This window comes from Trichosurus vulpecula, chromosome 7 (genome assembly GCF_011100635.1).
Source record: "Trichosurus vulpecula isolate mTriVul1 chromosome 7, mTriVul1.pri, whole genome shotgun sequence".
In the NCBI taxonomy this organism is placed as follows: domain Eukaryota; kingdom Metazoa; phylum Chordata; class Mammalia; order Diprotodontia; family Phalangeridae; genus Trichosurus; species Trichosurus vulpecula.
This window is the reverse complement of record NC_050579.1, coordinates 43173823-43318001: the sequence shown is the minus strand read 5'-3', so window position 1 is coordinate 43318001 and position 144179 is coordinate 43173823. Positions and strand designations below refer to the sequence as shown.

The 144179-nt window shown below is 42.8% G+C and overlaps 1 protein-coding gene across 3 annotated transcripts; it reads right to left on the bottom strand.

Annotated features, from left to right (window-relative positions):
• Positions 1-51002: 51002 nt before the first annotated feature.
• On the bottom strand, positions 51003-135499 carry HNF1B (HNF1 homeobox B). 3 transcript variants are annotated; one of them, XM_036765714.1, is made up of 9 exons: positions 135156-135499; positions 129526-129725; positions 123594-123858; positions 119479-119717; positions 84453-84613; positions 79722-79854; positions 71330-71524; positions 67690-67817; positions 51003-51756 (listed from the first exon to the last, which is right to left on the bottom strand). In XM_036765714.1, exons 1-9 carry the CDS (start codon positions 135497-135499, stop codon positions 51736-51738), a joined length of 1686 nt encoding a protein of 561 aa, XP_036621609.1. In that variant the 3' UTR covers positions 51003-51735. The 3 variants fall into 3 exon arrangements, with proteins under 3 accessions (XP_036621609.1, XP_036621610.1, XP_036621611.1); XM_036765715.1 differs by having other exon boundaries at positions 67699-67817; XM_036765716.1 differs by having other exon boundaries at positions 123594-123780.
• Positions 135500-144179: the final 8680 nt, after the last annotated feature.

Below are 144179 nucleotides of genomic sequence, written 5' to 3'. Positions count from 1 at the left end.
CAGGGGAGAGATGCTAACAATGTTGTAGAAATAGAAACGACAAAATACTCAGGAAGCAAATGGATGTGTGAGGTGAGGGAGAGTGAGAAGTCAGGGGTAACTCAGAGATACAAACCTGAAAGACTAGAAGGATGGTGGTATCTTTGTATCCCTATTTCATAGCACAGGACCTGGTATACAGCTGTCATTTAATAAATGCTTGCTGATTGACTAATTGGTGCCTTCAGTAGATATACAGAAGTTCTGAAGATGGGTGTTACTTTGAGGAAAGAGTTCTATTTTGGACATATGTTGAGTTTGAGGTTTCTATTCCATTTTTAAGTGTCTAATAAGCAGTTAATGATATGAAACTGGAGGTCAGGAGAGATATTCATTGTTCAATTGTTTCAGTTGTGTCCTACTTTTCATGACCCCCATTTGGGGTTTACTTGGCAAAGATACTGGAGTGGTTTGCCATTTTCTTCTCAAAGAGATATACTAGGGCTGGATATAGAGATCTGAGAATCATATGCACAGAGATACCAGTGGAAACGATGGGAACAGATGATGTTACCAAGTGAGAAGATCTGGGCAACACTAACTGCTTTCATACTTCTAATGTGGGACAATGGAGGCAGGGTGGGGCAGTAGAATGATTGCAAAAATAAAGTCTCAGGATCAGAGTTCAAATCCTGACTCTGTCACCAGGCAGGTCATTTAACTCTTCTATGTTACTGTTTCCTCATCTACAAAATGAAAACAATGGACTAAGGAATCTTTAAGGTCTCTTGAGCTCAATTTCTATCTTTGATCTATCCTTCAATCAATAATTTCTGAATTATGAATGAACGAATAAAGCATTTATTAAACATTTACTATGTACAAGCGCTGTGATAAATTCTGGGAATACGAAGAGAAAAGTAAGACTGTCCCTATTCTCAAGGATTCTAATGCCGGAGATAATACATGTGGAAAGTTTCAGCTCTAACTCACTTAGAAAGACCCCATGGTCCTTAGGGTGGAGTGGCACAGCAAAGCTCAGTGCCTAGACATCTCTCTTAGGACATACATGACAGCCAAGTAGCCAATCCACTTCTACGAAATACACTTCAACATTAGAGTTCTGAATACTGATGAAATCACAAGACTTTTTCCTCTCACCTCCAACAAACTCCCAACACAAAACAAAGCTAATTCTATGTATATACATATATGCATGCCTCTAAATATATATGTGTGTGTACACATTTATAGATATCAATTTTAATTAAATATTTTATTTTTTATTTTTACTTTTATTTTATATCACCTAGATTTACCCCCTCTTTCTCCCAGAAAGCCATCCCTAATAATAAAGAATTTTTAAAAGAAAAAAAAAGGAAGAGAGAAATGTTCATAATGGTGGATCGATGTATTTAAAGACCTGATATTATATGTAATATTCCCTATCCAAGGACCCCAAGGAATAAGGAGTGAGAAATTCTTCTCATCATTCTTTTTAATTTTGCAACATTCAGTCTTGATGACTTTGTGGTTGTTCTTTTTTATTTATGCTGTTGTAGTACAGAGGTGTTCAGGTGGATAGAGCACTGGGCCTGGAATTCAAAAGTCCTGAGTTCAAATCTAGCCTCAGACATTTACTAGCTGTGTGACCCTGCGCAAGACACAACCACTCTTTGCCTCATTTCCTCAGTTACAAAATGGGAATAATAACAGCACCTGCCTCCCCAGGTTGTTGTGGCAATCAAACGAGATAATATTTGTGAAGTATTTAGCAGAGTACCTGGCACATAGTAGGCACTTAATAAATACTTATTTTCATACTTCCTTGTAGTTGTTATGTATATTGTTTTCCTCGATCTGCAACTAGGTGATGCAATGGATAAAGCACTGGCCCTGGAGTCAAGAGGACCAAGGTTCACATCTGGCCTCAGATACTTAATAGCTATGCGATCCTAGGTAAGTCACTTAACCCTGTTTGCCTCAGTTTCCTCATTGGTAAAATGAAATGTAGAGGGAAATGGTAAATGCTCTAGTATCTGCCAAGAAAACCCCAAATGGGATCATGGAGAGTCAGATTTAACCAAAATACCTAAGCACCAACAAAGAGTCAGCTAGGTGGTACAGTGGATAGAGCACTAGAATCAGGAAGACCAGAGTTCAAATTTCACCTCAGACACTTACTAGCTATATGGGGTAAGTCAGTTACCTCTGCCTGTCTGTTTCCTCACCAGTAAGTTAGAAATAATAGTATCTTCTACATCTCAGAGTTGTTGTGAGGATAAAAGGAGACAATATTTGTAAAGCATTTTGCAAATCTAAAAGTGCTATATAAATGCTATCTATTATTATTGAGTCTTTTCAGGCTTCTCTGAATCCATCTTTGTTGTTTCTTACAACACAGCAATATTTCATGACATTCTTGTAATACAATTTTAGTCAGTTCACAATTAATGAACATTTGCTTTGTTTCTAGTCCTTTGCTCCCATAAAAATATTGCTGTAAATGTTTGGGGTCTTTCTTTTCATCGATATTGTCCTTGGAGTACATGCCTAGTACTGGTATTTCTGGGTCAAAGGACATGGACATTTTAGTCATTTAATTTGCATTAACTCCAAATTGCTATCCACAATGGTTGTACCAATTCAGAGGTACCAGCAATGTATTAGTATACCTGTCTTTCCATACTCCTCCCACTTTGAGTAATCCCATCTTTTCTCACTCTTTTCAATTTGTTGGGTGTGAGATGAAGCATAAGCTATGTGTTGATTTATATTTCCCATATCATTAGTGATTCGGATCATTCTTTCATATAGTTGTTAATAGTTTGTGATTTTTCTTTTGAGAACTATTCATCCATATTGTTTGACCAATCAACTATCAAAAGAAGACTTCAAATAAAGAAAGATATTTCTTTCTAATTGATAACATCTCATGCAAACTTGTATAAAGCACCTTTCATACTCAATACTATTCGTAGGACTCTTTTCTCTACCTTAGCAGTTTGTAAGAGAAAGTTTAAGTCAAAGAGGATTTTGTTCAGTACTTTATATATTAAGCTGTTTCATATTTGTAAGAAGATCCCAAGAAGATATATAAGGTGTCAGAAAGATTACCTAGCACATAGGGCAATTCTCTAGCTTGATCCCAATGTGAGAAAGAAGAATAATGAGCAGAAAAATAAAGAATCCATACCATAAACACTTAGCTGAAATCCTACCTATTCCATATGACACTCCAGAACTTATTGATCTCTCCCACCTGTGAATTCCCATCTCTCATCATTTGCAACTCTCACTTGACTACTATTTACTTACTAATCTGTGATATTTCTTACATTTTGTGACCTTGTGTGATTATTTATCTTCTCTTGGGTCTATAGCATCTCTGTCTCACTAGAATGTAAGCTCCATGCGAACAGGGAACAAATATTAGTTATCTGTGTACATTGTCCCCCACCCTGACCCTAGTGCCTCACCTGAGACCTTGCACAGAATAAGTATTCAGTAAGTATTTGTTAACTGATTGGCTAACAGAATTGAATTTTCCAAGGACATTGTGCCTATAAATGCCAATGTGTTTCTAGGGGACCATTATTTTTGCCTTCCAATTGAGGAAGTGATAAATGAGTAATGTTTCCATGACTCCCTATCCCAAAAACAAACTCCTGCAGTCTTGGGTAGTAGCCATAGATGTGTCTAAAAAAACAGATATATGAGTCACGCATTATTCACAGTGGAAGATCGAAAGTTCTCCCGGATATTTTGTGGCCATCATCTTCACCCTCATCCTCACCATCCACATACTCCACATTCTCAGCATCTATATCAATATCAGTAAGTTACATCACTGTTGCTATCACTGGCATCATCATTATTTGGCTATTCCAATCAAGGATTTGTAAGAATGCTTGGAATAGCAACAATGAATAAATACTAAATCTTCCAAGTTAACCACTTGGAAAAAGACCAGCCTCTTTTGCATATGGATTAAAAAGTAGTCCTTTATGTCAATGACTCAAATGTTTGTGTATGCATGGGTAATGTGATTTGGGTGAGGGCTTTGAATGGGAAGAGGGATGGATTAACATATGACTACTGAAAGGTTTAGAAATATAACCCCCCCCCACACACACACACGCTATCCCTTTCTCCCTCTTTCAGCCCCAAGATGTCCTATTAAGTCCTGATGGGCACTACATGTTAATAAAATGTAAGATTTCAAGAAAACTCAGACAATAAAAAATGACCAACTCCATGGTCCCACATCTATGAGTTGTGACATCATGTAGATATGAGGACTTGTTTGGTCAAGCCAAAATGAGGACTGAACACGATCATTTAAATTTCTTTGTTTGAACTCTATTAGGGAAAAGAATATGATGAAAGAGGGGATAGGACCACTGCTTAATGTAGGTCAGATGTTGATAACCGATGATAATGTGAAATCAGAATTGCTTATTATTTGGCTTCTATTTTATCTGTCAATAATAATAATCTTTGGTTTGAAAGAAAAGAACAATTGAGAATGGGGAGTTTATACCTAAGATAAGTCAGGAAACAGTGTAAGAGCACGTAGTTCAAACTATATGGCCCAGGGTAACAGGAAAAACTGGCAGATTTGAGTGCTGAGACCATCAGTGATCTTTGAAATGTCATGGAGAATAGTACAGGTGTCACAGAATGGGAGAAGGAGAAATGTCTCCCACATTTCAAAACAGATAAGAAAATGAAGTCTGTTACCTATGGTCTCATACAAATTAGTTGATTCCATTCCTGGGAAATTTCTGTAATGCATTACTAAAAGGATAAGAGGCGAAATCTAGAAAAATAAGTTATTACAAGGAGGTCATAAGGTTCCATTATGAATAGATCATAATAGATTATATCCTTTTTTAAAACAAAGTTACTAAAGATGTGGACTTGAGGAATGTTCTAGATAAGTTTCAATTTTAGGTAACTATTTGATAAAGTTCCTTGTAGTATTCTTCGGGGGGAAAATGGAGAAAATTGGACTAGCAGTACTATAATTTGATAGAGTCAGAAGGGCCCAGGTAGCCTGACCCAAGATCTAGTCATTAAAACACTGCAATTACCTAGAAAGAGGTTTTCAGCTAAGTGCCCAATAATCTGCTGGATTTGTACTTGTAGTTGACCACAGGCTCAAAAATGAGTTTATTGTGATGTATAATAGATAGCAAAGAGACTTAATGTAATTGACTCCACTTAAAGTTTTCAAAATAGGAAGGTAATAGTCCCAATATGCTCTTGCCTTGGTCAGAGCTTTGTTCTGAGGACCAAGTTTTAGAAAGGACATTAACAATATAGAGAGTATTCATGGAGGGCAAGAAGATTGGCAAAAGGCCATCAATTCATGCTACATGAGATTCAGTTGAAGGAATTAGAGATGTGTAGCCTGAAAAATGTAGACTCAGGGAGAGTGAAATTGACAGTTGTCTTCAATTATTTTAAGAACTGTTACATGGAAGGTAGATTAGACATATTCAGTTTGGTCCCAGAGAGGCCAATGAGTAAGGAGTCGAAGTAGCAAAGATAATAATTTAGTGTTTTCCTCCATTTGTAGTTAATTTGGGCTGTCTGCATCCAAAGAAAGAATTGATAAATAGAAGAATTTATAGAATGATTTTACATATGTATATATACATATTTGTGTCTAATGTAGCCATTTCTGGGTGGAGGGGGAGAACAAAAAGGGAAAAAAAGAAATTTACGTGATAACTTTATTATATATTTTAAAAGAATATCAAGTCATACATGAAAGATTGACAGTTTCATGTGCAATCATCTTTTTCATTATGTTAAGAAAATCTTGTTTTATTCCATAAATTAAAAATAAAATAAATTTTAAAAGATAACAATTCAGTTTTGGTAGAAAAAAACAATTTCCTAAAAATACAATTAATGGAAAAGGAGAAAAGGCTTCCTTAGAGATATAGTAGGTTTCCCTATCCTTGTAAATGTTGAAGCAAAGACTAGATAATTACTTCTCTAATACGTGTTAGAGATAATTCTTTTTAAGTATGGTTTGAACGAAATGATCACTGAGGCCCCTTCTAATTTTTTACTCTGTGACTTTATGTAAATGATTCAACATTGGTTTTCAGTCATGTCTGACTCTTCATGAACCCATGGACTTATCCATGGGGTTTTCTTCACAAAGATGCTGGAGTGTTTGCTATTTCTTTTTCCAGAATGTCCCCTATTTCATAGATGATGAACTGAAGTAAATAGGGGTTAAGTGACTTGCCTAAGGTCACACAACTAGTAAGTGTCAGAGGCTAGACCTCAGATCTTCCTGACTCCAGGTCCAGTGCTCTGTTCCCCTGAGTGATTCATAGGCCCCACTGAAACACAGCTTAGAATGTTCAAGATGGGGATGGGGCAGGGGAGTGGAGTGCAGGACTCTGAAAGATGACTATAGTGGAATTGACTTGGTACTGGCAGCTCTTGGTACCAATACAGCTCTGCTGTGTAAACTCTACCTAAAAATAGACCTACTAACTTACACATGTGAAAACACAGGCATGAAGGGCTGGGTTCCCTCAGGGAGGAAGCAGCTAATTTCCAAGAGATGGGTGCCAGGTGATGGCAATCACATAAAACAGAACCTTCAGATTCTCAAGAAACGCTGGATCTCTCACCATCATGTCAACATGGAGTCTTCCCCGTCACTTTCGATGGATAAGGAAACAGGACAATGGGAAGAAGGAAGGAGTAAGCTCCGAATTGGGCAAATTCTTCAACTACCAGTAGGCACCATATAGATATGCCACTTGTAAGAAAAGCAGCTTCAGAATGATGGTGGCCTTACTGGAAGTCATGAAGGAATGGGTCTGGGGAATGTGAAGAATTGTCTGACACGTGGGACTTGCTCAGCACATGCCTTGGGTTGTAAATCGTCTTCTCCTCCCACTAGAGCTGTGTCTCCTAGCAGCAGCAGAGCCTGGGGATCCCTTATAAAAGGTGTCCTTGGCACTGGCTCGAAACTCACACCCTCTGCCTCCTTAGAGAGAAGTCTTTCAGCTTCCGTGAGTGGGTAAGTGATTCGAACCCCAGTGGAGAGAGCTTTGAATGAGAAGAGGACTGAAAGTACAGAGAGAGGGGTCATCAAAGATGAGAGAAAGATAAAGAAACAAGGAATAAAAGGGGGAAGGTCGATCAAGCAGGATGGGAAGGGAGGCTAGCAAGGAATAGAGAGGTTTGAATTGAGTGCTTTGAATTGGTTTTCGGCTAATCAAAAACCAGTCTGGGTCTCCCACAAAAGCAACAAGGTAGGGACCTAATATTCAGAAGGGAAGGAAGAACTTGCTGTCTAAGTCCTAGAAAACTCAGCAAATGACCAAGACATCTAAGGATGTTCCCAGGAAGTGGTGGGAAGGTCTAGGACTCATATTCTTAATAATAACTAAAGATCTTGCATAATAAATTCTCTTCATGATACATGTATGGCAAATATATAGTATAATATAATCATACAATATAAAACAATAAAATGTTAAGCATAAATTTAGATTGGTAGTGGCATAAGATGCTGTAAAGATTTTTTTCTTATAAACTTTAAGTGTTAGGTATTGTCAGTGATAATGAATATGAACGAAAAATTAATATTTTTAATTATGAAGTATTTGCTATGTGCCAGGCACTGTGATAAATACTTAATAAATACATATATAAACATATATAAATATGCAAATATCTTACATTTATGTATTTGTATATTTTTATATGTGCATCCATATATACATATATGTATGTGTACATATGACAGTGTATAGGCTCATGTAGCTTACATTCTAATAATAGTAGTCTGATATCATAGAGTAGTAGATAAACAACTGTCTTCTAAGGTAGGAAGACCCAATTCAAGTCCACCCCTACTGGCTATGTGACCTCAGACAAACCACTAAAACTCAGCATCTTGCTCAACTTATACTATTCAACAAATGTATCTGTTCTCAAAGCCCAACCAGTAGATTGGATGGGACCAACCAAAAGACAGCTGGACACAGGGGCTTTCTGAGATTGTCCTTAGAGGAGGAAGATTGATGGGATTGAGAAAAAGGGTGCGATGTGAGCCACAATATGCATGATAGCTCCCCCAATTCCACATGGCTCGGGCAAGAAGAGTCAGTATGAGCCACTCTCCTAGATGGAAAACAAATCATGTTTCACTGAGAAAGCAACATTTGTGCTGATTGGCTCTATAGATAGAACTTGTGGGGTGTGTGTGTGTGTGTGTGTGTGTGTGTGTGTGTGTGTGTGTTGGAGTAGAGTGAAGCGAGATGGTGAGTCTAGAGAGGACCTTTTTCTGTCTTGTTTTGAACATTTAGCCCCCTCAAGCTTTCTATATATTTTCGCACATATTATAGATTTTTTAAATCACTGATGATTTCCAAAGCCATAGTCGCCTTGAGTCAAAAAAAAAAAAGCAAGAGAAGAAAATGTCCAGAGAGAGGATAGGGAAACAATAACCATTTGTCAGTATCATAAGATAGTATGGGAATCCTGAGGGTGCCATGAGGCTAGGGCCCATAAATAGGATCTTTGTCCCTCAGGCACATTGGGGCCTTGTTCACCTGGGTGTCATGGTGACATGGTGATCCAGTCAGGCCTGGATCTTCTTCATAGATGCCCATTCTGGGCCTCACACTCCAACCTAAACAATTTTGTTGAAGGATTTTCCTTTCTAGATACAAATGAGTGCCAGATACTAGTTGTCCTCATAGAGGGCATTGTTCCCAAATGGAAGCAAATTCTTAGCCTTGGTTTGATGTGTCTTCTCTTATTATCTTTCAGCTTGATCTTGCACAAGATGTCCTGCCAGCAAAGCCAGCAGCAGTGCCAGGCCCCCAAGTGCCCCCCTAAGTATCCTCCTAAGTGCCAGACCCCCAAATGTCCTCCCAAGTGCCCACCCAAATGCCCACCCAAGTGTCCACCCAAGTGCCCTCCCCAGGCTCCCTGCCCTCCTCCAGTCTCTTCCTGCTGTGGCTCTAGCTCTGGAGGATGTTGCAGCTCTGGGGGATGTTGCAGCTCTGGGGGATGCTGCAGCTCTGGAGGATGTTGCAGCTCTGGGGGATGCTGCGGCTCTGGCTCTGGGGGCAGCTGTTGCCTCTTTTCCCATCACAGAAGATCCCACAGACGCAGGCACCAGAGGTCTGACTGCTGTGACAGTGGCAGCGGGCGCAGCCAGCAGTCTGGGGGCTGCTGTCTGAGCTCTGGGGGATGTTGTGGGAGCTCAGGGGGCTGCTGCTGATCATGTAGTTCTCTCTACACCAAGAATCAACAATGTAGAACCCCAAGACAATGAACGACCCTGCCTAATCTGCAGCTGCCAAGACATTTGCCTGCACAGAAGCGGTTCTTCAAAAGCCCTTATTGATCTTGGATCAATAAACCTTGGATCATCTGCCTGGCCACCATTCCACTGCTCCCTTTTGGCCAGAGACCATATGCAACAATAAATCTACATTCACAGTCTTCTTTGTCTGGTAGTAATTATCTTTTCTTCTCTACTGTTCTCTTCTCCTCCTCCCTAGACAGAGGTTGAAATTTTTAAATTTGCCTGTTTCACTATTTTTTGCTCTCCATTTAAATGGTTCAACTAGGTAGTACTTTCCTTTGAACACACCTGGCTTTGATCTTGTATTTCCTATCTTTTTTGCACCCTATGCAATTCAGAAAGCCAAATACTCAGGTATTGTGTCTAGGTGTCCAGAACTATCATGAAGGGCTTAAAATCTCTCAACACATCAATAAACTTTGGGTAACCCTACCTGCCTTCACACACTTTGAATGGGTTGTCTCATTACCAGATACAGTGAGCCTTTGCTTAAAGATTTCTGATTTATGCCTTTATTAAAATGATGGTTTGATTTCCAGTGACTTAAGCTCAATTCGTAGATGATTTAATTCCTGCTCTTTGTTCAGCATCACAATTCTGGTGTCATCCTCCTGCAAATGATTCTTCTTTCCAGTCACCTGGATTCATCTGGTCTCACTGCTATATCAAGTGTTTCTATCCCCTTTGTCTTGTGTGTCACATTGACTACTTCTGTAGAACTGACCCTGGTATCTGGTGCGATGGGCCTGTGGAATAGAGCATTTGTAGCCACATTACGTTTTTCCTAGCCTGTCATGGACACAAAAATTTTTGTACCTGGGTGGCTACCCATCTCCAGCAGGTGGCATCCATCTTGACATTTCTTATCATATTTGGTGGTTGTCTATTTCTGAAACCAATCTCCATAGATGTAGTCTTTTTTCCTCTTAATCAACACAAAGCTTTTTAATAAAAAATACAAAATACTCAAAGACTCACTTTTATCAATGGCAGACACCTTCAGAGCTCAAATCTTCAATTTATTAATAGGAAGTAGGGAGCAAATTGCAGCCTGAAAAATACCCTGTCATGGCTTAAACATCTGTGGCAACTTCTTGGTCATCAGAACTTGAGTGAATCAGAAACCAAATTGATAGAGTTTCCTTCTTTCATATTATTCTCTTTGCTTGACTTTTCCTTTGCCAATTAACACTGGCAGTTCTGTATACTGCTGGCCTGATTTCTCAGGCAACCATAGTTGCCATATATTAAAATCATCTTTGTAATCTACTTGAATAGAAGAAGCCTATCACATTTTACATGCTTTGTATGCATGGCACCTTTAATCACCAGCTCCTGAAGCATCTTCTTCAGCCTCTCTATGAGTCTGAAAAGTTTTGCAATCTTCTCATCAATTATAGTAAAGAAACTGACGTGAATGTATACCCTCTGTGCTTCCTTATCTCAAATGAATGAATTAGTGAATGAATGAATTAAAAACATTTATTAGGAGCTTACTATGTGCCAAGCACAGTGCTAAGTATTGGGAAAATAAATAAAAAAATGAGATAGGCCATACACTCAAGGAGCTTCCATGCTAATAGAGGGAGATAGCCATAGGGACAGTGGTGGTCAGGGAAGAGAGTTTTGGTCTCAGGAGTCCTGGGGATGGCAAGTTGACTCATAGGACAAAAATTGACATGCTCTTATCCAAAAGCAATGGTAGTATTGATTGGATTGCTATTTCCAGAGCAGGAAATGGAAAAAAAAAGAATAAGAAATGGGACTGGGGTGGTTATGGAGAAGTCAAGGTGAACTCTTTAGATGGCACATCTGGATGTGAAATAATGTCTGATTTGGAGCAGTTAGATATACCCAGCAAGTATTTATTAATGGAGCAGTGCTTGAGTTTGCATTCACTTACCAATTACCACCACTCAGGGTGGAAGTTCCAAAAAAGAGAAAGGTTTAATTGCCCCAAGGATGGCACGGCTTTGCTACCGGAGGTCCTTCTAAAGGGATTTCAGATGTGGAGAAGCAGGTCAGCAGCAGGGCAGATGGCAAGATGACCCCAGGGGGATAGTCAGATGGGAAGCCACTCTAAAGTGACTTCCAAAGTCCATAAGCCTTCAAACATGGCAACAAAGCAGCAGCCCATCTTTAGGACACATTAGAGTTTCCCCAAAGGCTCAACATATGTTTCTCTGCATGGGGTATCTGAAACTCTTGAAACATTTCAGGAGCCTGTTTTAGCTATATTGCTTCTTCCTCAAGTGAGCTGACCCTGTCTTCTAAAAGCAAGTCAGCACACACTGTACTACGTCCTTTATTCTATAGCCTATTGTCTAGGTTTATGCTTCTGATGACATGTTGTTGCTGACAGAAGGGGAGGAGGTTGTAAAGCCAAGTAGTCTCTTCACATCTTCTGACCTATCTTACCCAGGATGGAATTACCTGGTGAGGAATCTCATGTCTGAAGTAGGATGTGCCAAGTCTTCCTAAGGTACCTCCCTTTCAACCTTAAAAGGCACCATAGGGGCAGCTAGGTGGTGCAGTGAGTAGAGCACTGGTCCTGGAGTCAGGAGGACCTGAGTTCAAATCCAGCCTCAGACACTTGACACAGTTACTAGCTGTGTGACCTTGGGCAAGCCACTTACCCCAATTGCCCTCCCTTCCCCCCTCAAAAAAAATAGTGCAGAAGGCACCATAGCCTGATCTAGTCCACAGAAAACAGCAACTTAGTGGTACTTTCTTAGGAGCACCTTTCCCTGGAGTATGCTGGTAATGTTTAATAACTGGCTCACTGGTGGGGGGGGGGATGGATACCAACACAACTTTAAATTTATTCTCCATTAATATTTCTCCATCACTTTCTTAACTGTAGAAATCAACAAACCCTGACTGAGAGTGTTTGCTGAAATTACTTCAGCATACCGCTGAATCCTTGCCCAATAATCTATACCTAGAGGCAGCTGGGTGGCCGAACAGATAGAATTATGGACATGGACTCAAAAAGACTGAATTTTAATTGTCTCAGACACTTATTACCTGTATGCCCCTGGGAAAGTTCTGTAACTTCTATCTGTTTCAGTTTCATATCTGTAAAATGGTGTGAATAACAGCGCCTGCCTGCCAGCATTGTTGTGTGGATAGAACAAAATAACATATGTAAAACGCTTTGCAAACAAGCCATATAAATTTTGGCAATTGTATCTAAGAGAAGCCACAGCCGTCTACAGAATCTCTTCAATTGAAATCTTATCATGCAGTCCAATCTTGTCCGATTCCAGTCTTGTCTAATATTAAAGCAAACATCTGCTAATCTCCCTTCTCCACCCCCATACACAATGAAGCACAATAGCACAGCACCAAATAGACCCATTGGTTTTTCAGTGCTTTTAAGAGACCTGGCAGCATACAAGGTCAATGCTTCAATAACATCCCAGACGAACCCCTCATATTTAATATTTATGTCAGTCTCTCAAAGATCCAGGGCAACTAGGTGGTGCAACAGATAGACTGCTGGACCTGGAGTCAGAAAGACTCATCTTTCTGAGTTCAAATCTGGCCTCAGACACTTACTAGTTATGTGACCCTGGGCAAGTCACTTAACCTTATTTGCCTCAATTCTCTCTTCCATTAAATGAGCTGGAGAAGGAGATGGCAAACCACTCCAGTATCTTTCCCAAGAAAACCTCAAATGGGGTCATGAAGAGTCAGACATGACTGAACAATAACAAACTTTCAAAGTCCAGCATAAAATACAGAATTTTTAAAATTATGGTTCTTTGTTATTTTGCCTTCATCCAGCAAATTTTGGAACCTCATCCTGTGACACTAAGCTGTGTATTGTCACCAACATCACCTGTAAGGTGCTTAATAAATGCTTATTGATTGATTTAGAGACTATAAAGACACAGATCACAAAAGATAAATTTTATACACAAGAAATCCTCTAATGAATGACCCTTTCTCAGAGATTTGCATATGCCCAGTGATTTATAGTATATGACCACATATGGTTATGAGTGGGCATTAGCTTAAATAATTTCTACAAGTGTTCTTCTCTATTTTCTATTAAATGGATGGGCTGAATTTGTTATGTCTCCTCCTGCAACTCTCTGTAGTTACCAGCAGATGGCATTAGAATTCCTACTCCTGGGCCATGAAAAAAAGTGGGGGAAAGATAGAAATTGAGCCCTAGCCCAGTTTAGGAGAAAAAAAAAAGAAAAAAGAATTGAGCCCTAGCCCAGTGTAGGAAAGTGAAAAAAAACCACAACTCCAGAGTGTCACATCTTGGCACAAACCAAGTCAATAAACATTTACTACTATGTGCCAGGCACTGAGCTAAGTGCTAGGGATATAAAGAAAGTAAAAAACATCAAACAACTAAGTACAAACAAGGTATTTACATGATAATTCAGAGGCAATCACAGAGGGAAGGCACGAGCCTTGAGCGAGATTGGCAAAGATCTTGGAGAAAGTGAAATTTTACTGAGATTTGAAGGAAGCCAGAGAAGCTCAGAGGAAGAGATAAGGAGAGAGAGTTCTAGACATGGAAGACAACCAGTAATGGAATCTTGTGTACAAGGAACAGCAAGGTGGCCAGTGTCACTGGAGTGAAGAGTGTATAGTAGTGGTAAGAATGGGGAGGATGAAGAGAAAGAGATATTTCAAGGTGGAAGAAGAATGGAAAAGTAAGAAGGGAGGTTTGATGCACACAATTCAGCCAAAGCATCTCTATTGCTTTCTATTTTTAAATTTGAGTCTATCCATCAAGACACATTTATTAAGTACCTGCTATGTGTCAGGCACTGTGTCAAGCACTGGGGATACAAATCCAAAAAAGAAAAATAGTCCCTGCCCTCAAGGAGTTTACAGTCTAATGGGGGAAGACAACACACACAAAAACCTGAAAGTTGAGGGGGTAAGTGGCAGAGGATGATGGAAAAGTCTAAAGGAGTTTCTCTCAATGGAACATGAAGAGATGGCTGACCTGGGTGCTGTCCTTAAATGGAGGCTTTGGGAGGACCTCTTCACTCTGCCTCCAATCAGAGGAGTCCCAGAGCAGAGGGTACTGATAAAATATAAGTACAAAGGCTGAGTTTCTCCTTAAATGTCATTCAAATCCCAGTTAGTGTCTCTGGGTGGAACAAAATCAAATCAGCTTAAAGTACTTTCTAATAATATTTAGTATAGGAGAAATTAGAGTGTTCTGGACTTAAGGGAATAATTTTTTGTAGACAGAAGAGGTGATAAGACTCTTCTGATAAGTCAAGATGCATGAAAAAAAAATGTTTAAAAGCAACCAAAAGCACACTGGTAATTTCGTGCAAGACTGTGGGAGTCCAACTTCCAGGAATGAGATGTTAATCTTACTGCACTCTGGCCAGGCCAAACTAAATCTGGAGTATTCAAGGCTGGATGCCACAGTTTTGGAAAGACACTGATAAGCTAAAGAGTATTGAGAGGAGAACAATTAGAATGGTGAAGGCACTGAAGGGCAATGGGGCTATGCACATGAGGATGGGTTAAAGGAAATGGGATATTTGTTCTAGAGAAGAATTCAAGGTGGACATAATAGCTTTCTTCAAATGATCCTCTCAGGGAAGTATCAGACTTATTTTGTTTCAGAATCAAGAGCAATGAGTGGAATTCTACCCACTTCTATCAACATCAACAAATCATGACACGCCCATCTTCCTGGCTAAATGAATCTTACACATAGGACTCTAATTACTCAGAATGGAAGAGAGTAAGTATGGACTGATTTAAGAAGGCAAAGTTAAGCAAAGACCAAAGTGCTACCAAGCATTTTAAAAAGCAAGATTTTCAAGTTTGGCCCCTGAGAAGAAGCCAACAATATGCACCTCCTTCCTTAATTTTCAGAGGTGTAGGACCATGGATGGAGAAAATTGATATGCTTTGAGACTCAGCTGACATGTTAATTTTGTTGTTGTTTAGTTGTGTCTGACACTTTGTGGCCCTATTTAGGGCTTTTTTTTTTTGGTAAAGGTACTGGAGAGTATTTCTACTTCCTTCGGCAGCTCATTTTACAGATGAGGAAACTGAGGCAAACAGGATTAAGTGACTTGCCCAGGGTCACACAGCTAGTATGTATCCGAGGCCAGATTTGAACTCATGAAGATGAATTTTCCTAACTCCCAAGTCTGGTGCTCTATTCACTGCACTACCTAGCTGCCCTGATGCATTGATTAGTTTTGTTGAACTGAGGATAAAATTAGATTATATTTTAAAGGATTTTTACAAACCTTAAAGCATTATATAAATGCTAACTATTATATCTATAGCTATCTATATCTATAGTTCTCTATATCTATCTATATTTATAGCTTTCTAATTCTATCTGCCTCTCTATATCTCTGTATATAGATATAGCTGTTTCATATACATCTATATATTATTCAAACAAATTTATTTCTATTTGAAAATATCTCATGGAATTTACTGAAACAATAACCTTTATCGGTCTTAGTAGTTTCTGTAAGAACTGTTTCAGGCATGTAGAAGAGGTAGGGAATTTTGCGCAGCGCTTCACATGCTAGAGTTTGTTGGGTAGGGGAATAACGTGGGCAGATCTATTAAAATGTGAGGGGGGAGAGAAAAAAAGAACAAACTTAAAAAGTGCACAGCAGAAAACAAAAGAAAACTGAGAAGGAAGCAAAGAAAAGATGGACAGCTCTCAATACAATGTACATTATTTATCCTACAGGCTTTCTTGAAATAAAAATGTATTGTTACATATTTTAAATCCTCTCATGTTCTGCTATGCACATGACATGATTTTTTTCTTTCTTACTTTGTATTTAAGTTCCAGTATTTAAGTTTATGATACATTTTTGTTTCTTTTCTCTATTCTGTATTTGTGTTCTGGCCTTTGAGTCTGTTTTTTTTTTTTTTAAAAAAAGAACCAAAAAATAAAAATAAAATGTGTGGAGGATAAGTTACAATGAGAACAGACATGACTGAGGTAAGGAGATCCATCAGGAAGTTGCTACAATAGTCCAGGCAACAAATAAAGAGGGCCTGATCTAGGCTGGCAGCTGTGTGAATAGAGAAAAGGAGACATATAGGAGCAATATTATGGAGGTAGAAATGACAAGATTTAACAACTGATGGGATATAGGGAGTGACAGAGAGATTGCAAACTTAGGTGACTGGAAGGATGGTGATGCCCTTGACAGCAGTAGAGAAATACAGAAGAGAGGAAGAGAGTTGGGTTGTTTTACGGTTTGGGGGGAGTGGATATAATGAGTTCTGTTTTGAACCTCTTGAATTTGACATGCCTATGGAAAATCTATCTTAAAATGTCCAGTTGGTGATGTAGGCCTGGAGATCGTGAGAGACTCAGGCTAGATTAACAGATGTGGTAATCTTCTGCATAGATACAATAATTCAATCTATGGGAGTTGATGAGATCAGCAAGTAACAGATTAGAGAAAAGATAAGAGGTCCTAGGACAAGGCCTTAGGGGGACACCCACAACTAGTGGGCAGAGCATGGATGAAGATCCAGCAAAGGAAACTGAGAAAGAATTGTCAGACTTGCTGGAGAAGAACCAAGAGAAAACACTATCAATAAAACCTAGAGGGGCAGATAAATCCAAATGGAGAACATGGTCAACAGTGTCTAGAATTATTGAAAAGTCAAGAAGGTTGGGGGCTAACAATTGAAGATTGTTGAAGACCGCTTTGGAGAGAACAGTTTCGATTGAATGATGAAGTTGGGAGCCAGATTGAAGGAGGTTCAGAAGAGGATGAGGCAGCAAATATAGATGGATTTTTTAAGGTGATTAACTAAGAAAGGAAAGAAAGCTCTAGGATGATAACTACCAAAATAGTAGGATTTCACAAGAGACTCTTTTTTAAAAGGATGAAACAGCTGGGCTTGTTTATAGGTGTAGGCAAGACACCAGTAAATAAGTGAAGATTGAAAACTAGAGGGGACAGGTAGAGGGGTGGGGAGAGATGAGAAAACAGAGCTCTCATTAAATAGCCTCCATTTTGTGATGTATGCAGAGGTCCTTTATCTGAGAGGAAGTGGGGAAGAGGTGTCATGGGACATTTGAGGAGGGAAAAGAAGGTTAGAAAGAAATGGGTACACAATAAATGAATTTTGAATAATTGACTAACAGAATTGAACTCTAAAAGGACACTCTAACTGTAATTGCAAACATGTTTCTGTGCTGAATTAAACTGTTACTCGTGTTTTATAATTGAGGAAGTGATAAAAGGTCAAGGTTATTTTTCCAAAACCATGTTTCTCGGGAAGGACTGCCTGAGTTCTTGAGCAGTGGCTAAGAAAACATGTTCAAGAGGATGGTCACAAGCTCTCCTGGATACTTTGTTGCCATCATCCCCATCCTCAGCATCTGATTACTCAGCATTCTCAATATCTGTATCATTATCAGTGTCAGTTGCATCATTATATCAGCTGCCATCATCAACATTGTCACTACCTTGGCAATTCCAAACAAGGATTCCCAGGAATGCTTAAAGCAGTGACTGAATATATGAGAAGACTCCCAAGTTAATCACTTAGAAAGGGAGTAATCTCCTTTGCATTTAAAGGAACATCTGCAGGTTAAAAATAAATCCTTGGACTTTACAATGATGCCTCACATGTCTATATATAGATGGTTAATGTGGTTTGAGTAAAGACATTGGACAGGAAGATGGCTAAATTGATAATTAATTAATAAGTAAACACTTATTAAGCACTATGATTGATAATCAATTAATTAATGAGTAAGCACTTATTAAGTGCTTACTACGATCCAGGTACAATGCAAGATGCTGAAGATACAAATGCAAAGAATGAAACAATCTTTACTCTCAAGGAACTATATTCGACTGTGGGAGATGCACACACATATACATATACATACATATACTCATAACGAAAATATACAAAACAAATACAAATACAAAGTAGTTAGAGGGAAGGGCATTGACATTTGACGGTGGTGGTGGTGGGACAGGAAAGACTCCCTAGAATGTGCTGCTTAAGGGCATCTCGCAAGAAGAGAGGGATTCTATGAAGCAGAAGTAAAGAAGTACTATATTCCAGACATGAAGGATGTCCAGTGTAATGTCATAGAGCAGGGAGATGGAGTTCCCTGTACAAGGAACAAAGAGAAGGCCAGTAGAGTGCAATTAAAGAAATATATGCCAAACACAGGTTTAGGATCATAAACTCCTCCCTTTTTCAGTCCTAACATCTTCTATTAAGTACTGGTTGGGCCATATGTGTTAATAAAGCATAAGATTTCAGGAAATCCCAGAAAATGGAAAATGGCTAACTCCATATTCCCACATCTGTTGATTTTCACATCTGCTGAGTGTGAAAACTTATCTGGCCAAGACAGAATGAAGAATGGCTTTAAAAAAAAAAGTTGTTGCTTGTTCACTTCTCTATATAGTGGAAAGAATAAGACTTAAGAAGGGACAGTATCACTGCTTAAAATGGCTAGGATACCAATGAATGACTGAAGACAATAAAAAATCAGATCCATTCACTCTTATTTTATTTTCTCTGTCAAAATTTAGCTTTCATTAAGAAGACCAGAACAAATATGGCAAATATTTAGTCGATAACGAAAGAAAACAGACAATGAGCACCTAGCTCATCATGATGAGTTTAAGCTTCTTGGCGCAGATGAATTGCATCCTAGGTACTGAAAGAACTGAGAGCTTAGAATGATAAGACACTGTCAGTGATCTTTGAATGGTCATGGATAAGTAGAGAGGTACCACAGGCCTGGACAAGAAGAAACTTCTTCCACATTTCAAAATGGGTAAGAAGATGGAAACTTTAAACTACAGACCAGTGAGATTGATTTTGATTCCTGGGGAAATTCCATAATGGATTGAGAAAAGGTTGGATAGTGAGCATCTGGAAGAGGAAGTAGGAATCACAAAGCACCAGCATAGCTTCATCAAGAACAACTGGATAGGGTCATAATTACCTTATTTACTATTTTTTAAGGATGGCTAAATGGACATATCAGAGGAATGTTATGGACATAGATTTTAAGTATTTGGATAAAGTCCCTCTTCTGGGTGGAAGGGCGAGATAAATGTGGAGTAGGCGACAGGAAAATTAGAAGCACTACAGTCCTTGGACCCCAATTCTAGTCTTTAATGGGTGAAGGACAAGGGAATAAGCATTTGTATGGCAACTATTACTTGCCAGCACTGTGCTATGCACCTTACAGATATTATCACATTTGACCCTCTCCCTGTGAGGTAGGTGCTACTTTGCCATCCTCATTCTGCCATTGAGGAAACTGAGGCAAACAGAGGTTGAGTGATTTCCCTGGAGTCACACAGCTAGGAAGCATCTGAGGCTGGATTTGGACAGTGCTCTTTCTACTCTGCCACCAAGCTAGAGTCCCACTCTTTCCCTAGTCAGAAGTACTGTGTTTGGGTCTAAGTGAAAAATTTTAGAAGTACATTGGTATGAAGGGCTTAAACATGTTTAGCTTGAAGAAAGATGTCAGGCTATGTAATACCGTCACCTGAAAGGAGACTGGGAGTGCTCAATTTGGCCCAGAGAGCAGTCCTCAGTCATGGGTGGACATCACAAAGAGGCCAAGTTAATTTTGATTTAAGGAAAACATCTTTCTAATAATTAGAGTTATACAAAAGTTAAATGAGCTTCCTTGGGGAGTGGAAGATAACAGGTTTCCCTCTCATTGGGCATCTTCCACCAAACACTAGACAATGATTTGTCTGATATTGGGAGAAAGAAACATTTTTCAAGAATGCTTTGAACCAGATGGCCACTAAGGCACCTTCTAATTTAAAATTCTGTGACACTATAAATGAATTTGAAGCATCTCTAAAACCTACCTTGGCATGTCTTACGTGTTCACCTGAGAAGTGTGATCATAGTTGGGTTGCCTGAGTACCTGAAAGACTCTGTTTTACAGATCCCATCTAAACATGTGCCTAATGACTTAGACTTATGAAATAAAGAATAGCCAGGCCTTTGGTGCAGTAAGGAAGGTGGTAATTGACATGTTCCCTAGAAATATGTGGTGAAACAAACCAGTATCTTCAGATGCCTGGGAGTGAATGGATTTCTCAGTATCCTGGTTTTATGAGACAAGATAGTGAATTCTAAGAGTCATAGGCCACTTAGGGTTGAGTATGGGAAGGGGTGTGGAAAAGTATATATCCCAAACTGAAAAAGACCTTTAACCATCAAAATAAACCATGTAGGTAGACCCCTTGTTGAGTATCTATATGATTAACTTAGAATCATGAGGGAACGGGATTGGGGAATGTCAAGAATTGCCTTGCACATGGGCAGTTCCTGGCACATTCCTTAGATTGTGAAAGAGCCTTCTCCTCCCACTAGTGCTGTCTCATGGTAGCGGTAGAACCTGGGGATCCCCTATAAAAGGTGCCCTTGGCACTAGGTCTTCACACAATCTCCCTTCAGCATCTGTGATCAAGGTAAGTGATTTAAAACCCTGGGGGAGAGCTTTGAACAAGGGGTTTCAGGAAGAGAATTGAGAGAGAGCCCCAAAGCAGGAGAGAGAGAGAAGAAGGAATTGGGGACATGACTAAGGACAGATAAAGGCAGAGGGTGCTAGAGGGATTCGGAAATCATGGGGAATAGTCAAGCAGTGTGAGAAAGGAGGCTAGTGAGGAACAGAAGTTTATTATTCTTTGGATTTATTCTAGACTGACCAAGATCAGGTCTAGTTCTCCCGATAGCACCAAAGTGTTAGCTAGGAGCAAGACCAACTAAAAGAGAGATAGAACCAAGGGCCTTCCCATAATGCCCTTGGAGAAAGAAATTTTGAGAAATTGGGGACCAGGATGTGGCAGATCCCTGAAATCAAGATCATTGGTGCTGGTAGGGCCACTTCATTGAAATGGTGCTCCCCCGGGGTTCTTAACCTGGAGTCTGTGAACTTGTTCTTAAAACATATTTTGATAACTGTATTTCAGTATAATTTGTTTCCTTTGTATTCCTATTATTTATGCATTTAAAAACATTTTGAGAAGAAGCTTCACTAGACTGCCACCCTGACACGTACAAAAAGATAAAAGTCTGTAAACTACACAGGAAATTTTGCACATATCAGCTTTACTTGCTAGTTCGATTGAGTGTGAGGGAAGGCATATGGAGCATCATTGGCCTTAAATGATGTTGCCTTGGATCACAGAATGATTTCTCTAATTTTCCGTTACATTTTTGCATGTATTTGTAGATGTTTGTCCTTCCACTGATGAATACTAAAAATAAACCCAAAAAAATGTTCATTTAGGATTTAACAAAGGGAGAAGGAGATTCAAGGCCCAGAAAGAAAGGAGGGTCCAGTGGCCGTAATTCACCATGAAACTGAGAGAAGATGGTGGATTCGGAGGGTGCTGTGGGGCTAGACCCTGTAAGAGAAGGAATCTGGAGCATCTGGTCCCCTCAGTCAAATTAGTCTCTGCTTTCTTGGAATTCTCTGCCTCTATGAGGCCTGGGTTGATAGATCCCTACTCCTTGCCCCTACATTCCCAACCAAACTAAATTTATTGGCAAAAAAGCTCTTCAGGTCTTCACTTTCTGGATATAAGTGGGATCTAGTCACATCACAAATGCAAACAAATTCTTAACTGAGGTTTGATGTTTCTTCTGTATTGTCTGTCAGGTTGAACTTCTGCAGAGATGTCCTGCCAGCAAAGCCAGCAGCAGTGCCAGGCCCCTAAGTGCCCCCCTAAGTGTCCTCCCAAATGCCAGACCCCCAAATGCCCTCCCAAATGTCCTCCCAAGTGTCCCCCCAAGTGCCCTCCGCAGGCTCCATGCCCTCCTCCAGTCTCTTCCTGCTGTGGCTCTAGCTCTGGAGGATGCTGCAGCTCTGGGGGATGCTGTGGCTCTGGCTCTGGGGGTGGCTGCTGCCTCTTTTCCCATCACAGAAGATCCCACAGACGCAGACACCACAGGTCTGACTGCTGTGACAGTGGCAGTGGGCGCAGCCAGCAGTCTGGAGACTGCTGTGGCAGTTCTGGCGGCTGCTGTGGCAGCTCTGGGGGCTGCTGCTGATCATTTGGTTCCCTTCACCAAGAGAAGTAGCCTTATAATGGAATCGGTGGCTGATTTCCTGCCTCCCCCTCCCTTTTCTTCACCTCAAGATGTCCCATGTAGTATCTGATCTCCAGAAACCCTTAAGCCCTCTGTGCCTTGGATCTACCTGCCTTCAATTCCACTTTTCTCCTTTGGTCATTGACTATTTACAACATTAAATGATTTATTTATGGCTCTATTTGTCTTGTGAAAATCATCTTTTTCTTTGCATCTTATCGCTGGGCTGCCTTCCTTTCTAGAACTTCAGCTTTGCCTAGTTAAAAGACAAATTCATATTTTGAAAACAATGCTGATCATTTCTAATCTGTGTATACCTCACTGTAAGAAAAATTCTGTATTATCAATTAGAAAAGGTAACTGCAAAGGGCCTTCCCCAGCCCTCATTTTATAGATTAATAAACAACCCCAGGGAGACCAAATGATTTTCCTAAGATCACTTAGCAAATTAGTGGCCAAGTTAGTACTGTAACTAAAGCTTCCAAATTCCTAATCCAGGCCTATTTTCTCAATACAAAACTGATATTTGGAGAAATTTATAAAACCAATAAATTATTCACAAAAATTGACATTAAAATGCAGAATTTGGAGTCAGAAGGCCTTTATTAGAGTCTGCTTTGCCTCATTCTGGCTGTGGCAAATGCACTGTGCCACAGTAACCATGTGGAAGGCTCTTTACAAGCTGCTTTGTATGATATTATGTCTGGGGGATTGTCCAGCTGATCCGCATGCCCCCTACATCAGGCTTCTCTTCAACATCAATACTGATTTGGACATACTATAAATAGATGTACTTCATTTTGTGAATCACAGCTACATTGTCAGGGAAGCTAATTTCTATAAAATTAGTCATACTTCCCCACCCACAACAAGCATTGTGCTTTCTTACGGAATCATTTATTGAATGTCTACTATATGCAAGATAGAAACAACCTAAAGAAGAGATAGGCTTAGTGTCTCTGGTTCAATTTCTGCCTTTGACACTTAACTGGCTGGGTAATTTTGTTATCTAAGTCACTAACTTTTCTGTACCTCAAGCAACCCCCTAGGACTTAACTATTAAGTTATAATTTCAATCTGCAATAGTGTAGGAAGTTCCCATACCAGGAATTCCCCACACAGATGAAATCACAGCTCTTGAGCATGTACAAAGTGCTAGGTGCTAAGGATACAAAAACAGAAAACTAGCCCCTAGGTTTACATTCCACTGTGCTATAAAACATATACATACATGGGAATTTGAGGGGGTGGAAAAGAGGGCTGATAATCTGGAAAATCAGAAAGTCTTCATGCTGGAAGTAGCCTTCAATGAATGAATGAATTACCAAAAAGCATTTATTAAGCATTTACTGTATGCTAGGTGCTAGGGATACATAGATGAGCAATCAAGCAAGTCCACACCTACAAAGAGCTTACAGTTTAATAGAAGAAGACAACATATATAGGGGAGTGGTAGCCAGAGAGGAGTATTTTGGACATGGAAGTCAAGAGGATGGAGACTGGAGGAACAGGGTAATTGAAAGGCATGTCTTTTCCAGGAATGGTAGGGTTAATTTGAACAATGTTCTGAGATCTAGAGTTGGAAAGTTGTGTGGGGGGGGTGTTTAATGTGTGGAGGGAGAGGGTATACGTGCCAAGTCATGGAATAAAGATAGCCAGGGAGCAGTAAGGTAAGTCTTAGTCTGGGCTTGATAAGGTAAACAAATGCTCATCTATGAGAAGCCCATAGTCCTGGGATAGAGGAGGGGTGGAATTTGAATTCCAGGTTGAGGTGGAGGCTGGAATGCCCATAGACATAGGGAAGGAATGCAGTACCAGGCATGGGGATGTTGTATGCTAATTCCCAGGGGCAGGAAATAGAATGTTGGGTTTGAGTCCTCCATTCAGGCTGGATTGTAGAGCATGTGAAGGGAAAAAGCTGTAATGACAGTGAAGGACCTTAAATGCCAATCTAAAGAGTTGGTTACCAAAGCCATCAAACACCCAAGTTACATATAATCCCTATGTCAGACAAATCTTCTAGCCAGGATTCTTAGCCTGGGGTCTGTGAACTTTGTTTTTTTTTAAGTATTATAATAACTAAATTTCAATATAATTGGGATCCTTTTGTAAATATATATATATATATATATATATATTTTATGTATTTTAAAATGATTTGGAGAAGAGATTGCCAGTGCCCAAGAAGTCTATACACACAAAAAAAGTGAAGAACCCCTTCTCTAAAATCAACTCACTATCCTCCCCTTTACAATGTCAGGGTTCAATTTATTGAGTACTATGTACAAAATACTGTGTGTGGTAAGGTGTATAAAAACAAATGAAACAGCCCCTGTCTAGGCTCTTACCTTTAATGGACTTTTTCTTTTTTTCAGAGGTTGATTCATGCTTATTCACAGGCATACACATATGCATACAGTCAGGTAATGGATATTTTGACATATGTGGATAGAGCTAGCCTTGGGGTCAGGAAGAGCTGGGTTCAAGTCCTCCCACTGATATATACTTGCTTTATGACCCTGGGCAAGTCAAGTCATTTCATCTCTCAGTGAATTCTTTGAATTAAAAACCATAAATTATAGTGCAAGTTGAGAGCTGCACTGGGAGATGGATTTTTCTCTCTAGGAGTTCCTTACACCAATGAAATTACAGGTCTGTTCCCTCTCCCCTCTCCCCTTGTACACATAGATAAGGCAGTACCGTAAAGAGCATACTGACCTTGTGGTCCTGGATTAAGAGGACCAGAGCAAGAGTTCAGGCTATCATACTTACTACCTAGCTATATGCCCAGGGACAAAACATATCACCTCTGTGCCTCAGTGACCTAATCTGTAAAACCTGGATGATACTTGTTGCTACTCTATAAGGTTGTTGTGAGAAAAGCATTTTATAAGCCTGAAAGTACTGTTTCAGCAGGCATTTCTTTTTATTTTCAGTAAGTTTATATTGATGTCTCATATTACTTACACCATCATAGTTATCCCAAGTATCTTTGTCCCTTCCCCTCCCAGAGAGCCATCCTATTCAGCAGGTGGTACACAGAAGAAGGGTGGGCTAGGAGGATATTTGTTGACCCTGGAATTAGGAGACCCTGGGTTCGAACTCTGTCTCTGCCACTTATTATCTATGTTCACCTCAATCTTTCCACCCTCAGTTTCCTGTGTTTTGAAATGGGTTTGATGGACACAAATAAAAAGCATAATGGCAACACCCAGGGGTCTCTACAAGGGCATTGGTCCAGATATACAAACTTTAAAAAATTTTATAACTATTTCAATAGGGTTGGTTTCTTTGTAATCCTACATATTTTACTTTGTGCATGTTGAAATTTACTCAGAGGGGTCCATAGTCTTCATTCACCCGACCGCCAGATTGGTCCATGTGACACAAGAAAGGTTAAGAACTCCAGATCTGCAGGGTCTCTGTGGTCCGTCCATCTTTTGGCCCTCTGATCTTTTTCCCATTCAAACAACAAAAGGGACAGCTTGTTTCTCTGGGCTTCACAGAGAATCAGTCAGTCTCTTTCCTTTTAGAAGCTGCAAGGGAACAGGTCCTTGTATTCATTTGGTGTTTCCACTTTCTAAGACCTTTGCTTCAGAAAGAGCATGACGTCCCTGAAAGAGCATCACACAGACTCCTTGAGACCGAGGGCGGGATCAAAGCTCTCACTCAGCTGGAAACTATTTTGCTAAGTAAAACACAGGTGAAAGAGAGAAGCCAAACCATCCCCCCCACCTCCAGCTCCTCCTCACAAGGCCGACCTCGGGATGCTATCCATCCCCTGGCCACCACCCCCAAGCCCACCAGGAGAGGCAGGAGTCAAAGGGTCAAGAAGTGGTGACCAGGTTAGCAACATGGGGAACAGAAGGAAGAGACAAAAGAACAGAAAGTGGAAACAACCAGATGAATAAGGAAGCATGTTTCTTTGCTGAAAGAGAATGGTCAGGACATCGATTCATACTGAGAAAGAGGAGGATGGAGGTGGGGAGAGGAAAGTTAATGGATGGGGTGACCCAGCAGGGGTCAGAGGTCATCAGGGCACTCAGGTGGACTAATTGGCCACTGATATATATTCATTTTCTTACTTCAGCGGGGCTGCTAGCCCAAAAGGGAGGGGGAATGGAAGGGGGAGGGAGAGAGTCAGCCACAGCTTTTGACTTGTTCTCTGTCCAGCTTCTGACATGGGCTGTTTCACCGTGTTCTTCACTATCTCAAAGGAGAAAAAAAAATTTTTAAAAAGCAAAAATGACCATGAAAAATACAATCTTATTCTGAGTATTCCATAACTTTTTGTGTGTGTCTGTATTTAGTTGCACCATAAATAATTGGCTTGCGTGGATAGTTAAAAATGCCAAAGATAAATTTCCTTTTCTTCTCCCTTTCTTTTCTTTTTCTATGGAGTTAATGTTTGGGAGTTTGTTTTTGTTTTGTTTTGTTCTAGTTAAACAAAAATTTTTGGGCCCATTTGATCTGTGTATGTGTGTGTGAAACATGTTGTCCAGCAACAAACCAGAATTTTATTTTGCTGAGTTGTTCTAAAAACAAAAAAGAGAGTAAAGAAATCTCAGCTTCTCCTCATGGACCTATAGTAAGGGCTCCTCAAGGAAAGTAAAGGCAAAATATTTAGGGAAATCCATCATCATTACCTGCCTCTTCATCCCCATCCCCAACCACAATGTTCATTGAGTGTTGCCAAGGAGTGTGGTGCTATTCTGGGCCTTATTGGGAGTAGCCTCAAGATGTTTACAATCATGGTTGGTTCCATGCCAAAATTTGAAGTACAGGAAGCAGCATGGTCAATGGAAGGACTTCAGAGGCAGACCACCTGGGTTAAGGGCCTAGATTTGTTTGCTATTTATTGCCCATATGACTTTGGGCAAGTCAACTTTCCATCTTTAGGACTTAGTTTCATCATCTATAAAGTGGGTTTGGACAGGTGTCCTTTGGGGTCCATGAACTACTTGCTTTTTAAAAATACTTTGATAACCAGGTAGGGTAGTGAATTCCTGTAATCCCTGCTGCAGGGAAGCTGAGATTCATGGATTACTTTAGCTCATAAATTTTGAGTTGCAGGGAGCTGACTGGTACCCACACTAAGTCTAGTACCAAAATGGTAAGCTCCTGAGAGTGAGAGGCCACTAGACTACGTCAGGAGGGACAATCTGACCCACATTGGAAATGGAGCAAGTCAAGACCCCAATGCAGATCCGCAGTGGGATCGCCCTTCTGCCCTTCTACGTGGGCAAGACTGGAAGACCCAGTCAATTATATCTCTTTTTAAAGTTATGTTTAACTCTTTAACGTGATTTTTAAGTTGTAACATAAAAATCGTATGTAGCAAAAGAATAATCATAATAGCTATCATTTTATACCACTTTAGAGTTTGCAAAACAATTTACATATATGATTTTATTTTATCCTCACAACAATACTGGGAGGTAGATGCCCTTATTACACCCATTTTACAGATGAGGAACCTGAGTCAGGCCAAAGTTAAGTGACTTTCCCAGAGTTACATAGCTAAGAGTTGCCTGAAGCCAGATTAGTAATGCCCAACTAATAATTTAACATGTAGTATATACAGTAATAATTAAGCAACTGAAATCTGTAATTGCAAGTTTCAAATAAAACAGCAAAACGGTCAAATTAATCTAAGTAATCATCACCAGCCCTTTCAGGAACTCTGAATTTATGATTCTATGAAGATAGCTGCATTTCAGCAAAATTGGTTTTCTTTGTAATTCCAACTATTGTATTTTATGCATTTTAAAACACAATTCTGAGAAAGAGTTCTTAGACTTCCCCAGACTGTGCCAAAGGGGTCCAGGACACCAAAGAAGGTTAAGGGCACCTGGACCAGAGGATTTCTAAGATTTCTTCCAGTTCAAAATTCAATGATGCATATCTTTGGTGGCTCCCACTTCCACTTGATCTGCCCTAGCTGTGATATTCCTAACCTTTTCCTCAACCCCAGATACCCAGTGACCTCCCGCAATCCTCTCTTTCCTACTACTCTACCTGTATCTATCTCACCCTTCCCAACTCCTAGAAGGACCTCAAGCTCCTAATCTTTACTTCCTCTTCCTCCTGACTTACCTGGAATATGTGATGACCAATACAAAGTCCTCTTTACAGAAATAAAGACAGAGTTAAATAAGTGGAGAGTGTCTAACTGCACGTGATTGAACTGTGCCAATGTAATAAAAATGAAAATTCTACCTAAATTAATTGACTTTAAGCACCTTCCCTATCAAACTCTCAGAGATACAGATATAGATCTATAGACATTTATAGATCAAGAAAAAAATAATAACACAATTCATCTGGAAAAACAAAAGGTCAAAGAATCTCGAAGGAAATAAGGAAAAAATTGAGAAGGAAAGGGCCCTAGCAGTCAGTACCAGATCTCAAGCTATGCAAACCAATAATAATCACAACTATTTGGTGCTGACTAAAAAATTAAAAAGTTGATTGGTGCAGCAGAATAGGGATATGAGATATAATTGCAAATGAGCACAGCAGCATTATGTTTGAGGACTGGTGGTGAGGCGCATTTCCCATTTTGACAAAGAAATGATGGACTAGGGGCAGCCAGGTGATGCAGATAGAGCACCAGCCCTGGAGTCAGCCTCAGACACTTAACACTTACTAGCTGTGTGACCCTGGGCAAGTCACTTAACCCCAATTGCTTCCAAAAAAAGAGGGAGAGATGATAGACTAGAGTTACAGAATGGGATATACATTTCCAGACATGCCCAATGGTTGATGGACTTTGCTTGACTATATTTATTTGTTACAAGGTTTGGCAGGGAGAGACATTGGGAGCAGGAATCTAGTCATAGATTCTCCCTTCCCTCATAAAAATAAACAAAATAGATTGAAGAGTGTCATTGAAAGATTTTTTTCTTAATGTACAAAAGAGAATGGAAGGAAGACCATTCACAGACTGACAAGCAACTAACATGTTGAATTTGTTATATTTTTAACTTTACATGTTTATATGTTATATATTACATAGTTCATATATAACATGTAATACATTTCTATACATTTGTACATTATATATTTGTATATGCACATATATTTTAGATATATTCACATTTGTGCATGTGTGTATATAGCATGTATACATGTGTGTATGCGTATATACACACAAAGAATTCATATATAAATATACATACTTATATACACACATACACACACATATTCCCAAGCACTTTGGAATAGAGATTTATGGCTTCATACACAATTTTATTTTTCTGTTCGTTGTATATGGAAATGCTAATGCTTGTTGAGCAGGAGCTTCCCAGGGCTGTTGTGAAGATCCTGGCACATAGTAGACACTATGTAAATGCTAACTATTATTACTATTGTCAAATTCAGAACAACAAAAAAAATTTTAATCATTTTTTTTTAAATCCTACCTGTCTTTTTCCATCCAGCTCAGAGGCTAGATGGGATAAATGTGATTTTTTTTTTTTTGCTACTCTCTCAGAAGCTGTCTTTGTTCCAGCAAGGGAATCATAAAAAATACTCTGAATTTAGAGTCAAAAAACTGACCTGGTTTGAATCCCACTTATAACCTTGCATGACTCTGGGCAAGTCACATAACAAGAGTGCCAGTCTCCACATCTGTAAAATGGAATTAATAATACTAAAACTGCCCACCAAGGATTTTTAAGATGTTTGTTATTTTTAAATTTTTGTCATCCTGAACTTAACAAACACAAACTAAAATGAACATTTCCATATACAAAGTAAACAACAACAATGAAGAAGAAATACACAAAACTGAAAATCTGTTATGTACGACTCACTTTTCCTTTAGATATATAAGGAATTCAAAATGTAACCTCCAAAGTGGCCCTGCTTGGCTGGGTTTCCTTCTGCCCTGTTTACTGTTATTTTCTGTACAAATGTAAAAACATGCTTCACTGACCTTTCATTTGGGAGAGATGCAATATATTTAGTCCCATCTCTTTTCGCTCTCCTCCCGCCCTTTATAAAAAAGGAAAGAAACACAAAGCTTTTGTCACAAATATGCTTAGTCAAACAAAACAAATCCCCATGTTGGCCACATCTGAAAAAGTGTGTCTTAATCTACACCTTGAGTCCTTCACCTCTCTATCATGAGGTTGGTATATGCTTTATCTCTGCTCCTCTGGAATCATGGTTAGTGATTGCACTGATCAGAATTCTTTAGTCTTTCAGAGTTGTTTTCATTTACAATGTTGTAGTCTTTGTATAAATGGTTCTACTCTTTCTCAGTTCATATAAATCTTTCTAGGATTCTCTTAATCCATCCCTTTCATCATTTCTTATGGTACAATAGTATTTCATTAATCCATGTGCTATACTTTGTTAAGCCATTCCCCAATTGATGAGGATGCTCTGAGTTTTCAGTTCTTTACTATTGCTGTTTGCTAACCAGTGAGACCTCTTCTGGTTTTGATGGATCTCCCAAATTCACACAGTTACTCTGAAAAAAAGAGAAAGAAATTCTCTTTCTCCTTATCCCACATAATTTCCCCTCAGTGGTTTGGCTGGAGATGTTCCATCACTGGATTGCCCTGCTGCTAGAATTCACAATTTCAAACTCCCTTGCTGTTTTACACAGACCAAAACATGTCTCTGATTCCCTTAGCCAATCACGAGATATTTCTTGTATGACATCATCTGACTTTATTCAGTGAGCAACTCATTCTACTTTTGGAGGGTTCTTTCACATCACGCCAAAATCTTTCTCTCTTCCTCTTCTGCCCTTTGCTTCTAGCTCTGCCCTCGGAGCCAAGCAGAACAATTCTAATCTCTTGAATTACCCTCCAGGTACCCCTTGAGTGCTAAATCTAGCAGAGGCACATGGAGGGGGGGGGGGCGGAGATAGAATAATTAAGCATTGTTTTAAAGATAAGCCTGGAAGCTGCTTGACTTGGGAGCAAAGGCTAACAAAGGACCACTTGATAAGGTGGGTGATGGAGTCAGGGACATTGAGATGGACGAAGCTTTATTGCTAAACTTCAGGACAATTAGACATGGAGGGTGTTTCCCCCAAAGTTAAAAATAGACTTCATCAGTATAGGAACTCCCCAGTTGCCTGAAGCTCAGAGAAGTTAAGTGACTTGACCATGCTCCCACATCTAGTTAAGTGTCAGAGTCATGATTTGAACCGACACCAACAAGATACCAAGTCTACTACTCCGTTCTCTATACCAGTGGTCTCCCAAGGGGTGTGTCCAAAAGTATGTGAACAACTAACTGGACAGTGGGAAGATGAGTCACATACATGAGTGTGCTGGTAAATGTTTTTAACAATAGTTTCACTGAAGAAATCTGTTATTATTAACATTTTCTTAAATCTGGAATTCGACTTAACTTTTCTCATGTCTAGAATTCAAATAAATCAAGACTTGATTTGCCGATTTCCAAGGTATAAATGTTCACATTGAAGATTAAACCATTGGTTTTCTTGAGCTGGTTTGAGCTGGCTCCAGCACCACACACACACACACACACACACACACACACACACACACACACACAAAACCATCCTCAGGATGGTCAATCATGGGGTTTGTTTCTAACCCAGCCACATTTTCCCTTATTCCCCATTCCACCATCCTCTGCCCTTCTGAACCCTAAGAACAGCTTTAAACTGTGTGGATAAATACCTACAGCAGAAAGTCTTCAGGTGCCATTGGGAAAATTCCCCCTTCCCATTCCTGCCCCTCAGATCACCTCACAGTTTCGATGGCACCCCTCATAGGGCAGGCTCTGTGCTCAGGGGCAATGAGCAGTGAGTAAGATCTCTTCCCAGCTGCCTCGATTTTTATTCTGGATGGGACAGGATGAGTGAGCAGGCACAGACGGATTGTAATCTCCATCTCAGATCCCAGTACATGGTCTTTCCCCCCAAAGCCACTCTTCTTCCAAACTCTCCCCTTCCTGTTGAGAACACTGCCATGCTCCCAGTACTCCAGGTTCACAGCTTCAATGCCATCTTCAACTCTTTACTTTCTCACCCCACATATCCCTGTCATTGCCAAATCTGATCCTTTCTCCTGGCATGTTGATAAAAATCTAGGATCCTAACTCATTCAGTCTTCTGTGATATTGGAAGAAGTTTGCAGGAGCTTTTGGCCTCAAGCCAAGAAGAACTGGGGTCAAGTCTTGCCTCTGACATGAACTGTGTCCTGTGTGACCGTAGCTAATCCAGGCTGCTCTGTCTCCTAACATCTGCTTCCTTGACTTCCTTCATGACTCAATTCAAATTCCACCATATTTTTGTCTTTTTATCTCTAGTGCTTAGCAAAGTGATTGACATATAGTAGGCACTTAATACATGCTTATTGGTTGACTCATTGCCCCTAGTAACTCTCTAAAACCATGTTTCAGAATAGATGCTGCCCTGCATTGGTAGAGGGAAGCCTCCCTGCTGGGAGTTCCCTCATACTAATGAAATCACAGGTTTGGTCTAAAAGCAGAAACAAAAACCTTCTTTAAGTCCCTCCCCCCCACCAAGGGAAAATGGAGCACTGTGGCCCAGGAGTATTGCAAAAAGGACACTAAATGGGAGTCAGAGGACTTGCACACAAATCACATTTCTGCTATTTGCTACTTATGTAACTTGGGCACACCCTGTGCCTCCATTTCCTCATCTGTAAAATGAAGGCATTAGACTAGATTTAGAGACCATTAAGGTACCTTGACTATCTCTAAGGTGCTCTAGAATCTCTGAATTTTTCCTGTCTACTGTTTCCTCAAAGGGGCAAGAAGCAGCCATTAGATCCTACATTCCTCAGATGCTGCCTTCCCAGTAGCCTGACAGCCTAAGGACCCTGTACCCACTTAGCTTTGGGAAGACCCTTGAGACCTTTCCCCTATTCCTTCAAATCCTCCCTAATTGTGTTCCTGAGCCCAGAGGGCTGGCTGGGTGAAACAAAAAGCTCCCTGTCATCAAGAATCTGTTCTCAGAGGATCCACTAGGCAAACAGACCTCCTGCCACAGAATCAGGGACACTTTCTTAGGAGATGGGTCAAAAGCGAAAGCGTTGTGATGGACTGCGAGCAAGCAAACAGACCCCAGCCTTTGAAGTCTTGGTGGTGTTTTGTTCAGGCTGCAGTTGGAGTTTAACTAAGAAAACTTGCCAGCCTCCCACAAGCCCGCTTCTGTTTGTTAATGCCGCCTGCTGCCTTGGGTGTGTTTGATGTCTGAAGGAGGAGAGGAGGGTCACCTGGGGAGTGCTCTTATGGGGCGTCTTTCACTTCTCTCTCTCTCGCTGAGCTCTAGGCACCACTGGGGAGCAGAGCAGAGAGATCCAGTCCTAGAGACTGAAGAGAGGTTCTCTTTTCCCCAGGGCCAGTATAAATTTATCTTTCTGAGCTTCAGCGAAATAGGGGTATTACGAACACCAGCTTCAAAGGGTAGTCACAAGGATCAGATGTGAAGCTTTTGAATGTAAAGCCCTCTGCCAACCTTAAAGCACTCAGAAATATGCTCTATCAAAAAAATTATTACCCTACACTCAAAAGTAGGCTAAAACGAGCATGCAGGGCAACCGCAAAAATGGAAAAGAAGCGGCAAATGACCTTTGAGGACACCTAGTCTGACCCTCCCATTTTACATTTGAGGAAACTGAGGCCCAGGGAAGTTTAAGTGACTTGTGCCCAGTCTCACACAGGAAATAAATGAGTATGATAGTGGGGAGCAGCAGAGGAATTTGAACCAAGGTCTTCTGACTCCAGAGCCACAACTCTTTCTATTGGACCACACTGTCTCCCACATACTTTGTTCCCATAAAGATTGGTGTCATAGCATAGGGAGTTGAAAGTTTTTCGAAGGCCATATAGTTCAGCTCTTACCTAAATGTGAATCCCCTTTATGGCATAACGATGATGACTACAATGAGGATGGCTAGCATTTATATAGCACCTACTACATGCTAGGCATAAGCACTTTACAAATATTCTCTGATTTGGGCATCCCTGACAAATGCTCACTCAGCCTTTTTTAAATGATATCCAATGAAGGGAAACCCACTGCCACCAGAGACAGCCCCTTCTGTTCTTAGGCTGCTGTAATTGTTACATGTTTTTCTTGACATCTAGCCTAAATCCACCTTTCTCCAACTTTCCCCCATTGTTCTTAGTTCTTCCCCTCTGGGGCTAAGGAAAACAAGTGTAATCCTTCTTTTACATGACAATCCTTTCAATACTTCAACACATCTGTCCCCTCTCCACTCCCTTCTCCAAGCTCAGTATCTCTAGTTCCTTCTATTGGTCCTCAGATGAAGGCAAATCAAACCAACAAGTATTTATTAAATACTTACTATGTACCAGACACTTTGGTAAGCCCTGGGGATACAAGGAAAGACCAAAGACAGTCCCCACCCCAGAGAAGCTCACAGCCTAACAAGACAACATGCGAACATGTATGAAAAGCTATGGACAGGATAAATTGAAGATAATCTCAGAGGGAAAGCACCAGCACTAAAAGGGACTAGGGAAGCATCTTTCAGAAGGTAGGATTTTAGGAAGCAGTCCCCATCCCAGGTTCCCTTCTATGGATGTACCCAGTTTATCAATATTCATCCTAAAATAAGGCACCCAGAACTGACCATAGTTCTGTAGATGGGGACTGTTCTGCATAGAGTACAAAGGACCACTGCCTTCCTTGTCCTGGGTACAGACCTCCCAATATGACTGATGTTTCCAATATCATCTCCGTTTTCATGGGGAAAAGGGCCTGGGAAGGTTGGGACTTGCCCAAAGTCTCACAAAAGCCCAAGTTTGCAGAGCAGGGATGACAGCTCAGGCTTCCTGATCCCCAGTTTTTTGCTCTTTCTGTTCCCCCAGCCTGCTCCCCATCCCTGGCTCATCACTGCCCATGCTGAGTTCCTAGAATCCAGTGGACTGAGATACCAGAAGACCCTTAGTGGCATTTCAGGTGAGAGATGCTGTTCATACTATAAACTTCTTAGCAGCAACCACACCTTGAAAATTCAACCAGGAACCTGGATCTCTCTTTCTTTCCCTGTTTTGTGTGTGTGTGTCTGTCTGTCTGTCTGTCTGTCTGTCTGTCTGTCTGTTGGTCTGTCTCCCCCTCTCTCTCTGTGTGTGTGTCTCTGTCTCTGTTTCTCTCTGTCTCTCTGTCTCTTTCTCTCTTTATCTCAGTCTCTCTGTGTCTGTGTGTGTCTCTCTCCCTCTCTCTCTGTCTCTCTCTCTGTCTCTCTCTGCCTCTCTGTGTCTCTGTGTGTCTCTGTCTCTGTTTCTCTGTCTCTCTCTGTCTGTCTTTGTCTGTCTGTGTCTCTCTGTCCGTCTCTGTCTCTATCTCTTTCCATTTCCTTCTCTTTCCCCTCCCACTCATCCCTTGTCCTAAACCCATTTTCACCTTACAAAAAGGGTAGTTTGGGGGCTATATACTGATGTTGAGAAGGGCAGTTCCATTCAGTTTTGCCTTGGTGATATCTAGTGGAGTCAACTCCCCTGCCCCCGTATCATTATCTCGTCACCAATGGAGTAGGATCTCCCCAACACATGGGGCCTTGGACAATTGCCACAGCTTAAAGATTCCTATTCCTTCCTTCATAAGATGACAGTTCCAGAGCTAGAAGGGACCCTAGGAGTCACTGAGACCAAAGCCCTCATTTTACAGATGAAGAAACTGAGGCCATGGCTGTGACTTGCCTAAGGGAGTGTTTTCCACATGACAAAGAGCCTTTCTTCTAAACTCATGAAACCTGCCACCATATTCCCCCATGTCACCTTATTGGGCCTTGGTTTCTTCATCCGTAACATGAGGGAGCTGGGCTCAGTGGTGTCTAACGTTCCTTTCAGCTGCAAATCAGCTCCAAGTTCTCTCTAGCCCAAAATCCAACCCTTCTTTCTATGTATCACACTGCCCTCCAGAGAGATTATCCCAACCCCTGGAGCACAGCAATCTTTTGCATCAAGTCATCCAGGTGCCAATGGAAGGGCCAGGATTGGAAGTCAGGTCCTTGACTGCAAAGTCAGCCCTCTCTTTTTACTGCCTTTCTTCTTCTTCCTCTTAACCTGCAGTCTACAGACCCCCAATGGATAGATTTCAGGGCGTTCACTAACTTGAATGGGGAAAAGAAATTACATCCTCATTTTGACTAGCTTTTGTAATCCTTTCAATTTGATTTTGTCTTTGATTTCATGTTGATTTAATTTTGGATTTAAAACCATGATTCAGGCTTTATCAGCCTGATGCCAAAGTGGCCTGAAAAACCCCTGGTCTAAAAGTAGCTGTCATCGGTGGTCAAGAATCATTGTTCCCTGCATGATCCAGCCCTGTGTCCCATACAGTTCACAGGGGCCAGGCTGTCAGAGCCATCTCTTGAGCAGGCTAGGGCTAGCACCAACATAGAGGAGGAAGGAACCTCAGTGCCATTATAGGAAATCATCTCTACGAAATACTAAACAAGTGGCTACCCAGCGTCCATTTGGAAGACCTGTAGGAAGTGAGAACCCACTACCTCCCAGGGCAGCCCATTCACTCCACTTTTGGACAGATCAAGAGGCTAGTAATTCCATAAGCCTCTGAGTGGACCTCATCAATGAGATTAGTAAGGTTGTACTATTAACTGATGATGCTCACAGTGTCACACACACTCTGTCTCCACCTGGTTCAAATATACATGACATTCCTCCTCCCCCATCCCAAGCCTTCCCCTTCCCTCCCCCCAGCCTCTGCTCCCCAGTGCCTTAGCATGTTGCAATTCAGAAAGGAGCTTGTTCAAGATAAGTCCTTGAAAACCAGAGTTATAAATTCTCCCCAGGACTGGCTGCCCCTGTCTCTGTGCTAATGCCCTGGTGCCGAGAGAAGGCTCACCTAGTTGTGACCCAGCCCCATACACTCTCTGGAGTTCCCAGATCTTCTTCTGCAAACACTAGACAATGACTAAATGGGAGGTACCTGTCTCAGCAGGTGTCAGCTGGGCTGCACTTTCCTGAAGGGTGAGGGGGAGGTCAGTGTTCTGGCCCACCCACTTTGGGCATTCCTGTGGTTGCATAATCCCATTTCCAAAAGGTCTTCTCCCACCCCCCACCCCCACCAACACACACACACACACACACACACACACACACACACACACACACTCTCTCTCTCTCTCTCTCTCTCTCTCTCTCTCTCTCTCTCTCTCCCTCTCTCTCTCTCCTCTCGTCTCCCCTTTGTTGGCTCCAACCTCAGGAGGCCTCCCTCTATCCACCTCAGTGGCTACAGGTAGTGCTAGTCTATCTTGATTTAACTTTGACATCTGTACCGTACACCTGGAAATAACATGGATTTTTTTTCTTCTTTTCCTTCTTTTGCTTCTCCCTCTTGTCCTCCTCCTCCTCCTTCTCCTCCTCATCCTCTTTTTGCTACCAGGTTCTCACACACACCCACAAACTCACACCCCCTAGAATGTAAAGCTTCTTGAGGTCAGGGACTGTTTTTGCCTTTCTTTGTATCCTCGGGGCTTACACAATACCTGGGACATAGTAATACCCTAATAAATGCTTTTTAAATTGTCTTCTCCTCCTCCTCATTCTCCTCTTATTCCTGCTTCCCTTTCTCTTCCATATCCCTTTACTTTTAAAACATGGGCCTCAGTCTTTCCACTTATTAAATGGGAATACCAATATTTCCTAATCCCTCCCTGGGGAAGAAGAATCTTCTTAAACCACTAATCCTGGACATGATGAAAGCAAAATGCCCATCTACCTACCTACTTACATACATACACATTTGCTTTCTCATCTAACTTAACTTTCAAAATAATCTTATGTTACTATAAAAATCAGTAGTCCACATGTATACGACACTTGAAAGTTTACAAAGCTCTTTCCTCACAACAATACTGGAAAGTATAGATAATGCAACTATTATCATGTCCATTTTGTGGATGAGAAAACTAGCTCAGAGAGATTAAGTAATTTAGTTGGAGTCGTGAAGTTAATAAGTTCCAGGAGCTGGATTTGAACCCAGATTCAAAAGCCTTCCTTGGCAGCCTTTAGCATAATCATGGCAGACAAATCTGTACAATGTCCCAGTCTGAAAACATATGTCTTATTCTGCACCCCTAGTCCACCCCTTCTCTGTTAGGAGGTGGAAAGCATGCTTTGTCCTCAGTCCTCTAGAGTCCGTCAGACTGGTCACTGCCTTGATTAAAATTCTTAAGTCTTTCAAAGTTGTTTTTCTTTCCAATTCTGTAGTTATGGTATTAACACTGCTTCTCCTGCCCCTGTATCTTTGCATCAGATGTGCCTCTCCTGTGCTTGCCACTTCCCTTCCTCACTCATACTTCTTTAAAATCCTTAACTGCTTTCAAATCTCAGCTCCAGGGACACTTCCTAGTAGACACTTCCTGCCTTTCCTGATTCCTGATTTTGCATATGCTTTACATTTGCTTAAAGTGTGGATAACATTCCCTCAAGAGGATGTAAACTCCTTGAGGGCAGGAACTAAGTCACTTTCATCTTTACCACCTAGCACAGAGCTTCACACATCCTGGGTCCTTAACAAGTTGAACTGAATTATCTACTTTTACTTTCTCCTAGGTAAACCTGATAATAATATCAATATCCAGCCTTTCTTTGCTATAAGAGCTCCAGTGAGAGGCAATGTGTCCCCCATCTACCCAGAGAGCCTATTTCCTTAACTCACTTCAGTAATGACTTTAACATGGTAAGTTGAGAAGGAAGTTGTTTTCTGCTGCCTTGTACAGCTATGAGGTTGTGAGCCCAAGTGGGAAGGGTTAGAGCTCTTCTACAGGCTCTGTTCCTGATAGAACCTTGTTGTGGTGGTGGTGGTTGTTCTTGTTCCGTCCTTCATTTTGGAAGAAGACCAATCATTGGGAAGGTGATGTCTTGACTTGCTCCAAAATTGGATTTAAGGGAGGCAGAGCTGGGTTAGCCACACTCTCTCATCCAGTCACAATAGGACCCTTAATCCATTCCCCTTACATCCACACTTACTTCCTTTGCAATGTTAATTGTAGCCTATGGTTTGCATTTCAAACTCCAACCTCTTCCATAGATCTTTGATCTCAGCCATGTGGTATTTCCCCCACTGGTTCAGACTATGGGGGGGGGGGGGTCATACTGCAGCCCAACAGTTATCTGATTGTTAAAATTTCATTACAAAAATTTCAGAAATTGGCAAATGCTACAAATCAGCATTGAATGATATTATTTAGATGGTTGCCTAGACTTAAGTAATGAAGAAAATGTTAAGAATGCAGATTGAACTTAAAATGTGCTATGATGATTGAACATGTATAACCTATATCAAATTGCTTAATGTTTCAAGGAGGGAGGAGATGAGGGAAAGAGAGAAAATTTGGAACTCAAAAAAAAATTTTTTTAATGAATGTTGAGGGGCAGTTAGGTACACACTGGTGGCCCCGGTGTCAAAAGAACCTGAGTTCAAATCAAGCCTCAAGATACTAGCTGTGTGGCACTGGGCAAATCACTTAACCCCAATTGCCTGACTGCCCCCATCCTTTGTAAAGACAAAAATTGTCTTTTCACGTAACTGGGGGAAAAGTGAAATATTTTTAATAATAAATAAGGTGTGCTATGGATACATTTTTCCTGGAAAACCTGTTGTTAAACATTTCCCAGAACACCACTGAGATACTTCATATGTTCCAATATTTTTGCAACCTTTTGATTTTGTTCTTTTTTTTTTTAATTGTCTCAGGGAACCACTACTCTTAGTCTGGACCAATTTAATTTTTGAAGAATTTGTTATCTGAAGGCTTTGTATCTCATATACTAAATACTGTTTATTCTGTTATACTGTTTATACTGTTTATTCTCCTAATTCTTTCCTCTGGAACTCTAATTTCATTGATGTTCTCATTTTTAAACTCTTTTCTTCCAAGAATTCCAATACAGATTGGCAAATTGGGGAGTTTCTTTGAGGCTTTGCTTTACAGATTTTGTGATGTTATTCTCATCTTCTAGATTTGTGTCTCAAGCTGTCTGGCTCCATAATATTTCTTTATTCTCCACATTTTCTTGTCTTAACTTATTTTTCCAACCCTGCTTCCTGAATGAGGACTTTGTGCACTTCTTTGGTACTGATCTCCATCCCTAGTTGTCCTGACCTATGTCTTGTCACTGGACTGGGGTAACTGAAGGAGAGAGTGAGGCTGATGACTTTGCACAGCCCTGCCTCTCTTAAATCCACTTTCATTTGCAAATCAAGACATTACCTCTTTGAGAAGGAAGGATGAACAACAATCTATGAGTAGTAGTAGCTGCCCCACTGGGGACCCAACTGGCCAGTTCCAGTTGAGCAATGCTTTTATTTCCTTCCTTCCTTCTCTCCTTCCTTCATTCCTTCTTTCCTCCTTCCTTCCTTCTTCCTCCTTCCCTCCCTCCTTCCTCTCCTGTCCACATGGAGAATCAAACCCTTACATGTGGGTGCTCTGTCCAAAGGACTTCACCCCCCTTTTATCTGGAGTATTGATGATAATGCCTCCATTCATCAAGGACCTCATGAATGGTTCCAACCATTGTGCAGCACCTACCTAGAGTGATCTGTGCCAGGGGAAGTCTGACCCAGAACCTTGCCTAATTGTTGCCCTCCTAGTTCCAGGCTCCCAAACCCCAGTTCAGGGTCCCAGCAGGCTCACTGCAGGCTCTAGGCATCTTTGGCTAACTCTGGTCCAAGTCCTCATACCCTTCCCTTGGCACAAAACTTTGCTTTAAGCTCTGGACTTGCCCTTGGTCACCAAACTGTAAGGCTTCTGAAAACTATGGTAGCTGGGTGATGTAGATAGAGTACCAGCCCTGGAGTCAGGCTCAGACACTTACTAACTGCATGACCCTGGGCAAGTCACTTAACCACAGATTGCCTCTGTAGAATAGAGATAATAATAACACCAATCTCCCAGGGTGGTTGTGAGGATCAAAAGTGATAATTAATTATTAAGCGCTTAGGGCCCTGTATATTTTAAATGCTATATAAATCTTAGTTGTTACAATGATGACAGTGGTGACACTCTGGGGCTGGCTTTTCTGTCTGGACCCCTTTCCTAGTGTCTAAAAGTTCCCAACTCTCTTCTTGTGAAGCTGGGTTGGAGAAATGTACTTACTGTATGTTCTCCTTATATTTCTTAGCCATTCCTCAGTCTGGTGCTTTAAGAAAACACACACACACACACACACACACACACACACACACACACACACACGTCCCTTTCCAGTATAGTAGTGAGACATCTGAGTCATTCTAGCTCTCGTTGCTCCACCATCTAGAAATAAATCCTCTCAAGAGGTAGGCTTCCTCGTGACTAACCTCAAATCCCCATGCCTCATGGGTCCAAAGCTGACTGGAGCCTGTATTGGGAGAGAGAAAGGGCAAACACCTCAGCAACCCTGGGCCCTGCAAGAGTTGTATGTGTACTGTTATATTCATTTAAGTACACATTGTCTTTCCTTGGGAACAGTTGTTTTTGGCTTCATCACACTGTTTAGCTTGGTGTCTGGCACATAGTAGGTGCTTAACAAATGTATGTTGATCACTTCATTTCTGTACTCTCATCTGGCCTGGTTATGGGTAGCGGTGTGCTGGTAAATGTTTAACAATCAGCTCTCTGAAAAAGAAAAAATATTCACAATACACTTTTAAGTTTAATTTGCGTTGCTAACATTTTGTCCATCACTTTCTTAAATCTAAGCAATCAACAAGTAAATGTGGCATATGCCAATTTCTGAAGTGTAAGGGATCATGCTGAAAATTTAATATGCAGCTCTTGAGAGCTAGTTTGATCTGACTTCAATTTACCCCTGGTTACGGGGCATAGGTGGGCAGCTTATCTCATTTATTGTCCTATCTGTGCAACATTAAGACCATGGAGCCACCTCCAAATGTGAGATGTCTGCTAATCCTTCTGTAAGTGAGGGAAGAATGTGTTTATTCTTTCAGAGGCAAAGATGTCCCATAGAAAATGACATTGCCATGTTGTATAACCAGGAACTTGGGCTGCTGCTGATATAAACAAGCACCAGGAGACTGGACCTTCCTTCTAAGGAATCTTATTTTCCCTTTTTTTTTTTCATTCCCAGAGGTGTTTCTGGTGAATGGTCCATGCCCCGTAAAGCAATTTCCTGCCCTGCAAACTACTGCCCAGCAAACCACATCTCCTATCTGTGGCAGTTCAGCTCTGGTTCATAAAACAATTCCCACAAGCCAATCAGAGGCAGATTAAGAGTCCTTGAGTAACAGGAAAATTACCTTCCACTCACAAACATAATGACACTGGGGAAGAGAGGGAGCTCGGCAGTTTCAGAATACAAATATCACATGCTCTGCCTTGCCCCTTGCTCATCTGGGACATGGGGCCCTGCATATCTGAATCTTATGCTCAGTTCCAGTGACCTCTTGGTTGGGAAGTAACCCATCCATCACCTAGACCCAAGGGTCCTGAGACCTAGAGACCAAATGTCATTATGTCTGGGTATGATTTATGGAATGGTTTTGGAAGGACAGTCAGTGGGCCAGAGCATGGGGTGGGGAAACAGACTGGAAAGTGCTTAGTCTTAAATACAACTGGAAACATCCATTCATTCATTTACTCATTAGAGAATACTGAACCTGGAGTCAGGAAGGCCTGAGTTCAAATCCAGCCTCAGACAATGACTAGCTGTGTGACCTTGGGAAAGTCACTTACTATCTGTTTGCCCCAGTTTTTTTTTTCATCTTTAAAATGGTGGTAATAACAGCACCTACCTCCCAGGGTCATTGTGAGGATCGAATGAGATAATATTTGTAAAATGCTTAGCACAATGCCTGGCATACAGTAGGTGTTATATAAATGCTCGCTATTATTATTATTAATTCAATACACATGAACTGAATACCCAGTACGTGCAAGAAACAATGCGGGCACTATTGGAAATATAAATATGTCTGTGACACGGTCCCCGTCCACCGGGAGGTTGTAATCTGGTCATCTTTACGGTGTGGTCTCCAGGAATGTTTGCAATTGGGGTGTGGGGGCCAAATATATGCACGATGAAGGTGGAGAGAGTTGGACTTTCCTTAATGAAGAAGCATTGCCAGGCTCACCCATTTCACAGACCCTGGGGACTTGCTAGAGTTTCAGTCGGTGACCAATCATTTCTGAAGCTCAGTCTACTCTGGATTCTTTCAGGATGATGCCGTCAGCCACCAAGCACTGCTGCAGGATCCCAATTCCTATCCCTCCATTTCTCCTTTCTCCTGCAGCTAAATCTTTCACCTAGCAAGCTTATGGACCTTTCTCACCTGCAAAGAATAGTGTAGCTGGGGATTGGGCCCTTCTACCTTTCACCTTTCCTCTAACCACAAGTATAACTGGGTGGTACATTAGATAGAGAGCCAGACCTGGAGTCAGGAAGACCTGAGTTCAAATTTGGCCTCAGATATTTACTAGCTGTATGACCCTGGGCAAGTCACTTGACCTCTCTTTGCCCGTTTCCTCATCTGTAAAACAGGGATAATAATAAGATGTGAAGATCAAATAAGAAATAATTGTAAAGTACTTAACCCAGTGCCTGGCACGTAGTAAGTACTATATAAATGTTAGCTATTATTTTTATTGCCTAATCACCTCTTGAATGACTTCTTAGAATTGAAAAAATGTCCTCCTCACTTGGCCATTTTCTACCACTAGAAAACATTTGGGACTCTTGCCTTGGTTAAAGTTAACCCTGGGCACAGTAGCATCCATAGAGTGCTGGCCAGAAAACTGAACAATTAGTGATGCTGTTGCTTGCAGATACACATAGATCCTTTTGGGGTACAGCAGAGGGGTGACAATCAGCCATACCTAGTCAGATAGCTAACAAAAGCCAGCAGAATGCACTGGGTTAAGATTAAGTCTGTTCTTCTGACCCAAAAGAAAGCCTTAACCCAAGCCAGCATCTGACCTGAAGTTAGAAAATGCCTTTTAACTCCTGGTAAATTCTTGATTGATTGTTAGGCTGTGGTCCCTAAAACCTATTTTATGGATTTCACTGAAGTCATGAGGAGCCCTCACCTATCCACCCACCCCTAAGCTCCCATAATGCTCCTTGATTTGTAGGCAAATAACAAAATAGGAAAATAACAAGGAAAAAATAACAAAAAGGCTAAATGAAGCCAGTCCTTTTTTATGCCTATGAGCAACAAAGTCACTAGTTATTCAGCATTCTAGTAATGGTTTCCATAAACCAGGAGTGTCTTGAACACAAATACATTTATTTATTCCTTGTATTGTACCTTCTCTGAAATGTTGATCCTAATAAGTAAGAAACCTACCAGTGGCATAACAAATAAAACAATGAGAGTGTTTTTGAGAAAGGAGATTTGGGCATTGTACAAAAATAAAAAGAAAGGGAATGGAAAATCAGCTTATTCACTGTCTGGGTTTGGGTGAGAGGCAATGAAGATCCAAATCCCAGGTCAGGGCATGTCAGAGAACCACTCACAGCCTCTTTTTCTCCAGCCAGCATAGTCCAATAGAAGACTCTCATTTGGAGGTAAGTGTGAAAAAGCTACCATATTGGGAGCAGTGGAGTAGAGTGGAAATAGATCTGGCTCTGGAGTCAGAAGACCTGCGTTCAAAACCTACTTTGACACTTACTTAGCTGTGTGACCTTAGAAGCAAGTTACCCTCCATGGGCCTTAGTTCCTCATCTATAAAATGATGGGGTGAGGTTAAATAGCCTCTGAGGTCTCTGCAAACTCTAACTTAATTAAACTCTATCAACCCGCAAGCCCTGAGTTCCCATTAATAGATATAATAATGACATTTGGAAAGGGACATTTAATTCTGGTGGGGAAGGACAGAAGGGGTTTGGAAGGGGTTAACCATGGCTCCTAGTACAATGGTTTCCTTCCTCTTCTCTGTCCACCTTCAGCCATCTTTCTACTGCCCTCCTTTTTCTTCCTCCCCTCTCCATTCCTCCTTTAGCATCTTCCTCTCCCCCCTACAAAAAAAAATAACAGTGCTTGGTGTCAGGCATTATAAAATTATATACCCTCAAAATACTTCTTAAAGTATTACTTTTAATAATTACAGGGGAAAAAAGCTCTAAATTTGAAAATCCAAAAGTTTGGATGACACTGTTTTACCATCGAAAGGGATATTTACATGAAGTCTTTTTTCATCACATAGCATTCTAAAAACCAAGAGGTACCCAGTCCTCTTACGACAAACCAATGACAACATTTCTGTAAACAAATGTATGTCACACAAATCTCTCTCATGGTAACTTGGGATCCTTTTATCTATTTGAAAATATAAAAATCAAATTGAGTTTGGTTTTCTCTTATTCCTTCTTTCCCTAGCTATCTGTATATAGTTTTGAAAAAAAAAATCCAGTTCTAGAGAAAGGTCCCTCTTTTCTAATGCCAGGGTTCTTCCAGGGTTGTTGTTGTGACTGTGAGATGTGGGAACATTATGGTCTCCAAGAAAGTAAAAATGAGCCTCCCTCCAGCCAGCAATCAAAAGGAATATGGTAGGTATGAGAAGCCACAGCATATAATAAATAATTATAAAGAAAGCAGAGTAAATGATGTCATCCAAGGAATGCACAAGCAGACAAGGGAACTGGCAAAAGGCAGGGTTGGCTGATGGACATCTTGTATTTGACATTGGTATTTTGGATGTCATGTAAGGTCCTCAGCATCCTGGGTGAACCCCTCTGCAGGAGACCTAGGGGAGCGCATGGACAAGAACTACACAGGCTAAGCAGGCTTGTGATCTATTGTTGAAGGTGATACCCCCATAGATGTGATTATAGACTTGTTGTAATAGTCTGAATTTGTGCCTTAAATAATAATTTCTGATCCACAAAGGACATATCTTCCTAAGAGGTTTTCTTCAGTGAACTTTAGATTCCAACCTCTTGCTGGTTAACTCTCTTCCCCAATGTCTTCTTAGCAGACCACGTGGCAAAGCTGCCTTTTGGAATCTGGAATAGCACTCACTGAAAGGTGGCATCATGTATGTATAAAGGAGGCAATGACTTGTATTGTGTCTGGATAGTACAGGCTGGTGGCATACAGAGAGAGAGAGAGAGAGAGCTTTGATTTCTCTCACATATAATACTGTCCTCCCTACTTTTAATTACTCTCCCTTTTAGAAAACTTTATGCAGTAGATAGACCTATATTTTACACACACCCAGAGAACACAAAGGCTCATTTGCATGTGTCAAACAGGTTTCCATCTACAACACAAGAACCTGTGATTAATGGGGCCACTGTCAATTTGGTACCTGCCCAGCAGAGACAGCTCCTTTCCTTTGCTTAGGTTGTATGACGTCCCCCCATAGGTCAAAAATATTATGGATTTGCATGAAAGTCCCTTCTTAGTGTGACATGGTTGAGAATTAAGCAACAATTAGGGAAGTGACATCGATTCTACAACGCAAAACAGGTTTTGATGCGCAAGGAATATGAGAACGAGGGTCAAGAATTTTTTTATTCCCTGGAGCAAATCAGGATGGGTAACATTTTGGAATAATTTCTGATCTGCAGAGGCAACGATGGCCTCAGATGTTTCCTTTAACAGACACTGGACATGGGCTTCCACTGAGTTCTTTTGCTTCTTGTCATCTTTCAAGAAGGAAAACAGTACCACTCCAAGTCCTTCTTGAGTGCTTCAGCTCTTCCATCTTAGAGTTTATATAATCACATGGTCATCATTTCATCTTGTTTTTTTTTTAATTTTTTTCAGTGCAAGTTTAAGGTGCTTGGCCACTTGTCAGTTCTTTACCTTTTTTTCCTTAATCTCTGACCCCCACCCTCAGTCTCTCTTTTACTCATCTTACTAGGATGAAATGAAACCACATTATCTGCTGGACACCACAGCAATAAATAGGATCATGTTTGTTAGTTGGTTGGAACCCTCTTTAGAAAGCATTGAAATTAGAGGCAGGTTGGTACAGGGGAAAGAGCCCTTGATTCAGAGTCCAAGGATATGAGTTTGATTTCAGCCTAGTGATCCCAGGCAAATCACTTTCCCACTCTGGACCTCTGTTTCCTTATCTGTAAAATAAAAAGTCTGGACTACATGACTTTCCACCCACTCCCCATTCTCCAAGGTCCCTACCAGCTCTAAATCTCTGTGTTAAATGTTACAAAAATACCAGTCAAGAAACACAAAGGAAAAACTATTTGGATGAGACAACATACACCTTGGGTACACAGTTGACACAGGCTTGCACACAGAGGGACTCAAGAACCACAGAATGGCTCAAACTGCTTCTCTACATCCTTGTCTCTGAAACAAAGAGAGTTGACTCCCCATTATCTATGCTAATGGAAGGGAAAATCCTGAAAGCTTCTCTATTTGGCTTTGGAATGCATTATATGATTTTTTTTTAAAGTCGATTTACTTTCCTGATTCTAGTTGGCACCCCCTGATATTCAAATGAGTCAGCGGCATTCTCTTGGATTCCAGACAATGGAAGGGGGGGGTGGCCAGTAAAGGCTGTGTCTGGGAGGGGTTAGAAGGCCAGGGAAAAATCAGCCTAGGCTTTAAAATTGTCCCAGGCTATCCACCTAGTAGATCGTCCACACAGAGATAAGTGAGGGCTGACTGCAGTTTGCATGAGCAAAAAGGGAAGAACTCTGATCTCATGAGACTTGGTTCCAACCCTTCTCCTACTCCCTATGACTTAAAGTGAAAAAATCTCTTTTGTAGGGCCTTGTCATTTTTCTGCTCTCCATTTTCTCATCAATTTCCTTCTCTCCATTTCCCTGTCAGTTTCCTTCTCTCCATTTCCCTGTCAGTTTCCTCCTCTCCATTTCCCTGTCAGTTTCCTTCTTTCCATTTCCTCATCAGTTTCCTTCTCTCCATTTCCTTGTCAGTTTCCTTCTCTCCATTTCCTTGTCAGTTTCCTCCTCTCCATTTCCCTGTCAGTTTCCTCCAGTTTTTCACCAGTTTTCTCCTCTCCATTTCCTGGTTTAAGTTGGGGCTAAGCCAATGAGTCACAGGACCTAGGTTCAAATATCAGATGCTCTACTACCTGTGATCTCAGGCAAACTCAGCTTCTCTGGGCCTTGGTTACCTTATCTGTAAAATGAGGGTGGTTGGGCTAGATGACCTTGTAGGCCCCTTCCACCTTCATGATTGTCTGATCAAATAATCTTATAAAATGATAGAATTCCTTCCCTACTTCTTCCCACAAGATGCATGGCTGACCTTGTTCAGAAGCCAGGAGTCCCAGGAAAGGGAAATGAAAGAAGGCAGAGAATGATAGAAAAGAGCACTGCAGCCCCAGTAAAAGGAGAGTATTCTCCTGAAGCTTAGGTGACCTGGGACAGGCTATATCCACATGACATTCCCATCAAGAGCTGACAAGTCCTTCAGGCTTCCTTCCCATGGAGGACATACAATTCTAAACAGCTAAAAAATCAACAAAAAGTTAATAGTTGCTATTCTAAAAATGAAGTAAGTCTGACCTCAAGGTTACTGCCCCTCCCCAAGGGCTGGGAAGCTGGATATGTCTTTGGATTTTAGATTTAGAGGCAGAAAGGGCAGTAAGGGTCATCATCCATTTTAAGGAGGAAGAAACTGAGGCTCAGAGGTTGAGGGCCTTGACCAAGGTTATACAACTAGTAAGTGTCAGAGGTCAGATCAGAAGGTCAAAAATTTAGAGCCAAAAGGACCCTTAGAAACCACCAACTAATCTAACTCTCCCATCTGGCAGATAAGAAAATTGAGGTTAGAAGTTTAAATGACTCGCCCAAGATTACACAGCTTGTAAGTATCAGAAGTCTATTTGAACCCAAGTCCTCTGACTCCAGTGCCAGTGGTCTTTCTACTGTACAATGGCTCTTTTCAGAGCCCCCCACTTTTATTAAGTACTTATGTGCCAGGCCACTGTGAGCCACAATGCATCACCATGAATCACATATGAAAGACTGTGGGTCACAATGGACAGCCAGGAAAACCTGGATTCAAGTCCTGGTTTTAAAATACTCTGGCTATGTGATACCAGATGAGTGCCTTAACCTCTGTCTCTCCCTACAGCATTCCCAGTAGACTTTTTGTTCCCTAGGGGTCGGGGCTGTGTGTAGGCTTGGAGGCATCGATAAATATTTCACTTTGCCTATATTGCCCATAAGAAAAGCTCTGTGCTCTCACCATGCAAAAGTGATCAATGCAAGCTATCATGTGAACTGTACATTACAGATTAAAAAAAAAAAGATAGCTCAGGAAACAAGGTCTGTTTCACCATGTTCTTCCTCAGTCCTTAGTCCTGGATTATCTGTGGAGCTGAGTCTCCTGATGGTGGAATATCAAGACCTTACTCTTCTCTTTTCTCTGGTTGTCTCTTGGTCTGTTTGCTATGTGTTAGCATTCCCACCAGGGAGAGCTCAGAGGAAGGACAAGAAACACAAATAAACTCATTTTCCTCCTTATTAGTAACCCTGGGAAAAGCTTGATGGGCCAGTCAGACGAGATGTTGGAACAAACGGTTTGGATAAAGTTTTTCAGTCATCTATGGAATCATAGATCTAGACCCAGGAAGGACCTCAGAGGCCAACCAGTCAAAACTCCTCATCTTAGAAATGAGAAAATCTAGTCCCGGGGAAATTTAGCAACTTGTGAAAAGTTGTCCAATTAGCGTAGGAGGCAAGATTTGAACTCAGGTCTCTAGAACCACTGTTCTTTCCACAATCCCAAAGTGGCTTACTGGGTTTGCTTTGGTTTTCCTGTGTTCCTGTGAACCAAAGTCAAAAAAGTTGGTTCTATTTGCTTTGGAAGTGACCTAGCTTATTTCCTGCCCTCCACTCATGCGACTGCCTTGGGACACGGCAGAGAAAGAAGAGGAGTCAGCTTAGGCACCCCTGCTAGGGACTCTTGGTAATGCCTCATTGCCCTGGCCAGACCCCCCTCAGAGCTCCTGCCTGAGCTCTACTGTGGGAACAAAATCTTCATTAGCAGAAAGGCCAGTGGCTAAGACAATGTAAACATGGCTTGGAGGGCCCTGTGCCTAGAGACAGAACAACACAGAGAACCTGACCTCCCCCCACACCCACCCCCTACAGCTCCCTGGCACACCAATTAGCTCAAATCCATGATTTTAAGATTCCCAGTGGAGATCAGGGCAGGGGAACAGGAAGAGGAAACTAGGTACCAAGTGGCACCAAGACCAGGGAGTGTCAAGGCCAGAACTGGAGGCTCTTTGGGCAAGGAATCATTAAGATAAAATGTTTTAATGGGAGGCTTTGAAAGGTCAGCTTTTGCTTTTGAGATCCAACATCCATTTCTTCCACCCTTCTGTTTCTTGGGGTTCATGACCCAAATCCCCAGTATCTTCAAGGAGGTGCGTTTTGTACTTTGACCCTAGGCCCAGCCCTTCCTGGGAACTCGGTATGTGACTTCCAGTCAGGTGACTTGTCACCTGCAGTCACACAGAAAATCACTCAGTCACCAGTAAGTGTCTTAGCTCTGGGGGATCAAAGGGAAGAAAAAGGGAGGGTCCTCTGGAATGTCATGACAACCCTAAGCCTGGGTTTGGACTATTTTCTGATGGGAGTGATTTAAAAAAAAAAAAAAACAAATCCCTTGGTTCTGACCTTAAGGAAATTAAAATATCATCCAGTATTAAGTATAGAGGAAGGAGTGTGGGGAGGGGGAATCCTAAGGGAATTGCACTTGATTACAGTAGTTTATAGTTTACAACCATTGGACGAATTTACTTCTTTAAAAGAAATCTCGGAATCATTTGGGGGCAGGCTGGGGAGAGAGTCTGCCGATATTTACACTGTGTTTGGCTCAGTTCAACAGCACATGTTTCCTCCTCTTGAAACCTCAGTAACAGATTCAAGTTTTTGTTTTTGTTTTTCCATCAGTTTGTTCGATGAAGGACCATAACTTAAAAGAAGCAGGGAATTCCTCTTCCTCTTCTGCAGCTCTGAGCAAGCAGCTTGTCCAGCCTTGTTCCCTTTCTCATTGCTCAGAACAAATGGGAATACTCAGCATCTTTGTGATGCGTGGACACAATACTGCAGGAAACGAAAGCAAAATCCCAGCTGCTGGCAGGGGACAGTCTCTGGTCAGAGCCCCCACCCCCCCATGCTCTCCCCAAACCCCCCACACCAAGGGAGGGGTGGACTAGGCCACAGGACAAGCCCAGGAAAGAGAGAGAGAGAATCGGTCCAAGAGGCACGGAAGAGATGTCAGGTCCTCTCAATGTCACCCATCAGCTCACTGTGCTTCGTAACAACTGCTCCGATGCCGTGGTTAGCCGAGGGATGGTGTGGAAATAGGGTCCTTGGTTGATGTGCACAGAGAATGTGACGTGTGGGCATCACCAGGCTTGCAGAGGACACTGGAGAGAGAAGAAGAAATTAGGTCAACAAGGGGTATGATCTCATTAGAGTAAGACTTTCCAATGCACTCTTGGAAAACTAACCTAGAATCTAGAATCTAGATTCTAAATCTAGAAATCTAAATCTAGACTCATAGATTCAGAACTGGAAGGGACCCCAGGGGCCAGCTGGTCCAATGCTGTCATTATACAAATGAGGAAACAGAGGCTCAGGGGAGATGTTAAGTAACATTCAGGCTCACGCAGGGAATAAGCATCAGAGAAGGAATTTGAACCCAGATCCTCCAACCACAAATATTTATTAAGTGCCTACCGTAGGCCAGGTTTCTTTAGAACAGCTATATAATCAGTGAGCAGATGTCATGAAAAACTGCGAGAAAATAAATTGTAGAATATGAATGTAAGAGGTAGCCAGTCACAGTGGAGGGAGAGAGAGAGCCATCCTCAAAAACAGGAAGCTCTGGGATCAAATCCTGCCACTGACAGATATGATCTGGGTGACCCTGGGCAAGTCATTTGACCTCTTAGTGTTTTAGGCAATTCTCTAAGGCCCTGAGTTACAGAGAAGGTGCTGACTTACACTGATAGGGTTTCCTCATCTGGGAACCCACCACCATACCAAGGAAATCACCAACCCAGTTCCTCTGCCTATGTGTTAGGCACTAGAGAGAAAAAGACAAAACGGGTCGGGGCGGTGCAGAGGGAAGGGGAGGGGGAGGGGGAGAGGGAGAAGGAGAGACAGATGGAGGGAGAGGGGGAGGGGGAGCCAGAGAGAGAGGAAGAGAGAAGGAGAGAGGGAGGGAGAGAGAAGGTGGGGAAAGAGAGGGGTGGGGAGGGAGAGATTGGGAGTTCCTGTCCTCAGGGAGCTTACTTTCTACTAGAATCAATCAGCCATCAAGTATTTATTGATGGTCTACCATGCATGCAAACCAGGCTTCTGGGAAGCCAGGGGACAAGATGGAAAGTCAGGAGCTGGCTAGCTCTTCTGGACCTTTTCAGGTAGGGACTTTGATTGATAGAAACTTTAAAATACTCATTCCCTAACTGTACTTTTTACCCTGGGCTTTGGGGGACTTCTTTTCCATGTACAGTATGTGCTCAGTGCTCAAGGGACTCAAGGTTGGGGCTGAGTGTGGGGCAGGCCTCATCTCCTAGAGGCTGGCCCATACTAGGGCACATAGGGCTAGCAGTCTTGGCACAGCTCTTCTTGCCCCCTTTCTATTTGGGTTTTGGCCCAGCTCTTTCTGGAAACCTCAGCACAGGCGCAGGGAAGCCCCTTAAACCAGATTCTCTCTTGAAGAGAAATTTTTGGAGTCAATGGGAAAAGGCCAAGAAAGGATGGAGGATGTAGTTTCTGCAACTCTTGTCACCCTATTAGAAATAAGAGGGTGAAGAAGCTGATGGGGGAGGTCAGAATCATGGATGATAACCACCATCTCTGACATCACCCTCTGAAGCAGCAGCCTCTACTGCCCAGGGCAGGCCCATGTTAGAAGATTTTGACTCAGGGAACCCCTCTCCTCCCCTTCCATTCTTCCTGTTATTTCATCACTCACTTAGCTGACCTCAGAGTCAGGGCGACCCAGGTTCAAGTCCTACCATTGACACATCCTGGCTGTGTGACACTAGGTGGATCGCTTGAACAGAATTCTCAGTGTAAGTTACAGAGCAAGCGCTAGCTGCATTGGTGGATTTCCCTACACTTATAAATTCCTAGGTATGAATTAAAAAAAAAAAAATCTGATTGCTAGTCTGTGTCCATCTTTGCTTCCTGACTTGTGGTCCTCCTAAAGGTTCTGTTCGGCCGGAGGCCTGACAGCCTCTTCTCCCAAGAATTCATGGAGGCCCCTGACAGGGATTAATAATCTTCACAGGGCAAATTCCATCTCCTCTCAGTTCCAAACACTCTGTTGAGGAGGAAGAGAGTCTCTGGCCTCATTTTTCTCTTAAAAAAAAAATCTTATTTTTATGGATTTTTTTTTCATTTTTTGGGGGGAGGGAATGAGCATTTATTAAGCACCTACTATGTTCCAGACACCATGCTAAACATTTTACAAATATGACCACATTTGATCCTCACAACAACTCTGCACAGTAAGTAGTGTCATTATCCTCATATTACAGTTGGGGAAATGGAGGCAGAAAGAGGTCAAGTAATCTACCAGGATCACACAGTGAGTAAGCGTCTGAGGCTGGATTTTGACTCAGGGATTTTTGACTCCAGGCCCAATGCTACCTAACTGCTAATCATTTTAATTCTCAAATATATCTTTCCTACTCTTGAGAGTCACACCTTATATCTAGAATAAGAAAAAAGAAAAATATAAGCCTTTTAGCAAACTCAACCAACACACCAGTCCTGTCTGAGAGTAACATGTACAATAGCCCATACCCACAGTCACCCACCTCTGCTAAGGGAGGGATTACCTCCCTCCTCATGGAAAGTGAGTTAGGATGCATAACTGTGGGAAAAGTTTGACTTCTAGGCCTTTCAGATTCCTTAGGCCTGAGTCCTGGCCCTCTGGAACACCCCTGGTGTCTTCTTTCTCCCTTTCTGTCCTGCCTCCTACATGCTCCACACTCCATTCCCCCCTGAGAGTTTATCGGGATTTTTTTCTCTCTCCAATTTTCAGATTTTAGGTGTAGGGGAGGAAAATGGCTTGCGACCTTGCAGATTTCAATAGGAGAGCAAACACCAGGGATAGATAAGGAGACGCCAGCAAGATTCTATGACCTGTCATTAGGGATGGGCCTCCCAGCTATCAAATGTTTGCTGACATAATAAAATGGCAGCAGGGCCCTAAATGTTGTCAAAGGAACCGAAGTTATTTGCCTCCCCTCCAAGTCTAAACAAAAACATCTGATAAGAGACACACTGTATTCCCAGGAAAATTGGAGGTCCAGCCCCAAGAATGCCTTGGTGGGTTTCAGAAGGAAAATTTCAGGACTGGATAGATGGGAAATCCATTCCTGCCTTCATGAGGACCAACATAGGGAAGGAGTAGTCAAGGAAATTCTAATCCTAGGGATCTGCCATACGTCCTGTGAAGGAGAAGGGGGAGGAATTTAAGAACCATTGGCTAAATGGGCCTCCTTCCTCCTTTTCAGAGAGACATAGGGAAATCAGCTAGAAGCTAGACAGGTTGAGAGTACAACAGAAATGGCCCTGGCTCTTGAGTCAGAGAAGATGGATTCAAATTCCTTCTCTTATATTTACTTGTGTGACCTTGGACAAATCACTTAACCTCTCTGGGACTCGGTTTCTTCATCTGTTAAGTGAAAAGATTCAACTTGACGACCGCTGAGAAGGTCCCTCCTCAATCGAGGATCCTATAATTTTTGGTTGTGTGTGTGTGTGTGTGTGTGTGTGTGTGTGTGTGTGTGTGTGTGTGTGTGTTACAGAAAGAGTCTGTAAAATGCCAGGGATTTATGATGTAGACTTTCAAGGTCTATTTTCACCATCCCTGATGAGTGACTTGTTCCTGTAGACACTCTCTTGACATCCCCATAAACTGGGGGCAGCAGCAACAGCTGGGTAAGAATCTAAAGCCAGACCAAGGAGCCAGCTTGTGGCCTGCCTATACTTGTTGACTCAGGTCACCACTGGCTAAATGAGTCTGCTTCCAGTCTGCCAGGAGGCTGTTTCCCAGGAACCTGAGTAGGAAATTGTTCTGATGGTCACTCATGGACAATTGTGTGTGTGTGTGTGTGTGTGTGTGTGTGTGTGTTTGAAACCCAAGCTGCCTTCTGAAGGCTAAGAATAATGAAGAATATTCTAAGAAGAAGCTTCCCCTCTACCATGTATGTGACCTCGGCTAAGTCACTTTATCCCCTGGCCCCCAGTTTCCTCAACCATAAAATGAGTGGTTTGGGATAAATGACCTCTAAGTTCCCTTCCAGATCTACATCTAGGATTCTATTATCTGAACAACACAATTCACATTCAAGGCTCCTAAAAACTGGCCCGATAGGGTCCTGGGAGTCTGTCTGTTTTCTCCATGCAAGGTCTGAGTTTAGAAAGAGCTCCCGGATCATATATTTAGAGTTGGAAGTGACCTCAGAGGACTATCTAGATAATGGACCATCTAGTCCAACACCCTCATTTTACACATGAGGAAACTGAGACCCAGAGAGATTAAGATTTGTCCAAGGTTACGTAGTTTCAGAGGTTAAATCATAGAGTCATAGATGTAGGAACCTCAGACACTATGCAGTCCAAACCCTTCCCCCACCATTTTCAAATGAGGAAATTGAGGCCAAAAAAACTTAAGTAATGTGCCCAGAATCACATAGAGAGTAAATATTCAAGGCAGGATTTGAACCCCGTTGTTCCAGACTCTAAACCACTCCATCATGATGCCTTCTAGTCTAGTAGAGAAATCTCTCTCTAAAAGAGAGAGGGTGTCATAGTGGCTAGACCACTGGACTTGCATGCAGGAGACCTGGGTTTCATTCCCACACTGAGTGGCTGTGTGATCCCAGGCAAGTCACTTGAGCCTCAATTTTCTCATCTGTAAAATCACAATCAGTTGATGATGATTGAGGATGGATTGAGATGACTGAGAATGGGGGATAATTGAGAAGGAAAATGATTTTCAAAATCTTTATGTACTATTTAAATATTAATTATTACTCAAAAGTATAATCACTAGAATTGTCAGTGAAAAAGCAGAATTGATACCCTGGCTTTTTTTAGGAAATTTAAAAGCATTGTGTTTGGAGTCAGAGAACATAAGTTTGACTTTTAAGACGCTTGACAACCTGGCCTTTATCCAGCCATATATCTATCTATCTATCCATCTATCTACCTACCTATATGCCTTCTTTCTATCTCTTCTCCCTCTCTTCACTTTCCTTCTTTCCTCCCTTCCTCCTTCCTATCCTTCTTCCCTTCTCTTCCTATCTTCCTTCCTTCCCTCCTCTTCCTCTCTTCCTTCCTTCTCTCCTCTCCCTCTTCTTCTTTCTCCCTTCTTCTTTCCTTTCTTTTCTTCCTTCTCTTCCTCCCTTCTTTCCTTCCTTCCCCCTTCCTCTCTTCCTTCCTTCTCTCCTTCTCTCCCTCCTCTTCTTTCTCTCTTCTTCCTTCCTTTCTTTTCTTCCTTCTCTTTCTTTCTTCTTTCCTTCCCTCCCTCCCTCTCTTCCTTCTATCTTCTGGGTCTTCCTCTCTTGCTCATGCTAGCTACACTGCAGCCACTCACATGGCTGACTCCAGGGCAGACCAGCATAGGAGTTTTGACCTGCTCCATTTCTTGAGCCAGTTTGTCCCTCCTTAGGCAGCCCCTGCTCCCAGGGCCTCCCCAGATTGTTGCCAGACAGTGTAGTTACCCAGTTGGCTTCAGCCATACATGCAATCTACCAGCCTCGGCCTCCCCAATACCAGGGATTATAGGTGTGGCCTACCACGCCCAGGTCCCAAGGGGGGCCGAGAGATTTAGCTATTCCATGACAGTTTCTTTATTCTATCTCTTCCCAGTGGCTTGGGAAGACTTCTTTAGAGCAGGGACTACTGAGGAGAGACTACATCATAACTTCTCCCAACATCTTGAAAAAAAAAAAAGGATGGTGAGCTGAGTGGTGGCCATCAATAACTATTATGATTTGGCCTATTTAGAAATTCAGATGAAAACATTCATTCCAGAAAAAAAAAAACCAATCAACTCCCGAGGGCAGTGAAAGCCCAGTGGTGCCAGGGGCTTCTTGGTTTACACAGATTGGACAAAACCAGTGTCCTGGGGTTTCTTTAAGAACATCTTATCTGTATAATTCTAATAGCTAGCATTTCCATAATACTTTAAGATTTACCAAGTGCTTTATAAATATTAGTTCACTGTTTGATTCTTTTAGTATTAGCTATTAAACATTATGCCCATGCCCAGTAGAATGTAAACTTCTTGCTCATTTTTGGTTTCATCTCCCCAGCGTGTCTTGCATGACTGGACCTGTGATTTCATTCAATGCCATAGGGAATGCCAGTTGAAGGTATTACTTTTACCTGTGCCAGTTACCACTTGTTCTGCAACTTATAGTCTAAGAGAGTTGCTTGGGACACTAAGAAGTGAGTTACCCAGGGTCACACAGCCATATGTGTCAGAGATAGGACTTCAACCCAGATCTTAACTCCCAAGTGGGCACTCTATCCTCTCTATCATTCTCTGTGCACATATCAGGAACCTAATAATTGTTTGGAGGAGAAGGGAGGAGGAGAGGAGAGGAGAAGAGAGGAGAGGAGAGGAGGGAAGAGGAAAAAGGAAAGGAAAGGGAAGGGAAGGGAAGGGAAGGGAAGGGAAGGGAAGGGAAGGGAAGGGAAGGGAAGGGAAGGGAAGGGAAGGGAAGGGAAGGGAAGGGAAGGGAAGGGAAGGGAAGGGAAGGGAAGGGAAGGGAAGGGAAGGGAAAGGGAATGGGAAAGGAAAAGGGAAAGGGAAAGGGAAGGGAAGGGAAGGGAAGGGAAGGGAAGGGAAGGGAAGGGAAGGGAAGGGAAGGGAAGGGAAGGGAAGGGAAGGGAAGGGCAGGGAAGGGAAGGGAAGGGAAGGGAAGGGAAGGGAAGGAAGGGAAGGGAAGGGAAGGGAAGGGAAGGGAAAGGGAAGGGAAGGGAAGGGAAGGGAAGGGAAGGGAAGGGAAGGGAAGGGAAGGGAAGGGAAGGGAAGGGAAGGGAAGGGAAGGGAAGGGAAGGGAAGGGAAGGGAAGGGAAGGGAAGGGAAGGGAAGGGAAGGGAAGGGAAGGGAAGGGAAAGGAAAGGAAAGGAAAAAGGAAAGGAAAGGAAAAAGGAAAGGAAAGGAAAGGAAAGGAAAGAAAAAAGGAAAGGAAAGAAAAGCAGAGAAAAGAAAAGATTATTTCTCTTGAGGATCTTTCTCAGAACTCAAGATTCTGCTCTCCACTCCTCCATCACCCATTGGTCTGTCCACATCTTTGCCCCACCCATAAAAGAAGATGGCAGCAGGATTGGTATCTAGAACAGAACAGAGGGCGATGCTAAGGAGAAGACTGTCCCTTTTCTGTTTTCCAAAAAGATAACGTATATAAAGTGCTTTGTATTCCTTTCAATATCATGCAAGTTTCAACTATGATCATTATTATTGCTACTACTATAATTGTTATCTCCTCATCTTTTTGGTCGGAGGACGAGTTACTATCCAGCTGGTCTTCTTTTTAAAGTTAATGTTCTGTAGACTGTTATGCAGGTGGAGAAAAAAAGACTGCTTTTGTAATTGAATAAGAATACTGGGATGTTAACTCATCTTCTGTAGGCTCACTGAAAGCAGCTCTGGAACAGTAGGAGTGACACCTCATCCAGCTCCCACGTGGTTTTAATTTCTTCCAACCTTGTTTAATAAACCCTTGATAATAAACATTAGGCCAGGTGTAAAACAGGGAGGTGTATTCTGCCAAAAGTCTTCTCAGTTGTGATGGAGGAAATCCAGTAACCACTTGCTTGGTCCAGGCCAAGAAAGGATGGTGAGGTCCATGTTCCAGGTTGTGGTTGCTGTTGTGTTGGTTGTATCAAGCTCTCCCAAGATACTGCAGAGTTTCTTGGAAGAGACCTGCAATGGCTCAAAGGAGTTTGACCTGACCATCCACATAAGGAAAACCAAATAGATGAAGAATGTCCAGATTTCAACGCACACTTCTGAATGGACACCCAGTAGAGCTTGTCCAACAGTATTTATATCTGGGACAGTCAGTATAGATGAACAATGAGTTCAGCCCAGAGTTGTGAAGGAGGAGGAGAGTGGGCTAAATAGCTTTCAGGAAATTACAAACCACTTTTACCAACCCCAAGCTTCCCATATGCACCAAGATTCATCTTTTTAATACAAACATTTTATTGTCATTGCTATTTGATAGCAAGATTTGGAATACCAATACCTCTTAAGAACTAAAACTGAGCAGTACAGAGGGCAATGGAAAGACACAAGGTGGGTGTGAGCAGACTGCAACACACAACCCTTGGGAAATTCCAAAGAAGGACAAGAGTAAAGCACATCATCAATGACTTGTAGGATAAGAAGAGAAGATGGCTTAGTCATGTGGTGAGAAAGAAAGATAATGGATGGATGGCCAGAAATCTCCATTGCTACCCTCATGAAATCGACAGAAATAAAGAACCCTCATGATGTGGACAGAAAATGAGGGATTCCTTCCGCATGTTGGATGTGCCCTATGTAGTCAATTTTTCAGAGGACATGGACAAGAGGAGGCAGCTTGAATGGGCTTCAATATGCATCATTGGAGGGAAGTCCTAAATCTGTGAGATCACCAGTGCATTGGAGCATTTCAGTAGAGGTAGATAAAAGGGTGGCTTTTGTAAAGGAATAAGTGAATTGGGATGTTGGCTCCTCTTCTCTAGACTCTGAAAGGATCTTTTGGGTGACTCCAATAGACAGGATGATATGGACACAGTGGACTTCATTCTGTTCCTAAATGGTTTTACTTTCTTCTGTATTTTGACAGCTCCTTATCTCATGTCTTGGAGACTAAAAGTATCTAGTATGACAATATTTAAAATGTTCTTAAATTTCTATAGTCCAGAGTGGTTGTAGACAACAGTTCTGTCGATGATGGCACTTTGACTCCAGTAAGGTTTATTTGCTGGATTCTCAAGAATATTCAGGGGGTTGGATATGTAGTTTAGGAATATGTCACTGTTACTTTATAAAGGAAAGAGTTTCCAAAAGTTATCACTTTTTTTGAAATTTCAAGTGTCAGTGACCTGGTCCTAATTCACTTTACGGTGATACAGTCCCTCCTTCATGGTTGTTGTTGTCAGCGGTGTTGTGGTTATTATTGTTTTTATGCAACAAGATGCTGTAGAGGATAAATGAGTTTGCTTCGGAGCCAGAAAAAATTGAGATCGAGCCTCACCTCTGACAAAACTGGCTGTGTGACCTTGGGTAAGTCACTTCCTCTCCCTAGGCCTGTTTCCTCATCTGAAAGTGAGAAAGTTGGACCAGATGGTTCCTAAGTTCCCCTCCGGCTCTAGCCCTAGGATCTTCTGATCACAGTACGATGGAGACAATACTGACTGGGGCAAGGGGGAATCAAGAAAGGCCTCATCTAGAAGGTGACACCTGGGCTATAAGCTAGAGATTCTCTAAGGAGAAGAGGAAGGAGTTTTATTCTAGATGAGGAAGTCACACACAGCAAACAGCCAGTGGGTGAGTTAGACTGCAGTGGAAAGTGGCTGAAAGGGTGTGTATAATACGCAGTAGGCCTGGAAAGGAAGGTGGGTGGAAACCAGATTGTGGAGGAGTTCAAATGCTAACCTGAGGATATTGTGTTTTACCTCAGAGGCAAAAGGGAGCCCCTGAAGATCCTTGAGGGGAGTTTCCCAAAGGCAGCAGACTCTATGGATTTCATGTCCATTACTGATCTTGACCCTAAAACCTACAATGGTAATGATGATGACATTAATAATTACATTGGTAGCTTTTAAAATGGGCAATGAGGGCAGTTAGGTGGCACAGTGGATAGAGGGCTGGCCCTTTAAGGAGGACCTGAATTCAAATCTTGCCTCCGACACTTGGATACGTGAGCCTGGGCAAGTCACTTAACCCTGATTGACTCCAAATAAAGATAGACAGATAGACAGACAGACAGATACATGGATAGATGGATAGATGATAGATAGATAGATGATAGATGGATGGATGGATGGATGGATGGATGGATGAATAAACAAAAATAAATGGGCAATGGAAGGCAATCCTGAAGGGAAAGCATCTGGGGGTCTTTAGGGGCAAGAGGTAGTCTACAAAATCCAAATAGGGGAAATTCGAGCATTTCTGTTGGACCAGCTCAGCCTTTCAAGGTCGGCTGGTCACCTTGTCCAGCCAAGTGGAGAAGCCATTGTGAGGATTGATGACCATCTCTCCCGGGGAGCATCTCAGAGTATTTTGATTAAGAGAACATTTCCTGGATTTGAAGGACATGTTTCAACAAGCAAGCATCAAAGTCAACTTGGGGAAGACAGAATAATTAATCGCAGGCCAGGCCAGGGCTGACCAACTGGCAGATAGACCGATAAGGCCTTTCAAAGGAAGTGGTATACCCGAGGAGTGTGGCCATGCCTGGCTGCCCCTTTGATTGAGATTTGTGAGCAGAGACAAATGTTTTCCCTACACACTGCAAAGGGTGGGAGATCTCCCAGGAGTCAGAGGGCAGGGAATTGAAACGGATGCTTTCACCTTCTATTAGGTGAGAGAAGACTGGCAACTCAGGTCACACACACACACACACACACACACACACACACACACCCTCTCTCTTCACCCTCCATCCACTCCTGAGTAATCCAAGCCCTGCCCCATACACACACACACTCCTCCCCTCTTCCTCAGGCACATGGGATTTACAATGTACTATCTATGCCCATTCAAGAGGTGCGGCTTCTCCTTCATCTGCTCTGAGCCATCCCAGCATTCAGCTAGGTAGGGGATGGGGAGGAGGAGGGGAGGCATGGGATATGTGCATAGGTAGCAGTTGTGGGGCAGAATGATAGCTCTGTCCACAATAGCAAGACCTTACTTTAAAAACTGGACATCTGTCAGAGAATCTTAGAGACTTAGAATTGGGGGGAGGGGAGACTTTGGAGATCACCTGCCCAAGCCTGCCATTGGACAGATGGGAAAGATGTGACCCAGAGAGGTTGGATAAGGCAGCTCACTGGTGTAGCGAAAAGAGCCCTGCGGGGAGACATGGGTTCAAATGCTGCCACTGCCACTTCCTAGCTGTGTGACCATAGACAAGAAATTTCAACTCTCGATCTGTTTCCATATCTGCAAAATGGAAATATCTTAGAAGGTAAGCTCTTTGAAGACAGGTACTGTTTTGCTTTTATCTTTGTATCATTCCTGATGCTTCTTTGGCACATAACACAAACTTAAGAAGTGTTTGGTTAATGGTTGCTTGACTGAGCATTTATTAAATGCCTACTGTATACTAAGCACTATACTAAGCATAGGAGATACCAAGATAGAAAAGGAACAGTCACAGTCTTTATTCTATTGTAAGGACCTGTCTCATGAATTTGTTGTGGGGACAAAATAAAATATGTACAAACCTTAAGGCACTGTATAAATGGCAGGTTTTTAAAAAGTGATTTATCTAGGCTGGAAAGCAGGGAATTGCTTAAGCTCCCCCCAGGTCCCTCCAAACACCTGTAAAAATGGCTCTGAACACATTCTAGAGCTGTAGAACCCACAAAATAGCAGAGGGAAGCAGGGCTCTAGCCCAGGACAGCCTGGATGGTCACTGGGAAGGGTCTATCCCACGGAGGTGGGAGGGGAGTGGAGCAGAGCCCAGCATGGGCCACACCAGGACCAACCCGACTGGGAGCCAGGTGAAACAGGCCACAGGGCCCTGAATCATTGAGCTGTGGCAGTTACCAGACTTCTCGATTCACAAACACCAAAGACAACAGAGAAGGTTAGTGGGAAAAGCTGCGGGGACAGAGTGAAAGGAGTTCCAGGTTGGCCATTGCCCCAGGGGCAGCAGAGGTGATGCAGCTCTGAGGCTGCTTCCAGAGCTACAGCTACAGTGGCCTCTGGCCCCAGGCCCACCTGGTGGGAGGAATTAAGTGGCGGATTTGCCCTGCCTGGATCTAGGCCACAATTCTGGTTGGTGGGTCTTGGGGGAGAAGGAACACTGGTGTGTCAGAGCTTGCTGTGTAGAAGAAGCTCTGAAAACAGCAGCACAGCTCCTCAAGCTTGGGACAAAGTATCTCTACTCTACAAGCAATCATACCCCAACAAAAAACTCAAGGGTCAAGTAGTTGGCTGGGAACATGAACAGGCAGCAAAAATGGACTCAGATTCAGACTCAGACTTTGGAATCTTTTTTTAGTTACAAAGAAGACCAAAACATACAGCCAGAAGAAGTCAACAAAGTCAAAGAGCCTACATCAAAAGCCTCCAAGAAAAACATGAACTGGTCCCAGGCCATGGAAGAGCTCAAAAAGGATTTGGAAAAGCAAGTAAGAGAAGGAGAGGAAAAATTGGGAAGAGAAATGAGAGTGATGTGAGAAAACCATGAAAAACAAGTCAATGACTTGCTAAAGGAGACCCAAAAAATACTGAAGAAAATAACACCTTAAAAAATAGACTAACTCAAATGGCAAAAGAGCTCCAAAAAGCCAATGAGAAGAACAATGCCTTGAAAGGCAGAATTAACCAAAAGCAAAAGGAGGTCCAAAAGACCACTGAAGAAAATACTACCTTAAAAATTAGATTGGAGCAAGTGGAAGCTAGTGACTTTATGAGAAATCAAGATACTATAAAACAGAACCAAAGGAATGAAAAAATGGAAGATAATGTGAAATATCTCATTGGAAAAACCACTGACCTGGAAAATAGATCCAGGAGAGATAATTTAAAAATTATTGGACTACCTGAAATCCATGATCAAAAAAAGCACCTATATATCATCTTTCAAGAAATTATCAAGGAGAACTGCCCTAATATTCTAGAGCCAGAGGGTAAAATAGAAATTGAAAGAATCCACAGATCACCTTCTCAAAAAAATCCCAAAAAGAAAACTCCTAGGAATATTGTTGTGAAATTTCTGAGCTCCCAGATCAAGGAGAAAATACTGCAAGCAGCCAGAAAGAAATAATTTGAGTATTGTGGAAACACAATCAGGATAATACAAGATCTAGCAGCTTCTACATTAAGCCATCAAAAGGCTTGGAATATGATATTCTGGAGGTCAATAGAGCTAGGATTAAAACCAAGAATCACCTACCCAGCAAAACTGAGTATAATGCTCCAAGGCAAAATATGGATTTTCAATAAAATAGAGGACTTTCAAGCTTTCTCAGTGAAAAGACCAGAGCTGAATAGAAAATTTGACTTTCAAACACAAGAGTCAAGAGAAGCATGAAAAGGTAAACATGAAAGAGAAATCATAAGGGACTTACTAAAGTTGAATTGTTTTGTTTACATTCCTACATGGAAAGATGATGTGTGTAATTCATGAGACCTCAGTATTAGGGTAGCTGAAGGGAATATACATATATATGTATATATACATATACATATGTATATATATATATATATATACACACACATATATACACACATATATATAATATGTATATATATATGATATGCATATATATATGTATATATGTGTGTGTATATATATATATTATACATATATATATATATATATATAGACAGAGGGTATAGGGTGAGTTGAATATGAAGGGATAATATCTAAAAAAATAAAATCAAATTAAGGGATGAGAGAAGAATATGTTGAGAAAGGGAGAAAGAGAGAGATAGAATGGGGTAAATTATCTACATAAAAGTGGCAAGAAAAAGCAGTTCTGTTGGAAGGGAAGAGGGGGCAGGTGAGGGGGAATGAGTGAATCTTGCTCTCATCTGATTTGAATTGAGGAGGGAATAACATACACACTCAATTAGGTATATTACCCCATAGGAAAGAAGGAGGAAGGGGATAAAAAAGGGGGGATGATAGAAGGGAGGGCAGATAGGGGGAGAAGGTAATCAAAGCAAACACTTTCAAAAAGGGACAGGGTCAAGGGAGAAAACTGAATAAAGGAGTACAGGATAAGAGGGAGCAAAATATAGTCTTTCACAATATGAATATTGTGGAAGGGTTTTGCATAATGAAACACATGTGACCTATGTTGAATTGCTTGCCTTCTTGGGGAGGGGGAGAGAAGAGGGGAGAGAATTTGGAACTCAAAGTTTTACAAGCAGATGTTCAAAAAAAAAAGTTGTTTTTGCACGCAACTGGGAAATAATATATACAAGCAATGGAGAATAAAAATCTATCTTTCCCTACAAGAAAGTAAGGGAAAAGGGGATGGGGGGATTGGGGTGACAGAAGGGAGGGCTGACTGGGGAGTGGGGCAATCAGAATATATGCCATCCTGGAGTGGGGGGGGGAGGGTAGAAATGGGGAGAAAAGTTGTAATTCAAAATCTTGTGGAAATCAATGCTGAAAACTAAAAATATTTTTAAAAAGTGATTTATCCAAGGTCACACAGCTAGCAAAGAAAAGTTTCTGGGGCTCTTAATTAGTATCTCTGCTTCCGTAGGATAATGGATCTAAAAAGCCATCTAATCCAAGCTACACATTTTACAGATGAGGAAACTGAGTCTCAGTAAGGTTCAGTTACTTGCTTAAGATCCCAAAGAGGCAGGATTTGAACCTAGGTCCTCAGACTCCATAGCCAGTGTTCTCTCCACTGTGCCAGGCCACCTCATATATTCTATTACATCATATGGTATGCTTTCCAGAGTTCAAATGGTGAGAAAAAAAATAAACAAGTTAGCTAAGTATCACCATAAGCTGACAAAAAGTTCAAGGCTGCCTTCTTTTTAACTCATAATCAATAAAGGTCAAACAGTTCCCACACTGCACAGACCCAGCTTCTCAAAAGGTTCTATTGATTGTTTTGGAATCACAGTCTCCGTCCAGATAGGTCTATGAACTTTTGTCTCATGTTGAGTTTCCCAAATAAATCTGACAGATGGCCCTGTCTTTGCCTTCTGTTACTCTGCTCTCTTCTCCACCATGGAGCCAGGGATCAGTCACAACCCAGAATGGCAGCATTCCCTCTCTCCCTCCACATACCAAAGATCTGTTCCTTGACTTCTTTCTCATTAAAGCACACTCATAACTGTTTTTATGCAGCCCCCTGGAAAGGTCAGGCAGGAAAGCAAACCACACCATAAGTTGTTTCCTGGACACCCCACTCAAACTGGGGCATCCCCCTCAAGCACTCAGGGTAGCTCAGATTCCGGGGTCTATGTCACCCTGGACCCAGGTGAGCCTACTTGGATTACTTGACCATGGAGAACCATCTGCATTGAGCCCTCTCTACATTGATCCTTTGACTGGCTGAGGTCTACTCGAGAGAAATCCTCAGGAATTCTTCCATAAAGGAGGGAGGTGAACAATCTTCAGTCACTGATCATGGATATAGAGCTGGAAGAGACCTTCAAGAACAGTAAGCCTAACCCTCTCATTTGACAGAAGAGGAGACCAAGGACAAGAGGTATATTAATTGCCCAAGGTCACGCAGGTAGTAACAAAACTGGGCTGTGAGCCCACAGAATTACAGAGATAGTGGACTGATTAGCTGTACATGAAAACCCTACATACGCAACTGTCTAGTCCTCTAAGAAGACTTCATTATCCCATTATGCTCACTGACAGAGACCACCACCTGAAAGGTAGAGAGACCTGTACAGAGCTGTTCTTTACTATTGTTCTATCTCTGGAGGCAGCATGGCATGTTGGATACAACCTTGGAGTTTAGAAGACCCAGATTCCAATCCTGCCTCAGACATTTACTAGCTATGTGTCCCTGGACAAATCACTTAACTTCTCTGCCTCAGTTTCCTCATCTGAAAAATCTAAAGGTTGGACTCAATGACCTCTAAGGTCCCTTCCAACTCTGAATCTATGATTCTACAATTAAGCAAGTGCTTAATAAATGCTTTTTCATTCATTCATTCATTTGTAACCCCAGCGAGTCCCTGATACTAAGTCCTATTTATATCAGGCCTTATAGAGCTCTTTCCTCCTAACAGCCCACTGAGGTAAGTAGTAAAAATATCCCCATCCCCATTTATAAGTGAGAGGAAAAAAGACAAAGAATGAAAAGATTTGGTCACAGATCTAGTTAGAGATAGACTTGAAACTTGAATCCAGCTCCTCAGAATCCAAGCCCAGCACTCTTTCTTCTAGCTACTTGGTATGGGGACACTAAGCTTACGGTGAAGTCTTTATCTAGTGACCAAGTCGTAATGATAGCTAGCATTTACATAGGTCCTTCAGGTTTGCAAAGCATTTTACATATATTATTTAGCAACCCCTCTGCATGGCCTCTCTCTGTCCTAACCGTCTGCCCTCCCCATCTGCAGCACATATACACCCTCCCCAAATCCCAACCAGCCCCTGACATACCAGAATTACCTGTTTACTGGAAGACATGTTGGTGAGTGTACTAATACTACTGGTGTCTGTGACCACCATGGCAGATGGAAACCGTGAGGTGTGGGAATACTGAGGGGGTTCCTGCTTGTGCGCGTACACTGGAGAGAAAGAAGAGGAAGAAAGTCAGGAGGCGTATGAAGCTGTGCAAATAGCAGTCACCCTCCAGAGAGAGGACCCACCCTATCGGTGCCCCTTGGGGGAGTTAGCCCTGGGTGGAGGGGGTACCTATAAAACAGCTCTATTTGTGTCTCCTTTATAGCTGGAAGGCCAGGGTCATGGAGAATGTTTCCATTCTCCTGGTTTTCTACATAAATTACCAAGGAAAAGATGAGTGAGCAAATGGGCTTGGAGTATAGAGCCCCAGCTAAAAAGTGAGGCTTATGAAGCCTCAGCTAATGCAAGCTGAGCCCAATAAACATCTATTAAATACCTACTGCGTGCAAGGCAATGTGCTATGGTACTTTTGAATATACAAAGACAAAAACAAAACCAAAAACCACAATGTCCTGCCTTCCAGGAGCATCCATTCTGATGAATTGATTTTTTTTTAATTTCATTTGGTATAGAAAATTCATCATAAGGAAATCCCTCTTCTAAAATAAATTAGAACTTGTTCTGCACTTTTAGGGTTAGAGTTGCCCTGAGGCACTGAAAGGTTAAGTGGCTTGTTCTGGGTCATGCAGCTTGTAGGCTATTGCAGAGGTGGAAGACTCTAGGCATGGAACATTAAAAATGATGGCAAACTTGGCTACGATTTTACTTTTGCTTCTCTCTCTCTCTCTCTCTCTCTCTCTCTCTCTCCATCTCTCTCTCTCTCTCTCTCTCTCTCTCTCTCTCTCTCTCTCTCTTTTTCATCTCTCAATTTTTTGCTTGTGGGCAGGCAAGTGACACATTCAGAAAGGAAGGTGGTATGAAAACAAAAGATTAGCAATAAAAATAAAATTTTAAAAATATATGAACTAAACTCTGAGAAACTGAAAAACCGCTAATGGTCTTGGGGAAAAAAAACAGAGCAAGGATCATACTTCCCACTTACGGCGGGGGAGGTGGGGAGGGTGTGCAATACTGGGCCAGTGTTGTATACTTTGTCAGATGTGGTCACTGTACTGGGTATATATGCTTATTTGTTTTGCTTCATTACAAGGGAAAGTTCAATCAGGATGAGGGAAGAGTTTTGTTTTGTTTTGTTTTTCCTTCAGAAATAACTGTAGTTATGAAAGGCAAACCTGGGACATTTTTTTAATGTGTGTGCTAGTTTGTACTTGAAAAGGGCCTCATGGGATGGCTCATTGTGTCCAGGAAGGGATGTTTGGTCTTGGCGTTTTAGAGACAGATGATGGTCATAGCCACACCAGCCTTGGGCCTGGTCACCTGGGAGGTCAGCCCCAGGCTTGGACTGGAGGGGGTAGGGAGGAAGGTAAGAGCCACGTGAGTAGGGGCCCGAAGGAAGAGTCCTGGCGAGTGAGGCTTCGGGCTCAGATTCAGGCTGTGGCAGATTGAAAAGTCATAAAACTGCGATTGGAATGTAAGATGAAGATCAACAAACCTGCTTCACAGATCTCTACCAGGACCAGGAGCCATAGGGACACAGGCAGCTGCACTTGGCTTGGCTCCCTCAGAACCCGTGGCCCTGCCCCCGAACTGCCCAGAGAGAGGAAAGAAAATCCCTGGCTCTAATTCCTGCACTCAACTTACACTATGTTACCCTGGGCAAGTCACCTAACCCTATTTGCCTCAGTTTCCTCACCTGCAAAATGAGCTGGAGAAGGAAATGGCAAACCATTCCAGTATCTCTGCCAAAAAAAACCTCGAATGTGGTCATAAAGAGTCGGACACAACTGAAAAATGACTGAATGACTACAAATTCCTGCGCGGTGGCTGGTTCCCAATTTCTCTAAGGAGGGCTTCTTATGTCTCCTTTTGGAGATGTTTTCTCTAAACTAGGGAAATCAGCCAGGTTCCCCTAGGACCTACTTCTGTACTCTGAGTGAGACCTGAGTCTGGAACTGGGCCTGGAGCTGCTTGGAGCACCTTCCAGGGATGCTGACAGAGGCCTGGGACAGCCTCCTGGCAAGACATCTGATGGCAGTTACAGGAGGGAGGCCAGGCTGAGCCTGCCTTTGGGGACAGTTCAGAGGAGAGGAAGAGGGAAGAAATGCCTTCTTGAGGCAGAGCTTTAACTTCCTCCTGCTAGTCTCTTCCCCCAAGATTCAACATGTTGCCTGGAGAAATACGAAGGTAGGGAGGAAGGCCAGTGTCCGAGAGGATTCTGGAGGCCTCCTATACTATCCTATGGTTAAACCTCATCACGAAAACCTTTCCTTATCCCCACAGCTGCTAGCGCCAGCCCTCCCAAATTACCTTGTCTTTATTCATATCTGTCCACTATAAAATATTCTGCATTTGCTTATGCATGGACTTGTTGTCTCCCCTATTAGAATAAAAGTTCCGTGTGGGGAGGGATTGTTTCATTGTCTGTGCTTGTATCCACAGCAGCTGGCATATTTGGTACCTGCTATATAAATGTTTATTGATTGATGTACTTCCCAGGGCTGCCCTCCTGGGATCTTCCCCTTGGAAGGCTCCAGGCAGGGGAAAGGATAACCAGACTCAAAAAATTTAGACCTGGATAAAACTTTAGAGACTACCTAACCTGGGAGTTCTTAACCTGGGGTCCAGAACTTGTTTTTTGACATACTGAAAACCATTTCAATAAAACTAGTTTCCTTGTAATCCTACATATTTTATTTTACACATTTAAAAATCTTATTCTAGGGAGACTGTAGGCTTCAGCAGACCACAAAGGGGTCATGCCACAAAAAAAGGTTAAGAAGCTCTGGTCTGGTCCACCCCCTCCCCATTTTCATTCCCCCAGTTCCTAGGGTTCCTACCACCTTCCTGTAATTACCTTGTATTTATATATAGGTGTCAATGTGTGTATACACATACATACATATGTATTCATATATTAATACTTGAATATACATGTAATATGTATGTACATATATGTGTGTATACTGTGTGTATATTCATGTATAGACACATACATGTATAATTTTATATATGCTATGTGTGCTATGTGTGGTTTTCTCCCCACCCCCTCAGTAGAATGTAAGTTCATCGAGGGTCAGGATTGCTTTGTTTTTGTCTGTTTTGTTCCCAGTGCCCACTATAGTGCCTGGTATACAGTAGGTGCTTAACAAATGCTTGTTGAATGGAATTCAACTGAATGAGAAAGATGAGGCCCAGAAAGAAGCACAGGCCCAGAGACATGGGGTTGGAAGCCTTAGAGGCTGAGTCTAATCCCTTCATTTTATAGATCAAGGAAACTGAGGCACAGAGAAGATGAATGACTTGTCTCAAGTCATGTATTTCGTCTTCCTAACTCCAAGTTTAGTGTGCTCTCCATTAAACCTCAACCCTTCTAGGACTCACTCTGCTTTTCCCAGTGGCCCAGAACTGTATTCAACAAATCCATATTTGCTGCCTCTGAAAGGAAGAGACCATAAACTGCATTGGAACAGGCAAGGGACCAAAACCTGGAGGAGGAGAGACTAAGGAGCCTTTCCAGGGCCCTGCCCACCCTCCCCCGCCTTGCCAGGCTCCTTACTGTGGGAGTTCTGGAGCTGAGTTACAGCAGCCATGAAAGGCTGCTGGGCCATGGGGTTTCCAGGGGGCTGCTGCAGGAGCGACTGCTGGTGAGGACTGTGCAGCTGCGGGGGGAACTGGGCGGGCTGCAGGGCGGCCAAGCTGCCTGCCACGCTGTTGATGACAGGGACACTCTGGCCTTGGGACGTGTTGAGGCCTGTGGGAGCAAGAGAAGACAGTGGAGAAGCTTTCAGACACAGGGACTCAAGTTTAGTAGCTGCTCCCTCCCACTCACCAGGGGCTGGCAGACACCACTGGGAAAGCTGGGCTGGGAGAAAAGGGCCTGGGGGCTGGGAAGAGACACAGAGATGGAGAAAAAGAAGGGGAGGTGTGTAGAGATGCAGACAAAGAGAAGAGGGGGAGAGAGAGATTCAGAGAGAGAAAGAGATTGAGAGACAGAGAAAAAGAAGAGGGAGTGAGGGAAAGACAGAGACACAAAGATAGAAAGACAGAGAAAGAGAAGGGGAGGGAGGGAAGGAGAAAGAGAAACAGAGATAGAGTGATAGAGACAGACAAAGAGAAAAAGGTGAAAAAGGGACATACACATAGAGTGAGAAAGAGACAGAAAGTCAGAGACAAAAAGACGGGGAGAGAGGGAGAGACAGAGAAAGAAAGAGACAGAATTCAGAGAAAAGAGAGGCAGAGAAAGAGAAGGGAAGAAAGGGAGGGATAGAGAGACAGACAAAGAGAGACGGGAGGGGAGAGGAGAGGGAGGGAGGGAGGAAGGGAGAGAGAGGAGGGAGAGAGAGAGAGAGAGAGAGAGAGAGAGAGAGAGAGAGAGAGAGAGACAGAGGGAGAGAGAGAGAGAAAGAGAGAGAGAGAGAGAGAGAGGGAGAGAGAGAGAGAGAGAGAGATCTCTTATGGCAAGAGAAAACCAGTGGAAGTCTTCCCAGGTCTCTCTCCCTTTGATCATTTCTTGTGGCACAATACTATTCCATTACATTCACATAGCATCATTTGTTCAGCCATTCTCCAACTGATGGGCACCTTCATAATTTCCAGTTCGTTGTCACCACAAAAAGGACTGCTGTAAACATTTGTGTGCATTAGAGTTTTTTTTTTTCCCTCTTTCTTCAGTATCTTTTTAATCTAGGCCCAGTAGAAAGTATTACTGCTGGGTCATAGTCTCTGCTCAGTTTAGTAACCTTTAAGGCAATGAATATTACAATAATTTTATTGTTTCTTTTTGTTTTTTTCCGGGTGGGAATAAGAGAAAATAAATGCTTACTAATTGAGAAAAATAAAATTCAATATAAAACAGAGAGAAAGTCAATGCTCCCTCCCCATTAGTCCAGAGGGAATTGATCAGCCTGCTAAGGCAGGGCTCACTTAGCTTCTAAGAGGTGCTAGTCTGAGTCCAACCAGGAGAGGGCAGGAATGTGAAGGAACCCAAGCTCAGCTAAAAGTCATTCTCTTGTACCTGAAGAAATCTAGATATTCCTATCTGCTGTGATGTGTTAAGTGTGCTGGCCTCTTTTCCACGTGTAGTAAAAAGTGAAGCAGGGTAGGTCTGAGAGACAGTGTCTGAATTTAAGTGTCAGGCAGTGAAAGGTTATGGTTTGGCAGCATGACAGATGCCATGGAAGAAGGAGCTGGTATTAAATTAGTCTGTCCTTGGCACTGGTTGTACTAGGCTTTACCAAGTTCCCATCCTCTGGGTGTATACTCAGTTCCCTTGACTCTACGATGGTGGCACCAGGACCTGGCTGTTGTAGCTAGATCCTATTCCATCAAGGTCATTTTCTGCTTCTGAATTTAGGGTCAGGCCCCTGAATTTTGGGCCTTCTGCAGACTTTCCCAGAATTCTCCCCCAAGGGTGTGTAACTGAACTCCAAAAGCAGTAGCCAGAAGAGGCCTGATTACCATGTATGACTAGAAGGGAAATTGTAGGGAGGCGGTGGAAGATTAGAACAGTGTACCATAGAATGAGGGGAAGTGAGAAATATGGAAGGTGGGGAAGAAAGTATAAGATATACTAAGGCAGTGTTTATACATTGTCAGGTATGGGGTCCCTATATCAAGTGTATTTCCTTAATTGTTGTCTTTGTTACAAGAGAGGAGTCAATCTGGAGGAGGGAAAGGTTTTTTCCCCCATAAATAACTGTGATGTGATGAAACCTCCTCTTCACTCCCTAACCCACCAGCCATGCCAGAAGATCATAGAAGCACAGATTTACAGCTTGGAGGAAACATAGAAGCCGTCTTGCCCAACCCTCCCTCATCTTCTAGATTTGGAAACTGAGTCCCCACTAAATGACTTGACCACACTGGCAGTCTGACTCCAAATCTATTGTCCTTCCCATGGTGCCACATGGACAAAGTCCCTTTCTTAAGGCAGGAAGGGAATAAAGAGCAGCAACCAAGGAGGAAGAACCAGAAAGGAAAAATAAAGGTCTTTTCTCAGGTATCCCAAGTGAAGTGAGACAGGCAAAGTACATCAGACACGCCTAAGGAGCCAGTAGCCTCTAAGTGGGTAAAGACTTTTTTCCCTGCTGATCCCCCCCCTCCCCACCCCCCATCTAACCCAAGATAAAACAAAGCCCTCAACAATTGCACATTGGGAACTTTAGCTGATATGGTTATCAGCTGCCTAGAGGGCTGGAGCCTTTGGCAGAATTACAAGAGCAGGAATGGTCTTCTTGGTTTGTGGAGGGTAGGGAGCTCAAGGGGGTCTCAGCCTTCTGATATCCCTCAAAGCCACTCAGTCCTCTACTCCCCCAATAGCTCAGCCTCTCTCCAGCTCTTCACTATTCCATCTGATACCTTTTTCTTTGTTCCTTCTTTCCACTTATTCCCCAAAGATTTTACTCCAGGGAAGCCCCAATGATCTAGTGCTTATATTGAGCCTGTGAGAGGCCTCGAAGGCCATCTGGTCCCCACCCCCCTTCATTTTGCAGATGAGAAAATTGATGTTCTGAAAAGGGAGATATCTCAGTCACATAAATATTAAGAGGTGGCATTTGAACCCAGATTTGTCCATTATACCACAGTGGTGGCTCCTTGTGTGAAACAGCATAGAGACTGAACTTATAATTTCATTGACAAAAGAACTCCCTGATGAAGAATCCCTCTATCAACGCAGGTTGACCCCTTTTCTGAAACTTGTAGTCTTAGAGAGTTACCTAGAGTACCAGAGACTTGCCCAGGATCACACGACACAGTGGCATGGCAAAGACATGACCCTAACCCAGGGTTTCCTAGCCTGGGATCAGCTCTCTATCTACTACATCACACTGTGAGAAGAGAGGTAATTCAGTTCTTCTTACTTTTCAATGTCCTAGGGTCTGTTTGATAGGTGGGCTGGGAAAGGGAGTGAGACCCCGTCCACACGGACAGAGAAAAAGTCTCATGGTAACCATGCCTGGTACTAAGCAAAGTGCTTTAAAGTTTTTGAAGTAAATCATTCACCTAAACCATCTCATCTGGTCTTCACAACCCCCCTGTGAGGACTACGGGTGTTATCATGGAGCCTGGAAAGCTGAAGCGATCTGTCCAAAGTACACAGCGCAGAGGGGAGGTTGGACCCCAGAGAAATAGTGAGGCATACAGAATGGAGAGTCAGGAAGACCTGAGTTCAAATCCCATCTCTAATATTTATTAGCTATGTGACCAATGGCCAGTCACTTAAATTCCCTGGGCCTCAGTTTACTTATATGTCACATAAAGGGGTTGCACTCAATGATCTCCAGGGTACCTTCCTGCACTAAATCTGTGCTCACAGGATCGTAAAATAATTACCAGCCTTTATACAGCGCTTGAAGGTTTGCAAAGCACTTTACATACATTTGACCCTCACAACAACCCTGGGGAGTAGGTGCTATCATTATTATTATTATTATTATTATTATTTATTGTCCTCATTTTACAGATGAGGAAAAATGAGATTAAGTGACTCGCCCAGGACGACGCAGCTAGTAAGTGTCTGCATCTAGATTTGAACTCAGGTTTTCTCGGCCCCTATTCCATGCTCTACCCACTGGGCCATAGAAGCCTGTGGTCTCCCTGACCTCTGAAAGTCCAGCCCTCCATGCACCACACTGTGTTTCAGTCTGGGCACACATGGATTGTTAGTTACCATTTTCTTCTTCCTGTCCTACAATCCCGAAGTGAGGCCCCGGTAACGAAAGTCCGAGAATAAATCTGAGGAGGGGGCCCTTGAGGAACAATGGCAAAAGGTCTCTGGTAACCCTACCCACACTTCTTCAGTTTCTCTATGCCACTCTCCCTGGCTAAGACAGGAAGGAAAAATCACTTCGAGACTGAGAACAGACTGAAATCAACCTTGGTCGGTGCTTGAATCACGAGAAGGAAGAAAAGGAATTGGCAAAGCTTATCTATAACAAGTCCTCCAGGGCAGCCTAAAGAACAGCAGGATGGCTGGATCCCCCATTCAAACACCGGTGTTGACAAACGCAAACACCTTTATGGCTCCAACTGCTTCATAATTCAGGAGATGGCCCATGGGAAAACCCTGCATGATTACAGCCTTTCATTTGGTGAGTTCCTTAAAGGTTCCTGGGATTCTCACTTGATCTCTATCTCCCTCTGGTTTAAAAAAAAAAAAAACATTGATTTTTCAGGCAGCTGAGGAAAAGGGCATGGCAACATGTCTTTGAATAAACCATTTCAGAAGCAACGAAGTTCTTATCTTAGGTGGTGCTGGTCCTAGAGTGAAGAATGCCTGAATCAAAATTTATAAGTTGTGTGACCCTGGACAAGTCATTTAACCTGTTTGCCTCAGTTGACTCAAATGTAATATGAGGGTAATAACAGAATCTACTTCCCAGGGTTGTTGTGTGGGTCAAGTGAGATAATATTTGTAAAGTGCTGAGCATAATGCCTGTCATTATGTAGGTGCTATGTAAATGCTTATTCCCACCTTTCCTTCTCCCCCACTTATCTGAGCTCTGTAAGGCACATTTAAAAACAGTAGAGGGAATAGACAGGTTAGATCTCCTCAGAGAGAAAAGAGAGACAAAGCTACCTGGAGAGAGGGGAGAGAAAAGATGAGGCAGAGAAAAACATCACTACATTGAGCATATGGCCTCTGACCCAGTGATAGATACCACCACTAGGACTATAGTCCAAAGAGACCAAAGAAAAAAGCCAAATGATTTGGCCACTGCTACCCAGGTAGCAAGCAGCAGAACCCATATCTGAATGCAAGTGCCTTCACTCCAAATCCAAGGCACTTATGCAAATGCTTTTTAAAATATGCATTAAAATGTACACATATGAACAAAAGTATTTGCAGCAGCCCTTTTTATGGTGGCAAAGAACTAGAAACTAAGCAGATGCCCATCAACTGGGGAATGACTGAACAAATTATGGTCTGTGCATGTAATAGACGTGGTATATGAAATGTAATGTATTGCATATTATTGCCCTGCAAGAAACAGGGAAAGGGATAGATTCAGAGAAACCTGGGAAGACTTGTATGAACACATGCAGAGTGAAGTGAGCAGAACCAGGAGAACAAGTTATACAATGGCAACATTATAACATCAAACAACTTTTATAAATTTAAGGACTCTGATCAGTGGAATGACCAACCATGACTCCAGGGGACCAGTGATGAGCCATTCTACCCCATCCCTCTCCTAACAAAGAGGTGACAGATTCAAGAGGTAGAATCATTTTTGGACAGTACCAATGCAAGAATTTATTCTGCTTGACTATGCATGTTTAGTACAAGGACTTTTTTTTCCAACGGTGGAGAGAGGGGGAGGGAAAAAAATAAATACTTGCTAATTGGGGTTAAAAAAAAACTAAAAATAAAATACAAATAAACAAAAGGAAAGTTAAAAAGAAATCCAGGGGCTAGGGCAGGTAGCTACTGTTTTTGTTGAGTTATTTCAGTCATGTCAGACTCTTTGTGACCCCATTTGGGGTTTTCTTGGCAAGGATACAGGAGTGGTTTGCCATTTCCACCTCTAGCTCATTTTACATATGAGGAAACTGAGGCAAACAGGGTTAAGTGATTTGCCCTGGGTCATATAGCTAGTAAGTGTCTGAAGCCATATTTGAACTCAGGTCCTCCTGATTGGCCACCCCAGGGCTGGCCACTCTATTCACTGTACCACCTGGCAGGAACAAAATTATGCTGGGGGAAAAGTGGAGCAACAAGACCAGGCAGACCCCACTTAACATCACTAATTGGTTCTACAAAGCATGGTGTTGAGCAAAGCAATATTAGAGAAGTCTGTCAATTTCCCAGGAATATTATAAATAGGTGATCACCTGAGAGTTCTTTGAGAGGGATTTTGCAACTTTTCAGCAGAATTTGGACACTTGGCTTAAGGGTGTTATTATGAAATGAGGTGATTTTGTGCCTGCCCAGGGTATAGTGATGGAGCAGATTCAAGGAGGAGAGGAGAACTGTGGTAACAAGGTGGAAGGGAAGGAGTTATCACAGATCACTAGAGGTAAAAGGTCGTTACCTATCATTTATTCCAAGTTCCTCATTCTTCAGAGGAAGAAACTAATACACACACCCCAAAAAAGGGAAGTAACTTGACTAAGCTCCCATAGTTTCTTAGTGACAGATTTGGGACTAGATCCCAGATCTAGGGCTTCAAATGGTGTCTGGCCCATATAGCATGGGGCCTGGATCTCTGATGTCATTGATATAGAGAACAGAAGTCGGAAACTCTACCAATGTCAGCTTATTATCTTACCTGCCTAGAGCCCAAGGTCTCATGGTGTACAAGTGCACAGTCAGAGGGAGGTACCTGAACTCGGATCTTCTGGACTTGGAGGCCAGATTGCTATCCATGAAGACACCACCCATATTAGGTACTTAGTCAATGCTTACAGACAGATTGATTAATGAATCTCCTGACTCCCAGCCCAGGGTCTTTTTTACCATACCACAAGTAGCTCTGGCCTCTCCTGTGTCTCCTTGACAAATCTTTCTAAAGGAGTATTGTCAGCCTGAGCTGTCCTTATGAAGCTTGAGAGGTGGGCACGTACAAACATTTAGAAGGAGGCATCAATTGTGATCATGAAAACTCACATGCATCACACACGTCTGAGGTACACACAACCTGCTTCAACATTTCATCGGCTCCTTCTAAGATAGCAGAAAAGCCAAGTTCTAAACAAGAGATTTTTAATCTGGAGTCCACAAGCTTTCAAAAAATATTTTGTTAAATATATTTGATTTCCATTACAATCCCACGTACTAGCCGTGGGACCCTGGGCAAGTTTTGGAACCCCTCTCTGCCTTAGTTTCTTTATCTGTAGAATGAGAATCATAATAGCACCTACCTCATAGGGTTGTTGTAAGGATCAAATGAGATAATATTTATAAGGTGCTTTGCAAAGTTTAAAATGCTATATAAACACTAGTTGGTATTATTAATTATGTGCATTTAACAACATGTTTCTGAAAAGAGGTCCATAGGTTTCTATGGACTGGGTTACCAGAGGGATCCAGGACACCCACAAAGGTTAAGGAACCCCTGTTCTTGAGTCTTAGAATCAAAGAACTTGAAAGGATCCTAGCCTTTACCCTCTTATTTTAAGGATCAATGTTCATGGACATCTGTTTTCTCCTTAAGGTTCTCCAGATACAAAGATGGTACAATCTCCCTACAGTGTTCTATCACCCTTAGGTTGGAGCACCATATTTTCTGTTTTCATTTGGGCCTTATCTCATCTGATGCATTAGCACCTTCTGATAAAAATATCTCACATACTTGTCAGCATGGCACAGTAGCTTTAGAGTCAGAGAACCTGGGTTCAAATTCCACCTACTTACTGCCTGTGTGACTTTGGTCAAGTCATTTAATTGCCCTGGGCCTCAGTTTCCTCATGTGTAAAATTAAGAGATTAGATTAGATTATTAGTTTCCATGTCATGAACTCACTGGAGACTTTTGATGATGGTCCAAGGGGGCTACTCTAAAAATTCTTTAATAGAATCTTAAGCAATAAATAATTGCAGAGTATTATGTGTAGTATATTAAAGTATCCCAGGGTGTTCACAACAAATTGTTGTTGTTGCTGAAAGGGAAAAAAGATATTGGTAACCATAGGGCTAGATAATCATTGAGATCTCTTCCAGCTTTAAATTTTTGATTCAAAGTCACTTAAACTCCCTGGAACTCAGTTTCTTCATCTGTAAAAGAGGGGGTCAAACTAGATGGCCCTGAAGATCCCTTCTAAATCTTTCATCCTCCAGTTTAAGCCACTCCAGCTCCTACTGACCAAAAGAAGCTAAGAAGTTAAGGCATCTCTGCCCCAACGGATCAATGATGAGTGAGGTGTAGTGAGACAAGGGTACATTATAGTCACTCACGACTCTGTGTTGACCCATCTCTCTGCACCCTGAGGGTTGAGGACGTAGCTTACTCTGTGCAATGGCCATGACTCCCGAGAGGGGCGCCATGATGAGGTTCTGAGATTGCTGGGGGTTGTGGTGGGAAAGGCTGTGGATGTTCGTCAAGGTGCTGACTGGGGGCAATCCCCCTCCTGAGACGGAGATCTGCCGAAAGAGACAAGAGAACAGCATGACTGGAGGAGGCACAGGACACAAAAAGAACAATGTTCAGCTGTGTGCTTCAACTCAGTACCCTTCTCTCTCCATATCACCGGATCATCCTCCAGCTCAAGAGTCTTTGTTCCCACTGCAAGAGCTAGAGTCTCTCACTAGGTATCACTGCCACTTCCTAAAGATTTTGCCCCTAACTGGAATAAAATCCCTTTCTTTTTATTTCTTCTGTAAAAAACAATAGTTTACCTAGGCTGGGAGCATAGGGGAGAAAGTACCAAGTTTTAAGAGGTTTATAGCAACAGTCAAAATGATAATATTATTTTCCCATTAAATTCAACAAATACCTATCAAGCACCTACTGTGTGCAAAGCAATATGGCATGGTAGACAGAGGCTTACCCTTGGAAATTTGAAATACCTGAGTTGTGGTTCTACTTTTGATACATACTGCTTGTGTGAATGCCTAGGCAGCCATTTAATCTCTTTAAAAGGGGGATGAGAACAAGCATTTATTAAGCACCTACTATGTGCTACACATTGTGCTAAGTGTTTACAGAAATGATCTCCATTGATCCTAAAACAGTCCCATGAAGAAACTGAGGCCAAGGCAGCTTAAGTGACTTACTCAGAGTAAAACAATTAGTAACTGTCTGAGGGAGGATTCAGATTCAGCTCTATCTCAGCTCTAAGTCCAGAGCTTTATTCAGTATATCACCTAAGTTCCCTCTTGTGCCTCCAAGTACCTCTCTAAGATTCTAAGTTTTAAAATATAGGTTCATTGGTAGTTAGTGTTTCCACACTGGGAGGTTGCTAGCCCAGTGAATTCACAGGTCTGGATCATAAAAAAAGCACTTAGAATTGGGGATACAAAGGCAAAAACGAAAACCAGCCACTGGTTCATTTTCAGCCTCAAGATGCTTACATTCTACCAGATTCTACTTCCCTAAAGTTTGATTCTATAAACTCAATGGATTCAGTGGGAGAAAAACACACAGTTTCCCTTCTGACCTGAAGGTTGGTGGGTGGGTAGACGAGACCATGGACATTTCCCGCAATCTTCACATATCTTTTAGTTTTCTCATATTTTGCCACCTTTATGTCAAATTATTCAACCCATTCCCACTTCCACCTTTGCAATATAACCATACTCATTTTTTTAAATTGGCAAGTTGGCATGGCAATGGTGAAAATGCCAAATAAGCAAATCTTTTTATCTTTTTTTCTCTTATATCCCCATAGCCCTGTGGATCGGGTTGACCCATATACTCTTTTTTTTAAATGTATATACTTATTTATATACATGTGTGTGTGAACATACCTAAGAAACATGTGTATATATGCATGTATCTATATGTACACACACAAACATATATACACACATGAAACTTTCCTTAAAGGAATGTAAGCTTCCTGAAATCAAGAACTGCTTCATTTTTGACTTTGTGTTCCCACCATCATAAAACAGCACCTGGCATAAAAGGGAGGGATGAGGGACTTAAAACTTCCTTGGCATAGACAGCTCTCAGATGAAGGGGCTCCCTCTCCGTGTGCAGGTCAATATATTCACTTCAAGTTTTAGTCTGAGAGTTGACTAGAGCACAAAGATTTGCCCAGGTTTACACAGCCAGCATGTGTCAGTGGAAATACTTGAACTCAGGTCCTCAAGGCTCCAAGGTTAGCTTTTTAGCCATTATACCACACTATCTCTCATAATAAATGCTGATTGATTGATTGGGTTCCCCCATGATGATGTCAAGAAATTGAGACTCCTAGCATATAACTAGATGGAGAACATGATTAGAAGCCAGCCAACAACCTTTCTGATCACTCCTGTTATGGAGAGTTCTTAAAGTTCAAAGGCTACACACCATTTGTACCAAGTAAGCTACTGTATGCCAATGCTGCTGTTCCAGCCCAGCCAGTAGTTTCCAAGGTTAAATTAAGAAAGCGGAAAAAAAATCAAAACAGGTTTGTTTGTGTTTTTAAATTGAGTACCAAGAAATGAGTTCGTGGTCACATGGCCCAGAAAGAATTCTGACCACATCAAACAAGAGAGAACCAGCCTGTTTGCCAGACTTGTTTTTGAAACGGCAGAGTCGTAAAACACACACACACACACACACACACACACACACACACACCAATAACCTGTTCCAGAACTGGACCAGTTAAGTGGCATAGTCCCTTTGAGAAAGTCAAGAAAGGAGCAAGAGTTCCTGGGTTTTTTCCCCTGGTTTGATTTTAAATTGTGGAGGTAAAAACGTGTATGTGTATGTGTATATACACTACATGCATGTGTATGTATACTATGTATACATATATACTATATATGTGTATGTATGTATACGTATACATATACATATACTATGTGTGTGTGTGTGTGTGTGTGTGTATTCATGCTATGTAGAAAGGGTACTGGCTCTGAAGGTAATACAAAAGTATAATCTCCTTTCCTTTTTCTGTTTGTTAATGGTGTTGATGGGAGTCCAGTAAACTGCTAAAGAAAACAATTAGGTTTTTGGGGTACTTGGAGATCCTTAGCATGAAAGTCTGTGTTCTCCTATGTTTTATACTCCCCCGAGAATAATCTCTAGCTCATCCTGGCCAGCTGTCTTGCCACAGGTCACAAGGACTAACAGAGCATACATGGCTGGATTAACACAAATCAGTGTTTCCTTTGGGAATGCACAAAGGATCTGTGATTTTGTCAGCATGGAGAGTACCTTCCTCCAGTGAAAATCCTCTATGACTTAGTAGAAAATTCCTAAGGAGCTTCCTGGGGTACAGAGGTTAAATGACTTGCTTGGAGTCACATAGCTGGTGTCAGAGATGGGATTTGAGATGGGAGATGGAAGCAAGCAAGTTTATAAGTTGAGTCTAGAGCAAGTCAGGCCATATTCTACTATAGCTATCTTCTTGGGAGGAAGCTGAGATTTGGGAGACATTTGCAAACCCCAAGGAAAAGTTTCTTTTGGGCTTTCAGAGACTCAGAAAAGTCACCTCAACTGAGAAATTAAACCTCTCCCATGAGAACTCAACCATACTAGGTCTTAGCTAGTGGGAGTTTTAGTCACAAAGTGACCCAGCAGAAATTCCAAGGATTGGATTGTGTGTCAGCCCCATAATAGTTTGGATTCATAGGGAAGGGTCTTTTTCAGAAGATGCCATGGATTAGAAGACCAGGGGAAAGGAAGGGCATGGGGAGGGTGGGGCAGGAAGCACCTTTTTATTTTCCTTGAAGAGTACTCAGCTGGGAAAAGCAGCCCTGGGTTCCCTGAAACTAGTACTGGCCAAGCTTGCTCAAGCCAACAGAAACCACATGCTGTTTTTCCTTCGGGAAGCCAGGCAGCCAATCACCTGTGACCTGCCCTTCCGATGTTGCCTACACAACCTAAGCGTCAAGGTCTGGTGTGGCATATGAACTTGGATGCCCCTCCCATTCTTGTCAGGTGCTCAGTTGAAGAGAGTGGCAGCTTTGGGGAATGTGCTCCTGCCCCACCTCCATTGTGAAAACTAGCAGCCTATGGATGATCTCTCCATCCCCAAAAACACAAGCAGAGCATGACCCAACGAATAAATTTTCCACTTCTGACCAAGTTTCACAAGTGTCATGATGCTATTCATCCTCCCTTGCTCTCTGGGACTTGTGTGGATTCTTAGACACTGAGAAATTCAAACTTGTTTCATCTCAGCTGGAGTAAAGGACTGGGATGACATGTCTGTGTGTATTATATCCTCTCCCATCTCCCCAAACAGGATGTAAGCCCCTTGGGGTCAAGGTAAATTTTATTTATTGTTTTTGTATCTTTAGCACCTAGTACAGTGCCTAGTGCATAGTAGAATCTCAAAAAAATATTATTTGAATTGAATCAAATAGGTACCTCTGATGTAGCCCTTTGAAACTATAGACTACAAGGAGGTCTGCTTGAAGAAGAAACTGACAATATCATATCCTTCCTGCCATTTTGTTTCAGGCATCCTACTGAGCCACATGGCATCAAAGACCACTGAAAATGCCATCCAACCACCCAATTTTAGAACTGTCTTCTCACTATGATCAGTGGTCCAGCCCCAAATCCCAATCTGCTGCATTCTTGGTAGCAAGGAGGAAGCAAACAGTGGAAGGGGGGAAGGGGTGAGGGGAGGAGGGCAGTAGGGATCTATTTCATGATGAAATGCTTTCTGGGTACGAACTCCTGACTTTGGAGCAATCAAAAAGAAAAAAAAAAAAGAAAAGGGAAAAAAAAAGAAGCCAACCACCCCATGAACAAGTTTTATCAATGTGAATGTCATCAGCAGCAAAAGACAAACAGTGTCCCACCCACTCTGTTCCTTTATGAGGCATTCAATCAATAAAATGAGAACAGCTCTCTGTCAGATTTATTGGCTGGGTTCAAACCGAACACCTCTTCCACCAGCCAAAGACAGGGTCACACAGCACTGCCTTTCCGTTCCAACTGTGAACAGCCCCTGATTTTTTTTGCCCAGGCTACAATGCTTCATTGTTTAAGGTAGGCTTGTGAGAAGTCCTGTTTGTTTTGCCTCTTATCTTATCAGCTCCTAGTGCTACAATGGCCCAGGTGTACTCACCAATTTACCATCAGGTGAGAGGAGACTGTGGCCGGGGTCCAGGCCTGCTGGAGAAACCTGCTGGAGAACCGACTGGCTGGTCACCATGGCACTGTTGCCATGGTGGTTGATGTTGGAGGAGGAAGTGACCTCATTGTTCCCTGGCTGGCTGTATCTCACTCCTGCAAGACAACATGAGCCCAAGTGATGGGCCATTAGAATGACCTCCAGAAATGCAGAATACCTGGTTCAGTGGCCTCTGGCCTTGTTTTCAGGGGTTTCACTGGGAGGAAAACAAAGCTAACGCACTCCCTCCACCCAAAAACTTTTGGTGGCCTTTCTAGGAGGTCACAGTGGTAGAGTGGTGACAGCCACTTTGGCTCTGCTCCTTGTTGAATGTGTGCCCTTTCCTTAGGTTGTAAGAGGTTTGCAAGTGACCCTTTGGTATCTTCCTTAATCAGGGGTACACTTCTTCCCGGTTTTCAACCACGTCAGCACTTCCTAGTGCTTTCCCTCTGAGATGACCTCCAAATCCAAGGTGTGCTGGTAAACATTTAACAACTAGCTTGGGTGGGGGCGGGGGAGGGATTTTGTACATATAACACACTTTTAAATTCAATCTGCATTATTAACATTTTCTCCATAGCTTTCTTAAGTCTGGACAAGCAAAAAAAAAAAATCAAGAAATCAAGCCCTGATTTATAGTGTTTACTGATTTCCAAGATATAAATGTTGAAAATTTAACAATCAGCTCTTGAATCAGTTCAAGCTAGCTCCAACACATCCCTGCTCTAATCTACCTTGTATATATTTTATATGCAGATAGATGTTTATACATTGTATCCCCCTTTAAAATGTGAGCTGCTTGAAGACGGCTTTCTTTTTATCCCCAGAACTTAGCGAGCACATACCAGGTATATAGTCAGCACTTAATAAATGCTTGTTGACTTGGTTTGTTGACAGGCAACCTCTTTTTGGAGTTCCTCAGCTCTGAGAAGCATCTTAGTTATTTTTTGGTGGGATAGAGGGAAAGGGTCCATTTCACTGATAGCAAAAAGAAAGCTCAGTGGGAATTTAGGTGTGTGACCCAGGCAGACATAGCAGAGGCCATGGTAAAGCTCCCAAGCCAGTGCATACCCCTTCTCCATCCAGGATCTTAGTCCTGGTTACTCTTTGACTTGACCAAAGGAGAAAGATGGCAAGACAGGGATGAAGCTGCAGCTGTGTCTTTAACTCTAGAACTCACATTCCTTGATGAGGGTCCCAGAGACTTCCAGGTCATAAGGGAAGAGAAGGTCATAAGGGAAGATCCATCTGGCTAAAGGGAAGGAGGCCCACTCAGACTGTGGAGGTTTAGTTATCCACTGTGGTTTGAACTATAAGTGCTCAGAGGCTCTTTAAAGACGAGGAGTGAGCCACAGACCATTCACTACCTCCCTAGTTTGACTTATTGCTTGAGGAAACCCAAGCTGAAGATGGCCTCCAAGGAAAGAAAGGGGCTACTTACAGGGGTGAGGACTGGCTGGTGGACATTTGACCTGTATTCAAGCCAAGATCTGCCTGAGGAAGGAAGAAGGGAAGAGCTAAAGGCAGGAGCAGGCCAAGGACTGACCTCACCAAGGACACAGAGGGCACAGCAAGACTCATACCTGTCATTGCCCATTTGAGATTTGACAGGGGATTAAGAAATAACATCTCATTGGGGCAAGTTTCCTTATCCCAGGGTCTGTGAACCTGTCTTACTTTTTTTAGAAAATAGTTTGGTAATTGTTCAAATATCAATAGTTTCTTTTACGATCCTATGTAGTTTATTTTGTGCATTTAAAAACATTCTGAAAAGGGGTCCATGGGTTTTACCAGACTAACATCCTTCTAAACAAAAGTCCATGAAACAAAAAAAAAAAGTTAAGAACTTCTGAACCATAATCACTAATAAGAGTTCTACCTAACCATCCACACCAGGAAAAAAAAGTGGATGAAGAATTCCTATGGATCTATCTGTACTATGTGCTTAGATAGACAGGCTACATATCTACGTCAAACTACATCTGCATCTACATCTATCTATATTTTGGATTGATACTGCAAATGAGCAATGAATTTGGGACCAACGCTAAATAGGAAGAAAGAGGGCTGGATTGAATTGTAAAATTCTTTTGATGATTCCATATCTCCCTAAAATAAGGACACCTTTCTATATTCTGATGCAGTTTTCCCCATGATGTTCAGGAGAGTCACTTGACTTCCCTAGGACTCAGTTTCCTTATCTGTAAGATGACAAAGCTGGACTTAATAGTCTCTAAATTCCCTCTCAGCTCTAAATCTATGGTCTTATTAAATTGTCAGGGACAGCTACTCCCCAAAGAACCCTAAGAACTTCTGCTGCTTGGTCTCCTAAAATCCCCGCTACTCCCCACCTGCCCTTTCCAATTTTCAGAAATATCCGTCCTTCTGTTCTTTTCTCTCCTCCCACCCCCATTGCTCTGACAAGCTGTTTGCCTCCCCAAGATGCTTTGCTCTGGAGTGAGTGGTGACAGCACTGGGAGCCAGACGTGTTTCCACCTCCCAGCCTGTCTGCATCATCGATTCAGCCTCAAGTCAAACATAGCGTCTCAATCTAACCTATTTAGTTTGGCTGAAAGGAGAGGGCCAGCCCTTTGCCGATCAAATATAGGTCATGGGCAGGCTTCTCCCCTGCCACAGGCTACATAATTATTTATTTTAAAATAATTAACCAAGGGTATCCACTGGAAACAAAAGCCTTCTTTATGAGGGATCCCCGGCTGAGACACACGCAAGGACCATTTATTAGTAACAAAGCAACTGGCCTGAGGGATGAAGTACCAACAACAACAATGATCACCATACCCTCAGCTCCCATTCACAGAGAGCTCTAAGACTGACAAAGCACTTTCTGGAGACTAGCCAAGCACTTATGTTGTGATCTGACTCTTCCATGGACTTACTAGGTCATCTTAGACAAGTTATCAAGCCACTCTGGGCTCTTTTCTAGAAATAAAAATGGTGTCCTATAGCTTCTGGCTCCAAAGCAGCACCTTCAAGGAGTATGTGATTGGCACTGCAGGAGTGTGGGAGGTCGGCAGAGCATGGAGGAAGTGGCAGGGAGGAGAAGGCTGCTCATCTTCTAGGTCTGGGTTTATTTCCAACTTTCCGTCAGTCAATAAACATTTACTAAGCACTTGCAATGTGCTAAGCCCTCCAGAGAAGCTTTCTTCATAAGTTCCCCATTAAGCAGTTCAGGGCCCTGAAAGATCCTTGCTATTACTTACATAAACCAGTATGTGTGTATAGCAAAGGTTGGCGAAGAATGGCGACACGTACAACAGGGAGTATTTGTGGTAACAGAGAGAGGGTGGAGAGAACTATTGGTTAGAGCAAGATGAAACAAAATTATCCAGCACATCCCAGACTTAGAAAGTATTTGAAGTGAGGGCAACACAGAAATATAATGGTTTAATCCATAAGCATAATCCTTTATGGCCAGTTCACCAAAAGGCACCGGATGGTTTTAGGAGCTACTGAAAAGAAACAAGACAGTATCTTGCTTTCTCCCTCCAAGAAATGCAATTCTCCACTCAATTCAATTCAATAAACATTTATTAAGCACTTACCTGGTGTCCGGCACTAGGCTAAGCACTGAGGGGTATGAATTAGAAAGTCCCTGCCCTCAGGGAGTGTAATATAAATAAATGAATGAACAAAAGAAAGCATGGATTAATGTTGCTGGCATTATAAGATCTAGTAGCGAAAGAGAACTGAGAGGTCATCAAGTCCACCCATATCCCTCTCCCTCCCCATCCCTCATTTACAAATAAGGAAACTCAGGCCAAGAACTGAAGTGACATGGTCACACAGGTAATAAATAATACGCGCAGAATTTGAACCCAAATTTGACTACAAATCCAGTGGGCTTTTCTACTATACCTTGCTGCTTCTTAGGGATGAGATTCCTTGCTACTATCTAGGGCAGATGTGAACTTGGTGGGGCAGAAGAGGCTTCATGATGCCCACAACTTATGCCCATGAACTTTCTACTCCCAACCCTGTGACCACTATAATAACAATTGGTGCCCCTAGGGCATTGTAAAGGTTGTATAAGGCACATGAAAGTTTGCAAAGGGCTTTGTCCACCTTTGAAGAATCCCTTACTGCTTTCAAAGCTCAGCTTCTGTGCTTCCTCTTAAGAGAAACCCTTCCAAATCTCCCTAGTTGTTTGGATCCTCTCCCTCCTCAAATGATTTTATACACATGCGCGCGCGCACACACACACACACACACACATGCACGCACACATGCACATCCCTTTCCCTCAACCCAGTAGAAAGCAAACTCCTTGAGGGCAGGGACTATTTTTCATTATTTCTATCCCCAGAACATAGGACAATGCCTCATACATGGTAGGTACTCAATGAATGCTTGTCAGAATGTATTGAATCCTCACAACTGTGGGAGGTAGGGAGCAGAGTTACTACTCTCCATTTTATAGATAAGATGCTGAGAATCTGAGAGTCCAAGTGACTTGCCTGGGTTCAGATAGCTAGTAAGCAAGCATCAAAGGTAAACATTGAATCCAGAACCTCCCTTTCCAAATCCAATGTTCTTTCCACCATACCAATACTGTTACTCACTAAGCAGCGGTTCCTTATAGAGGTCACTCTCCACTTCCTGTCCTGATAGGTCATGGCTACTACAGCCCATTGTAAGGTACCTACCTGGTACCTGGAAAACGAATTATAATTTCCTTCTGGGGTTACAGAGATTCTGAAGATGACAATCTATTTGGTGACCAACATTTAAGGCTAAGTGACCATTTTCAATTAGAAAGGACATATTTTCTTGTTTTCAAATTAGAAGGGACAAAAGGCATGTTTAGGGGGGTGCTAGAGCCCAGTAGACATTCTGGCAGAGCCAATCACTAAATTTTCAGTGTGAGCATTTATTTATACCTCCAGAAATTGTTAAATGCTACAAATCAGGACTTGATTGTTGATCATCCAGACTTAAGAAAGCAATGGAGAAAATAATGGAAATCAAACTTTAAAAGGTGGACTTTTTCCCCTCAGAAAACTGGTTGTTAAATATTTATCAGCATGCCCCTGTATGTGGTTCAAAGAAACTAATATACTTGGGTGCTTCAAACTTCCGGTTTCTTAATTCCATTCAATCCAATTTTTTTTTTAATGTGTCAAGCACCTCCCACCTGAGCTCCTGTGCTATACAAGGCCAACCCTGGCTCTTCTACTTACTGGTTCTCTCTCTCTTCCTCTCCCTAACTCCTCAGCATTTCCCACAATTACATTTTATATGACTTCTCTGTTGATGTGTATCTGTCATTTCTTCCCAGTTTTTGCAAGATCCAAGGGTTCTGTCTTTGCCTGTGAGTCCTCAGAACCTAGCACAGTGTCTAGACCATGGGAGGTAGCTGAGAGATACCTCTCAAAAGGAACTGAACCAACATTCAAAGCCAGGCAAATCAGCCCCTGTATTAGAGTGGGGGGGGGCCTCCACCCCCAGAAAGGAGGAAGCTCTTCTCCATTGGAGAGTCACTTACTTTTTTTCCATTAACAAATGGCAAAGGAGCCCTTTCTGAAGTGTTTGCTTAGGCCCCAGAATTTTATGGTTTTTGCAAAATGAGGCACGGTATTGAGTCTCTTAAATCCTCCTTCTCCATGTCCCAGGAAGCTGAAGGAAGCAGCCACAGAGGCCCTTGTTCCAGAAAGCAGCTGGAGTCACAGACTGACAAGGGAGCAAGCTTGCTAAATAATTCTGAGCCCATCTCTGCCTAACCTCATTATCCAATCCAGTTTCCTCATCTACAAAAAGAATATATTACTCATAGCTATTAGTATTTCCCTACAGTAACTTTCTGTGCCTTGGCCTTTTCTTTAGTCTGTAAGTTGGGCATAAGGACCCATCCATCCCGCCTTTTCCTAGTGCTCAGGAAGTAAGAGGATGCTTGAAAAGCAGGGCCTGAAGACTCCTAGGCAGTCCTGGGAGAGGAAGATACAGGGCCAACCATCACAGGACTAGAGATTGTGAATTGGAAAAGACCTTAGAAATCATCACAACCAGCTTTACAGATGAGGAAACCAAGGCCTGAAGAGGTCACACAGCTCTGGGTCACACAGCTAATAAATGTCTCAGGTAGGATTCAAACACGAGTCTTTCTGAGTCCAAGTCCAGAACTCTATTCATTACTCCTCATGGCCTCTCCATGAAAGGATGTCTAGAACCCTACTTAGACTAGGAACAGAGAGGGGAACAATTCGGAAACTCCTGGGGCTGAGCTCCAATAATCACAGCGTATTGTGGGAGTGCAGGTTTCTGCCTAGAATTCACACACACACACACACACACACACACACACACACACACACACGCACACACACCAAAGAGCCTATGGATCAGAGTAGGTGACCTCGGGTCTGAAGGCTGCCCTTGGAATCTCCCTGGGATGCCTTTTGCCCCTTGTCATTTCAAAACCAATCTCCCATCCCTGATAATGCAGGAATGTTCCTGGGGCAGGTGGACCTTTGCCAGTTCAAGTGAGCGTCCCAACCACGAAGAGAGTAAACATTACTCAACAGGCCAGGACACTGTCACACACATTTTTTTTCTGTGTTCCTAACCTCATGCAGAGTGCTACGCAGCCACCACAGAGGCAGAAAATCAGGGAATTCAAACCCTGGGAGTTGAGAGGATGGCCTGGAATGCTTTTCCAAAAATGAAATAACAGAACCCATAAATTATGGCCAGCTTGTGTTTTCTTTCTCATAGAGTCAAAATATAGAGTATATGTGTGATGGGGGATGGAGGAGGGGTTCCTCCCTCTGGCTTGTCTCTGACCAGCCTAGAGAGAAAACGACACATACAGCAAACTCTTAACTCACTTCATGGGAACTGCTTTTCCTTAGGGAGATCAAGAAAGAAACAGAGACAGAGCCAGAAACAGAGACAGAGAGATTGAGACAGAACCAGAGAGAGACAGAGAGAGTGAGAAAGAAATGCCAGAATTCTAATTCTGTCCAGTGAGACTGAGGTTTTGGAATGGCTGAGTAGCATGTGAGCTCCCTGAGGGCAGGGGCTGTTTCTGTCTTTGTATCCCCAGCGCCTAGCACACAGCCTTGAATCTGGTGATTATTTAATGAATTAAGTAGTGCCACCTTGATTTCTCTATGGCAGATCTGTGAAGGAAGAAATCCAGAGAACTGCCTGTCTTTGTAGTTTGTGCCCTTAGCACTGCTTTTTTTGAGTATAGTATGGGACTTCTAATTGGTCTCTCTGCCTCCTATCTTTCCAATCTGTTCTCCATGCTGCTGCCAACAAATCTGAACATGTTACTCCTCTACTGAAAAAAATCTGCCATGCCTCCCTCTTGCCACAGGATAAGTTCCAAGGTCCTCAGATCAGATTTAAAGCCCTCTCACAATCTGACTCCCACCCACCTCCTCAATCTTATTTCCTATTGTTTCCCTTCATATACTCCCTATTCCACTCAAACTGGCCTCCTATCTGTTCCCCATACAAAATATTCCATTTCCCACCTACAGGCCTTTTCCATAGGTGATCCTCTATCCTTGGAATTCCTTCCCTCCTCATCTCTGTCTCTTAGAATCCTGGGCTTCTTTTAAACAAGACCTTTTCACACACACACACACACACACACACACACACACACACACACACACACACATTCCTCTCTCAAATTCCTTTGAATTGACTGCATTTTCTCACCTTTATGCATGCCATATCTCCCACTCCCCTCAATGAAAGCTATTTTGCCTCTCTCTCTCCAGCGTTTTGCACATAGTAGGTGTTCCTAAGCATTTGTTGAATAAATGCTTGTTGGATTGTATTGGCACTTGTTTTCTCAGTTTCTTCCCTGTAAAATGAGGGTATTTCTTGCACTTATAACTATTTCCTTCCCTCCAGGGACAAGAATGAATGTGTGTTTGCAAAAGGTTTAGAAGATTAAAAATCTCCTAGCCTTGGGAGCAAAAGCTGTCTGCAAGATAAAAGCAGTTCAAACACTGGGCTGGTTCCAGTTCCCAAAGCCTTTTCTAACTGCAGTGGCACAGTGAGGGAGGAGACAGCCAGCTCCTAAGAGGGGAAGCATATACGGACCTGCTGAGACTTTAAACATTCTTGACTCAAGGGCAAAAGTTGAATGATACTTAAGGAAACACACAAACTGGTTTTCTCATAAAAATCAAAGCAAATGTTACCAGTGAGAGAGCATAAGAGTCTCCCATCAACAGTGTCTTGGCTGTGAACATAAGCCAGCCTGCACCGTGCACCTGGGGAATAAAAATCTCTTATTCATGACGGTTAAAGCAGGCTTCCCCTCCCTTCTCCTCAACACACTTTGTCCTCCACAGACGCTTGGTTTCTGTAGTACTGTATGTAAACACTGAATTGTTGCAAATGAACGCCTCCACCTACCAAATGAATAAACCTGAAAATGTAAATGAAATCACCAGAAAAGGCAGTTAGAAGCTGATGAATTGTAGTGGCCAATTTCAGGACCAGAAGCCAGACGACACATACCTGCTTGCTGTCAGTGGAAAGATGGGGGGAACGACGGGTGAGGGTTGTGGTATGCACTATCAGACATGCTTGCTGGGTCAGTGGGTTTTGCTGAACTGCTTTTCATTGTTACAAGAGAATGTTATTTTGTCATTGTCATTGCATGAATGGCTACAACCAAAAGGCTTCCTCACCAAGTGTTTAAGAATACGCAGTGTTTCATATTTAATTGACATCCTATTGCTTGCCTTCTCAAAGAGTGGGAGAGGGGTGGAGGAAGATAAAATTTAAAACTCGAAACTTTTTAAATGAATGTTAAAAAAATTAATGTTATTGGGAAATATTTGAGGAAATAAAAATATGTTGTTGAAGAATATATGGTGGTTTTTTGTTTTGTTTTTGTTTTGTTTTGCTTTGTTTTTTGCAGAAGCACAGGAATTATGGGCATGGAAAACCAAATGTAACGTGAGACTTTTTTTAACCAACATAGGTTAGTTCTATAGAACTTTCCCCCTTTCTCTTTTAGAAAAAAAGTACTTTATTTTAAGAAATGGCTCTCTGGGAGGGTGTGATAGGACAAATACATTGGGAAATGTTGGTGATGTTAGAAGATAGCAATATTTTTTTTAAGGGATGGATGTCATCCTCTCCATTGACAATGTGTGATGTTTTTTTGTCTGTTTGTTTTTTGTTTTCATAGTTTGGTATGGTTGCCCAGGGAGGATCAGAGTTCAATCTGAAAGAGGGGATAACTTAAGGACTAGAAGAGAGAAGATGGTTTTCCCATGGGTCAGCCAATGTCACTGGGTATTCCTGGGTAGACCCTTGCACCTTTCACCTTGGAGTAGCCCTAGGGTTCAGTGCATCTCCCCAAAGCCTTCTTTTCCCCCAGTTATGTACCGATGGGTCAGAATGACCTGTGCTTCCGCTGTGACGCAGGGTTCCAAGCCCAGGCAATTTGGTCCATTATGATGAATGGTTGCAATGATGATGGAGTTTTGATTTCTACATCCTAAATTTCAAGGAAGCAATAGAGGGAGCAGAGAGCAGCAGCAGAAAGAGAGGAAAAGAATAGAAGCATAAAGCGCGGCAGCCACAGTGGATAAAGCCCTGTGCTTGGGAGTCAGGGAGAGCTGAGCGTGAATACTCTGATGCTTCCTAGTGGTGTGATCATGAGGAAGACACTTAAGATTATGGGATCATGGATTTAGAGCTGGGAAGGACCTTAGAGACTATCTGATCTACTACAGATGAGGAAATTGAAGCCCAGAAAGGTGAGGCAACTTGTTCAAGATCTCGCAGATAGCAGATTCGCACCCAGATCCTCTGGACACCAAATCCAGTGCTCTTCTTACTGAGCCATCTCTGAGCCACAGTTTCATTAACTATGAAATGGATCATAATGATACTTTCAGGACATTTCTTCTAGGGCTTTTGTTGGGAGTACCAAATGAAATAATGTATGTAAAGCAATTTGTAAACCTTAAAGAATCATGTAAATTAATTGGACATGGAGAGAGGAGATCTGAATTTAAGCTCTGTTGGCATTAGCTGTCTGACTTTGGGCAAGTGTTTGTAGCCTCTCTGAGGCTTCAGTTTCTCCATTCAGAATAATAATGCTCATACTATCTACCTCATAGGATTTCTGTGAGGACCAAATTAGCTAAGAGATGTGAAAATGTTTTGTAAACATAAAGTGCTGCAAAATGAGTCTCATAACCAATACTAAAAATATAATAATATCTGGCTTTTATATAGTGCTTTAAATTTCAAAAGCACTTTACAGTTATCTTACTTGATCCCCACAACAACCCTGGGAGGTAGGGCTAGTTTTATCCCCATCTTATAAATGAGAAAACTGAGGCAGAAGCCATTTAAGTGACTTCATAAGGGTCACACAGCTAGTAAATGTCTGAGGTCACATGGGAGTCCTGAATCCAGGTCCAGCACTCTATGCACTGAACCCTCTAGCTGTCCTATCTATTGTAAAGCTAATAATGATAATACTTTGTCTTTGCCCAATGTATCAAAATTTTCAAAGGGCTTTGAAAATGCAAGTGTTCTACTCAGATATAAGGGACCATCACTGGCTCTTTGCCTCCCTGATTTTTCTACTCTGTGCAATAGTTGACGAATTAAGTCCAAGGCATCATAATGTTTAAAGGAACCCCAAAACACCAGCTACGTCCCTCTGGCACAATACCAACCTATCTCTGGGATTCTGGAGAAGGTACTTTACTTCTGGAATTCTCAGTCCTTCATCTGTAAAATGAGGGGATTGGACCAGATGGCATCTAAGACCCCTTCCGGCTCTAAATGTACGAGCCCATGACATAGGCAATTGTTCCATTTAGGAATTTATTGGTCCAAGAGGTTCACATTAAAGCAGTAAATAGGGGGCAGCTAGGTGGTGCAATGGATAGAACGCCAGCCCTGGAGTCAGGAAGACTCATCTTCCTGAGTTCACATCTGACCTCAGACACTTACTAGCTGTGTGACCCTGGGCAAGTCACTCAACCCTGCCTGCCTTGGTTTCCTCATCTGTAAAATGAGTTGGACAAGGACATGGCAAACTACTCCAGTATCTTTGCCAAGAAAATCCCAAATGGGGCCATGAAGAGTCAAATGGGAGTGAACAACAAGAAGGAGTGTAAATAATTGCCCAGTTATGTCACAAATCTATTTTTCCTCTGTGGCAACAAGCACATGCATGTTTAAAGCACCACAGGTCCATTTTTTTTCAGTGATTTGAAACCATCATGATCATGTGCACAGTAGTTTTGATGTTCGTTTAGTGAATACTAAATTAACTGGGGTTTACAGCACAATTTTTCACTGTTGTTGGAAGGGCTTTGCAGTATAAAAAGCTCTGCAAGGAATCACTAACCCAGGTTCAAATCCCAGCCCTGATAGGTACCACCTGTGTGATTTGGGGCAAGTCATTTAATAGCCCTAAGCCTCAGTTTTCACCTCCAGTTCTGTAACCCTGTGATCCTCTAGTCCAGATGGCCCTGTAGGGTTTGGTGCCCACAAGAACAGGATTCCTGCCAGGCTCATGGGCTGCTATAGAGAGAGTCAAAAGGTACCTTGAAGGTCTTCTGGTTGTTTCCGAAGAGGTAAAATGATTTACTCAAGATCACACAGCTAGAAAGTGGCAGAACCAGGATACAAACCCAAACCCTCCAACCCTAGATTCAATGCTCTTTTTCAGTGCAAGTTTATAAAAAAGATTTTTTTTCAAAGCAATGGGTAGAAGGTGAGGAGTGCGAATTTGTAGAATTTGGCTTTGGGGACTTGATATTCACACTGGCACCCTAAGGATGGAAAGGCAACATTGAATAATGAAAAGGCCATGGGATTTGGCATCATTGAGCATCAATTCTAATCCCAACTCTGCCGATGACCATGTGACCTTGGGTTAGTCACTAGAATTCTATAAGCCTCAGTTTACCAATATGTAAAATAAAGGAGTTAGACTCAGGTCTCCCCCAAATCCAAATTTAGTGGCCGATGGGGTGTGGCGGGGAAGGGGGAAATGTGTTAAGCGTACCTCTGGATGTCAGTATGGCTGAAGCAGGGGAAAGGTGAAGAAGAAGCAATCAATTAACTGGGAGTGGCCCAGACAGACCAAGAGAACAGCCTAAATGCCTTCTTTTCAGGAGATGACTGGCTAAGAATGAGAAGAAGAAAACAGTTGAGTTGGTCACAGCGAGGGCTGTATAGAGAGCATTGCGCAGCCCAATAAACCACAGTCTGGGCCACAATATTCCTGCCTTCACGGCATGCTGGCCTGCCCTTTTGAAAGAGCTCCTGGACAGCCCTGCCTCCTTACCCTAGGCTAGGGACAAAAGTGGCTGTGCTTGGCTGGAACATAGGATAATGACGGTGCTCCTGGTTTGTCTAGGAAAAAGGGTGAAGACCATAAAGTTTTGTGAAGACTGAGCTGAGAGGTGCCCAACAAGAGTGAGGACCAATATAAACAGACATCTATATTGTGACGGAAGAGCTAATAAAATCCTCTTAGAAAAGAGGTTTCCATCTCTGTGGCCTATTTACGGTGATCTCTAGGCTCGATCGCATCGGGAGACAATACTTCCAGAAGAGTGTCTTAAACCAGAGCCCCAGAAGGCAGCAGAGACACCCCATGGGGGGATTGTCCAGTCGACCTCGGGCCTCTTTAAAAGGTTCCCTGAGGGCTGTTCCTCCCCCACTCCCACCCCCAATCATCATCATCATCATCATTATCATCATCATCATCAATCATTATTTATTGGCTAGCCACTGAGGCTTGAGATTGGGGGCAATCCTAGAGCAGGGAAGCTGGACCATGGGGGTGTCTGGCATTATAAGGCCTTGGAATCCTTGATGCAATTAGGGGCCTACTCTAAGGGCTCTGGAGACTAGGGTCCTCTCTGGCAAGTCACAGCAACCTAGATTTAGGGTGGCTTGCTATTATAATGGTTAGACTGCTGAACCTGGAGTCAGGAAGATCTGAGTTCAAATCCTGGCTCAGAGATTTACTGGCTTTCAGACTCCTAGGTAAGTCACTTAGTCTCTCATAGTTTTTGTCTGTAAAATGAGGCTAATAATAGCACCTAACTCACAGGGTTGTTGAGAAGATCAAATAACATGTAAAGTACTTTATGAACCTTAAAATGTCAGCTCTTATTTAGGACTGGAAAGTATCTTCTAGGCACAGGGCGAGAGGAGGGCCAGGAGAGCATCAAAGGGGCCTTCAGGGGCCATCTCATCCAACCCCTTCATTTTACAGAGGAGGAAACTGAGGTCTGAAGAAGAAAAGAGATTTGCTCATGGTCATAACAGATAATAAGTAACAGAGGAAGCATTCCAAGCCAGTTACTCTGACTCCCAGTTCAGAATTCCTCCCCTCCCTTTCCACCCCTACCCCACCATACCGAGAAGCAGCATTCCTGGAGAAGGCCAAGGGAGGATCATTTGTCTAAGTCTTCAAAGATGGAAGAAAAAAGGCTAACATCAGAACTCCTAAGTGCTGTCCTGGCATCTCTGAGCAGTTCATGATGCTTTTAAATGAGGCAAGTATGCCTGTTTCCCCTTCATCCTCAGCCTACCTTTCTAGACTTGCTGCACATAAAATCCCTTTTCAGATCTCTGGTCCAGCATGATAAGCCTCCTTGCTGTTCCTCATACAAGACTTTCAATCTCCAGCCTCCATGGCTTTGCCTTCCCTCCTGTCCAGAATGCCCTGCCTCCTCACCTCCTTCTCATAGAATCATGAGCTTCCTCCAAAGCTCAGCTCAAGTAAGACTCCTCAGTGACTTCTCTTCCATTCCTAGCTGTCAGTGCCTCCTTCCATTCCCAAATACCTTCTTGCAATTATCTTGTCTATTGTTTCTCCCAAATAGAACAGAAGCTCCCCGAGGGCAGAGACTTTTTTTTGTCTTCTTATCCCCAACACCTAAGACAGTGTTTGAGGCATTATAGATTAATAAATGCTTACTGACTGAAGTGAATATCAGGGTGGATAGTCCCAGCCCCTTAAGTGCCTATCCACTGACTTTTTGGGAAGCATAAAGAAAAAAGTGCATTAAAAAGTACATAAAGCATTTGGGAAGAGGTATCATATGATGCCTTGGAAGTCCCTATACTAGCTACGATCCTGCTGCAGATGAGGTGCTGGGCAAGGGTGGTCTCCAAGGAACTGGTCAGCTTTGTCTTTTTGTGACTGCCACCGTTAATGGCACCTAGAACTTTGCCAAGTTTTAAATTGCATTTGCAGAACAATTTAGAAATAAGATCTAATTGGATCTTCACAACCACCCACGGAAGTCAGTACTGTTATTATCTTCATTTTACAGATGGGGAAACTGAGATAGGCTGAGTGACTTGCTCAGAGTAATATAGTTAGCAAATGTCTGGGACTGGATTTGAACTCAGGCCTTCCCAACTTCAGGTCCTGTGCTCTAACCACTGTACCTAGCTACTGTCTCCCCCCCCAAAATACTGGAAATGTGTTTAATACCTCTTGTTTTTATATCCCAGGTACGTAGATTATAATGACACAAATTAGAGGTTTCCTTCGGAGAAGATGCTTAGCATGGGGTACTGGACTTCCTGCAGGCAGGAAGAACCCTGGGTTCAAATCCTACCTCCAACACTTGCTAGCTGTTTGACCCTGACTAAGTCACTTAACTTTACTGAGAGTCAGTTTCTTCCTTTGCAATATGGGGATGATAATGGCATCCTTCCTCACAGGCTTGTTTTAGAGACTCAAAAGAGGTAATATATGTAAATTGCTTTGAACAGCTTAAAGTCCTATACAAATGTGAGCTCTCTCTCTATTATTACTGTTAATGTTATTATTCAGATGCTCTCTAAATTTCCTAACAAAATAACTCATTTAGACCCTGATAGAGACACATTCACAGGTTCACAGATCTTGAGAGCTGAAAGCCACCTAACTGAACCCGTACCTGAAAGGAATCCCCACTCCAGCCTGCCTGACAAGCAGTCATCCAGCCTCTGTATAAAACTCTCCTAGCAAGGGGAACCCACTACCCCCCAAGACAGCCCTTTCCACTTTGGGACAGCTCTAATTAATAGGAATTTCCCCCTGACATCAAGTCCAAATTTGTTTCTTTTAACTTCTCCCCATTGTGCTCTCTGAGTGTTCTTGTCTCCAGGCCACACATGCCCAGTTCCTTTAACTGATCCACATAGGATGTAGACTCAAAGCCTGTAGCCATCCCTTTAGGCCTTAGGATGATCTTGTTATGAATATCCTTTTTAAACTGTATGGCCCAGCTAGGTACACGGTGCTCCAGACATTTACTGACTAGGGCAGAGTACAGAAGCACTATCATTTCCTCATTCCCCCAACCTTTGTTTCTTTTAATGCAGCCCCAGATCACATTCATTTTTGGGCTGCCAAATCAGCTTGCTGATGCCTCTTGAGTCTGCAATCCATTTAAAAATACCCTAGAGATCTTTTTCAGACCAACTGCTATTTATCAATTCCTCCTCTATACTGATTTTTTTGAACCCCTGTAACACTTTACATTTACCCATATTTCATTACATTTACCCATAATTTCATCTTCTGAGATCCAACCCAATGCTCTAGCCCATAAGTTCGCAAAATGTCATCCACACTTTGAGGGGTCTCTGATACCCTTTCGGAGCATCCTCCAGGTCAAAACTATTTTCACAATAACACTAAAAATTCATTTGCCCAGAAAAATACTCCTCCTTTTTCAAACTACATAACTGGTGAGGCCATACTTTCTTCATATATTCCAAACACAACAACATATTGCAACAGGTTAAATGCAGAAGCAGACATGAGAATTCAGTTGTCTCCTATTAAGCCAGACATTAAAGAGATTTTCAAAAAATATGTAAAACAATGCCATTCTTCTCACTAATTATTTGGAAAATAGTTATTTTTCATTGAAGTGATTATGCTAATATGTAATAAGTTTGTGGTTGTCATTTTAAATGAATTAATAAATATTTTTAAATTGTATCTGACTTAATTCTAACATGGAAAATATCAGTAAATACAAGCAATATAAACAAAAGCTCTGGCAGTCTTCAACAATTTTTAAGAGGGATAAGACCCCTCAAAAAGTTTGAGAACAAGGTGCGCTCTGACTGTCGCACTCTGCCTGGATTCTGATTCTGACCTCCAGTAAGTTGGCCATCCCTTCTCACTTTGTCATCTGCAATTGGGATGAGAACACCATCTGCACTTTTATCCAAATCACTGATCAGAATGTTCCTCTGAGAAAGTTCGAGCACAGATTCCTGGGGTATGTCAGCCGAATCATCAAGAATCATCAAGGCTGAGTTACAGCCCCTATCACTTCTTAAACTGGTCCCTTCCCTGGACAGGCAGACTCTTGGCTGCCACTCAAAGTCTTGAAAGTCCTGAGTTATAAGGTGTCTAGTTTATATCCATTGTAAATCTGTTTATTGTGACTGGCTCCTCCCAATCTGCTGCTGTTGTAAAGCTCTGATGACCCCCCAATAAAGCCGGAAGACTTCTAACAGCACATAGTCCCTGACTAGGGAGGGAAGGAGAGAGGGAGGGAGAGACCATGATTGTAGCTGTAAAATCATACAATGGCACATACCCCAACTGGGGACTCAGCTTTCTAAGCTGAACCTAGAGGTACCTACAGCTCTCAGAGCTATTGTCTTTATTATCTTCTTAATATAATTAAGAAGTCCCCCACCCCATTCCACATACAAAGGGATTTATCTCATTTTTAATCCAACTCCCTAACTCATCTTAGGTCACCAGAAACTGACCAGACTCCTGTCTTCTTGGAAGAGGAGCACTGTTCCTCTAGGCCTCTCATTCCCCAATACCTCATATTTATCTTCTATTTAATAGGATCATAGATCAAGAGTTGGAAGGGACTTTAGAAGCTAACTGATCCAACTCCCCTTGTTTTATGGGTGAGAAAAGTGAGACCCAGAGAGCTTGTGACTTCAAATGAGATAATATTTGTACAGTGCTTAGCACACTGTCTAGTACATCATAAGTGATTAATAAATGCTTCTCCCCTTCCCCCTGGGCAGGATCATACAGGTAGTAAGCGTCATAAGCAGGATTTGAACCCAAGTCAAATCTGGTTTGATTCAAATTCTGAATACATTTATTTCCTATAAGCTTATGTATGTATGTTTTCTACTTCAAAAGAAGGTAAGCACCATAAGAATAGGATAGTTTCACTTGGGGGGAGAGTGTGTCCCTAACACCAAACACATAACAGGTACTTAATAATGCTTGCTAATTGGTTAATTGGAAGAGAGGCTAGCTCTAACAACAAACTAGGTTATATTAGATTTTTAAAGTCATTATTTAGATTATGTAAATAAATGAAATCTATGTAGATTCATTACTCTAAAGGAAACTCTATTGCCTTAGAGTAGCAATAAAATAATTCATAAATCACAAACAAAAAAAAGAAAGTCATATTGTTCTCAGGAAGCACAAGGATCATAGATTGAACACCAGAAGAAACTATTAAAGGTCATCTCGAAACGATTAGAAGGAAGGTGCTTCTGAGGCCATCTAGTCAAGTCCCTTTATTATACATATGAGGAAACTGAGGTCCAACCCCCTTATTTTAAAGATGAGGAAAGCAAATCCCAGAGAGATTCTGTGAGGTGGACATATACCAGTAACCTGCCCAAGGTCATCCCGGTAGTAAACGAAGCTAGGACCTCACACCTTTCCAACTCCACACCAAATTCCATCACACTAGCTCGTGGGCTCCAGACTGCCTCCTCCTCCCCAACTTCACAGAAGCTTCCAGAGGCTCCTCAGACAGGGGAGTGATGCACCCAGGGGCCAATCTAAAACTGTCCCAAAGAATCATAAATCTGGCATGTCTCTGTGACCCAAAAGAAGGTTGCTGACTTTCCCTTGGAAAGTAATTAAGAGCCAAAGATCATCTATTCTATGTTATTCTCTAACTCTGGGGGAGTTGATGAGGTGGGTGCCCTGAGAAAGCCAGAGCTAAGGTTTACTCTGTAGGACTAGAAAACATTAAAATGATTGAGTCTTTTCCTTGTTAACTCCTGACCCCCCAAGAGCTGGCCTAATAAAGAGATTGGTCTGAGGAAATTTCGTCATGTCAGATGGTAGGGCCATGCCCCAGAAGTAGAATATCCACCTAAGAAACTTAAGAAAGACATCAGGAGTTATGAGTTGCGGGGGTTGAAGTCTGCTCTGAAGGTTTCATCTATCAATTCGACAATTGGATTCAAGAAGCATTTATTCAGTGCCTATGAAGTGCCAGGCACCGAGCTGAGCAAGGGAACATCCTTCAGCTGCTCCTGGTGGATTGATTTCCCAGAGCTCATTCATTCTTCTTTCTCTTTCCTATACTCAGTTTGACTCTTCTTTGTCTGTTCCCTCCCTCTTCTCAGCTCTCCCCATTTAAAAAAACACACCAGAGGACCAGCATAGAGGAGAACAAAGGCTTGGCCTCCTGAGTACAGTGCCCCTCCAGACTGGCAGGCTGAAGGACTGATCGCCAACAGGCTTTGCAAAAGGAAGGTGTTTACAGCTCTTTTTAATGAAAAGACAAAAATGCCTTGTTGGGGACAGGGAAGTTCAGGGTCGGCTCTGGCTCCTAGCTTGTGAACCTGACCTCCCATCATTCTCAGGGACGTGGGGAACCTCTCCACCTCACCCCACCCCACCCAGTGTGTATTTCCTGATAGGCCATACCTTGGCAGCAAGTAGAGTACACTGTATTTGGGAGGCTTTTGTCAACATTGCTAGCAGAATGCCTGTTTTGAAATGCTCCTAACATGCTAAAAGTGATGAGCACAGAAGGAGGGGAACATTTCACTTAGGTTTATGTAACACTTTATGGTTACCAAAATTTTCACATAAATTATCTCAGTGGATCCTCCAAGTAACCCTAGGAGGCAGGTAGCCTCATGACAGCCCGGGAATGGAGATGTGATTAGTATCCTCATCTTACAACTGAAGGAACTGAGGCAGGCAGAGATTAAGCGACTTGCCCAAGGTCCTGTAACTGGTGTCTGAGGTAGGATTTGAAGTCAGGTCTATCTTGACTCGAGGGACAGTACTCTATCCATAATATCTAGCTGCCTAATTACTTTTATTTTTTTTAACCAAACCAGGTATTGGTTTAGAGAGCTCACAGCGAGGGAGTGATTTGCACCTGCACTGCAATTTAAATCTTAAAGAGTTGCTTGGGGGAACTCAAAGGTGAAATGGAATAACAATGGTCATAACAGAAGCAAGAAGCCCAGCTCTCTATCTGTTATTCCATGCTACCTCTCATCCCCATAATGCAGATGAGAAAACTAAGGCTCAGAGGAGATGATTAACTTCTTCCCTCTCTCCTTCTAAATACTCCTCCACTCCCCAAAAAGGACACAGCTAGTAAGTAGCAGGATAGAGTCGGAATCTCAGGCGCTTGTTTGTTTAACTACACCTTGCTACCTTTCAGTCAAAAACACTCTTAGGCTCCTGGTTAAGATAAAGACATGGAAGGCCACAGAAGAGCCTAGATTTCCCACTTGTACTCTAGTAACAATTATAAATAATTTTTTAAAAAATAATAGCCACATTGAATAATGATGAAAAGATCCAAGGAGGAAGATCCCTAAGTTTCTTCACCCCACCCAGGGTGGCACCAAAAAGACACCCAGAAGTCAAGGCTGAGAAAGCTTCCCACCAGGAAAGCCAGGATGGTTCAGGCGAACATGCCAAAAGGCCAGCTCCTTACCAGAGACAGCTGACCACAGCGTTCCAACAGGGGACACCAAAGACTGTCATAGGGAGAAGGAGAAGCCAGTGGCCAGAAGTCCAAGAAGGGCAGATCAGTGACAGAGTCTGATCACTCCATGTAAGAGTGAAAAGGCAAGCAGAGTCTGGCCCTGGCATAAAAACCTAAATCAGGGACTGAAGTTGGAAATAGGAGGAAATATCATAAGACACTGAACACTATGAAGAAATATGGATCAGGACATTCCCAAGAGGGAAACTCAGAAGAAGACGCTAACTCTGCAATATAATGGGGAGAAAAAAAAATCTTAGAATATACTGAACATAATGGGGGGAGGGGAAGAGGAGGGGAGGAGAGGTGGAATGGACTTAAATGAAATAGGAGTCTTCTGAGAATTCCTGATGAAAATACTAGAGCTGAATAGAAACCTCAAAGTGAAAACACAGGAATAAAGAGAAACCAAGAAAAGTAGATATTTTTGAACAATTAGAGGGAGCTAAATAATGATGAAGTCCTTACATTCTATTATTGTTCAGTGTTGTCCAATTCTTTCTGATTTCATTTGGGGTTTTCTTGGCAAAGAAACTGGAGTGATTTGTCATTTCTTTCTCCAGCTTGTTTTACAGAGGAAGAAACTGAGCAAATAAGGTTAAGTGACCTGCTCAAGTCACACAACTAGTGTCTGAGGCCCAGTTTGAACTCACAAAAATGCCTGACCCCAGGCACAGCACTCTATTCACTGTGCCACCTAGATGCCCTTACCTTCTATTGAGGGAGAAGAAACATGTTCCTTCAAACTCCTAATGCCTTCAAGGATTACACAGGAAATTAATTGAGATGGATAGAGGGCCTAGGGATGATTTTATTTAAGACAAGAAAGAAAAGGGAAGGGGAAAAGGAATATACTCAAGAAAAAAGAAGGAAGAAAGTGGTAGAACTTAACTATGCTTCATAACTAAGGTATGTGAAAAGAACAGTTAGTAGTTCTGGAGAATGGGTATCTCATGACACTCTTATTTGAACCAGATAAAGAAGATTTGAACAGAGGAGGGAGGGGAAAGAGAAGAGAGAGGGAGGGGGGAAAGGGAGGGAGGGAGGGAGAGGGAGAGAGAAAGTTTGGCAGAGTAATGCATTAAACTTAAAGGGAAAAAGGAAGGAAGGGCTTAAGAGTGAGAGTAAAGGAGGGTGCAAAACAATTCCAGGCTTGGAAGGTACAACATAATCAGAAGGACTCAAAGGAAAGAAAGTGTAAGAACAAATTACTGGAATCTTGGGCAAGAAGACAAGAATATGGGCAGTACAGTAGAAAAATATTAAAACTAGAGAGGGTTAAAGAAATAAACAAGGAAACTATATTATAACTAAAGGCATTACAGACAATGAAATAAAATCAGTATTTTGTATAAAAGTTGATACTTAATATGAAACTTAGTTGAATTTTAGGGACAAATAGATATCAAAGCTATAATAGTTGGGGATTTCAATCTACCCCCTCTCAGACCTAGGCAAATCTAACAAGGTGATAAAAAGAAAGAAGTTAAGGAAGGACATGAACAGAATTTTAGAAAAGTTTTATATGTACAGATCTCTGGTAATTACTATATAGGAAAAAAGAATATACATATTTCTTAGTTTTGTATAACACCTTTACAAAAATTTATCAAGTCATAAAGCAATAAAGGCTTCATAAGGGACTGCAGAAGATTAGAAATATGAAATATACTCTTCACTGACCACAACAAAATAAAAATTATTATCAATAAAACTTAAAATGGAGAATAATTTAATCCTAAAGAGTGTGGGCAAAAGAATAAATAATAGAAATGAATGATAATTTCATTTTAAAATGATGTAACAACATGCCAGAACTTTTGAGTTGTGACCAAAGCAATTCTTAGAGTAGAGTCTTTTAAATCTTTCAGGAATTCCATAAACTCGGATCAGAAAAAAAATACATCTTTATTTCAATATTGTTGTTTGCCTATGCATTTAAAAACATTATTCTGAGAAGGACTGGCTTCACTAAACTGCCAAAGGAACTTACCAGTGAGTTTCGAACATTCAAAGAAGAATAAATTCCAGTATTACTTAAACTATTTGCAAAAAATAGTAAAAGAAGAAGTCTTACCAAGTTGCTTTTATGTACAATTCTGATAAACCAGGGAGGGATAAATAGAGAAAAGAAAACTACAAGCTAATATCCTTACTTAATGAATATCAATGCAAAATATTTAATAAAATATTAGCAAAGGAGCTACAGTAATATTATTAAAATATTAGACATTACAGTTAGGTTGAAATTATATCAGAAATGCAGGATTGGTTCAATATTAGCAAAACTATAAATATAATAAATCACATTGATAGCAATAAAATTGTGATTATATCAGTAGATTCAGATTCTAGATGCAAAAATTTCCTTCTGGGAAGCAATTTAAAACTATACTCCCCAAAGTCACTAAAGTATACATATACCCTTTGACTCAGCAATACTACTAACTATGCATACATCCCAAAGAGATTAAGGAAAGTGAGAAAAAATCCATATGTACAAAAATATTCATAAGTAGCTCTTTTTTGTGTAGCAAAGAACTGGAAATGAACGAGGTGCCCATTACCTGAAGAATGGCTGAATAAATTACTGTCTATGACTTGAATGGATATTATTGAGTTTTAAGAAATGATGAAAGAATGGAATCAAAGAATCCTGAGAAGACATTATCGGTGAGCAGAAATAGGACAATTTCTATGCCCTTGTCAAGAAAAACAACTCTGAAAGATTTAAGACCTCTGATTGACTAACCATGACTCCAGAAGATCAACGATACAGCATTTTTTCAAAGTCCCACCTCTTGAGAGGTGATAAACAAGAGATACAAAATGAGACATGGGTTTTCAGATGTGGCAGATATGTCAATTAGTTTTGTTTGCCCATGCTAACTTGTTACAAGGGAGGATGTGGGTTCTTTTCTTGGAGGGGACGCAGTAAAGAAGGTAATGATAGAGATGCCCTGAAAAAGGAAGGTAGAAAGATGAGCAGCAATAAAATATTTAAAGAAACTACACAAAAGGGATTGGGGGGAAGAGGTTCAGAGGGCAGCAAAGACAAACAGGACAGCTTTGAAACAAAAGTGCTAAGTACGGTGTATACTTTTAAAAAACCAGCCAAACTGTATGTGATGAGATTCACATTTCATATACATACAATCCTCTCTCACTGGTCTTTGTCTATGGAAATGTTCATGTTTGTTGGTGTTTGTCAAGTACAGAAAAACAGCAAAAAGGCAAAAGTTTTTTAAAAAATGAAACAAACAACAGATGATGGTAGAAATGATGATTGGACAAAGGATGGAAGAAAACATGCACTCATTAAGTGCCAACTATATATCAGGCACTGTGCTAAGTGCCATTTGATTCTCACAACTCTGAGAAGTAGGTGCTATTTGGATTCCCCTTTTACACTTGAAGAAATTGAGACAGACAGAGGTTAAATGACTTGCCCAGGGTCATACATCTGTCTAGTAAGTGTCTAAGGTTGAATGTAAACTCATCTTCCCAACTGCAGGCCTGGTGCTCTATCCACTGGGCTCTTAGCTCCTAGGCAGAGAACAACTGAAGAACAGGAAAAAGGAACTCCCATAATACTATTCAACAGCTCTACACATGTATTCCAGTTGCTCATAGGATTTAGGACCAGAAGCTGCCTTTAATGCTCTCTTGTTTTGTTTTGTTTTTATTTTCAAATAAAGGGAAATGAGGCCCTCAGAGGGGGAGTGACCCACCCATGCACATATAGGTAGTAAGAAGTAGAGTCAAGATTCAAACCCAAGATCTTCGATTCTCTATCCTAACTCCATTTTTGTTGTTCAGTCATGTGTGACTCTTTGTGACCGATTTGGGGTTTTCTTGTCAAAGATACTGGAGTGGTTTGCCATTTCCTTCTCCAGCTCATTTGACAGATGAGGAAACTGAAGCATATAGGGTTAAGTGATTTATCCAGGGTCACACAGCTAGTATGTATCTGACGTCAGATTCGAACTCAGGAAGATGAGTTTTCCTGACTCCAGACCAGGCACTTTATCCACTTTACCCCCTAGCTGCCCTTTACTACAATGAAAAAGATGCTGGAGTTAAATTTAGAGAATGCAGCAGTTAAGTGGCCCATCCACAGACACTTATGAGTATTGTGGCTCTGGGCAAGTCACTTAACTTCATTTGCCTCAGTTTTCTCATCTGTAAAATGAGCTGGAAAAGGAAATGGCAAACCACTCCAGCATCTTCGCTAAGGAAACCCCAAATGGCAAAGAGTCAGACACAACTGAACAACAACCACAAAGTTAGAGGACCTTGGTTTAGCTCCTAGCTTTAGTTGGAATCTCAGCTCCGTCATTCACTCCCTCTGTGACATTGGGCAAATGATTTCACCTCTGGGCCTTAGTTGCCTCACTTGTAAAATGAGAGGGTTTAACTAGACTCAAGGATCCCTTCAAGCTCTAAAACAGTAGTGATCCTATGTTTATGTGGAATGTATTTGTTCACATGCTTCTCTTGTTTTGCTCCTGTTTTGACCTTGAGGACCCCATGAGATAACATATATAGTTTGGCAAACCCTAAAGCACTATAAAAATGTTTATTGTTATCATTATTATTTTCATGTACAGCTTGTATTGTTTCAACAGGGAACACCCTAAGGGATGGGACTCAAATGTCCTCCCACCACTCATCCATCTCGGGTTCAGTTCATGGCTTGGATTATCCAACCAGGAACCTTCATCAAGGAGATGGAAAGGTCCTTCTCCTAGAAACTGCCCCTGCGTGTGCTCTGGGCTTCCAGAAGGCCCTCTTTCCTCTCCAACACTGGTGACATTTGTACTCAGAGTCCTCAGATCTTTGACGGATCCTTCAGGGAGATAGGCATGTTCGCTAGGGCAGCCTGTTACAATAGGCTCCCATATCTTTCTCCCTTGTCCTCTTTGTGAGCAAATGAAGACCTCCTGGTCTAGTGGGCTGGGTTTCTTTGTATGCAGACCCCAGAATCTGGCTGGTTGGCTATCAGAAGGTGGGGTACAGCAGACAGTTCTGAGGGTTAGTTTGGTTAATCTTATTAATATCCTGATTGTCTTCCTCAACCAAATGAGGGCCTATGGGGTGGTGCCTTAAGATAATGTGACCTTCAAATCCAACAGATAATGGGATTGCCAGACAAAGTCCTTAGGCAGAGGAGTGCAGAGACAATACCTTTACAGTAACCTCACTCTATCTAAACAAAGTGTTCACCTCCAATTGAAGCAGAGTTTTTAAAAGAAGAACTCAGATTTACTCTTCTTTCTGAACTAAAATAATCAGTCCTCTGGGTTCAACTGCTATTATTTACTTGGCGTGGAGAGGGGGCACTTTGCTGTTAAGATGAATATTTTTATGACTGCCCTCATAAACTGCTCCCCATTGTCTCCTGCCAAAGGGAAGGAGGAGCTCCCAGGGGTGAGCAAAGGGTCCTTGGGTCCCGTCTGGGGGCCCCATTAAGTTGTTAAGGCATTTAGTACCCGCAGGCATTCAGATTGCAAGGGCAGTTCAAATCCCAGCAAGGCTAGGGATGGGGGTGGTGAAAGGAAGTTTTCATTTGCCCCCCCACCCAGCTCAAGGGACAAGTCTGTCTTAGAAGCAAGAGTTGGGGAGAAAGTAGTAAAGTGTCCAGACAGGCCAGACTCACCCTCCCCCTGCCCCCACCTCTGCGGCCATCCTCTTGCCCAAGCCTCCCTGAAAAGAGCTCTAGAAATATGGGATCCAGAAGGAGCTGGAGGATGGAAATGAGATTTTGGTGGCTGCTGACCTCACAGCAGACAGCTGTAAGATGATTCAATCATAGCATCTATCTCTTCTGCTCAGCTCGGGGATGTCAGCTCTTAGAAAGGACAGAGCTTCTCTGGGTAAGACGTCAGCTTCGTTTTCCTGCAAGATAGAATCTTACTGCTAAAAAAGGAAGATGAGTCGTGGTACCACATTGAGGATACTGGGGGAAGAGCACAGATATACAGGATCACAGATTGAGAGCTAGAAAGGACCTCAGAGGCTTTCTAGAGTCCAGCCACTTCATTTTACAGATGAGGAAACTGAGGAAGTAACATGTCTTACCCAGGGTCATACAACCAGTTAGTGGAAGAACAGGAATTCATACCCAGGTCTTTAGAATCAAAGTCAAGTGCCCTATCCACTCCACCGGGACTTCTCAAAGTGAAGTCTATAGACTCCTGAGGGTCCCTGAGAACTTTCAGGGGGTCCCAAGGTCAAAACTATGTTCGTACTAATACTAAGCCATTTAAATTTCTTTTATAGTAAATTCCATTAGATATAACCCACATAAACAAAGTTATTGAGGGAAAGTAGTGCTACGTAATTTTTAAGAATATAAAAGGGTCTTGGGAACAAAAAGTTTGGGAACCACTACACTGTCACATTGTCTCATTAATCCCTATCCCTATTAGATATAAAATCTAATGGGCATAGACAGGGAGGAAAAATGGCTACAGAGAGGAGAGGGTGGTAGGAGAACTATCTGTTTTGTGAGAGTCTCTTGTGGTCCACGTTCTGTTAGAAAGAGAAATGGATTGAGACCCAAGATGGCAGAAAGTCCTCAAACATCTTGCACATGTAATCATGGACAAACCACTTTCCTTCTATATAGTGAAGTTTCCTTATGACTCCAGATCCCAACTCGGATCCTGAGCAAGTCATGTCCATGCTCTGTGCCCCAGTTTCCCAATCTGTAAAATGAAGAGGTTGGATTCAATAGGATCTAAGACTGTTTCTGGTTCTAAATCTATGATGCTTCTTTTTAAGACAGGGAGGATGAATCTTGCCAACATTCTATAGCAGAGGTGTCAAACACTCAGCCCAGTGGTCCCAAAACCAAATTAAAATGTAATTGGGAAATACTTAACAAAGTAAGTAAAAATACAATAAACATAGAAAACATTACATTTTAAAACTAAGTCAATGGAAGGCATCCTCATGTACAGATTGGTGGGCCCATTTCTATTTGAGTTTGAAACAGTCCTTTACAAGGAAGTATGAAAAAGATAGAGAGAATAAAAGATGAGTATCAGCTATTACTACAAGTGATACCATAACCCTTCAAGGTAAGTACGGCAAATATCATTACCCTGTTTTACAGATGAGTAAAATGAGGAATAGGAAGGAATTGTCCAGGGTTATAAAAGTATAGAGGCAGGATTCGAATCTAGGTCTTTCTTGGTTCCATCCATAATGCTTGCCATCCCTCCATCTCTTTTCAGGCTTTACAATTGTTCTTTTCAGTGGGGCACCTAGGTGAGTCCCTTGTTCTCAAGGATAAAGGGTATGGCAAACACGTCAACCAATAAAACTCACGAAAGCAAAAATCCTGGCTTGCGCCAAGGCTAGCTGGACTCTCATCCCATGCCAACTTCCTCCTTGTGCTCCTTCAGAGAGATCAATACAAGCACCAGCCTCCAACCAGTCCCATCAATTCCCTCCACCTTCCCCTCTGACCTCTCTGAGCCTTTCTCTAGATTCAGCTCCGGAATCAAGGCAGAGGCCATCACTCCAATTGGGCTCAAAAGGAGGTTCAGAATGGCCTGTCACTGGGGCCTACAACCAGGGACAGCTCCTGCTGGCTGGAGCTGGGATGGAGGAGACAAAGGCGGTCCAGGCTGAAGATAAATGAACCCCTCAACACTGCTACAGTAACTGTGGTCCCCTAATAGAGGAAAACAAAGGATTGCCCCTGTAACACTTGCTGGAAAAGATGAAGGCACATCAAAGGAAACCAGGCTCGTTCAAAGCCCCAACTTAATTGTCAATTAAGCATGCATAAGGGAGAAAACGCCATGACAACCCTGGGCCGCATGCTGGTGTATTATTGTTGAGCCCAGGGAGGACACTGAAAACAGCTGATTTTGCTGACAATGTGTTTGTAGGGCATCTTGTAAGCAATCAACACATGACAGAGGCAAAGCTCGCCTCCTCCTCCCCCCCACCGGCCCTATTGTAGAGGACATTCCAGGGCTAGGGTCACCCACTGGTCATCATGGACTTGCAGAAGGTGTATGGATTCTGGATCGATGCACAGCTCAAAGTGGCCCAGCACTCTCAACTCGGTCAGCAAGAAAGGGACTGTGCTTGGAGACAGAAAGGAGATTCAGTCTTCCAGGAAACTTCACTACATAGAAGGAAAGTGGCTTGTCCATGATTCCACTTTTTAGGACTTTCCTCCACCTTGGGTCTCAATCCATTTCTTTCTACCAGAACGTAGAACACAAGAGACCCTCACAAAAGTGTCTCCTCCTTGTCTATGCCCCCAAGATTTTATATCATTGCCTATCAGGTTTCAGCTACAGATAGGGATTGATTAGGCAACAGAACAGGATAGCAGTTCTCAGACACCTCCCTCCCTTCCTTGCAGAGGTGGGGGACTATGGGTATGGAACGTTACAGATCATGTCAGACCTTCTCAATGTGTCACTTTTGCTGAACTATTTTTTATTCTTTGTTACAAGGCACAGAGAAGAGAAGGGATATGTTGATGATGTGAAAAAAAAAAGATCAAAAATTTAGTTTTAAAAAGCAATCAGCAGGACCATACTGACGATTCATTTTACATTGTCTTGTCCTGCACCTCCCACTGATTTTCCATTTAGGCTCCAAATATTATCGATAACTCTCTTTCATAGTTCTGGCCACTACGGAACAAAATGAGCATATCATTTAAGACCTGAAGATAGAAACCAACACTTGAATGTACTCTTCGGGTCCCATTTCCCTTTCTCTCCTGTCTCTAGCCATGTAGCAGGCCATAGTAGAAAGAGGCCTCATTTAAGAGAAATCCCAGCTCTGAAGCTTGAGTGGCGAGACACCTTTCCTTCGCTTCAATTCCTTCACTTTGAGGGCTGGACTAGGTGGCCACTGAGGCCCCTTCCAAGTCTAGATGGATAATCCTTGTGTGACTGCTTGAATCACTCCACTTCATTCCAGGAGAAGGCAAGTCCCTGGAGGGCAAGGTTTAGTTTCCATTTTGTCTCCGTGTCCCCAGTGTCTCATACCTGACATGTACTAGGTGCTTAATTATTGTTTATAGAATCAAAGTATAATTCACCTCTTTGGGTCTCGGTGTTCTCATCTGTAAAATGAGAGGGTTGCCTTAGATGACCACTGAGGTCCCTGCCATATCTAAATCCTAAATTCCCACCACTCCCATTCATAGAGATGGCCTCAAGATGCCATGTTGGGGCACTCCGGTTCTCTTTGAGGAGGAGAGAGAGGGAGAAAGGACGGAGGGAGCCGGAAGGCTGCCAAGCTTGGCTTAAGCGATTGGCAAGACCAGGGAAGGAAGAGCAACAAAACAATTAAAACTGAAATTATCCTGATTAAGCTTGGCTCCAAAGAAGAGACAAGAGAAAGCCCCTCCCTCTCTTCCTTATAGAGATAGGGGACTATGAGCGTGGAGCACTATAGATCCTGTGGAACTTTTTTAACCTGCTTGTTTTGCTGAACTAATTTTTTTTCTATTTTTTTATTATGTCATATGGGATAGAAGGGAGAAAAGAGTATACATTGAGAAATGTAGGTAACACTAAAAAAAAATAGGTTTGTTGGCTGACTAACTAATCCAGGGGTGTCCCAAAGAAAAAAGAAGGAGTAAATACATTCACAAGAAAAACCCTTCCAATTTCCTGGCATTCACGGGCAGCTAAATGGTACGGTGGATAAAGCACCAAGCCTGGAGTCAGAAACACCTGAGTTCAAATTTGCCTCAGACATATACCAGCTGTGTGACCCTGGTAAAGTCACTTAACTTTGCCTCGGTTTCCTCATCAGGAAATGGAAAACTACTACAGTATCTCTGCCAAGAAAAACCCCAAAAGTTCTGGAAATTGACACTAATATGCTCTATGTTTCCAAGGCCTTAGATGGCACTTTTTAATTCTCAGGATACAGAGGATCTGGTTCAAGCCCACTTAACCCCTTCGGGCCTTGTTCTTCCTCAATGAAAGGACTGGGCTAGATAACCTCTGATCCTATAATCACAACCCCATAACTCAGACGGGTAAACTGAAAAGGAACATTGAGCCCAGCCATTATATTTTCTCTGCCTCCTCAAAGTCCTCACTCCCTTCAAGGCTCAACTCAGGCAGCCTACTTCCTACGGGAGGCCTCCCCTAATTTCTTGCCATCTGTCTTGCATTTGCTTTGTATTTCCTTATCTGTTCAAGGTTGTTTCTCTCAGTAGAAGATAAGCTCCTAGTGGGCAAGGACTGTCTTTCTATTCCCAACAACCCGCACATGAGGTGCTCAATAAATTCTTGTCTAATCAGATTGAATTGAATTTGTCTGTGCTTTGTTGTTGTCAGTCATTTTCATGACTCCATTTGGGGTGTTCTTGGCAAAGATACTAGCGTGGTCTGACATTTCCTTCTCCAGTTCATTTTACAGATGAGAAAACTGAGGTAAACAGGGTAAGTGACTTGCCCAGGATCACACAGCTAGTAAATGTCCGAGACTGGATTTGAACTCAAGAGGATGAGTCTTTGATATTCTATGCACCTGAGTTTCTACAATTATTAATGCTTTTTTTCTCTGATTATAGGATCAGATAAGTTTGTTCTACATTGAGCCACTTCAGAAAGGCCTCTTTCTTCCCAAGAATAATTTTATCACAAACAAGGAGCTTATGTGTGGGCCTACAATGGAAACTCCACAAAAGGAGCTGAGTTAACAGTGGTCTTTGGGAAGGGGCCCTGAGAAGACAGGAAGATCAGTTCCAGGATCTGTGACAGACTGTCCACTATGAGCTACCAGTGTGGCCCCACTATTTGCCTTCTGAGAAGAAAAGCCCTAGGTCATTGGAGCTCCCAAAAGTCAACGAGGTCCCAATGATTTGGAAACAGAACCCAAGGCTGGTTTGGGCACATACATTCTCTCTCATTCTTAATCCTATCTCTCCAGTTAAATTAGCTAAAGATGGAAAGAGATGATAATAGTAAAGTGCTGAGCCCTGTGCCTGGCACATAATAAATGCTATAAATGCTAGCGATTATTATTAGCATGTTGGAAAGAAACTGAAACTGGAAGTCAGGAGGCCTGACTTTGCCCCTAATAGATATGGGATATCAGGCAAAGCACCTTAGCTCATTATGACTCATTTTCTCCAATGAAGAAGCTGACCTGAAGTCTTTAAGGTCAAATTACACCTTCCTTAGTAGTAGTATTCTCCTTTTTCCATTCCCAAATTACCTGTGTATATTTTGTACTTACTTATCCATATACACGTGTGTTTTTCCTCTCCAGCAGAATGCAGAATCCCTGAGGGCAGGCAGAGACTATTTTATTTCTGTCTCTGTCTGTCTGTCCTCCCCGGATTCTAGCACAGTAGCCTTGTATACACTAGGCATTCTTAGATCTTTTTTTTTAATTTTTTTAATTTTTTTTGGAGGGGGGAAAGGCAGGGCAATTGGGGTTAAGAGACTTGTGCAAGGTCACACAGCTAGTAAGTGTGTCAAGAGTCTGAGGTTGAATTTGAACTCAGGTCCTCCTGACTCCAGGGCCAGTGCTCTATTCACTGTGCCACCTAGCTGCCCTGGCATTCTTAGATCTTTAACTGAAAGGGATCATATTGTTCAATTCCTCCCCAATTCCCCCATTTTACAGATAAAAAAACTGAAGCCCAGGGAAGGCAAGACACTTGTCTGAGATCACACAGATAATGACCTCAGGGGCCATTTAATCCAACTCCCCAATTTCACAGATGGAGAAACTGAGGCCCAAGGAAGTTGTAATTTGTCCAAGGTCCTATAGGTAGTGTCAGAGGTGGGATTTGAAGCCAGATTCTCTGATTCTGGAGCTAATAGATTTGGATGGAAGGACCTTTAGAGCCCTAACATTTCAGGGTTCCATGAGCCCAGGGTCCCAGCCCTGGAGAAGGCCTGAGGGTTCTGGGTTTCAGCTGGGCACGACTATTCTTGTGACTCCTATCACTCCAGCCCAGACTTGCTGCTTCTTAGTCCCTGCCCTGCCCTCCTGCCTGCCTTGGCAGACTCTACCATCAGCCCCTCCAATGTGGGGCACAGAGAGCTGGCCCCAGTGGGGAAGAGAGCAGTCTAAGCTAGTGACCCCACGGTGACCTCCCCACGACCTCAGCCTGTCAGAGAGCTGCTGGGCTTTTGTTTGCAGCTCAGGCTCCCTGACTTTGGTGTGGAGATCACAGGTAACAGCACAATGCACATTGTATTCCCAAGAATGTCCCTTGGCCCCACCTCCCCTGCCACCCCTCCTTCCCGGCTTCCCCATTCAGTCCTTTTGCTTACTACAAACTGTTTTCTCCAAGCCCAGCTCAGCACCAGCCGCTTACAGTTTGCTGCTTTCCTCTGAAACGCTTTGTCTTTCTCCAGAGGAGCTGAGTTACCCTGAAACTCACCCCAGCCTGCTCCCAGGGGTTCCCCCGGCTCTCAGCAAGCCACCACCTCTGCCTACCTAGCAGCAAAAATTATAATAATTAATAATAGTAACTAACGCTGACAGGGCACTTAGAAGCTCCACAAGTACTTGGCACACACTCTCATTGCAGACTCACAACGCGACAACTTGGGTACAAGCGATACTGCTTTCCCCATTGTATAGAAGCTCAGCATAGTTGAATGACTTAGCCAGGGCCATGCAGATAGTATCAAAGGTGGGAGTTGAGCCCTTTCCTCTCTGCCTCTGAGTTTCCCTGACTCAGCAAAGTTGAATGACTTACCCAGGGTCATGTGTCAGAGATGGGATCTGGACACCGACCACCCCTTCACCTCAGCCTCTTAGTTTCCCTATCTTTCCTTAAGGACTCAGCCCAAATCCCACCTTCTGCAGACCCTTCCCCATCCTCCCAGCTGCTAGTGCCTTCCTTCCATCTATCCTGGATGTAACTAGTTATTTACATGTTGCTTCTCCCATTAGATGGTAAGCTCCTTGAGGGGAGGGGATGGTTTTTGTGTTTCTTTGTATCCTCAAAGCAGGTACATACAAAGCACCTGATAAAGCTTGCTGACTGACCAACTGACTCACTCCACTTGACCACATTCATTCCCTAACTCCTAGCTTTTTAGCCTAGGAGAGCCTAAGGTATATGTTTAGATTGTATCCTCTGTAAGCACAAAAACAGTCTCACTTTTTTATCCTCACTACCCAGAACAGTGCCTGGCATACAGTAGGCACTTAATAAGTTCATGCTGATTGAGTGAGTGATTGGCTGATATTTGTTGCCTCATGGAAGGAAGTTACTCTTTCTCAGCTTGGAAGAAAACAGCCATGGCCACAGTATCTGAATTCTTTCCCTGGTATTCTGGCCTCCAGGTCATTAGTCCGACCTGCTTTGATAAGGTCATGCCAATGCCACTGATAACTGGTGTCCATGGAATCATCTTCACGCTTGGGTTGGCCCTAGAAAGTAAGTCCCTGTCTGGTCTCTGTCCAAATCTAGTTCTTTGGTTCAAAGATATGGCACTGGAAGGTATCTCAGAGGCCATCTTGTCCAATCCACCTCACTTTACAGAGGTGAAGAGATTTCAAGAGAGGCTGCCCAAGATCACACTGGTAGTAAAGATTCAGATATGGGTCCTCTGACTTCAAAGCCACTATACTAAGCTGCAGCAGGGTGACCCAGCAGAAGATCAAGGAGAAAAGATTCCATTTTGGCTAACCTAGTAAAAAAGAATGCCTGGCATATGCTCAATCAGTGTGCTGGCTAGAAAGCAGGCACTCTGCTAGCCTGTACTTCCCAGATCACGGGGGACACCAATGGGGACAATGGCTCCCCATCCTTAAGACATGCTATGAGTATCTGAAAGTCATCTTCCCAAAAAATGCTTCTGAACTCCTAACTGCACACATCTGAACATTTATGTACTTCATTAAGGCTTACACACACCCATCACCTCATCAGGGTCTCAAGATACCTTGTGAGTATAAGACCACAATGTACCATTATCCTCAATTTACAGATAAGAAGACTAAGACCCAGAGGGATGAAGTGATATACTCATGGTCAAACAGCTAGTACGTGTCAGCAGCAAGATTCAAACCCAGGACTTCCTGACTTCAGGTTCAGACCCTATTCACAATCCTTTCATGGTGTATGTTATCTATCTTGCATTTTTCAAAAAAATAAATTAGAACGAGACCAGTTGCATTGTACCTGGCACAAATGAGGATTGTGGCCAGAGTCCTCATTGCCACAACGCCCCCAGGAGATCACACTACCAGTGCGACCTTGAGCTACCTCACTTGAAATCTCCCTGTGCTTCAGTTTCCTCATCTGTAAAACGAGGGGGATTGGACAAGATGACCTCTGAGATACCTTCCAGTGCTAGATCTTTGATGCAAAGAACTAGAATGGGACCAAGACCACAAAGGAACTAAATTTCTAGGGCAGTTGGGCTGCTCAGGAAGCAAAGAAATGGATAGGTGATGCCCTACTATGTAGTAATAAAGAGAGCTAGCATTTATATGGTCCTTTAAGGTTTACAAAGCACTTTACATAACATATTAACTCAACCTTTACAATAACTTTGGGAGATAGGGGCTATGATTATTATCACCACTTTACAGAGGAGGAAACAGGCTGAGAGATGGTAAATGCCCAGGGTCACACCACTACTAAGCGTCTGGGGCAGAACGGAGGCCTTCCTGACTCCAAGGCCAATGCCCCAGCCACTGGGCCAATGACCTGCCTCAAGCAGAGACCTCTCCCCTGATTCTGTGGCCTCTACTTGGTTGGCCCCACCCACTACCCAATTGAAGCCAAAAAAAGTGCCTTTTCACTCTCTCCCATCTGATGCATCCCCAGATCTTAGCATAGTGCCTGGCACACAGTAGGCATTTAATTAATATTGATTGATTGATGGGCTGGGCTCTGGATTCAGGAGACCTCCAGAGACAAGGACACAGAGAAAGGGGACCCTCCAGGGCAGGTTAGGCCTTGTACTATGAGACTGGAAAGGGCAAATGGGCAAAATTTTCAAGCCTGGAGTCTCACTGTACAGAGCCACCTTCTCTAGTCCTCCATTCCTCCTTAGAAAAGCATCCTGGCTCAGAGGTGTTTCTACTACCTTCCAAGGAATTACCCAAAGCGTCCTTTTACCAACAGAAGGGACCAAGAGACAAGCAATGGGAGGACCAGGTCCCTCCCACTTCAGTGGCCTTTTTGTGGAGAGGTGCCCAGTCAGTCTCCTTACCTGATAGCTTACTTGGAGGAGAGGCACTTGGTTGCGTGTGGTGGGGGGAGCCATGGGACAGCATTGGGTTCAGGCCATGCGGCTGGTTTGTGCTATAGGCATCCATGGCCAGCTTCTGGCGGAAGGCCTCCTCCTTCCTTCGGTTGGCAAACCAATTGTAGACACGGACCTCAGTAACCAGGTTGGAGCCCAGGCCATGAGCTTTAGATGGGGAGACTCCTCGTTGCAGACACTCTGCCCTGTAAGCAAACAAAAGAGAGGTATGGCAAGATAGTATGGTGGGAGATAGGGTTCTTGGGAATTTAATATCAAGCTACAGTCCTTGCTAGGAATGCTATGAGGCTAAAGTTAGGGTGCTGGGGGTGGGGGGAAAACTGATCTCTATAATTAAGCCCTAAGCCATTGGATAAAGACAGGTTAAAAAGAACCTGGACACTAAGTCACAGGGTCTTCTAGCTCCTCTTTGCCCCAAATTCCCCAAAAAGATCCCCAAAGATCTGCTGACTATATACTCTACATATGCTCTAAAGCAAGACTTCTTCCTTCCTTCCTTCCTTCCTTCCTTCCTTCCTTCCTTCCTTCCTTCCTTCCTTCCTTCCTTTCTCTCTCTCTCTCTCTCTCTCTCTCTCTCTCTCTCTCTCTCTCTCTCTCTCTCTCGTTTCTCTCCCTCCCTCCCTCCCCCATGTGGCATTTAGAAAAGGATTTTCCTGCCTCTCAATATCCTGTCCCCCAGCCAGATCTCTCTCTCTTTGCCTCTGTCTCTGTCTGTCTGTCTCTCCCACCCCACCCCACCCCCTATTCTTTTTTCCTTCCTTCCCATTATGGGCTTCTTTGGCAATGTGGTGAAGTCAAAATAATATTTTCAAGTAAATAAAATAAAATAATGAATTACAAAGAAAACTAATTCTATTGAAATACAGTGATGAAAATTTAAGAAGAAAAAAGAAAGAAAAGGTAACAGACACCAGGTTCACACATCTACAGAATCTCTGCACTATAGGCTACAAGCGTAGCTATGGCTGGAAGAAAGCACGGTGTAGTAGTGAGAATGTGGGACGTGAGTTCAAATCTTGACTCTCCCATTTATTACCTTGTAACCTAGAACAAGTCACTTTTTGAGCCTTTCTCCTCTGTAAAATGAAAGAGTTGCATGAACTTGATGATCTCTAGAGTATCTGTGATCCTCTGACCAAGCCAAAGAAAGCTGTTACATGGACCACCTGGGTGGTTCCTAATGAGAGGGAAAGGGAGCAGTCCCAGCTTTAGTCTCTGGCAAACTTTTGATTTTTTTTTCTTTCCCCAAAATGTCATCTTCTTTATGGATCCCAGAGCTAGAAGGGACCTTAACCTTCCTCTAATCATAGAATCACAGATTCACAGGTGGAAGGGGTCACAGGGGCCTTGTGATTCAACTCTCTCATTTTATAGAGAGGGAAAACGGAGGCCCAGAGAGGTGACTTAGCCAACATCACACAGACAGCAAGTGATGGAGCCAGGATGAGCACCCCATCCTCTGACTCCAAATTCATTATACCATGCACAAGGTCACCTAAGTGCCTAAGAGAGGATTTGAACTCAATTCTTCCTGATTCCAAGTCCAGAACTCTAACCACGAGGCCATCCACCAATCAACTCATTTTATGAATAGGGAAACTGAGGCCTGGGGAGGTGAAGCATTTGTCTCCAGGTCATAGAGAGAGTAAGCAGTAGGACAGGAATGGGAGTCCAGCTCTTTCCATTGTGACACACTGTCTCTGAGACCATCATTCCAGCCCCTGTAGAGCTCACTGCTCTTTTAGTTAAAGAATAAAGAAGTATGAGAGAAGTAGGAATTCTTATGCATCCCCCATCTCCTATGAAATGGGAGCTGGAAGAATCTTTGAAGGAGGGAAGACGTGGCTTAGTGGCTGGTAGTTGTAGACCTAATATCCCCGCTTGCCTCAGTTTGTCAGGAAGCCATAAAAGTGATTGAAAAGCTACTCTCAAAGATTGTGGCGACTCTTGGTTTCCCTGTGCTCGTTCTCTGAGCATGGTTAGAACAGGTTGAGGCCCGTGTGGCCTTTTAGAAAAGGATTTTCCTGCCCACATTTCTCTCCCTAGCTAGATCTCACTATATCTATCAGTGCCCACACCCAATCCAGCCAAATAGCCCCCTGCCACTCAGATTGAATTTTGGAAGCTGCACAAATCTTTATTGGATTTTGCACCGGGAGAAGGCAATAAAAAATGAGTGGCATTCACAAGGAAACAAAAATGTCCAGATTCTGTCTCTGACACTCCCTGTGTGACTTTGGACAAGTCACTTAACCCCAATAGGCCTCAGTTTCCTCATCTGTAAAATGGGAGGTTGGGTTGGATGACCTCTGTGGTGCCCCTCCAGCTCCAGATCTAGACCTTGTGATCGAATTAGTACTTGTGTAACCCTGACAAGTCACTTAACTTCTCTGGGCCTCAGTTTCCTCTGCCATAAAATGAGAGGGATAAACTAGATCGCCCCTAAGTTCTCTTGCAGAGTACAGTCTATAATCTTGTAAATCTATGTATGGGATGGCAGCATAATACAGTGGAAAGCATGATGGATTTGACATCAAAGGACCTGGGTTTGAATCTTGCCCCCACCCAGCCTTTTTCACCTGTGTGACCTCAGGCAAGCCCCTCTGGGTCTTAGTTTTCTCATTTGTAGAATGAGAAGGTTGGAGTAGTTTTCTTCTAAGAACCATTCCTACATTTACGGACCTATTCCAGGTCTGCAGCTTCTGACACACAGTGAGCACTTAATAAAAGTTTGCTGACTTAACAAATACTTCTTGACCCATGAATCTGCATGAGAAAGGCAGAGTTGAAAGGCACACAAACCATGGTCCCAGGGCTTCTAACAGTTATCTCAATAAGAATGGGCCTTTTAAGCCATAGATGTAGAATCAACATTTATTAATAACTTAATAGTATAATTAAATATATTATATAATTATAATATTAATTATAGAATTACATAGTACCAAGTATATAATATTAATTATAATGCAGTAATGCATTACCATGATGTCAATGTAATAAAGTGGTTATTTCAATATTGGCTATGTTAATATTATGTATGATATTACGATACTATAATTTAGTATAATTTATTTATAATAGATTTTATAATAATCACAGCAATATTATAATGCCTGGGAGAGCATAGTATATACTTTTACCCATAGGATGTAAGCTCCCTGAGGGCAGAGATTTTTTTGCCTAGTGCTATGTGTTGTTTCAGTCATGTCCCACTCTTTGTGACCCCATTTGGGATTTTCCTGGCAAAGATACTGGAGTAGTTTGCCATTTCCTTCTCCAGGTCATTTTACAGCTGAGGAAACTGAGGCAATCAGGTTAAAGGATTTGTCCAGGGCCATAAAGTAGTAAGTGGAAAAATTAGAATTCAGGTCTCCCTGACTCCAGATCTGGCACTCTATCTACTGTGCCACACAGCTGCCCACAAGTGCAATTGAATCTCAATTTATTATTTAACTTAATTTTCCTAACTGAGGCAGATTGCAGTAGATCTGAGCTCTTTTGCCTACCTCATCAGATCATAGATTCAAAAATGGGAGGAACTAAGACCAAAAAGCCTGGTCCAACATCACACGGCTAGTAAATGTCTCAGGTGGGATTTTAACTTAGGTCTTCATGACTTCAAATCTAGCATTCTGTCAACTGCTCCATTCTGTCTCTCATAGTATCCACCCTGAAACCAGCTATGGGAAAGATAGCTAGCCAAGGTTAAAGCTTAGGAAATAAGGACGGCTTTATTTCTAAAACTGGTTAACCTCCGTGCGACCAAACTCGTGTCTCTGGCGTCCCGGAAAACATGCTATAGGTCCATTTCATCTAACCATCAATAGCTTCCAATTGGCTTGCATTAGTCTCTTGAAGCATCTTGAAAGACCTGAGCCGGTTCCCATGGGAACCGCCCCTAGGCAGTCTAGAGGGGGTGTGGCTAGCACAGCCCTTTCTCCCCAGGTTTATTTGCGGACACGATGCGGTGGCATCTAAATGTGGCCAGTATTAAACAGTGCCTAGCACGTAGTGTGCGCTTAATAAATGTTTCTTAGCTGATCTATCGATGCCGTTACCTGTTGCACTCTTCCACCAGGGCTTCCCTCTCCTCCTTGCTGGGGTTCTTCTGCCGGTCGTAGGCCTGGTACAAGATTTGCTGGGATGCGGGCCCCCATTTGAAGCGGTTCCGGCGCATCTTTTTGTTGGCAGGCTCAGAGCAGGCATCGTCGGGCTGCCCAGCCCCCTGGCTCTGCTGGCTGAACTCTGGAAAGAGAAACAGCAGCTGATCCTGACTGCTTTTGTCTGTCATATTTCCAGAACTTTGGACTGTCTGGTTGAATTCTGAAAAGAGAAAGGAGTAGATTTGATAGGGTCTGTTGCCTCCACCCAGATGACGGACAGACAAATACACATCTACATTCCTTCTCTAATTTTCCACTCCAGCTCTGATCTATGTCTGTGTCATCTTGGACAAATAATTCACCACTCTAGGCCTCAGTTTTCTCATCCTTAAAATGAACAGATTTGACTAGATGGCCCTTGTGGTACCTTTCAGATGCAAACCTATGCTTGTATCAGCCAATATTATTTCTTTTTTTTCTTTTTCAAGGAGTTCCAACCCCAAGAGCCATTGTTTCAGAGACCATTTGTTTTTATTTGACCCTCAAACATGAAGCAATACTCTAAAACCAAAGACCGCTTTCTCTTCTTTTGTTTATTTTAGCATGTTACAGAGAGAATTCTTGGCTGAGCTGGACTATCTGGCTTGTGAGGCCCTGGCACCAAATCTCTTTAAGTAAAATCTTTGGGGCAAATTGCTTTTAAGCATCATCTTGAGTCACAGTCTTTAAACGAAACATTTTCAGGGGATTTGAATACTTAGACTCCTGATATCTTAGATGTTCAGATTTTTAAAATAAATTATTTAACCCTTTTCTGGAACCACCTTGGATGAGACTGTTTTTATTTACATGATCACACACATACTAACATCCATCCCAGAATTCTATAGTACAGAATTTCGGGGAATAGGAGAAGCTTTACAGGCTAACTCACTTAATCCCTAATGAGATTAGTTTATGAGAAAGGTAAATTAATAATAGTAAGCACTTTCTGCAGCATTTAAGAGTTTTCCTCCCTCCCAACAATCCTGTGAGATAGAAAATATAAGCACTTGGGTAGATGGGGAAACTGAGGTTCAGAGAGAAGTGGTTTGCTTAGGGCTCACACAGCTCATATGTAACAGATTAGGAATTCAAACCCCAGACCAGGGAGGTGGTGGAGTAGAAAGATTCTGAAATCAGAGAACCTGAGTTTGAATCCTTGGTTCTGCTATTCCCTACCTGTATGGCGTTGAGCAAGTCATCTGACTTCTCTGAGCCTCAGTTTTTGTTTTGTTTTGTTTTTTATCAATAAAATGAAGGAGTTGGGCTAGATGGTCCCTTCCAGCTCTAAATCTATCATCCTTTGACCCAGGTTCAAATCTTATCTCTGCCCATTGACTACCTTTCCTTTCTTGGATGCTTCGAATGTGATTCTAGGAATTAGAGCCCTGAAAGGCACTCTCACCAGTTACAAGCGATCATGATGGCCAAGGCCTTGGATTTGGACAGGAGACTGGACACTTTCCATTCTATCTAGCCAGTTCCATTTGATGACTATCCATGTTTTTAGCAGATCACAGGATATAAAGCTTCCTTTCTTTTTTAAAATCTTGGTTATAAGGGACAGTTCACTATGTAAGGGATAGGGAAAAAATATTTTCAGAAACAAATGTGATGGAATAAAAGATGTCAACAAAAACAAAGTCATTTTTTTTAATTAAAAAGAAAGTTAACAAAAAATTTAGAGCCAGAATGGAACTTTATCCATGAGGACGCTAAAGACCGAGGTCATGAAATGATTTGTCCAAAGTCACACAAACACCCTTGGGAGAGCACAGAGATCAGATCTAAGATTGGAACTCATGTTCTCTGTCACCAAGTCCAGTGATCAGTGTCGTTCAGTGGGAAGTGCCCTGAATTTGGAGCCAGAGGACCTCAGATCTCAGGATCTCACCTCTGCCACCTGCTCCTGTGTGACCTTAGGCAATTCACCTCACCTCACACAGGCCTATCTCCTCATCTGCAAAATGACAGGGTTGGACTAGGTTGTCTCCAAGGCCCCTCCAGCTCTAGATCTATGATACTACAAGTTCAGATTCAAACTATGGGTGTACTTCTGCTGCTTGAAAGAAAGGAAGACAGAATATGCTACAGGCTCTTGGTTGTAGCTCTGGCTCCGTCACTAACTCATCTGATTTGGAAGACTCTGAGTGTACCTCTTATTATCATTTAAATGGTACTCTCAGCAGTCAGATTTTCTAACAGGGAGCGTCTTGACTAAACTGGAGAATACAGGACTCCTATCCAGGTCACTCAATTTCTCCATCTGTAAAATGGATTCAGTAGAAACCTAAAGAACATTTTGATAGTCTTAGCTACGTTTTGGAATGTAATCAGAACCCAAGTGAAGTGGGTAACAGCAGCAGAAATGGCAATATCTTGAACTTGTATTGTCCTTTGTACTTTTCATATCACCTCCTAGTCTATTATTATATGTGGTCCTCACAATAGCCCCGAATATCAATCATTCATGTGTGTTTTTCCTGAGTCTACAAAGTGCTTTCTAGAGTCCCACACTGTGATGGGGACTTATTTTTTGTTGTTTTCCTTACTCTCTGTGCCAGGTCAAACATTTAGAATAAGAACAATCGGTATTTACAGGTTGCTTCAAAATGTGCAAAGCCCTTTATATATTATCTCACTGAAGCCTCATCACAACTCTTCCAGGTAAGTAGTACAGGTGTCATTAGCACCTCCATCTTATAGATGAGAAAACAGAGATTCAGCGTGGTTAAGCAACTTGCCCCTTGGTCATGATGCTAGCAAGTGTCAGAGTTGGGATTTGAACTCGGATATTCCCGTGTCCAAGTCCAGGGCTTCATTCTTTATACCACATTGCCTTTCATGGAGGATCACTGAATAATAGCCAGTGTTGAAAGTGATATTCCCAAGCACATAGAAGGTTGGGGTATTTGACTTGATTGACATTATGTAAAAGAAAACTCAAATTTGACTTAGTCTAAAAACAAAACAATTCTCAAGAATGGAAGAGACAGAGTGATACAAAGGAAAGATCACTGGCTTCAAAATTGGAGAAACTGGGTTCAAATCCTGCCTCTGACGCCTATTACATTTGTGACTTTGGGTAACTCATTTAATTTTACTGACCTCAGTTTTCTCATCTGTAAATTACTAGATAACCACTAAGGTCCCATTCTGAATCTACAATCACATGAACTATAAATGGCAACCTCCAGTGAAAGCATTGCTTTACTTGTGCAGGGGAGGAGGGGCGACTCCCAGATTGCAGATTGTTCCTTATAGAAGTAGTACATCTTTGCTGTATGCACAGCCCTGGATCAGACTACACAGGTCCAGTAACAGCCATGCCCTGACAACTTCAAAGCCTCTCTGGCCTTTCCCTGTTTGCAAGAATTCAGCCACCCCCACCAACCTCACTATTCCCACTCCCCTTCCCTTGGCTTCCCTTCTAATTTCCGGTTAATTGGGGGGAGGTGAAAAATGTAAACTGTCCATAAAAAATGGATTTGCAGAAGTCGGCTTCTGTTTCATTCCTAATGGGACCCAGAAGAGTCAGTCTGGGTGATTGTTGTTCTAAAGGCCTTTCATGAGTGCAGTCTGAACTGATGGATGGTTCTTTTTCTTTTCTATAGTTCTATAACAAAATGTTCTCTCTCTCTGTCTCTCTATGTCTCTGTCTGACTCTGTCTTTTTCTGTCTCTCTCTCTCTGTCTCTCTTTCTCTCTCTCTCCTCTCTCTCTCTCTCTCTCTCTCTTTCTCTCTGTCTCTGTTTGTCTCTGTCTCTCTCTGTCTCTGAATCTCTAACTCTCTTTTTCTGTCTCTCTCTTTGCCTCTCTCTGTCTCTGTCTGTCTGACTGTCTTTTTCTGTCTCTGTCTCTAGTTGTCTCTGTCTCTGTCCCTCTTTGTCTCTGTCTCTCTGTCTCTGTTTGTCTCTGTCTGTCTCTGTCTGTCTCTGTCTCTGACTCTCTTCTGCCGCTCTCTTTGCCTCTCTCTATGTCTCTGTCTCTCTCTAAGTCTGTCTTTTTCTGTCTCTGTCTCTGTTTGTCTCTGTCTCTCTCTCTCTCTCTCTCTCTCTCTCTCTCTCTCTCTCTCTCTCTCTCTCTGTCTCTGTTTGTCTCTGGCTCTGGCTCTCTTTTTCTGTCTCTCTCTGTCTCTCTCACACACTCACATACATACATTCACATACTTCTGTATTCTTTACCTCTGTTCTCCCTCTTTCCTCCTGCTCTCTCCCCTTTGCCTCCTTTCTTCTCCTTCCTTCCTTTCTTCTTTCCTTCCTATGCCTAAACTTTTAAAATCTAAGATTTTAAAAGGGGTGGGGGTGGGGATGGGAAGCACCTATTCCTTGTTCTGTAATAAAAGGTCCTAGGATCCTAGTTCTAGAGCTAGAAAGGACCCCAGAAGCCATCCACTCCAACACACTCATTGTATGAAAGAAGAAACTGAAACTCAGATGAAGAGACTTGACCAAGGTTATGCAGGCAGTTAAGGACAGAGTGGGGATTTGAACCCAGGTCCTCTTGACTTCAAATACATCATTTTTTCTGCTACACAGAGGAAGCAATATTTTTAAACCCCATGGGATTTCTTGAATTCATATAGTAAAAGAAGTGGAAGTATGAACATCTTAATTATCTCAAGAGTTTCATTTCCCCACCTTTGGAAGAATAAAAGCTGGATAAGGCATCAAGTAGCTTTATTTGGCCAGAGGATCCTCAAAGGAAGGTGTCGGCAAAACAAGCATCATATATACACATACATACACACATATACATATAAAATATATATATACATATATATATGTGTGTGTGTGTAGAATATATACACACACATGTGTCTATGTCCGTGTGTGTGGCATTTGGGAACTTTTTTTTAACCAGGAAAAGAACCAGACCAAAATGACTGAAGCACAAAGGGAAAAATGCTTTCTTAAAGTAAAACAATTTGTCCTTCATGCTCACGTTACTCATCTATAGCTGAGTGATTTTCAATCCAAACTTTAAAAAGTAGAGAAAAATTTCTTAGTTCCAAGACTAAACAGGAAAAGTCTTGAAGGGGGTTTGGGGGGAGGAGTCTGGACTTGGGGGTAGGGGGAGAGTTGGGATTAACCAACACCAACTCCCAGCAAACTTCACCAAGTCCTCGACTGCTGCCCACTGGCCCTGCTTGCTATTCAAATTTGGACAAAAGAAGGGGCACCAAGGAAGCATTCAGGGATCTGTTCTAATTGGAATTCTTCCACCAATTCCGTTGGTGAACATATACTCAACCCTAAGTATCCCCTTTGGGGAGTGGAAATTTCAGTATGGAACTGTTCCCTCTCCCTGACCCCTAAAACCTTCCAGACTCCCCAAAGTAGGGACACTGGGCTCATAGTGACTTGCGGCATGGGAATCGGGGGTGGGGGTGGAGTCACCTATGTATTTTGTGCTTTTTCCAAAAGAGAGCAGAGTGTGGAAACAGCTTATCTCCCTTGAAAAGTTGAATCAGCAATCTGGTATTAGACTGAAGTACCCAGTCTAGGGGGACATGGGGAAAAATGTAGGGGATTCCTTCCTCAATCTGTTTGGGAATTCAATGTATATAGAGGAGACTAGAAACTAAAGCAGGGCCTTTTGCAGACATTAAGGGTTAACCATTTAGCAAGTGAAGCCAAAGGCTTGTTTCCATCCCTACAACCCAATTCCTGTCTGTCAATTCTATAGTGGCACTAGGGCTAGGCATCCCCCTACCTAGCCCCTACTTTTCTCGGTGAAATTAACCAGTTGCTCCAGTAAATGATGGGGAAACCAAGGCAGTGTACAGAGATCAGCGATAGAGAAAAAGTCCTTCAACAAGCCAGATCTAGGATGAAAACACTTACGTCTCAAGATCTCTCTCTGCTTCCGGACATACCAGGTGTACAGTGCGGCACGCTTCTGGGTCTTCATCGGGGTCCCCTTGTTGAGATGCTGTGAGAGGTGTGACTGGTTCAGTCCTGTAACATCCACCACCTCCCTCTGGGGGATGTTATGCTGCTGCATATATCCCTTGATCATTTTGGCTGCCCTCCAGGGGTCCTCACTAAACAAAAAAAAAAAAACACACAGTTAGGATGCTTGTTGTAAAAACCCAGGAGAAACACCGATGCAGGGTCGTAGAAATTTCAAATTGGAAGGGACTTGAGAGATCACCCTGCCCAACTCCCTCATTTCACAAATGAGGAAACTGAGTCCCAGAGAGATGAAGTGTTTTATGTTAAAGTTACCCAGGAAGTGGCAGAGCTGGGATTCCTTTGGCTCCAAATTCACAGTTCTTTCTACTGACGTTCTAGATGCAATAAAACAAAACAAAACAAATCCAAACCAAAACACAAAAAACTAACTTTTTGTTCCTCCAGATTAACAGTCCCAATTCCCCCAAACAACCTAATCCATCCTGGGAGAACTGGCAGCAGGGAAACAAAAGTGAAGTCCAAGCTCGGACTATCCAGAGGAGAGGAAATGAGGGTCTTGCCTCTGAACTGGTGGCCACCTTACACTTCCTCTCTTCCAAGGAAATTGGAAAGGAATTAGGAGACTTCCCGGGTGTTTTTCCTAATGTCAGTCCTACAGAGATCCATACCAGAAAACTGAGCAAAACTGATGGCTTTCCAATCGATTTTACTTATTCTTCCCCTGATTAGGTAGGAAATGCAAAACAAATTTTAAAAAAGATGCAAATATTATCTTTCGGTGGTGTTGATCCCAAGATAATAGGGAACAGAAAGGAAGTGATCCTGAGCTTCCATGGTCACCTAAATCCAATCTGAACCTCGATTAAATTACTTCCTTCAGACTGCCTTAGTTTATGATCAGTAAAACAGGAATGGCTCATACCCATCTACCTCGGAGAGAGTTAGAAAAGAAACGCTGTTCTCCTTTTGTAGGCTTGGGAAATGGATTTTCAGCATTCTAGAAAAGTATCAAGAAATTGCCATCAGCTTAACATTTCCCCCTTTGAAGGTAATACAAAATAGTTTGTTTTTAAAAAAAATATGGATTCTAGCTTTCCTACCCCTGGAGAAAAGCAATGAAGGACAACACAGGACTTTACATTTCTGAATAACACATAGGGAATTTCAGCCTGGTCAAGGTTAAAAAAGAAAAGCTATTGTTTCTTCAAATTCTGGCAAGATTCCCCTCTGATGTGGTGGGATGAACTGAGAACACATTTTGCGCATTAGCTTAGATTTAGGATCCTGAGCATAATAATGCTTTTCAGTTCTGTTAAACTCAATTGGGGTGGGGGGAGAGAGCGACGATGACAACAACAACAAAGACCCAAACCTAAAACACTTCAAAGCTTGGGAAGAAAAATGCCCAGGCGAACTACTGCCTCCTTTGCAATAACCTTCAAATTCCATCTGTCCTTTAGAAGTTTTTTTTTTTTATTGTTTCCCCATGTTGTATCAGGTGGCTTGAAATTGGCGAGATTTTTATCTAAAACAAAAGGTTATACTATAATGTGTCTGTGGGGGGTGGGTATCTCCCCTACTTGAATGTCAACATGCGCCTTAAAATTCATCTGGGCACGTGTGAATCCATCAAAAATGATTTGGAATGATCGTAACAAATGGTGTCACAACATAAGCAATTTCATTCTAAATTATGACACTCATAGAAACATTTTCATTGTACATTTATGAATCAAATAAAAATGCCTTTCTATTGCTACCGTATTTTAAAAACACATTCTTTAGCTGCAGCGATTCCTTTCGCAAATCCTTCGGTAATAAATTAATGGGGGGGGGGAACGGTGTTAGATCCCCGAGTTTGGGGAGCTACCGGGAAGCGGAATTCGGAGATCAGCCTCTGAATTAGACATTACTTTTCATCGGTGCCAAAGGCAAAATGAGGGAAGAGAAAGCAGTTCCAAACACAGAAAATTTCCCTGGAATCTCTCTCGAAGTGAACGGTTGGTATTTTGGAGACCGGCATTTAAATATCAGAAATTGCTCAGAAAATGTGCGAATCCTAATGTTTACTCGATTTCCTTGGGGTGGGGGGGGTAGAATAAAACTTTCGGGGGAGAGATAGGAAAAATAATTTTAAAAGCTGAGAAGGGCATCCGGTTGTTAACTTTTTTGTTTGTGTTACTAGGTTCCGGCGATTTGGGATTTAATTTTTAGCCTAATTTTATTTTAGCATTTCAGAAACGCTGGAAAGTGAAGCAGCTGGGACCACCTTTAACTCAGCCTGCCCATTCCAGCGAGGAATTCGTGGAATAAATGAATGGAACGAAAGCTCTGTGCCCAGAGTCCACAATGGAGCAGCTTCAAAACATACACCAAGAAAAACAGTGGAGCCCTACTCTATAAACGAAAACAATAACAAAACCTATCTAGAAAAGGCCTCTTAAATCTTGGGATAAGATGGTGCAGTTAAAAATTGATCTCAGAATTCAGGAGTATTCCCCAGGGGCAAAAGGAGCCTGCTGACTTAACTCTCCATTTTTTAAATACTGTTTTTTAAAAAGGAAAGGAAGAAAGGAAGGAAGGAAGAGAGAAAGAGAGAGAGAGAAGAAAGAAAGAAAAGAAAAGAAAGAAATGAAGGAAGGAAGGAAGAGAAAAGAAGGAAGAAAAAAAAAAGGAAGAAATAAATCTTTCAGGTGGCATTTACTCCGAACAAATACACCCGACAAAAGCTCAGGCCACATTGTATTAAGAAGGCAGGTGTCAAACGTCCTTATCTCCCGGCTGCCGGGCTTTCACCGGGCGCCCTACGCCGCAAGGCCCGTCGGGCTCACGCGAGTTTTCAAAACAATTCCCCATTAGCCCTCGTGTGTCAGTTTCCTGGCCTCCGGGAAACTCGCGGAGCCTTGGATGTAAGAGGCTTTATCCCGGGGTCTTTACTAAGGGAAGGAAAAGTGCTGTCCCAATACCGGCCGCTTACGGTCCAACCCTGACCTGGGCTCAGCACCACTCAAATCCTGGAGCTTCGACCCCAGGAGGAAACAAGGAAAATCGAAAGAAAGAAGGCGTCTCCCCAGCTCCCGCCCCCCCCCCCCCTCCGCCGCCCTTGGTGAGAGGAAAATCCACACTGGTTCTCTTGCAAGTGGGGGCTCTGGGTGTGTGTGAGCCCTTCAAGGGAGTGAGGCTCACGCGGCGGGACAGCCCCTCAAATTTGTCCAGGGGAAAAGAACACCTTTCTAAGGAGCTGTAGCCGAGTCATAGTTCAGGATCCGGGGAGTGGAGGAAGCGCCTGCCGACAGTCCTAAGGGAAGGCGCGGAGAACTTCGGCCCTAACCCTTAGCCTAGGGACTCGGGGACCCTAGGAGAAGCGGGGGGAGGGGCGCATTTCGTTCCCTGCCTGCGGCCGGAGTAGAGCTCTGGCTGTCCGAGGGCTAAAAGGAAGGAGGCAAAGTAAAGGTAAGAAGACCTGGTTTCGCGCCCCACTGAGGCTTACAGAAGCCACCCCTGGGACGTTTTAGGCTGGGCCTGCCTGCCTAGGGGGTTCTGGTCCCAGCCTAGGGTCTGTTAGGCGGTGAGCCCCTCCTCGGGGTGCTAAGTGGGCCCGAGGGAGGGGCCGGGCCCAGGTGCGCGCGACAATAGTCCCGCGTGTGTGTTTGTGTAGCAGCTGGGAGTGTGCCCGTGCCCGGTGTGTTTATTTCCTTCCCCCTTTTAAGGCCGGTTTACAACTTCACCAATGAATAACCCGCCTCTCTATTCAAGCCTAATCACAGCCCTTTGTGTATCTTTCTGTTGATGATTTATAGAAATAAATTAATAACACCCCAACTCCACGTGCTGCCGTGTACGTTTCATCCCGGCTGCATCTAGAGCTGCAAGTGGGCTGGGAAGAGACGGGGGTGCACACAGGCGGGACCCCCGGGAATTGGGAAGACCCCTCTGAAACCCTCCCCAGGCTCCAAAGGGCAGCGGCCTCGGGTTCCGGAGGAAAGCCACAACTCTCATGCAGCAGCTCGGACCGCCGGCTGCCCTGGGATTGAGTCTATGGGTCCCGGTCTCCATCCGCCGAACCAGGGACAGCGCCGGCCTACCACTCAGCCGGAGTCCCAGCACCCCTAGACAGCCGAGAGCCACCCTGACGTGGAGATCACACTAGCAGCCTGGAGGGCGGCCTAAGCTGCCCACTTTTTCGCTCCCAAATTTCCGGGATTCTCAAATCCTAACCCGCGAAAGTTGGTGAGCAGTTGCTCCCTCTCCTTTTAGGGAGGGGGAAGGAGAATAAAAGGCCTAAATGGGCCTAGGAATCCTTTTGAATGTTATCCACAAGTGGTCACTAAACTGGGAATTGGGCGCAGCCTGAGGAAGAAGAGCTAGGGGTCGGGGAACCAATTTCAAATACAAGTTCACATCCTACCCCTAGACAGCCAGCTTCCCGGGCGCTGGGCCGACCCAGCCTCCTAACCAGGCCCCGAAATCTACTACCTTTGTGAATTGGGTTGCGGCCGGGTGCTGGGGCTGGTCAGAACAGTCCGGGAGCTGCGGGCTGAGAGCCGGCCCAAACGGCCACAGTGGGGCGAGTTAGCCCCCCTTGAGATAATTAGTAACCAGCTGTCAAAGCCTCTCTGGTATCCTGAGATGGCAGCTAGTAGATCCCGGGCTGCGCGGACTGACTGCCGACTCGCAGAAAAGCTCCCCAAATGAAGCATGTGTGAGTCTCTCCCAAGTCACCACACCCCAGTCTGCGCGTTAACGTCGCGGGGAAACTACAAAGTAAACTTATATTCTTGGCTATTAACGCAGAGAAGAATTGTAAATAAGGTTGGGATGGATGCAGGGCCCTTTCAGACCATATATTCTGTCTGACAGTGGCACTAATAATCCCCTCTGGGAATCCCAGATCCCTCAGTGAGTTCTGGAGGGTCCAAACGTGCTGCTACAATAGAACCAAGCCGCTGGGGAAGCTCAAAGTCTGTTCCCTCCCCCCATAGTTTTTGGCTCAGGGTCCATGGGTAGGTCTTCTCTAGGATCCTAGCTAGAGCAGAGGGCCCAAGGCTGGTGGACTGTCCCACTCCGGAGAGTGTATACCCGCTGCCAGCTCAAGGCTAGGTTTTCTCGGATTTGGGACCCTGAGCTGGAGCCAGGCCTCCAACTCCAGGTGCTATCACTTCCCCAGGGGTTTTTGCTTGCCATCTTCCCACGTCCCTGGGTAAAAGCTAAAAGCACCCAAGTCTCTGCCACCCACTGGCTTTAGGAGGCCAAGTATCTGTCTTTCCTACCTAGAGAACTATACCTAGAATCAAGGTGCTCCAGGGTGAGCCACAGAGAAAAGAGGACTGGTCGGGCCCCAGTCTGGGCGGAAGGAGAGGACGGGTTTAGGTGAGTCTGGGAATGGCCCAGCAGGGGCTTCTCTGTCTGGGACCCAGGCACCCCGAGAGCGGAAGGGAGGGGAGAGCCAACCTTGGAGGGCCAGGCCGGACAGAGCTGACCTGCCAAGACGGCATAGGGCAGGGGAGAAGAGCGAGGACCAGGACTCACCCAGCGCGCCCACTGGGCGCTCCCCGTACCTGAGCATGCGGTCCACTTCGGCCCTCTGCTCCACAGCCTCCTCGGTGTTGAGGGCCTGTAACTCCTTAAGGATGGGAGGAGTGTCATAGTCGTCTCCGTCCTCTGACCCCTCGTCCCCTGACAGGCGACCCTTGGCATGTCCATTGGTAAGGGTGTGAAAGACCGGTTTGGTGTCAGGTTCAGCCCCGCTCCCGGGAGACAGCGGCAAAGTCTCCAGCTTCACCCCGAAAGTCGGGGCTGGCAGCAGTTCTTCTAGAGCCTGGGCCAGCACTTCCTTGGTGACCCCGGAGCTCAGCAGAGCGCTCAGGAGTTCTTGCTGGAGGGACGTGAGCTTGGACACCATTTTCCACGGACTGGAGAAGAGGGGGGCTCGGGGTGGGTGGGGAGGGATTGGTGTGAGAGAGGAGGGCGGAGGGGAGCTTCACGAGCAAACCCCAAGTCTAGGAGCCCCCCCGAAGCCTCCGCACACCTGTTACTCCCCGGTCCCGGAGTCTCCTCCGAGAGGAGTCAGCAAACTTCTAACTTTCCATGATCGCCTCCATTAGCCAATATAAGATATGCAAATCAGTGGGAAGGGACGGGCATTTCGGCCAGATGCAAATGGAGGTGGGGAGGGGGAAAGTCGGCGAGAGGGAGAGAGCCAGAGAGGCTCACGGAAAAAGAGAGAGCTGCCGGCTGGAGAGCTGGGTCTGCTCAAGCCCATGGTGTTTACACTGGGGGCCAGGGACCTTCTTTATTGGTTCTGTTTATCGGCCAAACTTTAGCTGAACTTTGGACTTGTTAAGCAAGAAGTCGGCAGCCAAGTGCGACTGCTAGGAGAACCCTTCCACCCAGCGGCTCACCCGGCCCCGGCCCCGGCCCTGTTCCCTACCCGGAGGAAGGGAGAAACTGACATCTCTTCGGGGGTAAGATGAGAGAAAGAGGATACCGGAGGTGGGGGGCGGTGGTAGGGAAAGGGGGATCCTTTGGAGACAGAAGGGATGAACAAGAGCCAACTCTAGTTACCAACCCAACACGTGGCCTGAAAGAAGAGGTGCGATCAAGTCGAACCATGGGCGCTGATGAGTGGGGATTGGAGACGGGGAGGACTCCTTCTTTGTGGGGATAGGGCTTTGGTGTGGGGGTGGGGAGCTTACCTGCTACTAACTCAGATCCCATTTCAGGGCTTAAAGAGTCCTTTCTACCGGACACTGTAAATGAGGGCCGGCTCGAATTTGTAGAACCCCTAAGGTCGGGCAAAGGGTGTGTATCTGGGGATGGGAGGAAATGCTCCCAGAACACTGGGACGGAGACCACGATAGACTGCCTAAATTTAGGCTGAGCTTAGAGCCCCGGGGACACCGAATGGACAGAGCAAAGGGAGACAATAGTGGCTAGTTTCTAAATAATAGTAATGATAATAATGAATGAATGAATGGATAGATGGATGGATGGACAGAGAGCAGAGCTGGGGAGTGGTTTGGACAATACCTCTAGATCTCTGGCCAAGTGCCTCCTAACAGGCAGCAGAAGCTCATCAGATCTGAACTGCTCTTCTCTCTTAGGCCTCTCTGCTTTTGCTTCCCTGGGATCCCTATTTTCCAGGCCATTTTCCCATAGCTCTCTAGAGCAGAGTTAAAGTTTTCCTTCAGCCTCTACTCTCCTCTTGTCTCATTCCCAACTCCCAAGAGATATGTTTCATCCATTCCTCCAGGAGAATTACACTCCACAAGACCTTGGGTCAAACATTCTGTAGGGACCCATATGGATGAAAGGACCAAGGCAGAGAAGCTTTCCCTTGGAAACAGCTCAGAAAGAAAACTATGTGATTTGATTCTTCCCCACAAGATTTCCAGCCTCACCTGCACTTAGGTGAGGAAGAATGCATGGACTTTAGAGCAAAAGAAAAGACAGAAGCAGCAGGGACTTGTCATCCTGGACCTGGTCTCTGGAGGACACAAAGTCATTACTTAGCATGAATTAAAGTTACATGGACCTGAATAAAGGTTCACAGGAGCCAGATCCCCAGTAGCCAGGGGAAAGGGGACCCCTCCTATTTCAGGGAACTCTCTGCCTTGGTCTTGACCAACAGGGAATCTGGGGACGCTACCCCATCTGTACTTTATCTCTGTTCTTAAATCACACTGTATTTATGTTTTAGCAGACTTTATCGATATCTTTTGCTTTTGCATTCCCTAGATTTCTCCCTATATCCCTCCCCCAGTCTCTCCCAGGGAGCCATCCCTTACAACAAATGATTTTTTTTTAAGGAATAACAAAAAAGAGGAAGAGGGGGGGAATCAACAAAATCAATCAGTACATGGAACAAATATGACATATACAATTCTCCATGGCCAGAGACAGCCCATCTCTGCAAAGGAATTGAAAAAAGCTATCCTCTCATAGCTCTTCTTTGGGATCAAGATTGTTCTTTGTAATTCTGCAACATTCATTTTCATGCCCTAACATGCTCCTTGAGGGCAGGGACTGTTTTGTATTTTGTCTTTGAATTCCTAAGACTGTAATAAGTCCAGTGCCTTGCACATAATTTATTTAAATTAATGAATGGATTTACATTGGTCATAATTCTTCTCCACAACTTGACTAGTGTATAAATTAATTCAATGCGAAGTTATATGTGATAGTTATATGAGATTCCATGCCGTCTTGGTGAGGGGGGGGGAGGGAGGGGAGAAAATCTGGAACTCAAAATTATGTAGAACCGTGTGTGGTAAACTAAAAATAAATAAATAATTTTTTAAAAAAATTAATGAATGAATGACAGGGTGCCCTGGTTGGAAGTATCCCCTTCCAACTACAATTATATATATATGTATTAATATTTGCCCTATGACTATTTCTGGAGCTTCGTTGGTGCCAGATTCTTTCTCAGCCTTTTGGCAAGAGGAATGACCAAATATCTTTCTATTAACATTAGTGTTGGATCCTCACTAGGGTATCCAGGGGTCCCAGTCCATGAGGTAAATACAGGGGCCCAGGAGATTGAATCATGCTGGGTTACATTACCCAGGCATACACAGATACGCACATGTGGATGGTGGGTAGGTGGCCCTTCAGAGCGGAACTCTGGGAGATTCCTGGGGATCTAGTGATAGGCAGCAGTAGGGACTGTAGATGGGGGACATTGAAAGGAGAAAAAAAGAGAATATTTTCAAAAGCTGTCCTTGAATTTTCACTTGCCAAACTTGGTTCTCCAGGCAGCTCCCACTGTCATTGTCACCAATGAAGAGGGGAATGGTTGGAGAGGAGTCCTGCAGAGAAGAGGGAAGGAGTGGAGCCCTGAACATTACATCACCTTCTCTTCAGTTGGAAAGGTCCTTAGAGATCATCTAGCACAACCCTCTCATTTTAAAAGTGAGCAGACTGAGGTTTGAGAAGGAGAGTGACTTTCCCAAAATACTTTGTTGTTGTTCCATCATTTCAGTTGTGCCCAACTCTTCATGACCCCACTTTGGGGTTTTCTTGGCAAAGATACTGAAGTGGTTTACCGTTCCTTCTCCAGCTCATTTTTACAGATGAGGAACTGAGGCAAATAGGGTTTAAATGACTTACCTAGGGTCACATAGTACATAGCTTGCAAGAGCCCTTCTGGTATAATGGCAGAACTGCATTAAACCCAGAACCTCTGACTCCAGTGTACTTTCCATGACATCACATTCTCTCAAAAGGAAAATGTGACTTATCTTTCTGGGATTTGAACACAGGACCAGCCACATCAAAAGCAAGAACGTTATCCCTAGATCAATAGGCCAAGATACAGAGTGGGATTTCTAGGAATGAGACTTATGGGGAGTCTCTCAAACTTGCCTTTCTCACATTCTGGTGCATGAGTTTAGCTCTCATCTGAGCTGGCAAACAGAATGCTGATACTCAAGAGTTTCCAGGGTATCAAAGGGATGGGAAAGAAGATGTGAGACATAGAGTATACGAGGTTTTCCACATGTTCTGACTGCCCCACCCCCCACCCAAAAATGGAGGGAAGAGAGAGTAATTGGAAGTTAAGGATTTAGTTTAGTTATCTTCATTGCTTTCTTACTTGGCATCAATTAAATCTGTTTGCCTTCTTGCTTCATCAGCAATAACGAAAACATTTCTCTCTGGATGAGGAAAACTGTCTGTTCCTTCCTAATGACTGAGGACTCTGAATGAAAGGTTCTGTTTAAAAATAAATGAAGCCCTGGTTAGTGAAATGGAGCTGGGATTCAGAAAACTTGGTTCGAGTCTTAGCTCTGTCACTATCATTTCAATTCCCCAGACTTCACTTCCTTCATCTGTAAACTAAGGGGTTACACTCTACGGTGGAAAGAAGATTAAATTTGGAGTCATAAGCCCTGAGTTCAAATTCTACCCCTCACATTTATTCCCTGCATGACCTTGAAGACTGAGGGACAGCTAGATAGATAGTGTAGAATGCCAGCCCCGAAGTCAATAAGATTCAACTTCTTGAATTCAAATCTGGCCTCAGACACTTACTGGGACCTTGGACAAGTCATTTAAACCTGTTTGCCTCAGTATTCTCATCTGTAAAAAGGAGCTGGAGAAGGAAATGGCAAACCACTCCAATATCAAGTCTCTACCCCTCTGGGCAGCCACCTAGTCCAATCCCCTCCCATCAAAAAGAAACTGAGACCCAAAGATCTTGACTAACTTGCTTGAGGCCATACAGGTGGTAAGTAAATGGGTCAAGAATCAAACCAAGGTCTGACAGGTCCTCTGATTCCCAATTCAGCATTCTAGACATCATATACCACATTGCCACCATTCACTTTCCTCCTGTGTAAGAAGAGAATAATAAAATATTCAGGAACTCTGAATGGACTTTCACTGATCATAATCTCCTGTCTTTCCACCTGTCCCTATGCCTTAATGCCCCTTAACCTACTCTCTGCTCTCACTGTAGCCTCTGATCTCTCTATCCCTGAGTACTATACCAGGCAGTCACCCATGCTCTGACTACACTCTCCCTCCTCCTTTCCCAGTCTTGATTCCTTGTTGAGTTCAACCCTGCACTATCCTCTCTCCAATCCCTTGCCCCCTTGTCCCATCACCAATCACACCCTGCCAAAACACCAACTCTAGATGCTCCTTTACTCCTAATCATGACCTGATAAATGTAACTGGAAGAATCATTTCCACTGCAAATCAATTTCCAATACAAATTTACTCTCTAATCTTGACTGGGTCTTCGGTGCAGCCAAACAAGCCTGTTCCTTCCCTAGAGATGATTCTTTATACCATTTACCACACTGGTTGTTCCACACCTTCTCATCTCTTCTCAGGCCTCCCACACCAAATACATTCTTCATCCTACCAGCTGAGGGTTTTAACTCACACTCAAAAATTGAGGCCATTTGAAGAGAGCTCTCTATTCCCTTCTCCATTATAACTCATATACCATTGACATCCCACACATACCCTCTACCACTATTGCCACTACCACCCACACTACCACTATTTTTTGAGGCAATCAGGGTTAAGTGACTTGCCCAGAGTCACTAGTGTCTAAGGACAGATTTGAACTCAGATCTTCCTGACTCTGGGGCTGGTGGTCTATCCACTGTGCCACCTAGCTAGCCACCCCATTACCATTATTTCCTCCTTCACTTCAGCCTCTGATGAAGAGAGGGCTCTTCTCCTTGTCAAGGCCAACTTATATGCAACCTTGATTCCCGGTTACTATCTTCTTTGGGATGACTCATCTCTTAATCCAGGGGTCTAAACTGTATGTGTTTCATAGATACCTTTGCCAGTCTGGTGAAGCCTACGGATCCTTGTCTCAGAATGAAGCTTGTGCCAATGCTCAGAATTGAAGGAAATGCTACATTTCTGTTAGAGGTAATTGAAAATGAAAATGTAGTTTATTTCTCATCCAAGTTCATGGACCCTGATATCTTAACCAGGTTGAGAACCCCTACCTAATCTTCAGTCTCTCCCTATCTATTGGTTTCTTCCCTGCTGCCTACAAACACACCCAGATCTCCACCATCCTGAAAACATACATATAAAGGAAGGAAGGAAGAAGATAAGGAAAGAAGGCAGGAAGGAAGGAAGAAAAAAAGAAAGGAAGAAAGGAAGAAAAAGAAAGAAAGAAAGAAAAGAAGAAAGAAAGAAAGATGCTACCATGCCTACTAGCTGTCCTATAGCTATTCTTCTTTTCTTGAGTAAACTCCTTGAAAATGTTTTGTATTTGGAGAGATGGCTTCCTTTCTTCTTCTCACTCTCTTCTAAAACGGTCCAGCCATCTTAGTTGTTTTTCCTTACACAAGACACTTCCATCTCCCACTCCCATTCCTTTACATTGACCGTCCTCCATGCCTGGAGTGCTTTATCTATTAACTCTGAGAATCCTCAATTTCATTTAAGAGTCATCTCAACCACCATCTCCTCAAAGAAACCTCTTCTGGTCCCCCAGCAGCTAGTCACTTCCCCTCTTAGGCTACCTTCCATCTATTCTGTGTTTATCTTGTATGTAGCAATTTCTGTATGTGTAGTTTCCCTCATAAGAATGTAAGCTCCTCAAGGGCAGGAACTATTTCTACTTTTTCTTTGTATCCCCAGTTTAAGCCAGCATCTCAAATGTTATAAATGCTTAATAAATGCTTGCTGATTGATTAATAATAATGATTTAGCTCATAGGCTTGTTATGAGGTTCAAATGAGGTAAAGTACATAAAGTACTTTACAAACCACAAACTACAACATAAATTTGAGTTATTATGCATGAAATAATAATAAATACATATGCATACATGAAATTTTTATATTAATAAGTTATACTTTATTTTTTTCAATTCTAGTGATTTGACTGTGGTCGTATATAGAGATGAAGTTAAGTGTGTACAACGAGCATGACCCAGAACTTCAGTCTTTATAGCAGTGGCTCTCAAAGTGTGGCTGAGGACCCTTAAGGGTCCCCTATTTTCATTAACATTTTAAGATGTTTTGATTTATAATATGATAAACATTAATAGGTATACACTACATCAGGGCTGTCCAAAATGCCCCCCATGGTGCGATTTATGCGGCCCACCTACAAGCATAGAAATTTACATGAATACTTCAGTAAACCAAGCTGAGCTGCCGCAGAGCTGCCACTAAAATGGCAAATCAAAATATGTTGTCTATTGTTTTAATAAAAAACCTAAGGTTGGACAGCCCTGCCCTACATAAAGGCTCTGGGGGGCAGGGGTGGGGTAGTCTTCTAAATAAGTCCTGAGATTAAAAAAAAGGGTTTGGTAACCACTGCTTTATAGCAACTCCTCTCAAATAGAAATCAAAATTAAAAAATAAAAAAGCACACTACAGGCTTCAATACCCCTGTCAGAGGTACCAAAAAACCCAGTATAATTCTATGGTGGAACTATACCAAAGAGGAAGAGGTAGTGGGGAACACGGTGCTTTGGAGCCTCAGGCTTAAAGCTGAGTCCTGAATGGTGGTTACTTACAGAGAATGAAGGGAACTGAGGCAGTGTGGTGCAGTGTTAAGAATACTGACTCTGGTGGTTTAAAATTCCACCTCTGACACTATCTGGGTGACCTTGGGCAAGTCACTTAGCCCTGCCAGGCCTTGGCTTCCTCCCCTATAAAATAAGGGCATTGGACTAGATTGGGTCAGAGTCCCTTCTTATTCTCTTTCTAGTCTATTATGCATAGTCCATTCCTCCACAAAAAGTCTTATTCTGATGACATAGATCTGATGGTCACATTCTGGGTTCCTGAGGACCATGCCAATGGAACATCAGCTCTGTACGGTCCTACAAAGTTGGATCAGACTCAAATATGGTCCAGATGATGGCCTGCTTGTCGCCTGAGGAACGTGAGAAGCGAGTCTATTTAAATTAGAAAGCGTCATCCCTGGGTTATAGATAGATGCGCAGAAAGCATGCACATGGACCACATCATGGATCCTGTTATGTAAAATGTTCTCCTGGTTCTGCTCCCTTCACTCTGCATCAGTTCATACAAATCTTATCAGGTTTTTCTAAAACCGTGCCCTTCACATTACTTTCATTTTAGACTACATCCCTCACCTACCTCTCCATCCTATCAGGTGTGTCATCTCTTGTAATAGAGAATAAAAAAGAAAGTGGGGAAAGAAGTAGCCTGGCAATAATTAACCAAACCTGGCCGTATATGCAATATTCCACACCCATAGGCCCCACCTCCACATAGAAAGGAGGGAGGTCCATCTTCCTATTTCTTCTCTGAAGCTGAGCTTTGTCAAATTATCCAGAATTCATTTGGTTTCATCATTCAAGCACTAATTTAAAAAGGAAACTGAGTTTGAAAAGAAAATATTAGATCATGCCTATGAAGTTGTACTTTAAGACCATTTAGGTCAGGGCTTTAAAATCTAGTACCATGAACGTGGTTTGTTTCTTTCATTTCAATCACTATGTTTCAATATAATTGGTTTCCTTTGCAATCCTCTCTATTATATAAATTTAAAAACATGATTCTGAGAAAGGTCTAGTTAATGTCATCAGACTTCCACCAACGAGATCTTGCCAGGACCCAAAGAAGACGAGGAACCCCTGATTTGAAGAGAATATTTGCTCATTTTATTTACAATTCCACCTTGACTTACCTTGTGAAGGTTTTCAGAGTGATTGAATTATGTATAAAACATTCATAATCAAATCTTCAGGATTTCTCAAAATGAGCTAATGAGTTGCTATGGAATGACTCCTTTTGGGAGATGAGTATTATAAATTAATTTCTTGGTAACTTTATAAAGAGAGTATTGGCTTTGAAGTCAGAGAGCCTCTGTCCCTCGTTGGCTATGTGATCTGGAGCAAACCATTTAACTTTGCTAAGCCTCAGTTTCCCCATATGTAAATGGACTAAATGATGTCTAAAATCCTTTTCATCTCCAAATCTATGGTCCACTTTCTTCCTTCCCATGATTATCTTTTAGTATAGGGCAGGAAGAGGTTCGCCCAAACACATTTAAGAGATTTTTCACTGATTGACTACAACAATAATTCCTAATCCTGTTTCTTGGACTCTTAAGGAGGATATCTG

Bases quoted from the DNA above. Each gene is read 5' to 3' on its own strand.
- HNF1B (XM_036765714.1), bottom strand. From the start codon at position 135,499: ATGGTGTCCAAGCTCACGTCCCTCCAGCAAGAACTCCTGAGCGCTCTG. The intron at 84,614-119,478 runs GTAAGGAGACTG...GTTGTCTTGCAG, and splicing joins TCCTCCAAGTAAGCTATCAG to GAGTGAGATACAGCCAGCCA. The intron at 79,855-84,452 runs GTGAGTACACCT...CTCTTTCGGCAG, and splicing joins TCTCACCTGATGGTAAATTG to ATCTCCGTCTCAGGAGGGGG.